General features: G+C 36.4%; 1 protein-coding gene, 2 long non-coding RNA genes and 2 other non-coding genes across 5 annotated transcripts in view; 3 read left to right on the top strand and 2 right to left on the bottom strand.

Annotated features, from left to right (window-relative positions):
• Positions 1 to 1,034: 1,034 nt before the first annotated feature.
• LOC145564941 (small nucleolar RNA R71) lies at positions 1,035 to 1,141 on the bottom strand. The gene has a single exon (XR_014094934.1). It is a non-coding gene; the product is annotated as a small nucleolar RNA R71 (small nucleolar RNA).
• A 34,973-nt stretch (positions 1,142 to 36,114) lies between these two features.
• Positions 36,115 to 39,231, top strand: LOC145603145 (uncharacterized). The gene is made up of 2 exons (XR_014104722.1): positions 36,115 to 36,247; positions 38,617 to 39,231. It is a non-coding gene; the product is annotated as an uncharacterized LOC145603145 (long non-coding RNA).
• A 26,253-nt stretch (positions 39,232 to 65,484) lies between these two features.
• On the top strand, positions 65,485 to 65,591 carry LOC145564796 (small nucleolar RNA R71). The gene has a single exon (XR_014094906.1). It is a non-coding gene; the product is annotated as a small nucleolar RNA R71 (small nucleolar RNA).
• Positions 65,592 to 76,139: 10,548 nt separating this feature from the next.
• Positions 76,140 to 103,010, top strand: LOC145557898 (mediator of RNA polymerase II transcription subunit 23-like). Its single transcript, XM_081619077.1, has 21 exons — positions 76,140 to 76,319; positions 76,416 to 76,450; positions 77,690 to 77,789; positions 77,905 to 78,879; positions 80,856 to 81,090; positions 85,735 to 85,952; positions 86,238 to 86,445; positions 88,258 to 88,535; positions 89,398 to 89,481; positions 89,709 to 89,803; positions 91,505 to 91,667; positions 91,760 to 92,005; positions 92,510 to 92,680; positions 92,867 to 92,980; positions 93,097 to 93,222; positions 94,120 to 94,268; positions 96,415 to 96,655; positions 96,758 to 97,529; positions 101,004 to 101,185; positions 102,054 to 102,157; positions 102,439 to 103,010. Exons 1-21 carry the CDS (start codon positions 76,227 to 76,229, stop codon positions 102,641 to 102,643), a joined length of 4,794 nt encoding a protein of 1,597 aa, XP_081475203.1. The 5' UTR covers positions 76,140 to 76,226; the 3' UTR covers positions 102,644 to 103,010.
• Positions 103,011 to 143,422: 40,412 nt separating this feature from the next.
• LOC145603243 (uncharacterized) overlaps positions 143,423 to 144,179 on the bottom strand; it is a 1,068-nt gene continuing 311 nt past the window's right edge. Inside the window, exon 2 of the long non-coding RNA XR_014104813.1 lies at positions 143,423 to 143,585. This is a non-coding gene — a long non-coding RNA (uncharacterized LOC145603243). The remainder of the gene's footprint in view (positions 143,586 to 144,179) is intronic.

The following is a 144,179-nucleotide window of genomic DNA, read 5'->3' on the forward strand; positions in this document are numbered from 1 at the left end:
TAAGAACTTAGATCTAGTAAATTGCGAGAGCCTGTTAGATCTATGTTGATTAATAAATTGCGAGAGCCTGTTAATCATGTTATTTATGCAATGTCAATGATTGATTACTATGTTTTACCCTGGAGTATTATTTATTGGTGAACCTATGCCCTAGATCCTTTTATATATTGTTTTCTCCCTATTCCTATTCTTTGTAGTTTAGTTTCATACTCAAATATAAATATTGGTTACTTAGATAATTTAGATTATAGTAATTAATTAGGAGTAAAAAGACTTGTTTCCCTGTGGAGATCGACCCTACTTCCCTATCTACTTTAGTTAGAGGATTTAGGCATTTACTTTTGATTAGGGGATACGACTTTACCCTGTCAAAATTTGGCGCCGTTGCCGGGGAAACGGTTTTATTTTTATTTCCGATTGTTTTTGTAGTCTAGATTATTTTCCTTTTGTCTCAGAGAGCGTTAGTTCTCTCAGACAAATCTCACATTTGCTTCTAGTTTTTGTTTATGCCCAGGTGTTCCAGATCAGGTTACATCCCATTCGATCCTGAGATCGAACGTTCCTTCCATAGACAGAAAAATTTCTACAAGCAAATCCTGGCGGATTCTGGTGATAATAATAATAATCACCGAAATCCTCCAACTGATTCTAGCGATTATTCACAACCAAAGCTTAGTGATTATTCACAACCAAAGCTTACGGATTTTCCACATCTCACCCCTACTCCAACTCTTGATGGGGTTCAATTTGAAATTAAACCTCAATTTATAACGATGATAGAGAGGAAGCAATTCAGTGGAGCCAAGGGTGAAGACCCGAATCTTCACATTGCCGACTATTGTCAATATTGCAACACCATCAGGCAAGCCGGGGTCACTCAAGACCAAATCAGGGAGATTCTCTTTCCCTTCTCTTTAACTGGAAAAGCTAAATTGTGGTTTAATGGCTTAAATAGAACTACACTTGGTATAACTGACTGGGAAAATCTTGTTTTGAATTTCTATAACAAGTATTATCCTGCAGAGAGAACAGCAGTACTACGGAGTGCGATTCAGAACTTTGCCCAAGAAGTCGATGAATCTTTATATGAGGCTTGGGAGAGGTTCAAGGACTTACAAAGAGAATGCCCTCACCATAATTTAGCGCAATGGCAGTTAATCCAAGCCTTTTATAACGGCATTGGAAATTCCTCTAGAATAATTTTAGACTCTGCAGCTAGTGGGAGATTCATGAATCTTAATGTTGATGATGCAGGTCAGGTTATTGAAGATATGGCGATACACAATTCCCAATATGGGAATCCCAGAGGATTTGCTAACAAGGGGAAGCATAGTGTCGACTCTGTATCCTTTTTGCAAGCTCAACTAACCTCTATTTGCCAAAAATTAGATAACCTGAGCACTGCTAATGTAGCTAATGTTTTTGCGATTAATAATAATTCTAATGATGCTTTTTGTGAAAATTGTGGTATTGTAGGTCATTGGGAGCAGGATTGCAGGAGTTCCGTGGAGCAAGTTAATGCCTTCCAAGCTTATAGGCAGAATAACCCATACTCCAACACTTACAATCCTGGGTATCGGAATCATCCATACCTTTCCTACCGGAGCACTAATGTTAAAAATCCACCACCACAAGAACCACAGGCGCCACAGCAGCAGAAATATTATCATCCCAATGCTAGCCAGAAGAACCAACCACAACAAACCCCCTCATCTTCTGACCCTTCTCTGGTGGAAATTAGAGCAATGCTGGCTAATATGCAAAAGCACATGGAGAGCAGAGATGCGACAATTGATCAAATTATAGCGCATAATAAAATTATGGATAATCAAATTGCGCAACTCTCCGCTACTCTACAAACCCGCCAACAGGGAGCCTTGCCGGCACAGCCTACTAGGCCTACGGATCAAGCATTTGCAATTACTCTACGGAGTGGTTCAAACTATTAAGGGCCCTCTATGCCCAGAGTTGATGAACCTGTTTTATCAAACAATGCTAATCTTGATTCCATTAAACCAAACAATGTAGTTGATAGCCCTGCAGGGCTAAAGGGTAATACTAACATATCTAATTCTACATTGCAGGGTAAAACTCCAGAGAAGTTAGCTACTCCAGACAAGAATAATAATGCCCCAAAGCCAATTATCAAACTTCCTTTCCCCAATCGTCAATTGAAGACGAACTTGGATAAGCAGTTTGGTAAGTTCTTGAGGGTGGTTAAAGATTTGAAGCTAACAGTTCCCTTTACTGAATTGATCACACAAATCCCCTCATATGCAAAATTTATGAAAGAAATATTGACGAGAAAAAGGTCTATTAGTGAGGTAGAGACAGTAGCTTTCACTGCAGAGTGTAGTGCTGTACTTCAAAATAAGTCTCCACCTAAATTAAAAGATCCGGGTAGTTTTTCTATCCCTTGTCATATTGGCAATCTCTTGATTGATAATGCATTATGTGATTTGGGTGCTAGTGTTAGCGTCATGCCATTATCTGTGTGTTCTAAGTTGAATATGGGTAATTAAAAGCTACCAATATAACTCTACAAATGGCCGACCGTTCTTTCAAATACCCCTTAGGTGTTTTAGAGGATGTCCCCGTTAGAGTAGGTAAATTTTATATACCTGTAGATTTTGTTGTTCTTGATATGGCTGAGGATACGCAAACCCCAATTATTTTGGGTAGACCATTCCTTAACACTGCAGGAGCAGTCATAGATGTAAGAAGTGGTAAGTTAACACTATCAGTAGGGGATGATAAAGTTGTTTTTAACCTGAATGATGCCCCTAAAAGCTCCATGACTGAGGAGAAATGTTTCAGTGTTAATGTGGTTGTAAATTATTCTAATAAGCCCCAAGCTCTTAAAAAAGACCCCTTGGAGGCGGTATCTTGTGTTGCATCTTTTTCAGATGAGATAGACAAATGGCAGAAGGAAGTCGATGCAATAGAAAGAGCACTCTACAATATTGGTCTTGGTTTTGAGGATGAAAAGGTGGAACCGATCAAGCAAGTTGTGCAAATCGAGCCTACGGTAAGTGTTCTGCCAGATCGAGTTGCAAGTGTTGAACGCAATGACAATTTGAAGCAACACTCGATCGAAGAAGGATTTTTAGTGCGTAGCATTGAAGATCCCCCAGTCCGAGTCAAGGAGGATCCACCAGATAAGGTGATTTGGCGTCCCACAGGGTATGTCAGGAAGCCGCATCGCAGCTTAAACACCGCTAGACCGGGTGAGAAACCACCCGATCAAGCGTTAGGCCAAGGGTCCTAGAAATTGTACTTGGTAAGGAGGTCGTGCGGGACCTAGATAAATCAGCGCTTTGCGGGAGGCAACCCGTATTTTTAAGGCTTTTTAGACTAGTTTTTCTTTTCTTTTTCTTATGAGAGGAGAGATGAGGGAATTTAACGAGTTCTATGAGTGTTTGTACAGGTTTGAAGGAAAAAAGTTAGTCAAATTTTGGAGAAAAGACAAAAATTAATTTTTCGCCGATTTAGTCTCGGGCCCGACCGGGCGAAGCCCGCCCGATCGGGCGCGAGATAAAGGGTCTGAGGATAAGTAATTTCGCCCGACCGGGCGAGTGGTGACAGGGGAATAAACGCGTCGTCAATTGTCTATCCCTAGATCAAATACAATTTATACAACCTAAACAAACCTAATACGAGTATAAGGCAAGCATAGGGGTCGAACCACAGAGAACGGTAAACACCACCAAATGTTATCAACAATTAAGCTAGTCCGGAATAGGGGATAAATGAACTAAAGTCTAAAAATGCTAAAACAAGAAATAAAACATTAAGGGAAATGGTTTAGGTATAGCATTCACTTGAACATAAACAAAGGCATAGAAATTGAATTAATTATGAACTAAACATGCTCGAATATCGAAATTAAGAATCCAATCTAGCCGCCTTCCGGGGTCAATTGGCTTCTCCTAACATAGCCTTTATGCTTCCACATTAGAACCATATACTAGGAGGTACTATTAAATAACAATCAATAGTAATGAACCTTAACTAAGTCAACTTCCGTTTCTTGTTAGCAAAGATTCACCTTTAATCAACCAACAATGTGCACTTGCAAGAAGATTAAAGAGTATCAAGCATATAAAGACTTTAATCACAAATAAATCAATTCTAAGCCCTAGAACATGCTCAAGGTCCAACTACACCACAACCATCCCCTTAATGGGGAAATTACTCACTAATCATGATAATAACAAGATTAATCAACAAATAATCAAGAATCAACATGATCAACAAGCAATACCAACAACTAAAATAATAATCAAAATAAACAAATAAAAATAGAGGAGAGAGAGTAAGAAATTGCTCATTAATTGAAGATGAAGGTCTACAAAGGATTGAACAAGCTCCTTCTTCAAAATCCAAGTTCATTAATGAAGAAAACCTCACTTTCTCTCTCTACCAAAGAAGACTAATCCTAACCTAACCTAAAACTAATTAGAGAGAAGCTCTCCTAAAACTAATTAGAGAGTAGAATACATAGTTATTCCATCCCCCCCAAAACGTTCTAAAAAAAGGGACTTATATAGTCCGTATAGAGTCAGCTGAGAAAAGGAGAGGTCCGACCGAACAAATGGGAAGGTTCGGCCGGACTACAGGGTAGGTTCGGCCGAACCATGGGTAGGTTCGGCCGAACCATGGGTAGGTTCGGTCGAACCTCCCTGATCTAGGTTCGGTCGAACCTCCTTGATCCTGGTCTGGTCGAACTCCTGTGGTTCGGCCACTCCTGCAAAACTGCCAATTTTCATCTTGCCCCTGCCTCGAAGTTCGGCCGAACCACTGAGCAGGTTCGGCCACACCTTGGTTCGGCCACACCATCAGGAGGTTCGGCCGAACCTCTTCTGAATCATGCTTCCTCTAGCTTCCTTTGAGCTTAGCTTCCTCCTCTTGAAAATCTCGATGGTTCCTACAAAGCATAAGCATGAAAAGCACAATAAGAACAAAGCGGGAAGACTAAGAAAAGGGAGGATAAAGGAGAAAGAAAAGAGAAAGCAAAGCTAAGTAAAAATGCTTAGAAAGAGGGCCAAACAAGAGCAAACGAGGGGAGAATCCTTAGAGAAAAAGGATAAAAGAGTGGCATAAATGCCACTCATCAAAATAAAGAACGAAATATAACAAATCAAAAGCAAATAAAATACCAAAATAAACTAAAAACTACGAAAAGAATTAAAACACGACAAAATTACCAAAATAAACTAGAAACTTTATTAAAGAGAAAGAAAGGAAAATAAGATAAAATAAACACGAAAATGACTCTAAAACTACTCCCTAAGAGTGACATAAATGTCACTCATCAAGTGGCGCCAAACTAAACCTTTGCTCGTCCTCGAGCAAAGCTAAGGCAAAAGAGAACAAGATGGAATTATTAAAGGCAAAAGAAACAAAATAGAAACAAAGAGAAAGAATGTACACTAACTCACTGTCGTAGTAATCACGGATACATTTAGCGTATGCATCAAGCCCTTTAAACCCCTATGTCGCCAAAGAGGACGAGTAAGCTCTCGTGAGGGTTTCCTAAGAGCTTACCCCACAACTCTTGACAAAACATAACATTCAAGGCAAAGGTGAAATCAAGAAAACTCGAGTTTTGATATTTCAAACCAAACACAAACAATGGGCTAAATGCACAAGAATACAAACCTTTCTAGACATTAAAGGTAGCCAAGCAAAAGAATAGTTAAGGTTGATGCACACATAAAGCATGCAAAGGGTAGAGAACTTAGAGGGACTTACACTCCTCCTTATCTCCAACCAAACTCCCGCATCCTCACTAGTTTTGCATCCACTTTTAAGGTGATATCTCGAGATTCCTCGAAGGAATCGGAAGAAATAATCAATGAAAAACATTTAGGCTACCCGACATCTTGGCATTGATAGCTCGCTCAATAGGCTTGGCTTGATTACCCTCCATCGGTAGTAACTAAACCTCACTAAGGTCAAAAGGTCTTAAAAGGGTTGAAACGTTTAGGCTAGGGTAAAGGGTGTGGAAATAAATTTGGAAAATTGGTGGTAAACTTAGAAGTGAAGCAAGGTTGATCATTCCTCAATTCAAACTCAATAAACTACCAACTTTCAAATCAAAAATTCTAGCAACTCTTCCGCCAAGCTTATTCTTTTTCAACCAAACAACAAATATTTTTGTATTTTCTCAATATTTTCTTCTTTTTTTTTTCATTTCTTTTTATTCTTTGCTCTCGCCTCTTTTAACTTTGAGCGGCTTTTTCTTTCATTTCCTTTATTTTCTTCTCATTTACTCAACCCATTCAACATAACAAATATAATCTCAAGTACCAAAATTTGAGTTTTTCACTTCTTTTTCATTCTTTTTCTCACTTTCATTAACCAAAAATACAAATCAAGTCCCAAGAATGCTTCACAAAAACTAATAAAGGTGAAAATAAAGCAAAGGTCCATTGGTTTGTAATGTGGTTATGCCAAAGAAGGGAAAATGGCTCAAATTGGGTTACTAAATGAGCAAATGCAAAAGAAAAATAAAAGAAAAGAAAATAATAAAACAAAACAAAAATCCTAATTGCCTTCGTCTTCCTCTAGGTTGGTTCGGTCTCGATCTTGGGTAGGTTAAGCCAAGTTCTCGATATAAGCTAGCAATGCCAAGGATCCAAACGCCACACATGCAAGAAATGTAGAAGGCTAGAACAAAATAGACACATTCTCACAAAAATGACGGTAGTGGAGTAGCAAAAATCACCTTTAAAGCTTCAACTAGCTAGAGAGCGACAACCATCTTACCACAAACCAAGTGAGCTAAGGTCTCATAGCCCTTAAGTTCTACTACCTTGGCAATGTTATATGCGTGAACCAACCTCGACATTCTAGTGCACGAAAACCTCTAACAACTAGCAAAGAGGGTATTCTAGGTGCTAAAGCCCAATTATGTCCAAGTTTAAAACAAAACATTTTGAAACTTGCCTTGAGTGCCATGGAAAGACACTATACACACAAATATTCACAAAACCAACAATACTCAAGAATGCATATACAATAGTGCAATATGAAAGCATGATCAATCAAAACTACATATACCAAAAGTCAACTCAATAAGGCGCTCATGGCCATCCAAACATAGAAAACCAATCTCAATAATAGACTTTGGCAAGTATGAGAGAAATAAATCAAGCAATCATGAGACTATGGATTAAGAAACCACCAAGAGATATAGATAACCCCCCAAAGCTAGCGAATAGCTACTCCCCCAAGCTAGAATGGAGCATTGTCCTCAATGCTCAAAATAAAGGCACAAAGGGTGGGTGGGAGGGGAAGGAAGAAAACTCATTCACACAACAATTCATAATCATTCAATCCAAATGCAATTAAGAAAGCAAATCCGAGATGAGGGAAGAAGGAAAGAGTAAACCAAATGTGAGGTGGGTGTTGAAACCCGCAATTGAGCACATTGTCCACAATTTCATCTAATTCCTCGTCTTTGTTGCTTTTCCAAATGCAAGCAATCATTGGTGTGCTTCGTCTCAAGGAGCTCAATCCAAAATCTTTGCACATGAGTATATGCATCGAGTACCTATACACATAGACAAGAGAGTAAACAAAAATGAGAAACACAAAAGAAAGAAAAAGAAAGCAATAAAACACGGTTTACTTCCCGCAAAGGCTTGCTTAACGTCCAAGCATGACCAATCTAGTAAATAACCCGACAAAGAACGCAATAACTTGTCATATGCACCGGCAAACATATCAAGAAATAGAGCATACGCGATGCTCATATGACAAGCAAACATAAAGTACAAGGAGACTTTATGCTTGAGAGAAGGGAGAAAAGAAAAAGTAAAAGAATCAAAAGAAAAATCAAGAAAAAGTAGAAGAAGAAAAAGAAAAGTCCTCACAAAAATCTTTTTGGTTGGCATTATAACTCTTTTCCTCAACAACAATGAAAGGGTTAGGGGCTTTGGAAGCTTGAAAAGGAAGAGGATCCCTAAGAGGTTCTTTGAGAAAAGAAGGGAGGAACATAGGATAGTAGGAGATATGGTTAAACCTTTGGGAAAAAGGTGTATGAGAAAGGCAAAAAGGGGTAGCTAATCCCTCATCACAAGATCTCACATCACTAATGAGGGAATGAAAATCAATCATGGAATCCTCAAATGAAGAACCCTCATGTTCTACATCTCCCTCAAGCTCAAAAACTCCAAAGTAATCAACCTTATCCTCCTTTTCAACACAATAAACATCCTTTCCTTCTACTATCTCAAAATCAAGAGTGAATGGGGGCAAATTTCTCTCAAACTCATCTCTTTCTAATGAAGCCTTATCAATGAACTCGCTCATAAGGTTATGGGCTACCGTTTGAAACTCAAGAAATATTTGGGCCATAATCTCAAATGAGTCCAAATCATCATGGATAGACGAGTCAAAAGCTTGCTCATTGGAATCATCTAGGAGACTATGGGGCACACCTTTAGAATTCATGCAAAAATCGGATGCAAAATGAGAAAGAACATGCACTTCATCATCATTAGAATGTACCTCATTACATTGAGCTATAGAGGGAGGGGAGTTGAAATCATGCATTACATGGTCACTATGGGGAGCATCAAGCACATCATGGGAATTCATATTAGACAAATCATGACAATTAGCATCAACATTAAAAGCATGAGAATTCCGAACATAAGTCTCATGATTGGCCCTCTCCCAATCATAATTATCCCTAGCTAACCATGAATAGAAATCCCAAGCTTCATCCGAAGACATGTCTTGAAATTTACCATTTAACATATTATCAACTACTCCTCTAAAATTCTCATTTAATCCCAAATTGATGATTTCACAATAATCACCCTTGGTTAAACCTTTAACACCATCTAGGAAATCCTCAAGTCTATTGAAATACACCCAAAACGGTTCATTATCAAATTGAGGAATAGAAATATAAGCCATTTTTTTCTCAAACAAAACAAAGAGAACAAAAACAAATCAAAAGAAAATATAAACAATGGACTAGTCTCAATAAGATAACATGACGGTAATGGAAGCCGTTCCCCGGCAACGGCGCCAATTTGACAGGGGAATAAACGCGTCGTCAATTGTCTATCCCTAGATCAAATACAATTTATACAACCTAAACAAACCTAATACGAGTATAAGGCAAGCATAGGGGTCGAACCACATAGAACGGTAAACACCACCAAATGTTATCAACAATTAAGCTAGTCCGGAATAGGGGATAAATGAACTAAAGTCTAAAAATGCTAAAACAAGAAATAAAACATTAAGGGAAATGGTTTAGGTATAGCATTCACTTGAACATAAACAAAGGCATAGAAATTGAATTAATTATGAACTAAACATGCTCGAATATCGAAATTAAGAATCCAATCTAGCCGCCTTCCGGGGTCAATTGGCTTCTCCTAACATAGCCTCTATGCTTCCACATTAGAACCATATACTAGGAGGTACTATTAAATAACAATCAATAGTAATGAACCTTAACTAAGTCAACTTCCGTTTCTTGTTAGCAAAGATTCACCTTTAATCAACCAACAATGTGCACTTGCAAGAAGATTAAAGAGTATCAAGCATATAAAGACTTTAATCACAAATAAATCAATTCTAAGCCCTAGAACATGCTCAAGGTCCAACTACACCACAACCATCCCCTTAATGGGGAAATTACTCACTAATCATGATAATAACAAGATTAATCAACAAATAATCAAGAATCAACATGATCAACAAGCAATACCAACAACTAAAATAATAATCAAAATAAACAAATAAAAATAGAGGAGAGAGAGTAAGAAATTGCTCATTAATTGAAGATGAAGGTCTACAAAGGATTGAACAAGCTCCTTCTTCAAAATCCAAGTTCATTAATGAAGAAAACCTCACTTTCTCTCTCTACCAAAGAAGACTAATCCTAACCTAACCTAAAACTAATTAGAGAGAAGCTCTCCTAAAACTAATTAGAGAGTAGAATAGATAGTTATTCCATCCCCCCCAAAACGTTCTAAAAAAAGGGACTTATATAGTCCGTATAGAGTCAGCTGAGAAAAGGAGAGGTCCGACCGAACAAATGGGAAGGTTCGGCCGGACTACAGGGTAGGTTTCGGTCGAACCTCCCTGATCTAGGTTCGGTCGAACCTCCCTGATCCTGGTCTGGTCGAACTCCTGTGGTTCGGCCACTCCTGCAAAACTGCCAATTTTCATCTTGCCCCTGCCTCGAAGTTCGGCCGAACCACTAAGCAGGTTCGGCCACACCTTGGTTCGGCCACACCATCAGGAGGTTTGGCCAAACCTCTTCTGAATCATGCTTCCTCTAGCTTCCTTTGAGCTTAGCTTCCTCCTCTTGAAAATCTCGATGGTTCCTACAAAGCATAAGCATGAAAAGCACAATAAGAACAAAGCGGGAAGACTAAGAAAAGGGAGGATAAAGGAGAAAGAAAAGAGAAAGCAAAGCTAAGTAAAAATGCTTAGAAAGAGGGCCAAACAAGAGCAAACGAGGGGAGAATCCTTAGAGAAAAAGGATAAAAGAGTGGCATAAATGCCACTCATCAAAATAAAGAACGAAATATAACAAATCAAAAGCAAATAAAATACCAAAATAAACTAAAAACTACGAAAAGAATTAAAACACGACAAAATTACCAAAATAAACTAGAAACTTTATTAAAGAGAAAGAAAGGAAAATAAGATAAAATAAACACGAAAATGACTCTAAAACTACTCCCTAAGAGTGACATAAATGTCACTCATCAAGTGGCGCCCGATCGGGCGCGAAACTTGTCGTTTACGGACTTAATTGTCCGCCCGATCGGGCGCGAGAAGGGCGTAATTTTAATGTTACAAGATCGCCCGATCGGGCGAAGGGCGCCCGACCGGGCGCGAGAGTTGGAAGAAATCGAAACATTAGATCGCTCGACTGGGCGCGAAAGTATTCGAATTTTGGGTAAATTAGATCGCCCGACCGGGCGCGAGAATCATCATGCAAAATAATCCAGATCGCCCGACCGGGCGAGCCACCGCCCTACCGGGCGCGAGTGGCGTCCGCCCCCCTTCTTCTTCTTTCTTTCATTCTTTCTTCCTCCTTTTCTTCTTCCTCCATTACTTTCTCTCTCTAAAACTCAAATTCTCTCTACCTTCTCTCAAAGATTTCTCCTCCATTTCTTACCCGAATTCAAAAATCTTTACATATTTGTGATCCTCTCTTCATCCTCTTCACTTTCATTTAAAAATTTTTCAATTTTAATTCAATAATTTTCAAACCCATTTCTTGAACATGACATCAAAGAGGGCTAGGTCCATTTTTGGTAGGAGGTCCAGTTCGAGGGAGGAATACGACCCGGAATTGCAACTCCCGTACTGGCCGACAATCCGGATTGTGAGCCGGGAACAAAAGGAACGGCTAGAGCATTTGGTCGGTCGTGAGGTAATTCCTTCTCGGTGGTTACACCGCCTTACCCTAGAATCATTTGGTTTGTATGATTTTGTTAAACGATTTTTGAATGATATTGGCATGAGAAAATTTGTTGACATGCACTATCCTACATACTGAGAACTTACTTGTGAATTCCTGTCCACTTTTCATGTTGTTAGTAGTAGAAATGGGCCAAATTTATTTTTTAGGTTAAATAATAGAAATATTAGTTTAACTTTTGTAGAATTTTGTAAAATTTTTGAATTAAATTCTGAATTATCTCACCAGTGGCATGCGGATTATAAAATGGGTGACTTATATTATGCTTTGACTGGTTTACCTACCCCCGACCCCCAACATGCTAGTACCAAACCTATTCACCATCCTGTCCCTAAAATCTTGCAAAGATTTGCGGGTTTGAGTTTTTTAGGTAGGGCCGAGCCTCATAACGCTCAAACTAACGAACTAGCTGTCATAGGACATTATGTGTACGGTTACGGGAAATTGAACATAGGTAGGTTTATAGTTCACCATTTGAGTAGGCATGCCACAGCCAGCACCACTTCCAAGTCCCCTATCCGTTTAGGTGGCCTTATCACTCGAATAGCGGTGAAAAAGGTCGGTTTTGTAGTAGACGGACCCCACCAGCTGACCAACTGTGGACCAGATACCTACATGACTGCTAGGTATTTTGAGGATGTGGGGTGGGTTAGACCGAATAGCGAGCAGACACCATTTTGGTGTATTCGGACTGGGAGCGAGCAACCTTTACCTATTTTTCCCTTACCCAGTCCAGACTTGACCGCTTTTCCCCTAGGGCAACCTTCCTACACTTTTGATGTTTTAGTTGCCAACGCTAGGGGGCAGGCACCACCACCACCAGTTCCACCACCCCAGCCTCAGCCCGAGGTGGCTTTATCTCCACCTCGTATGTCCCATTCCGTCCCTCGTGTTGACTCTGACCCAGTTTCGGATCTTCAGAGTATAGGTCAGGCCCTAGGACGTATCGAGCATTCACATACTGACCTTAGGAGGATGGTAGGCTCCTTAGACCAGAGGTTAGGGTACCTAGAGAGGAACCAGGGTAGAGCTCTCTACCCTATGTACGATAATTATGCTCGTCGGGGCAACATTCCCGACGACGCTATTCACCCTGACTGGTTTCAGCCTCCACCCCAGGGATACGATAGGGATCCCACTGCCCGTGGTATTTACACTGACTATTCTTCTTTCTTCGGGTACGGGCAGGACATTCCTTTCGGGGGACCGGCGGGGGGGGGGGGGGGGGGAGTTTTCACGCTGATTATTTTGGTGGTAGCTCTTCTGGTGCAGGTGGTAGTGGAGGTGCGGGTTTCGGCTCGATGGATGATGATGATGAGGACTAGCTATGCTGGGCTAGTTTCCGAGCCAATGAGGACATTGTCTGATTCTGGTTTGGGGGAGATTTTGGTTTGGTATTTTTTCTTTTTCTCTTCTCTTTTATTTTTGGTGTGTTTTCTTAGGTTAGATTTCTCGCTTTCTAGGTTAGTTTTATTGCTTTCTCTATATATCAAAAATACAAAAAAAAATGAAAAATAAAAAAATCCAAAAATACGTTCCAATGAATTATAAATTATGCTTCCTTGTGCCCCTTACTTGAGAAAATTGTTTTGATTCTTGGTATTTGATGGTAGGCATTATGGATTAGTTGATCATGATTTGATGTTTGATTGCCCTGAAACTTTAACATGCGTCAATTTTGTCCAACTACTTGTGAATATAGTGCTTGACTAGTTGATTTGGTAAGGAATGTGTGATAGTTCCATAGTTCCTGGTATGTCAATGAATTTGAGTATTGGTTTGCAACTATAAGTAATGTTTATATGATTCATTATTATGCACATTGTGGAGGACGAAGGCATTTGTTTTTTTAGGTAGCCTCCAGATATTGTAGATACATTTGTTCCCTTCTTGCTACCCATGTTGTTGCCTTGACCTTTTGTTGTTTATTAGCCGCATTACAAGCCTATTTTGCCCCATTGCTTACTAGTCCCAAGCTTGGCTTGGGGGAGCTATTAATGAGTGAGGTGAGGGAGTTTGTAGTGTGCTTATTATTTGCACAATTTGGGTGGGTTTTGAGAAGTTATTTTGTTGTTGATCATGTTTATTTTTGATGAGTTTGAGAGTTATATTTTCTTGAAAAAAATAAAGCATGATATTATGATATAAAAAAAAAAAGAGAGAAGTTCAAGAAAAAATGTGAAAAAAATAAGTGAACTTCAAAAGAAAAAAAAATGTTCAAATGTTCTAGTTGGAGGGTGATCAAAAGAAAAATAATAGAGCTTCAATGAAAATATTCAAGTTTGGAAAATAAGTTTGTTTATTCACTCCACTTCTTCATTATTATATTTTATGAGTGAATTGTAAGAGTTGGGATTATTTATTATGATTGGAGTATATTTGGTTGATGTTAGAGTTGGTTATGTAGGAGATGTATGATCACTATTTATTTTGATCATGGGTTTTATTAGGATATGGCTCCTTTAAGCATAGTTTTTCTCTCACTTATTCCCAAATTTATCCTGCCCTTTACCCTAGCCTTACATTACAAGCTTTAAAGACCTTCTGGCCTTTGTGCATAGAATTGTATGAATGTGAAAGTGTTGTTTATCAATGCAAGTTATGATTTGGCATATTTCGAGTCGACTAGTAGGATTGAGCGTTCATTGTTTTATACACACGAGAGTGTGAGTTGGGAGGGCATTGTTCACATAAAAGGGGTTGGATGGAGAGCGATCGAATACATCTTTTACTCGCCACAAAAAATGAAAGTTGAGTGCGTGAGCACTAGTCTTGAATTCTATATGCTCTTGTGGTTTGCTCTATTTGATAATTGTTAGGGAAGAAAGGTAATTAGATGGATTTGATTGGTTGACTTTGAAGCATGTTTATTTGATTTACCCTAGATCGTTTGTACTTGATTTTTACTTTTTGGGGTGAAGCATATTTATTGATTCATTGATGAGATATTTGCTTAGGGACAAGCAAAGGTTTGGCTTGGGGGAGTTTGAAGTGTCTATTTTATATAGTATTTTACCCCCGTCCCTTGGTCATAATTAGTAGTGTTTTTGGCTCTTTAGAGCCACTTTTATTACTAATTGGTGTTTTCTAGTGCTTTCGTAGATTTGGTTGACTTTTGCAGAGATTTACACTTTTGGAGTATTTTCCCGAGATATTTTGGAGCAATCACGAGCATTGGAGAAGCACGACCAGAGTTTATAGCCCAGGGCCGGTTAGAGCCATCGAACCGGTGATTAAGGGCTTGGTATAGGTGATACCGGGGCATTTGGACCGAGTATTTAAGACCAAAAGAGGAAACCCAGATTGGCCCGAAGAATTGGAGCCCAATCGAAGTCCAAATAGTGGCCCAAATGAGCCGCCCGGCCAAAAAGGCTGGCGCCCGAAGGCGCGCCCGGCCGGGCGGGAGAAGCTTTGGCTGGCGCCCGGTGACGCGCCCGGCCGGGCGCGAGATTATTAATATGAGAAAAAAGGCGCGCCCGATCGGGCGGTGCCTCGCCCGATCGGGCGCGTGTATTTCTTAGGAGATGTTTAATTTGTTTTAATTTAGGATTTTGTACGGAGTATAAATACTCCTCCGTAATACGATTTTAGGATACCTCTTCTTCTCTTTTTTACTCTTTCTTTACTCTCTTAATTATTCTCTTAGAATCCTTTCTCTCAACTTTTGTTCTTAATTCTTCCATTAATTCCAGATTACTTTTTGGTAACAATTTCTTCCCCTTTAACTTCAGTTATTTTATTTGCTTCCTTGATTATGCTTTTATTTATTTATTTGATTAGTTTAGTCATGATGATTTGTGAGTAGTTTAATTTCTAGGGTTTATGGGGATCTAATAAATAATATGAAGGGGTAATTTATTGTTGTTAATTATCAATGCTAGATTAATTTCCTATTGATTGATTTAATGCTCTGTGACTAGATTAGGCCTATCTTTTGTGCATGAGTTTGACAATATTGATTCAAGATTCGAGAGATGAGAATTGATGTTTAGGTCTAATTTCAATAGGCAGGTTAATTTATAAATGGTTAAGTCGAGATTCGAGAGATGAGATTTAATACCGGTAAATTAATTGTGTGATTGTAATACGTAGCGAAAGCCCTTTACAATCTGGTTAATTGATGCATTGATGATTGACTATTATTGATTATTGGTATTGCATGATAATTTCTTATTGAATTGTTTTAACGTTTTACAATTGCGGCTTGTAAAAGTATAGCAATATTAAATTGATAAATTGAGCAGATGTTAATTTGATATTAAAGGCTATTTTCAATAAGAACTTAGATCTAGTAAATTGCGAGAGCCTGTTAGATCTATGTTGATTAATAAATTGCGAGAGCCTGTTAATCATGTTATTTATGCAATGTCAATGATTGATTACTATGTTTTACCCTGGAGTATTATTTATTGGTGAACCTATGCCCTAGATCCTTTTATATATTGTTTTCTCCCTATTCCTATTCTTTGTAGTTTAGTTTCATACTCAAATATAAATATTGGTTACTTAGATAATTTAGATTATAGTAATTAATTAGGAGTAAAAAGACTTGTTTCCCTGTGGAGATCGACCCTACTTCCCTATCTACTTTAGTTAGAGGATTTAGGTATTTACTTTTGATTAGGGGATACGACTTTACCCTGTCAGAAAGACATCTAAAAACTCATTCACAATGGGTAAATCCTCCATCTGCTTACTCTCATTCATACTCAAATCATGAACACAATAAAAGTACAACGGACACCCTTTATTCACTAGCTTCTTAACCTTTAAAGCAGATATAATCTCAAAACCCTTAGGCTTCCCTAAACGTCTATAGGAAACTGCCTTACCCAAAGGATTACTCAGTTGCACCCTCTGCATCTTACAGTCTATCTTGGCCTTGTATGAGCTCAGCCAATCCATCCCCAAAATTACATCTAAGTCCCGTAGATTAAACTCAATAAGATTCGATGGAAAGATAGCTCCTCCTATTTTCAAAGGCAAGCCTTTGAATATTTTATTACAATGAACAAGTTTGCCCGTAGGCAGACTGACTGACACATCAACATGACTTGATTCAGTTAAGTTTAATTTGCACACAACAGAAATATAAATGAAAGAGTAAGCTGCTCCAGAGTCAAACAGAGTGTTGACAGAGACAGAATGAAAATATTAAGTACCAGTAACTACATCCGAGGACCTCTCAGCTTCTCCCTTGCTCATCACAGACAAGCGCCCGGGAGTGTTGTTTCTTCCTTGGTAACCATTGTTGTTGTTGCCTGAGTTATTGTTGTCGTTGACAAACCTGTTATTGTTGTTACTACCATTCATTCCCAAACTTCCCATTGTGACCATTTACCTTATTCCCCTAGTTGTTAAAATTTTTAGGCCTCTGTTTGGTGTTCCCACCATTCCCACCATTTCCCTGTAGTTTCTGCTTGGTGTAACACTCATATTCCCTGTGCCCCTTTTTGTTGCAGAACCGACAAGTCACCAAATTCCCATCACAATCTCTCCCAAGATGGTTTCTCCTACACCTCTTACAGTGGTAGGTTCTCTCTCAATTGTAAGTATTAGAAGAACTGCTAACATTTTGGTTACCCCTATCAAACGAGTTCCCATTCCTAGGCCTCTTAAAGTTACTTTAGTTCTTAGATTTCCCAAAGTCGTTTATTTTCTCCCCAACCTTAGCACTCGCACCTGCACTTTTAGAATTCAGATGGTATAAGTGTGCAGCTCTCTCATATACCTTGTGTAGACATCTACTTTTGGCCTCCTGTCCCGACAGGAAGTGCAATGACGATAAATAAAACCATCTTCGTGTTAGATTAAAGTGGAGAATGCTTATGGATAACTGGTTAAGCCATAAAACACAAAAACTAGCCCAAACTAAACAAACAAAGCTAAAACGAGGTCCAATTAGCTAAATTCGATCAATATTAGGCTTAAGCCCATGCTTAAAACCCAATAATGACAGATTTAGGAGCGCCTAGGTTAAATTTTAATGCTGCCGCAGGAAAATCCGCACGCATCTCAATCAATCGCGCTGGGCAGGAGCGTGCAACTAATTTAGTTGCGCGCAACACTCAGCACAACCTCTAGAGATGCGCTCGCGGAAGATTCAGAATTTTATGAAAATATAGAATCGAATCTTACCATAATGCCGCGCGCAAGACACTCAGTTGCGCTGCCCAAAGCAGCGCAACCAAATCACTTGCGTTGGGATGCCGCGCACAACTAATCCTATTTCCCGCGACACCTGCTGCGGAAGAACGTTCAGAACCCTAAACCTACCCATTCCCTACAAATAGAGGCCTAATCCGAGGCTTAAACACATAGAAAATAACCTAAAACTCTGGCAGAATACTTGTGAACTTGTGCTACCTAAACACTCACCCCTTGATCTTTTGTTACTACGGTGAAGGTTCCCTAATAAGAAAGTGTCCATAAGTGTTCTAAACGGAGATTTAGAAAAGAGAAGTGGTAAAATCCCGTGCACTTAGATAAATCATATTTATTTTCTTGTTTAAAGGAACCTTAATTAATTAATTAATTAATTAGTGTTGTTTGATCATCTTAAAAGGACAAATTAATTAATTTCACATAGTATCTTGCGTTAAATAAAAATTAGAATTGGATAATTAATTGTTGGTTGATCACTTAAGCCAAGGCGAATATTGTTTATTTTCTTGTTCTTTTCACGAAGTTGATTAAATAAAGATTAACGACATTGCAATGTAATTCCTACGTGAATTAACGTGTTTAAATAAAATCAACTAACTTAGTTTTAGGTATCACGTTGCATATATTGTTTGGTAATGAAATTGCAAAAAAAAGGAAGAGCTAGTAGAGGCCGTACTAGGGCTAGAATAGCGATTCCTCTTTAAAAGGAACGTTATTTTAGTACCCTCGCTCTAGAACTCATTTCTGGTTTATGAAGACTAATTTGGGCATGGGTAAACTTACGATTCGTGCTAATTATTCCATGAACTCCACATGGAAGAAAGGCATGAACGAGGTTTATGAATTTTCTTAAAACTCATTGGCGACTCCTACTTGTTTCTTACAAAAAAGCGTGATGAGAGTATCATTTCTAATTCAAGGTCTTCCAAACAGTCAAGAATTCAAATCCTAATACACCCTAACAAGTGTAAAGTCCTAGGCTTTTAAGTGGCCATGGGCATCTAAGGAAGGACTCCCTACGATGGGATCACCCTCCTTACAGTGGCGACTCCACTGGGGACTTAGAGGTTACATGATTAGTTCTTAGTTATGGTCCAAGGTTTCCAATAGTAGGTTGCCTATGGGTTGTAACGAGAATTAACTTGGATAATCTCTAGTTAGAGAGCGAGACTCAAGCGCATAATATCTTCCTTTTGCGCAAAAGTAAAAAACCAAACAAGCAACATTGCATCATGCATAAGTATAGCACACTTTAACCATTGGGGATTGGCTCATTGATTAGGGGTCGCCAACACTAAGCTTCTATCCCGAAATCAATAACAATCATCCCACCCATATCACCAACGAAATGTTGGGAGGACGATGTCATGAGTCAACACGTTGAGTGATTGATTTGTGCGTCGTTTACTAAGGTATGGTACCTTTGGACACCCAAGCCTCTTTGACCTTAGAATGGAATTGCATGAATCTTGGCTTATGATATGCTTTATGTGCTTATGTTACTATGTGCAACGTGTTAGGATAGTCTTCTTCTTTTTCTTTTTTTTAGTTCGGTCTAGGTTCCCAATTACGAAGTAGTCTCTTCGTAATTTTGAGTCATATTCGAAGGGTAACACAAAAAAAAATCAAAAATAAAAAAACAATGAAAAAACAAAAAAAGAAGCGCTTGAATTTTTTTTTTAAAAAAAATTCTTAGAGCAGGTGGCGCGCGCAACTTAATAAGTTGCGCGACCCCAACCAGCGCAAAAGATTTGGTTGCGCGCGACATCCGAGCGCAACTCAACCTCTTGCGCGCGCCCACTGTTACGAGACAATTTGATTTCTCAAAAAACAAGTTGACTCGTTCAAACAATACCTTTATCGGAGAATTGTTTAAGGGTGATGTTATTCGTTCGAATATATTTTGCGTCATTTCTGTTTTTTTTCCTTTTAAACAAGTGTATCAATTTACTTATCCTCTCGCACTTCCTTTAGGGCCGATTCTCAAGCTTGGGAACGAAGACTCCCGGGCACTCGTATTCTATAGTCCAACAACAATGTCAACCATTGAACAACTCCAAGAAGAGATTGCTCGATTGATAGAAGAAAAGGCTCAAGAGGCCGAGGAAAGAAGAATTAAGAAACTTGAAAAAGCCGAAAAGAAAAATGCCGAGGCTCTAGCCTTGCAACAAAAGATGGAACAATTATCCGTCAAAGAAAAGTCGTTAGAGAAGCTTGTTATTCGGTCCACCATGGGGAACAAGTACTTCGACGCAGAAAAGTTTACTCCTCCCTTAGGACTTGCTTTGCCAGAAAAGTTCGTAGCTACGGACTTGCCAATATTTAAGGTGACCAATAATCCACAAAACCACTTAATGTGTTTTACTGGAACCATGGCATTAAAGGGAGTTGATCCTAAGCTTTATGCTTTGACTTTCCCTTTATCTTTAGACCCAACCGCGAGAGAATGGTACTATGGGTTGAATCCAAAATTTAAAACAACATGGGAAGATGTAGTTTCGGCTTTCATTACCCAATACGAGAGTAACGTAGAGTTCAAATCGACTCTACGTAAGCTTGAAATGCTTAAGCAAGGCGACGATGAAGGTTTCCTTGCTTTCTATGGTAGATGCCGAGAAACGGCGGCCCACCTTGCCCAAAGGCCACCTGAACTCGAGTTGGTACAAAAATTCATTGACAACTGTCATGAAAAGTACAACAAACATCCACGCTACCTTGGTCTAGACACTTTTCAAAAGGTCTATTCTGTGGCTACTAGGATTGAGGATGATCTTGCTAAAAAAAAAAAGCAAATAAACCCCATTATCATCATAAACCAAAGAATAACTACAAAAAGGGGAATGATAATACATCATCCTCTATTGATGTATTTGCGACCACCACGCAATACAATAATACAAATCAATACAATAATAATGATCCTAGAAGGAGGTGGACAAAAGAAAGAAAATTTACACCATTTCCTGTAAGCTATAAAGAGTTATTAGAAAAATTAAGCAAAAAAGACTTACTTGCGCCAAGGGCCAACACCACCCACTCCACCAGAAAGAAGGTTTCCTCAATGGGATGGTAATGCTTATTGTGCTTATCATAGAGGCATTGGGCACAATACTGAGCGTTGCTACGTCTTAAAGCACAAAATACAAGATTTAGTAGACGATGGGAGAATTCCCACGCCTAAACCTAACAATAATGCATCCCCATTGGGGTGTTTCATATTGATGAGGATCATATTGGAAGTGGTACATTCAATCCTTTGGACTATATCACACCTATAGCAAAACCTCTAGCCACAATACTCATAGGGACAACTAACAAATTATGTGGATTATGGGGCGACAACTTTCAAGACTTATATGTCTCTAAGTATGCCGGCGTCCCACCTCCATCTTGTTTACAAAATGAGGCAAATGGAGCGCTTGATTGGGATCATTTCTTGGGGAAGTCACAAGACCTATCAAATCTCTCCTTGGATGAACATTGGCATCAAGCACAACTCATGGAACATCTTGAAATAGAGGCACATCCAAAGCCTCTAGAAGAAAGTTGGTTTGTGAGTCCTACGACTAATCTAAATGAGGTAATCATCTAACTCATTCTGGGCAAGTTTATCAAGCACCACCACCACCAAATGGATCTTCGACCACACAAAATCAAACTCAAGGTCAAAAGCAAAACACAATACCACCTCCACTTGAGGTAGAAGATCCATTGGTTAAACAACTTCGCCAATCCAAGGCGAATGTTAGCATTTGGGAACTCTTAAGTACTTCTAAAAAACATAGGAATTATCTTGTGAATTCTCTAACGTCCTTGTCTCTAAGCACAGACACGACCCCTCAGGATCTCGTTAGCTTTCTTACTAGCGAAAAATCCGACAAATCAATCATTTCACTAATGATGATTTACCTTCGAAAGACACTACCCACAGCAATGCATTATACCTAACTGTGGGGTGCAAGGGATACAACATCCCTCTTACTTTGGTAGATAGTAGGTCAGCTGTAAACGTATGCCCATTGCGAACTGTAAAATACCTAGGCCTTAATCCAAAAAAAGACTTTCAATCGACAACACAAAGTATTAGGGCCTACGACAACTCGAGAAGATCGGTGTATGGAACTGTTAAGCTACCAATTACCACAGGCCCAATTCAAAAGATGGTTGAATTCCATGTTATGAACATTAAACCCACATTCAACCTTCTACTTGGACGTCCTTGGATAAATGAGCTTGGTGCAATACTGTAGGGAATATTTTCAAGCGTTAACCCCTACCTTGAACCCCACTGTGATCATACACTAAAGTACGGTGGCGTCCAAAAGGGAAGAAGATAGAGCAAAAGAGTCGCCAACAAGTTTTAGGAACTTGTAAACCGTTCACAGGGTGAAGGTTACACCCCTTAACGATCCATGAGATCGTCAACTCCATAAGGTCTAGAACCAAATAAGGGTTCGGGGATGAAGGTACAAATCCAACCTAAAAGAGATTGAACCGCCATAATAATAGGCCTCTACTTTATTCTGATCGTATTCATGTGCGCTTTCTAATTAACATACAATCAATAGGATTAACCCTAAACCTGTTTATCTATGTTGGTTGAATATTAATGCACAAATAAACTATTATTGGCGATCACTTGAAATTATAATCACATTAACCCTAACAAGATTATTAATTATCTTATTAAGCGTGATTACAAGTACCAATTCCCCTTAAACATGCAAAAAAGGCGTGATCAAGCAATAACAATAAATATCATCAAGCAACATAATAATAATCATGAACAATTATTATAACAAATTATAATAATCATCATCAAAATAATAATAATAATATTCATAATCATCATAAATTGTAACAATTAGAATCATAGTCATATTCATGTTAATATTAAAGCATAATAAAAATAGCAAGACCCTAGGCATGATACTAACAAGATTAATAACAAACCCTAGCATGTCACTAAGCAATAAAAATCAAATCTTTAACCCTAACATGATACTAACAATCACAAATATTAGGAAGAACATAGGAAGCATCGTAACAATCATATTTAATATTAAAATCACCCTAGACATAATACTAGGAATATCATAATAACAATTTAAACATGATTTCTACATCATAACATCAATAAATCAATTAAAGTACTTACTTTGACGCCTCGTACCTCTTTCTAATAACAAAATACACACGTTAGTAACTTCAAGGAAAATAATAAACAAAACAATTAAATTAAATAATTGAAAGAGAGATTTGGGACCAAACCCTCAGAAATTAAACCTTTCACGTCTAGGGCGAAGGCAACTTCGAATATGGCTAGGTGTTTCTAGATCTTGTGAATGCGGAATTTTGTATGTAAAAACAAGTTTAGAAAAGAGAGAAAGAGATGGTGAATGATTATAGAAGAGAATGAAAGAGAATTTAAAACTGATTGTAGGTGAATATTAATTAAAACTGATTGTTGATGAGAATTCGTAAATGAAAACGGAGTTTTTACGTCGTTATTTATTGAGAAAATCAGCCAAAAAGATAAATTAACCGAACAGAGTCTTGGCGCAACTTAAACAGAGCTGGCGCTAACACTAGCGCACTACGTGAAAAAATGAATTTGGCACCGGTTCAAACCCGGCCTAAGGCACCGGTTTGAACCGGTGCCAATGTGGGGGGTGCCAAAAAGGGGTTTAAAAAGGCACCAGTTCAAACCGGTGCCAAAACCAAAAATCGAAATTGGCACCGGTTAACCAGTGCCAAAAAGGCCCACTAAAAATTATTTCAAAGTTTTTGGCACCGGTTAACCGGTGCCAAAAAACCCCCAAAAATCATTTTTTTTTGTTTTTTGTTTTTTTTTCTTAAAAATTAAATAAACTAAATTAAATAAAAACACAAAATATAAATCAAACATCACAATCAATATAAACGATTCTGTTTAATATGTATATAATCAATAAAATTTTACAACATAGATCAATAAAAAAAATTACTTATAAATCAAAAAAAATTACAACATATAAATAAAAAAAAAAATATTACAACATCACAATCTAAAAATCCCCATATTCTTGATTCTTGATTCTTGATTCTTGATTCTTCGATTATGTATACATGCGCCAATTAAAACATCAAAAATAAATTGATTAAAATGAACAAGCTGCGAAAAAAATAAAAATAAAAAAACCCAGAAAATAAAAAATTAAAATCGAATTAAAATCGATTAAAATAAAAACAAAATAGAAAAAACCCAGAAATCAAAAAATCAAAACAAAATCGAAAAAATAAAAACATAAACCCAGAAAAAAATGTAAAAAACCCAAAAATCATAAAAATAAAAACAAAATCGAACAATTAAAAAAACCCAAAAATCAATTAAAATAAAAACAAAAACAAAAAAAATTGAAATCGAAAAAACCCAGCAAAAATCGAAAATTAAAATCGAAAAACAAAAATCAAAATCAAAATAAGACAACAAAAGTAAAAATCGAAACACAAAAATCAAAATCGAAAAAAAAAGAAAAACAAAATTCAAAATCGAAAAACAAAAAACAAAAATCAAAAATCAAAATCAGACAACAAAAGTAAAAATCGAAACACAAAAATCAAAATCGGTAAAAAAGAAAAACAAAATTCAAAATCGAAAAACAAAAATAAAAAATTGAAAAACCCAGAAATCGAAAAAATAAAAACAAAAAAGAATAAATAAAAAACCCAGAAATCAATTAAAATAAAACAAAAACGAAAAAAAATTGAAATCGAAAAAACCCAGAAAAAATCGAAAATCAAAATCGAAAAACAAAAATCAAAATCAGAAAACAAAAACCCAGAAATTGAGGGAGGAGGAGACGTGTTCGTGGTGGTCTCCGTGGTGGTGTTGCATGTGCTCGCGGTGGTCTCCGTGGTGGTGTTCGTGGTGGTCTCCGTGGTGGTCTTCGTGGTGAGCTTGAAGGAGAAGGAGAAGGAGAATGAAGAAAGGGAAGGAGGAGATGAGAAAGGGAAGGAGGTTAAGTGGAGCGAAAGAGGAGGAGAGGAGAAGAGGAGAGAGAAATAGTAGGAAAGAAGAGGAGAGGAGAAGCGGCGAGAATGAAGCTAAGAAATAGGGTTTGGGGGTATAAATATGGCCGAGTTTTTTTTAAATTAGTTTTTGGCACCGGTTTGGTCTGAACCGGTGCCTTTTATATTTGTGTAAAATGGCGCCCAAATTTGGGCCGGTTTAGGGCACCGGTTTGGCCTGAACCGGTGCCTTTATGGGGGTGCCTTATTGTATTTTTCTAGGCGCCAATGGCTGGCGCCAAGCGCCAATGCCTGGAGTCAAGCGCCAGGCCTGTTTTTGACGCGTTTTCGAAAATCAGATAAATTTTCCGTACTGGAGGATAAAATCGTATATTTTCCTCAAAAATGCTTTTTGATTTTAATTAAAACTCTGAAAAATCAACAAAGGTCAATTTATCAATGCTAATTGAATTAGGAATGAAAAGAACCTTCTAGAAGAATCTAGAAGACTAAAACCATTCCTAATTGCATTAGGAATGATAAATCATATTAAGCCCTCCCCTAGATCATTGGGCCGCATATAAAGCTCAAACCGGGCCCAGTTTAGTAAATTGGCCATAACTTCCTCAATATTCATCGGAATTGGGCTTATAATATATCGTTGGAAAGCTCTTGTCAAGCCCCATCCAACTATACTACTATTGGAAACATATCATGGACCAACCAAACTGGATTGGCTGTTTCCTTAAAATAAGTTTTCAAAAACAGAGAAAAGAGAAAAGAAAATTAAAACTATCCGCAACACTAGACATTCCACACTTTCGCTTCATTCGATTATGATTCGACGTGAAAGGTACTCATCACTGGGTTTGGTTTTGGGGAGACACAAATGGGTGTCTACAAATACCATCCTCACTTCATCAAATGATTAGGTTGAACTATCAAGGGCTTCAATTCCTATGACTATACATGCTTCTTCACTCAAAATAGCCATAAATGACCAATCACTTTTGGAAATAAACCATGATAATGATGAAGAGGACATGTGGGGATTTGCCGCAGAGCCAATCTACACAATTGAAATGGAAGAAAGCCTTGAAGAACCATTCAAGCTTGATCCATATTTTACCAAGATAGTAAACAACATCTTATTCAAGAGTAGTTACTTTCCTGGGATGCCTTTGGGAATGGGAATGAAGAAATCCCTCTTACTTCCTATCCCAAAGAAAAGCTTCTCCTTTGGATTGGGATATAAACCAACCAAAGAAGAACTAGAGTCTCACGATGCAAAAAAAAAAACGTAGAGACAACAATAAAAAAGGGATAGTCACTTTACACCCATCCTACCAACGAACTCTTAATGGACAATACATTAGGGAGGGGGAAGATTACCTATGTTACGACTTTCCAAAAACATTAGTTCTGGAAGGAATCAAGAAGCCTGGATTCAAAATATTCCATGATTGTTACTTCTTGAATGACGATCTTAAAATCGTTGAATCAAAACGCCCAACTCTAGGGTGCTATGATGGGCAAGCATTTAACTTGCTATTTGAACTAGAGCAAAATCATGTCGCTACAATGACCAATCAGACTGCCATTCAAGATGAAGCTTTTAACCCAACCTCGTTGATCACCCCTTCTAATGAAACCTTTGAGCATGGATGGAGGAAATCTTTCAAATGGATCAATCACAAAGGTAATAAATTGGAGATCATCACATACAAAGGGAAGATGTTTGAAGAATCAGACGATGAATCTATCATAGACTCTAGGGAACCTGAGAATTTAGGCCTTGTAGCCATTATTGAATCTTTATTTTCTAGTTCTAAGGATAAGGATCCCAAAAATGATTCTTCTCTTGATGTACTCTCTTTTGAATTTAATAATATGAGCTCTATTTCCGAATATATGCCTTCTCTTAAATCTTTCGAATGCTATAACAATCAATCTAATAAAGATGATAACATTAAGAAATTGGTTGAACTAATGAATGAACGAGAACAAAAGAACCCTATCATTGAAGAAGCTGAAATAGTCAATATGGGAACCAATGAAAACAAAAGAGAAGTCAAAATTGGCTTAACTTTAAATCCGGAAGAGCGATCGACCCTCATATCGACGCTCAAAGAATTAGAAGACGTGTTTGCTTGGTTATACAAGGACATGCCTGGAATAGATAGGGAAATCGCGGAACATACCATTCCCTTGAACCCTAACTCAAAACCAGTAAAACAAAAACTTCGACGAATGAAACTTGATGTCGCATTAAAAATAAATGAAGAAGTATAGAAACAATTGGACACAGGTTTAATTCGCGTATGTAATTACCTAGAATGGGTGGCGAACATCGTCCCAGTCCCCAAAAAGAATGGACGAGTTTGCATGTGTGTCGATTTTAGGGACCTTAATAAGGCTAGCCCTAAAGACGACTTTCCTCTACCACATATTGATATATTGGTAGATAACACGGCTGAACATGCGATGTTGTCCTTTATGGATGGATACGCATGTTACAAGCAAATTTTAATGGCAAAAGAAGACGAAGAAAAGACATGCTTTATTACCCCTTGGGTACATATTGCTACACGGTCATGCCATTTGGTTTAAAAAATGCAGGAGCTACGTACTAAAGAACGGCTACGACTCTCTTGCACAATATGATGCATAAAGAAATAGAAGTATATATGGAATATATGATGGTAAAGTCCAAAGATAGAATGGGACATATAAAAGCTTTACGCAAATTTTTCGCTCGCATAAAAGAATACAAAATGCGGTTGAATCTACAAAAATGCGCCTTTAGAGTAACTTCTGGCAAGTTACTCGGATACGTAGTAAGCACACGTGGTATTGAGATCGATCCCTCTAAAATAAAGGCAATTGTTGACATACCTTCCCCTTAAACAGAAAAATAAATTAGGGGATTCCTTGGCAAACTACAGTACATTAGTTGATTTATCAACAAATTGACTATGACTTGTGAGCCAATATTTAAAAAACTGAAAAAAGAGGAAAAACATGAATGGGACGATCAATGCTAAAAGGCCTATGAGAAAATCAAAGATTATCTCAAAAGTCCACCAATTTTAGCACCACCAGTACCCAAACTACCTCATAGGCTATACATCACAGTTACAGACACAGCCACAGGCGCCATGTTAGCACAAGAGGTAGAAAAATTTGAGCGTGCAATATATTACTGTAGACACCCATTTGTGTCTCCCCAAAACCAAAACCAGTGATGAGTACCTTTCACGTCGAATCATAATCGAATGAAGCGAAAGTGTGGAAAGTCTAGCGTTGCGGATAGTTTTTATTTCTTTTCTCTTCTCTCTATTTTTGAAAACTTATTTTAAGAAAACAGCCAATCCAGTTTGGTTGGTCCTTGATATGGGTCCAATAGTAGTGTAGTTGGATGGGGCTTGCAAATACCTTTCCAACGATATATTATAAGCCCAATTCCGATGAATATTGAGGAAGTTATGGCCAATTTACTAAACTGGGCCCGGTTTGAGCTTTATATACGGCCCAATGATCTAGGGGAGGGCCTAATATGATTTATCATTCCTAATGCAATTAGGAATGGTTTTAGTCTTCTAGATTCTTCTAGAAGGTTCTTTTCATTCCTAATTCAATTAGCATTGATAAATTGACTTTTGTTGACTTTTCAAAGTTTTAATCAAAATCAAATAGCATTTTCGAGGAAATTATATTTTATCCTCCAGTACGATAAACTTATCGGATTTTCAAAAACGCATTAAATTTAAGCTTGGCGTCTGACCCCAGGCCTTGGCGCCTGACGCTAGCCATTGGCGCCTGGCGCTAGTGCTGGTGCCTGGCGCCAGCTAGCCAGGGTTGGCGCCAGCTCTGTTTTCTAAGCGCCAGACTCTGTTTTGTTAATTTATCTTTTTTGGCTGATTTTCTCTATAAATATCGTATTAAAAACTCCGTTTTGATTCACCAATTCTCACCATTCGTCAACAATCAGTTTTCATTCACAAGTTTTTCTTTAGCATTCTCTAATTCATTCATCTCTTTCTTTCATTCTTTTTTACTTTGCTTTTAATACAAAATTCCGCATTCACAAGATCTAGAAACACCTAGCCATATTCGAAGTTGCCTTCGCCCTAGACGTGAAAGGTTTAATTTCTGAGGGTTTGGTCCCAAATCTCTCTTTCAATTATTTAATTTAATTGTTTGTTTATTATTTTCCTTGAAGTTACTAACGTGTGTATTTTGTTATTAGAAAGAGGTACGAGGCATCAAAGTAAGTACTTCATTGATTAATTGATATTATGATGTAGAGATCATGTTTACATTGTTATTATGATATTCCTAGTATCATGTCTAGGGTAATTTTAATATTAAATATGATTGCTATGATGCCTTTTATTCTCTTCCTAATATTTATGATTGTTAGTATCATGTTAGGGCTAAAGATTTGATTTTTATTGCTTAGTAACATGCTAGGGTTTGTTATTAATCTTGTTAGTATCATGCCTAGGATCTTGCTATTTTTATTATGCTTTAATATTAACATGTACATGATTATGGTTATAATTGTTATAATTTATGATGATTATGATTATTATTATTATTATTATTATTATGATTATTATAATAATTATTCATAATTATTTATTATGTTGCTTGATGATATTTATTGTTATTGCTTTATCACATCTTTTATGCATGTTTAAAGGGAATTTGTACTTGTAATCACGCTTAATACGATAATTAATAATCTTGTTAGGGTTAATGTGATTATAATTCAAGTGATCGCCAATAATAGTTTATTTGTGCATTAAATTCAACCAACATAGATTAAACAGGTTTAGGGTTAATCCTATTGATTGTATGTTAATTAGAAAGCGCACATGAATACGATCAGAATAAAGTAGAGGCCTATTATTAGGGCAGGTTCAATCTCTTTTAGGTTGGATTTGTACCTTCATCCCCGAACCCTTATTTGGTTCTAGACCTTATGGAGTTGACGATATCTTGGATCGTTAAGGGGTGTAACCTTCACCTCGTGAATGGTTTACAAGTTCCTAAAAAACTTGTTGGCGACTCTTTTGCTCTATCTTCTTCCCTTTTGGACGCCACCGTACTTTAGTGTATGATCACAGTGGGGTTCAAGCTAGTGGGATTAAAGCTTGAAATTATTCCCTACAGTTTTTTGGCGACTCCACTGGGGAGGATTTCTATTTTAATTCCTGAATTTGTTTCGGCAATGATTTAGAATGAGTGGATGAGACTCGAAAAGTTCTAAGTATTTCATGTGCGTAATTTTGATTAACATTATTGTCATATGCATAAAAAAGATCTCATTGGAAAGACCATCCGTAATGAGTTAAAAACATAGGATTTTACACGTAGGAAATTTGAGAAATATCTTTCACAACTAGGACTGAAATAACACCGCGCGAAACTGGAAAATTTTATCGAGCACAGAAAGCTACTGAGGCATGTGGGAAGTAGCGTCAGGGGCCAGAGCTTGGCGCCAGTATTTTCGTTGTAGCGCTAGACGCCAGTATTGGCGCCAGGCGCTACAGTTAAAAGCTGGTGCCAGTCTCTGATTGCTGGCGCCAATTTCCCCCAATACCGAGCCAGAAATATGCGTTCTAATTTTGACCGGTTTTTCGTATTGTCTGCTCGATCCTACTTCCTGATTAAATTTTTTCTCACTTTTCTGAAACCCATATGTGTTCTACATATGGACATAACCCTCTGGGAATTCATGCTCCATCTACCCGATTGAACGCTCCGTGCAACAAAGGGTACATCCGAGATTGTTGAATTCACCAAACCATGGAAGCGAGTTTTTTTCTAAAGCTCGCGGTGTCCCATCCACTCGCGCCAACCCTTCACGGTTAGGCTTCCGCGCGGTGCATCCGGACAATTAACCATGGACCCTCTTCGACTAAACCATATCCCGAACTTTAGAGAACTAGAGCCATGGTTAGGTTGCAAACGCATTGCATCATATTGTGCCTACTTGACTAATTGTGCATTATTTGTTGTGCATATATACTATGTTTCTCTTAACCGTTTGTAGACTTGTTCTTAAAACTAAATAAATAAATTAATGACTTAAAGAACTTTGCCCAATTAATTAATTAATTAATTTGAGTCAATAAAGTCTAATATTTAAATCGGAATTGACCTAGTACGACTTTAGGCATACCCCAGTTGATTAATAACACCGAAAACAGTCCCAGACCGAAGCTCCAATATTGGCGCCAAGGTCTGAGCTGTAGCGCCACACTATGGAATGTAGCGCCTGACGAAAGCTATGTTGTCTGGTGCCAAGCTCCACAGTGTGACGCCAGTCCTGTCGCTTGGCCGACAGTTCGGATTATTGGTCGAGTCATCACCTAGGGTCTAATTAACCAGTTTGCTAATTAATTCGGTTAATTTTCGCTGTCGATAACACCTTGTCGAGTCATTAATCGAGTCTTAGTCACATAGTCTAGCCACATGGTCGTGACACGAGTCTTAACGTACCGCCTACACTCACTAGTCTTAGCACACACTTCGTACATACTCTTTTCACACCATGACCATGTCTTAGGTTCATGCATGAGTCGGTCTTTTCCGTCATTTGAGTTGGGGGGTACATTCTATTCCTAATTCTTCATATCCCTCCATCTACATCATTTTCCTTCACATTCCATTCCAATCTTTCTTCACTTCCTCCATCCATTGCATGTTGAATAAAGTTTGAGTCAAATAATTAACAATAAGTATCCCCAAATTCCTTTTCCACAGTACTTGGTCAAGGAGAGAAGGGCGATTAATCAAGGACAACCTCTGTATTCAAATCTTGCTTTTTGATAAACCGATTCGTCAAAAGAGGAAGGCTAAGAAGATAATGGCAACACAAGAAGAAGTCAATGATCTTAAGAACCGACTGGCTACCGTGACTGAGACACTGAAGCTTCTCGCACTTAGGACCGATGATCCCGTGAAGCAACAACAGATGGACCTCATGCAAGAGAGTTTAAGCAAGTTGTCTAGCGACTACAAGTTTTAAGAGCTTACATCACAAGGGGTCTCGGTGGACAAAGATCTTCTTCCGCAGAAGTTCAACGCCAACGACATCCCAAAATTCAGAGCAACGGATAATCCTTACTTTCATCTAAGAGCTTTTGAAACCATAATGAGTATTAAGGGTATCGATAAGAAGGTTTTCCCTTCTCTGTTCTCACTAGCTCTTGAAACTGTTTGCCAACAATGGTACTTCTCCCTGGACAAGAAGAAAACCTCTACCTGGGAATCGATAGTAAACGCTTTCGCTGATAGATACAAGTGCAATATTCAAGTTGAAACCGATCATAGACAACTTGAGATGCTAAGACAAAACGAGAATGAAGGTTTTACTTCTTTCTTTAATAAGTGGAGGAAAACTTCCGCCAAGATGATTAAGGTCCCCACCGAAAAGGAGTCTGTGAGGATGTTTATCAAGAATCTCCAAGAAAAGTATTCAAAGCACTTAAAATATCAACACAACTTGAATACTTTCAAGGCCGTCTATGACATAGGTATTGAAATCGAAGATGACCTCGCGAAGCAAAAAGCTACTAACAATAGTAACCACAGTGGCTGGAAAGGAAAGAAGAGCGACAATTCTTCTTCTTCCGAAAACGCCCACTCTAGTAATACTGTTAGTACCTTTGACCATAATGATGTCTTAGCCGTGGACAATCAAGGATCTAAAAGGAAACCCAGGCGAGATTTTACACCCATTGGAATGACCTACGATGCTGCTTTCGATCGTCTCTATGATCGAGGATTAATCAAACCTATTGGCCGTACCAAGAATCCAACACCAGAAAATCGATCTTCGAGATGGAATCCAAGCTCCTATTGCGAGTACCATCGAGGAAACGGTCATACTACTGATGAATGCTACAGGTTTCAAAATCTCATTCAAGATCTCATAGAAGCAAACAAGATCCCATTGCCTCTAGCTAGCGAGAAGACTGGGTGATGATGAAGCGAACGACACAAGACAAGAGGCGAGCTTCAACGACAGTATTTCGTGACCTCTTTTTTCTATTTCTTTTTTATTTTACCCTCTCCCCAATAAGTCTAGCATAGGCACCTTTCTTTTCCTTTAGATTTATTTTGTAGGATCATTATTTATTTTTCTTTAATAAAATGAGCATTCATTTCCTTATATATGATCATCACATTGCATTGCATCAAAAAAAAAAAAAAAAAAAAAAAAAAAAAAAAAAAAAACCATGTCGGATTAAGAACAAGGTATACCAATGATTTGAGGCACCCCTTGTAGAGACATCATATCTCCTTTCACCTTTCAAATTTACAATCTTTTCTTCATAAACCACTTTGAGCTTCGTCTAATGATAGACCTTTATTTTTTCAACCTACATCTACCTAACCTTGGGATGGGATGGTGTGCAACTTATGCAATTCTAAAAAAAAAGCTTGAGTAATTCAAAAGATCAAAATAAAAATAAGCAAAAGCAAAAAAATAAATAAAAGTGTACAAAAGGGCAAGTGTTCCAATGTCTTTGATATGAAAATATCTTCGATAAGAACACGTCTCAGATTACGTCTCTTATCGAGTGCTCGGTACCGTGCCTGAGAAACATGAATGCCAAGTGAGTGATAGACCGCATGATCGGGATTGCCCACACTTATAAAAATAAAATAGATGCTAAAGCAAAGGATAAAAGAGAGCTAAAAAAAGAGTAGAAACTCAAGCATTCAAAAGCAAGGTTGCACACCTTGGGGGCTAATCTAGGGTCTTGAGCCTTTATCCCCTTCTTCTATAACCTTTAGCCTAACCACGTTACAACCCTTAAAAAGACCTTTTTGAGGTATACACACACTTGTGCGAGGTTTGGCTAGAGCTACGTTCGGCCTGATTCCTAACGGATACGTAGGCAACCTCACATCGAGGTGCGGCCGTAATAAACATGCATTCATATTCACATTCACATACTTACACCATGATCATATCAAGGGATCTCCAATGCTCATCCCTATTCATATAGAGCTAGACTTGGGGGCTTGATCCTTATATCATTAGCTTACCTAGCCTAAGAGTCACCATTGTTTGACTCTTCTGAAAATAATATTTTTCCACACACTTAGCCCTTACGGCCTAACTTTAGTGTCACTATCACACACATCACGGATACATGACCAAATATACTTTCCCTTAGGAACCCTTTGTCATGAAATCTTAACATAACGCTGAAGCATGCCTTGTCATGTCAAAATCGCTCATCAATCATCATTGCATAACGAAGTATGAAGTTCTTAGCCTCCGTGCCTAAGTTACCTAAATATTTTCATCAAAGATAGCCTAAGATGAATTAATACTTGCACAACATTTGATTTAAGCTCATTCAACATGCACCATCTTCAAAAAACTTCACTTCGATTCTTTTTCGTGTCTTTCTTTTTCGGAAGAAAGTCAGTACCCTCCACAAAAATGACGGAAAACTTTTGCCTTTTTGCATTTTTCGAGTCGCACGATCACATTACAATGCACACACGAGTCATGTACACATTGAGTCATGTCGTGTTATACATTGAGTCAACACTAAGTCTTAGGTCAACCCTAAAGAAAGAAAGGCAAAGTCCTATAGTCAAAAATATAAATGCAGGTGCATCCCAGCAAGCGAGGACATTCCCGGATTTTTTTCGGAAAAAACTGCGAATATGACACAGGAGATTCCTCTAAGATAAGAGGAGTTACATATATCAGTATATTAGAGATGAAGAGCTTTAATTTACAAAAGATTTGAGCGGATTTGGTTGAAAGGAAACGACCAATCTCAAAGATCGGAGCAAAACCAAGCAACAGCGGCAGCAAGAGCAGAATAGGGAAGACCCGACTCCAGCGCCAGACGACAAGGTTGTCGCCTGGCGATAAATTTCAGCGCCTGGCGCTAGATCCCAGCGTCTGGCGACAGAGCCAATTCTTGGCGCCAGCGATATTTCAACAGCGACAGAGCTCGAAGCCTCTCAGAATGGTTATTTCGACCTCGTACAACAAGTTTGGGTTCCTTTGTACGCTAGTTAGCCCCTATAAGCAAATTGGCATGGTTAGTAGTCGACTCGATTACAATCGTAGTAAGTGATTGACCTGACAAAAAAGTGTCTCACTTAGCTTAAGCGCCTAAGCATTGGCTCATTACAAACACCAAGGCATCGGTTCAAAATCAAGCACATTACTTATACGACAATTTTTCCAAGATTGGATTGTCATCTCCAACCGACAATATTTCCAAAATATGGATTGTCGCGCATCTTCTTCAAATGACAATTTTTCCAAGATTGGATTGTCATCCCTGGCAAAGTTTCCAAGCATGGATTGTCGTGCTCCTTCTTTGTTTGGCAAGTTTTCCGAGATCGGATTGTCATACACCCAGTTCCCTATGGCAAAATTTCCCAAAGGATTGTCGTAGGTCTCTACTCATCATAAATTTCGGCAAAAGTTCCTCAACGTGGATTGTCATTCATTTCAGCAAATGGCCAATTTTCCCGAAGTGGTTGTCGATCAACTCTTTTTTGGCAAATGTTCCAAGACACGGATTATCAATTGTGGCAATATTTTCCTAAAAGGATTGTCGCATAGCATTGACAAATTTCCAAGGTGGATTGCTTTCAAGATTTATATTCCAAGATGTGGATTGTCGATTGTAGCAAAATTCTTATGACAGATTGTTACGAAGCATTGGCAACTTTTCCCAAAATTGGATTTTGGCAAATTTTCCGAGATACGGATTGTCGCTTCATCGTAGCAACATTTCCAAGGATGGATTGTTACGTGGAATTGACAACTTTCCCTAAATCGGATTGTCATACATCATACAAGAATTGTGTTGGCAACTATTCCCAAAGAAAAGAGGATTGTCATCACCCAAAGCATCAACAGCAAAATTCAAGCAGCATTAAGGATCAACAAGCAGTGGTCTTTTCGAAGACTATCACGGCGGAATTGGAGGCAGTTACAGGCATAGCAGTCTTCAGGCGGTATTCTCTAGCTTGTAGAAGATCGTAAAAACAAACAATAGGATGGCGTTCCCTAGCTTGCGGAAGGTTATCACAACAACATAAATGCAACAACAACAAATCGGTTACGCCAGAGACGAGTGCTCGATGGTGCAAGATACGCGTTTCTTAACTCTCTTATCTGTTTAACTAATGCTAGTTTTTCAGGTATCGACATTACAAGAGTGATTTAGGATCGCATAATGTTCTAAATCATTCTCCGTCCCTATCGATACTTTGAATTTTGTTTTCGAAACTTGCGTTTCTCCAAACTTAGTCAAAGTGGGGGCTTCTGTAGACACCCATTTGTGTCTCCCCAAAACCAAACCCAGGGATGAATACCTTTCATGTCATTTGATTATCGAACAAAGCGAAAGTGTGAAAAGTCTAGTGATGAGGATGTTTTTATTAAAATATCCCTTCTTTCAATTTTTGAAAATATTTCTTTTCTGTGCTCTAACCCAAAGACGTATGCAACACTCTGTGGTCCTAGTTGAAGAGATAGCGATGATTGCCACCTCCAAAGACAGCGATTGGCCCCACCTGGCTTCCATTTTCGGTGGCTTCCACCTTAAAGTTTGGGTCAGGGTTAGTTTCATTCCCCCTCCCTTCCATTATCAATAGGAATTTAAGTTAGTTAAAGTTAGGGTTTCAAATCTCTCTCTCTCTAATCTTGTTGATGATTTCTTAATTTGATGTTGAATTTGCCTATTAACATGTTTAATTTCACTATTTTCATACTGAAATTTTCATAAATCTTAATTGCTCGAAGTATTTTGATGAATTTGGGATTTTTCTTTTTTCTTTTTTTGTAATTATTGCTGATTTGATTTACCTTGTAATTTGATCTTTGTTGACTAATCTAACCAATTTAAATTTAAATTTTTCTTTTCTGAATTTAATCCTCATAAGCCAGTTATAATCAGAGGAATGGTATTTGATATTCAAGCTACTGCATGTCGCTATTCTTGCTACTGGCAAAACCACCACTCCTAGGATTGCTAGTTTTTTTTTTTTTTTAATATTAAGCATAACCATGGAATCGGGTTAATTATATTTGTCTGAGTTAATTCACATTCTAGCTTCAATTTTGTAAGGCTTTGATGATGTTAGTTGAATTAAGTGATGGCTGAATATCCACATTGATTTATTGAATTTTTATTCTAGAAAATTGAGAAGAATTTCTGATATAATTTCATAAATTATGGACTTATGACTTTTTTGTTATCATTGAAAGATGTCAATTCTCTATCTGATATAAATGGAGTAATGAGATTTTTGCAAACAAGGTTTTTCCGTTAATCTTGGTGATTATATAGTGGATTATTTGTTGATTGGTATAGGACATTGATGAATGAAACTTAATGCAAGCAAATCCATATTAGTTAGTTACAAGAGTGGAGTAGGCAAGACAGAGGCTGCAAATATGATTATGCAATAGCTTATCTATTTGGTTGGTTCATCGTGCCCATACTTACAGTGGATTGTTGAGAAACAAGTTTTGGAGGTAAGAGTTCAAATGTAGATAATTGTTCTATCTTCATGCCATTAATGTGTAATCACCTCTCACAGTTGAATTCGTAAAAAAAACTTTTATGATCGAGGAAAGTAGAAAATAGCATTTAGTTTAACTAATTCAAACAAAGATGACTCCATACTTAAATTACCCCACTTCCCCTCCCTATGAATATAGAGAGAATCACTTGTTTGTTGTATATATGTTTATGACAGGTAAGTACTTCTAGAAATTGTGAATTTTATAGTCTAATTATAGTTCCATGCTTGTCCAGTTGTCTTGGTGTGAGGGATCTTTTACCTTATAACTCCAAATTCATTGTATAGTGGCTGCATACATACCCTGAATTATACTTATTCTTTATATAGCTCGTTTTCTTTCAAACCTAAAATGTCTTATATTTTGAGCTTTATGAATCATGCATTTCATTCTAGACTTTCCCATTGTCTGCTTTTTTCTTTTGGTCAAGGGTTTTGATGGACTATGGGCTAGTGAGAATGTTTGATACGGTGAGTAAAAGAAATTGATTATATTTTCCAAGCTTTAATTTTGTGAGTCTTAAGATGATTCTTTGGCTATTTTTTTGCAATTCACTCTTTTTTTTTTCTTCTAGATTTTGCTTGATTTTATATTTGGATTTAAAGTGTTAGATAAGTTTAGCTTCTACTTCAGTTAGAAAACTCAGTTTTAATACTCTGTTTATCTCTTTCTCCTAGCTACATTATCAATTACTTCTAGTCGAGCTCTCAGTTGTACAAGGACTAGCAAATTAGCACGATAGTCTAATTTACTGTAAAGTGGTACTTATAAGAGTTATGCAATGACTAAAGTTTGAATGAGTATTTAAGATATGCATTAATTTAGTGCTAGCAATGCATGTGATTTATCTTAATCTCACTATATTAGTGTGTCTTTCCTGTTCATCTTAGTCATAAGAGCCGCATTTTAGTTTTGTCCATATAATCATCATGTGTAGTAGTACTCTAGATAGTAGCTAAATCATATAGGATCACTGTGATGTTGCTAATTGTTAGAGTTATTGTGGACCCATGAGTCAATAGGTGTCACTATGTCAGTGATGCGTTAGACATTTATCTTGAACTCGTAGCCATCTATAATAAGTATGCCACTAATCATTAAAATCTTATCATGTTAAACACATAGACACTTTTATGACATGGTATAAAACAAAAGAGTGCATCTAAGCTAAAACCACGTAGACTGCAAAATATTTCAGCTCTTTTGTATAATGTTCACCTGAGCTGAGAGCCTGAGGGTATGCGAGCATGTGAAAAGAAATGAGCATCTCAATAATGTCGACTGAGCTAAGAGCCTGAGGGTCGATCCTGCTCAAAAGTACATTTCATTTACTACTAGACTATCAGTTTATACTTTTTAAAATTCTCATTATATTTACTGATTCTCATCCATGTATGAGCAGGGGAGTGAGATACCATGAGTTAGAGCATTGGAAGTTCAAAAACGATGGAAATAAATACTTTCGTTATGCTATAGGGCCCAAAAAAACATGCTTGCATGTATGTAGATGCCAATGTTACTGTTATTGCTGCTACTGGTACTGACGTCTAATGCTGTTATTGATGCTTGCTGCTACTGATGTTTGTTGCTACTACTACCTATTGGCCTCATACTGCTGACTAATGTTACTATAAGTTGCTGCTAGTTGTTGTTACTTCTAGCCTAGTACTACTCACTGCAATTACTACAAGTTGCTACTACTTCTAGCCTAGTACTACTCAGTGCAATTACTGCAAGTTATTGATGTTGCTGCTAGTATAGCCTGGTACTGTTGAATGCAGTTACTATTAGCTGTTGTTATCGGTTGCTACTCCTAGCTGCTACTACTGTTGTCCATTTGCTACCGCGCGACTTTTTTTAAATTATTTTGCTTAACATGTTTGTGAATTTGGTGGTCAAGCTAGAGACCAAGGTTCACTTTCTTTTTGTTTTGTTTATTAAATTGTTTAGGCAAACAACAAATTGGTGTTTATGGATTCTTTTTAAATAAGTTATGAAATTTTATCAATTCAAATTATTGTCTGCTGTATGTGTTAATTTCACATTCATATTTGTTGTACATGTTAATATTATTTTTATATTTAAGAAAAAGAAAAAATTTGCATATTAATAATAAATGTTACCTATTAATTAATAAGGTGTAACATTATTTTGTAAAAAGTGATACATAATATCAAATAAAGTGCCACAATATATAAAAAAAAAGAGTGAAAAATGTTACCTAATAATCAATAAGCTGTTACATTTGTTCGAAAAATGATACATAATGTCATATAAAGTGTTACTATATGATTGAAAAATGTTACCAAAGGCAAGTAAGTGTTACCTAAGAAATAAAAATTAACACTTTAAAAATGATTCTAATAATATAAAAAGTGTTACATAAGAGGGTTTATAGTATCACTTTTGAAAGTGTTACCATGCAACACCTAAAGTATTACATAAGACCTGAGGTAACATGGGCGGAAGTATCACCCAAAAAAGTGTTTCCTATTGTCTATAATAGCACTTTTTCTACTTTATGTAACACATTTTGGGTGTTACTTAAGATTAGTTTTGTACTAGTGAATTTTGGGTTGTAAAAGATTTCCAAGTGAGTGACTTTATTTAGTCGTGGCGATTTTGAGATCATATTCAAGGTATGTTCGCGAACTTGGTAATTGTTTGAGTTTATAGAAACATGCTAGGCTTTGATTAATTAATTCCAAGGTAGTATCATGATAGGTATTGATTGGAATAATTGTTGATTGGATTGATGTTGGTGATTGAATTGTGAAGTATGGATTATTTGAGGTGAATTGGTGATTGGAATTAATTATATTTGCATGTTTAATATGAACCACACTTTTATTATTGACATGATTAAGAGCATGTTTAATTAAAATAAATGTTTAATTTGGTTTGGAATATTGAAAGGGAATTTTATTATGATTCATATAATTTTTATTGATGCTTTAAGCATGGGAATTGAGCTATCAAGTGTCTTAGTACACAGGAATATATTATATTGCGGTACCTATGTGCACTTAAGGTATTTCTAACACCGAGGGATAGGATTTGCGGCGCATTATGTGTTTAAGGTGTCTTTGACACTGAGGTAGATTAAAAAGGATTCAACATTTAAAAATTTCGTGGTCATTAATTATTCAAGAATTAAATTGGTATGTTTGATTGCTTGAATGATTATAATTATTGATTGTGATATGGTTTGAGAGTCATCACCAAGTCTAATAATATGTAAAAAACGTAAAGTGAAAGAGATTACGCACCAAAACTCTTGGAACGTATATACCTTGATTGTGAACATATGGGGCGAGTTATGGGGTTTTATATTTAATAACCATAACTTCTACTGGGTGTACAGGACGTTGTGTTTTCCTTTTATTATTATTATTCGCAGGACGTCTGTCACTTCATGTGACATTTGCCTACCCGGTTAGCTCCCGGTGTAGTATACCTCAATTTATTTGGGGCAGGAATTTGGTTGGAAATCCGTTTGATGTGTAATCAAATTAAATGAGCATTTATGTTGGTCTAGCTATTGTTGATTGTGTTGTATGCTTGTATACAGGTGCAACAAGTCAAGTTCTATGTTGATATGAATAAAGTATGTTAGTGTGTTTTGTTTACGCTTATGTACTCAGCATTGCTGATTGTGTGTTTGTATGTTTGTTTGGCCTTGTCTTTATCTTGGCCCTACGACGACCCATTTCTAATGGCGATTAGTGGGGACAAGTAAAAGAGAAGCTTTTTAGGTGATGAAGCATATTCATGATGGGCATGAGTGAAGATCGAATCATGCTTAGTTTCCATAGTTTTATGATGTGGTTTATTGCTTTTATTATTACTCTATATTATGCTTGTGAGACTAACGCAAAGGTTTTGAGTTTTATTTTGGTTTTAATAAGGGCCTACAATGGTTCGAAGTTGTAGGTTGACTTCATTTGACTTTACTTTCTTTTGGTTGTGACTTTTAAGTTGACTTGTTTTGAATGGTTTCAAAGATAGTCTTCCGCTGTGTATCTTTGATAATATCCTTAGCCGTTCACGATGGCGGTAATGTCTTAGATTTTCCTATTTTGTATTATAGTAAGGTCAAAACAGGTATTTTTAAGAAAAGGAATTTCTAGGGTGTTACATAAACCACATCACATTCTTATGGAAACTAAACATGATTCGCTCTTCACTCATGCCCATTGTTTAGAGGTATTTTTACTCCCTTTTTATAGAAAAATGAGTGGCCGACAAGTGGCCCAATTATAAGCCGACACGTGGCATCATGCTCAGCTAAAAAGGTTAATATGAGCATGACATGTGGCCTAAGAGAGATATTAGAAAATGAAGGGCTCAATGCCCATTAAAGGAAACATGCCTAGCACGAAGCAAACCCTAATACATGTGTCAACCACGTATAGGGCAGCCGATCTTCCTATGTTATGAAACCCTAGGAGCATGATCTCCCAGTGCCCTATAAAAACCCCATAATTCCATGATGGGAAAAACACTACACAATTCCAAAAGGCACTCTGCCCACAAATATGCTCTTAAAAATATGCTTCATCACCTGAAAAGCTTCTCTTTACTTTGTCCCCAATACTCGCCATTAGAAATGGGTCGTCGTAGGGCCAAGTTAAAGACAAGGCCAAACAAACATACAACACACAATCAACAATGTTGAGTATATAAGCATAAATAGTACACACTAACATGCTTTCATCTTATTATCACACAACTTACCTTGTTGCACTTGTTTACAAGCATACAACATACAACATAACTAAACAATAAACAAATGATTTGTATATTTAATTTGATTACGCATCGAACGGGTTTCCCCCCTAAACTGACCCAATATAGGGGTACTAACACGGGAGCTAACCGTGCTAGTATAAAAGAACCACTCGTAAGTGGCGGAATTCCGGCACATAATAAAAAGGAATATACAACGTCATGTACTCCCAGTAGAAGTTATGGTTAAATATAAAACCCCATAACTCCCCCATGTGTTCATAATCAAGGTATATACATTCCAAGAGTTTTGGTGCGTAATCTCTTTCACTTTACGTTATTTACATATTTTTAGACTTGGTGATGACTCTCAAACCATAACACAATCAATCACTATAAATCATTCAAGCAATCAAACATACCAATTTAATTCTTGAATAATTAATGACCATATAAATTTAGGGCATGTTCTTAATTACTAAGCTGAGCTGAACTGAACTGAACTAAACTAAACTGAACTGATTGGAGTTGAACTGAACTGAACTGAATTGAATAGAGCTGAAATTAATTGTTTATGAGAGATGGAAATTAAGAACTGAACTGAACTGAACTGATTAGAGCTGAACTGAACTGAAATTAAGCTGAAGAGAACAGGACCTTAATGTTGAATCTTTTATAAACTACCTTGGTGTTAAATAATACCTTAAACGCATAATGCGCCACAATCCTATCCCTCAATGTTTAAGACACCTTAAGTGCACTTAGGCACCAAAATGTAATTTAATCCTTATGTACATTATAGACACTTAAATAGCTCCTTTTCTATGCTTATAGCATCAATAAAAATTATATGAACCATAATAAAATTCCCTTTCAATATTCCAAACTCAATTAAACATTTAGTTTAATTAAACATGTTCTCAATCATGCTAATAATAAAAGTGTGGTTCATACACAACATGCCAATATAATTAATTCCAATCATTAATTCACCACAAATAATCCATACTTTGCAAATCAATCACCAACATCAATCCAATCAACAATTCCAATCAATACCTATCATGATACTACCTTGGAATTACTTAAACAAAGCCTAACATGCTTCTATGCACTTAGATATTTACCGAGTACGCTAACGTACCTCAAATATAATCTCAAAATCGCCACGACTAAATAAAGTCACTCACTTGGAAGTCTCCTACAACCCAAAATTACAAAGAGACATTATAACTTATTCAATATAAATTTCCAGGAATATATACACTCTTTAAATCAATTATAAACCCTCTAAAACAAGCTGAAAATTAATTTAAAACCCCTACTATTATTCCCAATTAATGGGTAATTAAAAAATCCTTTCAAGAAACATAATTCTACCCTTTATATAAAAATTCCAGCTTTATAAAAACATGTAAAATTGTTGTAAGGAAAAATTGTGAGGAACTACACGCTTAATAGGGGTATTTGGAAACAACTACCCACTAAAAAATTTTATCAAAAAAACTACACTCTAAATTTAAAAAGTTAGAGTAGCACTACCCATTTGCATTTTCCGGCAAAAAAGTCCGGCGTGTGGGGCCCACTTTTTCAATTTTTCTTCTGAAAATCCCTAATTGAAGAAGTCAAAACAAGTGGGGTATGTAATTCATAGGTAATTCTTCTCTTTTAATCCATTAATTATGAATTTTGATGTTAGGGTGTAATGATTAGAAAAATTGGGGTTCTTAGAAATTGGTGATAATTTGAAATTGGTTGAATTTGCTGCTTTTAATTGAAATTGGTTATCATAGGGTTACAAATTAAGGTCCAATTTGTCATTGCATCGTGTCTTTTCAGGGAAAATTTGAAAAAATCGGCCCACGCACGGACATTCTCGCCGGAAAATGCAAATGGGTAGTGCTACTCTAACTTTTTAAATTTAGGGGGTAGTTTTTTTGATAAAATTTTTTAGTGGGTAGTTGTTTCCAAATACCCCTATTAAGCGTGTCGTTCCTGACAAATTTTCCTTGTTGTAACTATGTTTTAAAACACCTATTTCGATAATATTAATCATCTACAATCAAATTCCATCAATAAACAATAATTTAGAAACCTAGGGTTTTCAATTTGGGGCTTTTTAATTCAAAAACTAAATCTGAAAATTATATATATAATAATCATATTCAAACATCATGAAAATTATCACACAACAAAAAAAAACATTAATTAAATCAAGGCTAGATTAATTTAAAACAAAGAAGAGAGTTTTTTTGTTGTTGTTGGGTTGCGCACAACACCATGGCAGGGATGATGTCGCGCGCGTCCGCTGATGCTGCTGCTGCCAGCATTCACTGGTGGCGGTGGGTGGCTGTGGTGTTGAACGGCCACGCGTGGTGGCGCATGTGGGGCGTGGCGTGAAGGTGAGAAAATAAAAGGGGAGGGGGAAAATTAAGGGAAAAGGAAAATAAGAAAGAGAGAGATAGAGAGATTTTACCTTTGGGTATTCTCCACCTTGGGCAAAGTTTAATTTTCTCATATGATGGGTATTTATACCCTCTCCCAAAATCCCTCTTAACTTAAATTCCTTTTCTACCCTTAATGATCCCTACTCCTATTCAAAGTAGTCATTGACTTTCTTTAAAACTTAATTAACTTTAAAACTTCCTTTTATAAAATAAAATGTCCCAAAGTTTCTACATAATAAAATTAAAGTATTTTCAAAACCATTAAATAAACAAAAATGGACTTTTAATTTAAAAAAACCTTTTTAAATTAATAAAATACCATAAATAATTCATTTCGAATTATTTAAATACTTTATGAAATACCGATTTAAATTGAAATACATATAAAAATATGGGGTATTACAGTGGTGGTTGGTGACATGGGGTTTTGGTTCGTTGGTGGTGGCTGGTGACGTAGGGTTTCGGTGGGTGGTGATGAGGTGGGGTTTTGATCTTAGGGATAGTGATCTGGGGTTTTAGATCATGGTGGTGATTACGGGGTTGGGTGTTACTGGTGGGAACTGGTGGTGTTTAGCTTACTAATCAAAGTTTTCTTTCATTTTATTGAACTTATTTTAATGAACTTATTTCAATCAATGTTTGTATATATTAATAATTAATAATAAATATTAATAACAGGTCCGACAACTTTTTGAAATTTTTAAATAAATTTTAACAAAAAAAAAGAGTCATGGTCCCTAAATAGCCTTAGTCCCTCAACTTTTGAGTGTAAAACACCAACCATGGTGGATAAGGAACTAAAACTGCACAAAAAAGTTAAGAGGGACTAGAAGTGCACAAATGAAAAAGTTGAGGGAATGTATTTTACCTTTACTCCATTTTAAGTATTAGAGATGAGGTACAGATTATCGAGAAAGGACTTTATGTGACTTTGTTGGTAGTCGAATGAGTTAAAACAATTCTGGAATTTTTTTCTTTGAGCTTTCAAACTTTAATGATGAAGTAAACCACTCAGATAATTTTATAAGGATGTGTAGACACCTACTTTTGGCATCTTGTCCCCGAAAGGAAGTGCGATGATGTTACCAAAATCCGTTCTTCATGTTAAATCAAAGTTGAATTTTTTATGGACTACGAAATGCATTATGAAGTAAGTTAAAACTCATATTTGAGACCAAGTAATCTTATAGCCTTGTCCGATTACTAATTAGGCCTAAAACGCGCTCATACATGTTTAAACTTGATTAATAACGGACCCAAATGCGGCAAATGCAATGAATCGATCCAATGGATATTACATTGTTGAAAACAGAGCCAAACAAATAAAACAACCATCATATATCCGTTCATGGCCTATGTAGATGGATAGCCCTTTCAATGATCTTTCCAACAGTATATTATAAGCCCAATTTCGAGTTAAAACGAAGAAGTTATGATCAAACCGGGCCCTAAAACCGACACCCTTGCACTCCAACAGCCATATCTTTTGATCCATAGCATATTTTAACCTAATTTTAACGGAATTGGAAATTAGAAATTCAGAGATTTCCAAATATATCTTACACGCCTAAATTCGACTTTGCAATCAAAAGTTATGGAAGTTTTAAAAACGCGTTTTCATATAAGGCAAACCACATCCCAGCGCAACTTAGTAAGTTGCCCGCGCACGACTCATTGAGATGCGTGCGGAACCCATTGGACTCAGAGAGTTGCGCGTGCCACCTTAAGGCGCGGCTCTAAAACCCTAAACCTAGATCCCTACGCCTATAAATAGGGGTCTTCGTTCAACATTACGAGGACCAAAAAATCAGAATTAGAACCCTAACATTCTCAAACCATAATCTATCAACTTCTATTACTAACATACTACTTTTTCTTCTCTCTTCCCAAATACTTTCCAACCCTAATTGAATCCATTTAAGTCCTTGGAGGTACGAAGAAGAAAGAAAGTCCATAAACGCATTAATCGGAGATTTAACATAAGAACGGTTAGTTTCTTGAGAACTTAGATAAATCACTTTTCTTTTATTGTTTAAATAAATTGGGAAATTCTCTTTGGTAACACTAAACTTTTAAGTTTTCTCAGTGGTGAATTGCAAAAAAACTTATTATCTTTGGTAAACTCGAATTTATGATTACCAAAGAGAATAGCTATTTTCATATAAATTCACTAACCATGGTTAATTTCTTTTATTTTTTAATAATTAAATTTATAAAAAAAATAAAAACCAAACCTTTCATCTCTCTCCTCTGACCGAACACCAAACCAAACCACCACCAACGCCTAAACAAACTAGATCACCAACAATGCCCACACCACCTAGACCACCACCAACCCAACGCCCACACCACCTAGACCACCACAAAACGCCCACACCACCCGACCACCCTTTCTTCTCTCTCCTCTAAACAAACAGTATCCTTCTCAACAATTCCCGTCGACGACTCCCATCTCTTGCCCTGACGCCACACCCAATACAACGCCTAGAAACCTAGCCCTTCCTCCTCAAATCCGCCGCCATAAGACTACTAAATTCCACGCAACGAATAGCAAATTTGTGTGTGGTACCAAAGAATGGCTGATGAAAGGAAATGAGAGAGAAAGAGATATCGAAGAAGAAGAGGGAGGTAAAGGGTGCGGTTGAGCTTTGTACGAGTGGCCACGATTCAATGATTGAATAAATCAACGGCTTATATTTCTTGAAATTGATTATGTTTGTCGTGATGTACAATGAGGATGAAGAATATGGGTTGCCGTTTTGAGTTGTGGGTAATTGTATGGTGTTGGTGTTGGAGCGCAAGGGTTTCAAAGGGGAGGAAGAGGCGGCAATCCGGCAAAGGCAAGGTGGTCGAGTTAGGGTAGGGGATATGGTGAGGGGGGTCGTTTCGTGTGTGGGGACTCCAGTGGCTGCCGAATTAGGGGAAAGCCAGGCTTCGTGGGTATTGTCGCCGACTGGTGGAGTGGCAGGCTGGTGGAGTGGCAGACTGGTGGAGGGAGAAGGTGGGTTTTTTTTTTTTATAAAATAAAATTATTATGTTGTTAAAAAAACATTTTAATTGGTTGAGGCTATTAAGTGAGGGCATTTTTGGAATTTCATATTGTTTTTATTTAAAAAAAAAAAGGTTAACCGTGGTTAAGAATTTATAAAAATTGTTTCACTAAGGTTACCATTGAAAATTATAACTAATTAGAGTTTACCAAAGATAATAAGAATTTTTACAATATAATTTACCACTGAGAAAATTGAGAAGTACTATAGTGTTACCAAAGAGAATTTCCCAAATAAATTTAATTGAATAAATAGTGTTGTTTGATCACTTTAAACAAACTTTTAATTAATTAATTCACATAGTATTCTTTTGTTAATCAAAACTAGAATTTGATAATTAATTGTTTTATCACTTAAGACAAGGCGAATATTGTTTAGTTTGTTCTTTTCACGAATATTGATTAAACAAAGAATAACGACTTTTGCTATGTAATTCCTACGTGATTAATGCTTGTAAATAAAATCAACTAACTTAGTCTTTAGGTATCACGTTGCTTATACTGTTTGGTAATGAAATTGTGAAAAGAATAGTGTTTCTCCTTTAAAGGGACCGTTATTTTAGTACCCTCGCTCCCGAACTCATTTCTGGTTTATATAGACCAATTTGGGCATGGGTAAACTTACAATTTGTGTTAATTATCCCATGAACTCCGCATGGGAGAAAGGCATGAACGAGGTTTATGATTTTTCCCAAAACTCATTGGCGAATCCTACTTGTTTCTTACAAAAAAAAAAGCGTGATGAGAGTATCATTTCTAATTCAAGGTCTCCCAAACAGTCAGGAATTCAAATTCTAATCCACCCTAACAAGTGTAAAGTCTTAGGCTTTTAAAGGGCCATGGGCATCTAAGGAAGGATCCCCTACAATGGGAGCACCCTCCTTACAGGATGTGGTGGAATCTAATTGAGGTCAAGTTTAAGAAAATTTATCGGTATGTTCTATTACTGCTATTAGGTGTCTTTCCAATATTTGTAATTCAAATTAAATTAGCTAGCATTTCTAACGTTATTTTTTTTTGTTAAGGTGATGTAGTGGATACATTGTTGTATCTATAGTTCAAGGAATATCCATGTGGAAACCTCTTTGATGCGAAATATAATGCAGTCTACATTACCAATGAAGGACTTGTTCGTTTGATTCCCTCCATGGATACAAATGTTATTTCTGCTCGTGATATACAAGATTGGGTAAAGTATATGGGACGGATGATCAATCTACCTTGTATTGGGCATAGGCTTGTTTTGAGTAATATTAATCATGATCTTTCTCATCTTTTCACATTCTTAGATAATAGAAAGTTGTATGTATTTTTTTTTTCTAAATTTATTTCAATTTTAACTTTTTGAAATTGTGTGTCCCTAATTGTTATGTTTTCGTCTTTATGTTAATAGAAAACACATACCTGATAAGTGATTGCTTGATCACTATATATTTTAGACACCGCAAGAACGTGTGAACTTTTTAAACAATTTGATATGTTTGTTAAAGATGAAGTGAATTCCTCAATTTTATCATGATTTGGGAAGTATGATGGCAAGAGATGACATTGGGTATTATAGGTCAGAACAAATTCCCCCCGTTATATTTAAAGAAATTTGGCAAAAAGATGACCCGTATCGTCCTGTTGTACCTGATACTGTGGGTGAAATAGATTTGAGAGATATGGGTTGATTTCAAGTGGCTACTTACGAGACGGATTGAGATATTTTAAGATATATGGTTGCAGTATATCATCATTATAATGACTAGCCCAATGACGAATTTAACATTTTTGTAAGTGATTTCAAATAACATAAATAAATTATATAGAAATTATTCATAAATTAACAAATTACGTACATACAACTATAAATATCATTAAGACATACTTCCTCTGTTCTTTTTTACTTGACCTGTTTCTTTTATCATGCTTGCCAATGCACAAGTTTAACCATCAATAATTTTAATACTCTATAAGTAAAAATTATAAAAGTTATATATTGTGATAGTACTTATTTAGACGATTCTAACAAGATCCTACATGAATATGTTTTTCTTTACTTATAATTCACAAAATACGGTCAAAGGTGGGTTGGTGAATAGTGTAAAAGTCAAAGCGGGTCAAGTAAAAAAGAAGGGAGGAAGTATATAAATAAGTGTATTCATAAATTAATAAATTACGTACATACAACTATAATCATTTTGAGAAAATATTCTTTTTCTTGGAGTTAAAAATGAATGGATTAATGTGTTTCATAAATATTTCAAATATGGCCCGTTGAATACTTTCTTATTTCTATGAATCCATATCGCATATATTGGCCAATTTATGTTTGTCACCACCTCTCTTGATAAATTTGATGGTATAGGATCATATATATTGGACTTTCATGAACGATTGATTTATATGCTTGGATATTGAGTTTTATGAAATTGATAGTTGAACTAAATGAATCCAATTACTATAACGTAGAATGTAGTTGTTTGACTTTCCATGTAAGTGTGTATTATATGTACAATGAGTAGCACGAACTTGATTTAAACTACTAAATTTGTAAAGTGAAACTTCATAATATCCACTATATTGTATAGGTGATCAATCATGGCAGACATTTACAAAGAAACTGATTATTTGTTTAATAAAGGCAAATTTAGTGAAGCTTTGAAAAAGCTTGAGGAATCTACTGCTTTACTTGCCGAGGCTATGGATTTGTGGACATTAAAAGCAAGGTGTTACGAAAAACTTGAAAGACACGAAGGTAATAAACTATTATATTGTATACTTATGCATTATTATGTTGTTAAGAAATGTAATTTACTTTTTTTTTTTATCTTTTCTCTTTAGATGCTTTTGAAGCAGCTCTTGAAGTATTCAAAGTCGACACCAAAAATATAGGAATTGTGAAAAATTTAGCGTAATTATTTCTAATCTTGATGTCCTTTGGCCACATTGTGTTTACTTATGTAAATTGTTTCAATGTTAAATTATTTAGTGCTTATGTATTGATCTAATGGTTAAAATAGTTTATATACGCTTAAAAATAAAGAGTCATATTTAAATTTAATTAGGGTTTAAACCTTTCCGAACTTAAAAATAAAAAATATGAGATTAGGAAAGTCATTTAATAAATAAAAATAAACTATTTTTATAATAAAAATATTATATAAATCATAAAATATTCGGGTATTACACCAGGGGCTGCTTTGGTGTAGACGTTGCAGAAGCATTGGCTCATATTTAAAGTTTTTATTATTGTTTTTTATCTTAGTTTCAGCTTTTGCTGTTTTAGATTTATTATTGGAGCATATTTAAAAGTTGATGGATTTGTGCATATCAAGCTATGCTTTTGCTATTTTAAAATTTCAAGCGATTACTATGCCTTTTTTATATCTATAAATGTTTTGCTACTTTCATGAATTTGGGAATCTTTGATGGCTAGGGTGATGGCACATAATATAAAAAGAGAAATCTGGCTTATTATGTTGATAATTTTTATATATGTGAAATCTTTTTTATTTTAAGTAATTATATTGTATAAAATTAGGGAATTATTTTTGTATAAGATTTATTTCTTTAATGTAATTTTATGTAGCAAAAAAAATAAATAAATTAAGGACACACCAGGAGATGACACGTGTCATTGCTGGTGTGTATTTTATTATATAGTTATTGATTCATTGTTGATGTTCACAAAAATAGTTTTTTTTTTTAAAAAAAAAAAATGTTGTATGCTAAGCATATAAAGAGAGAGGCTGGGAGTAAAAAAGCGAGAAAAATTAGGGAGAGGAGTCGAGAAAAAAAGAGAGAGGGATAAAGTGCAACCTATAATTTTCAAAGCATTTTAGAGGATGAAACAAGGACAAGAAGAATTGAGAATTTCAAAGCCTGTTATAATGTTCGAAGCCTTTTAGAAGATGGAACAACGACAAGCCATCTAATTAGTAGCACAATTAACATAAAAGTTCAACATTAAGGAAGAAATTAAAGGATTGGAAAAGAAAGAGAGTGAGAGAGGTCGAGAAAGAGAGAGTGCAGCCGAAAGACAGGGAGGGAAATTCAAAAGAGAGAGGGGGTAGGCAGGAGAAGATAGAGAGTCTGGGAGGAAAAGAGCGAGAAAATTGGGGGAGAGGAGTTGGAAGAAAAGAGAGAGAAGGTTAAAAGTGCAGCCTATAATATTCAAAGTCTTTTAGAGAATAAAACAAGGATAAGAATGATTGGGAATTTTCAAAGCTTTATATAATTTTCAAAGCTTTTAAGAAGATGGAGCAAGGGCAAATCATCTAATTAGTAGCACATTTAACATAAATTCAACACTATGGTAAAATCGTGTTAGATTCATGAATAAGTACTATTTTTATGTTGTACAACCATAAGGAAAGAAAGAAAGATATAAAGATAAAGGGGAAGAGAGAGAAGAAGAGAAAGGAGTCGGGAAATAGAAGGGTTGGAAGACAGAGAGAGAAAGAGGGAGAGCGGGAGGGGGGCGAGAGAGAGAAAGGAAAGCCGAAAGACCGAGAGGGAAATTCAAAAGATAGAGGGGGTAGGCCAGGAAAAAAGAGAGAGCCGAGAATATAAGAACGAGAAAAATTAGGGGGGAAGAGTTGGGAGAAAAGAGAGAGAGGGATAAAGCGCAACCTATAATTTTCAAAGCATTTTAGAGGATAGAACAAGGACAAGAATAATTTGGAATTTTCAAAGCGGCCTTTTATAATTATCAAAGCCTTTTAGAAGATAGAACAAGGATAAGTCATCTATTTAGTAACACAATTAACATAAAAGTTCAACATTATGGTAGAATCATGTTAGATTCATGAGTAAGTACTTTATTTATGTTTTTACAACCATAGGGAGAGAAAGAGAGATATAAAGATAAAGCGGGAGAGAGAGAAGGAGAGAAAGGAACCAGGACATAGAAGGGTTGGAAGAGAGAGAGAGAGAGAGAAAAGGGCAACCAAAAGATAGAGAGAGAAATTCAAAAGAGAGAGGGGGTAGGCCAGGAAAAGAGAAAGTGGCCAGGAGTAAAAGAGGGAGACAAATTAAGGGAGAGGAGTCAAGAGGAAAGAGAGAGAGGGATAAAGTGCAACCTATAATTTTCAATGCCTTTAAGAGGATGGAACAAGGACGAGAAGGATTGGGAATTTCCCAAACTTTTTATAATTTTAAAGCCTTTTAGAAGATGGAACAAGGACAATGTAGACACCTAAAAATGTCTCCCTAAAACCAAACCTGATGATGAACAACCTTTCATCGCCATTATTGGTCGGGTTGAATATTTAATTTTTGGAGTGCTTAAATTCATATTCAATCCCAATACATTTCATAAACCAACCAAATTCCTAGCCCATTTCCCCAAACCATAACTTATTTTCCTCTTTTCGTGCCTTTAAACCCAAAATAATTCATTTCGTGTCCTTTACAATAATTCATTTAGTGTCCTTTTTATAAAAACGTTTAGTCCAGTTTATTTTGGTCCATAATCTGGGTCAAATGATTTAATAATTGGATGGTGCTTGAAAAGATCTTTCCAACGATATATTATAAGCCCAAATCCGAGTTATAACGAATAAGTTATGACCAAAATATTAAACTGAGCCCAAACCGAACCTAAGCCCACCTTACCTACGACCCAATGATCATGTGGAGGGTACAAAGGATTTAATCTCAAATTCCTAAACCAATTAGTATTAATTGGAAGCTTCTATAAGTTTCTAAAAGATCTTAATTATCCTTTTTGAAAAGATAAGATTAAAGAGTTTAAAATTGAATAAAACTCCTCTTTTTGAAAGTCCTAATTCTACCCGAATTGAAAGACGTTCAAGATAGACAGATATTATTTTCGTGCCTCATATTTCTTATCCAAATATTTGATGGTTGGATAGCCCTTGAAATTATATTTCCAATGGTATATTATAATATCAATTCTGAGCTATAACGGAAAAGATATGAATGAAATATCAAACTCTATCCAAAACTGACACCGTCTCACTATTTCGGCCATATCTTTTATTCTACAAAATATTTTAATCTGATTCCAATTGGGTTAGAAAGTAGATTCCAACAGATTTCCAAAGACATATTATTTATCTTATTCCAATTTTTGGATCAAAGATATGATAAAAACAAAAACCGCAAAAACTGCTGTCTATCGCAAGAGTATTATTCCAATTCGAATTCTTATCTTTTCTTACTTCTTCGACCCTCTTTTTTCCTTATAAATAAAGGTCATATATCCCCTTTTTGAATCATCAAGAAGCTTGATCATCAAATAATTCTCTTCTCCCTCTTTAGCCTAAACACTAGCCTCCCTATTCTTTCACTATTCCTTCCTTTAAGCACTCCAAGGAGTTCATACGATACCCAAAGTTCTATACTTTAACCAAGGCATGATAGGTATAATTAAATGAGGGTTTGGACCAAATAAACTATACTTTTAATTTAATTGTTTCAATTTGATTTATGTTTTTATTTAAGTTATTAACAGTTTATTCATGATGTAGCAATTCAAGGAAACGCAAAAAGTGAGTAATTAATCACTTAATTACTCTTATTTTTATTTTTATTGCTAGCATCATGATAGGATTATTATATTTGATTTGACTAACAATTTATTTTTGAATTGCTTCCAATATTAATGTTTATTCTATTATTATTTATTGATCACCATATTGCATGTTAAAGGGAATATGTAATTGAAAAACACGCCTAATAAGATAATTTGGACAACCGGTTTAGGTTCCTTTTTAATCTTGTTATTAATTCAAGTGATCACAATATTTTAGAATTATATGTTGCATTAATATTCAACCAATTTAGCTTAATAATAGTTTGGAGCGAATCGAATATTTTGTTTGTATGCCTTTGAGATCGCAGGAATACTTTTCACTATAAGAATCAAGTATAGGCCAATACGGGCGAATGTGACTCCATGACTCACTTCGTACCATCATCCCCGATCCTCCTTTTGTGGTTCCGAACCATATGGAGTTAGTAATCTCATGGATTATGAATGGGGTGTAACATTCACGGGTCAATCGTTGTTGCCTATCGTTGTCCCTTAATTCGTGGTTGCCTTTTGTGATCCGTGAACGGTTTACAAGTTCCTTAAAAACTTGTTGGCGGTTCCCTACTTTCCTTGCCCCTAATCATGTCCCTAATCGTATGTCAATTCTCACTTCCTATGAGTGCCAAGCATATTCACAACATGCTTTAACGTAGGCGCACTTCGAGCGACGCCTACAATTTGGCGACTCCACTAGGGAGGATTCTTGGTTATTTATCGATTTGAGTGATCGGTATTTAATTGAGATGAGTGGATGAGACTTGAAAGATTCTTGAACTGTATTCCTGCGATTTAATTGGCATTGTCACATATGCATATGCATTTTAGCTTACCTATTTTTCCACAATAGTACGTGTTCTACGTAGGTGGCTAGCCCGGGGGATTTATGCTCTATCAACCCGAAAACGCTCATGGCAATAAGGGTTCATCCGAGTTTTTAAATCCACCCAAACCATGGAGTCGAGTTCAATTTCATCACGAACTCGCGGAGCCACCCGTTGACATACACCCTCAAGGGAGGTTGCCTTGATAACGCGTCCAAACTCTTAACCATGGTACCCTTTGACACCCAAAAGCTTGACCATAGTGGAACATAGATCTTGACTTTAGGTTCCGAAATTCTTTGCATCATGCTTGACGATGTGATTATATGTGCATTTTTTTATTGAATTTTCTTTTTAATTATTTTTTTCTCTTATTAAACCCTTTTTATTTTTTTTAGAGTCGAGTCATAGTTTTTTTTAAAATTTGAGTCAACCCGGATTTTTATTCTCGTATACTGCACAAGAGTCAACTTGTTTTGGTAAAAGCTGGAGTTCTAGAAAGAGTTGCGTGTCGTGCCACCTATGGATCTGTAGCCCCGAGTTTTATCTTTCTTTGGAATTAGTTTCTTCCTTAAAAAGAGTCACAGATAAAAAGTTATAACCGATATACTACAGCCTGTCCAGTTTAGGCGTCTTTTTAGCGTCAACTTTCTTTTTTATCTTTTTGTTCCAAGCTATTCTTATCCAAGTCCTTTCATCCGTGTCAAATCGTATAACATAGGATTGTAGATTTTTTTTTTTTTTTTTTTTTTTATATCCACGAGTCCTAACTCTTCTAGAATTCTAGTCCTCTTCCTAGTTTCTTGTGATTTTTTGTGCTAACCTTAACATGTGTTCTTTGTCTTTGATTGTGGGTGATCTTATTTATGACTAATGATTGCCAATGGACCGTTTTCACCTAGTAAATAGCATAAACGGACATTAAAATTGGACAAAATTAATCAAGTTAGTTTGTCTTTTAGTCTTCCGTGCTATTTGGTCATTGGGTCCTTTATTTTTCACAACGTCCTCATGTCTAGCCATGCGATCATACCACGAGTCTTAATAAACTCACCTAATCACACATGTTGAGTCATTGCACACACTTTGTCTTCAACTAATGCACTATATTGTTTATGATCGTATACTAGGACCATGCATGCGTCATTTTCCGTCGTTATAGGAATGAGTGGAGTATTTCCCATCGGTTTACAAAATTCTTTCATACACTCTTCCTTTCCAATCTGAGTATTGAGTCAATGCATTAAGTGAGCTCATTTTGTTCCATATTACTCAAGTTCAAGAATCACTAGAGTTGGAAGAATAAGGGGAACGTCATTCCTTCCTTCTTTTCTTCCAATCAAAGCATCAGCAATAACAAACTTCTTGTCCCTCTTGGCGGTAACAAGTAATTCATAAGCAACCATGAAGACAAAGCACAAGACAAGTTTCCATACAAGATTTCATGTTTTCTTTTTTTTTTTCGTTTCAAACCCTTTCCCTTAAAAAGTCTAGCTTAGGTTCTCCTTATCCATGTGTCTATATGTCACATTTCTTACTTTCTTCATAAATGAGCATCTCTTTCTTACATTCGATCACGTAATTCGAAAAAAAAAAAAAAAAAAAAAAAACCGAACTAGACACAAGGTACACCAATGACTTGAGGCACCTTTGCAACCCTGTCATTCCCTATTAACTATTCAATCACATATCCATTTCTTCATCAACCACTTTGAGCATTGTCTAACAATTGACCTTATTTATTCAACCCACATTCACTTAACCCTGGGATGGGAAGGTGTGCAATTTGTGTAACATTCAGAAAGCAAGTTAAAAAAAAAATGTCTAAAGGCAAGTGTTCCAATGTCTTCGATATGAACACGTCTCAAATTGCGTCTCTCATCGAGTGCTTGGCACTGTGCCTGAGAAACATGAATGCTAAGTGAGTGATGGACCGCATGATCCGAGATTGTCTACATTGATTTAAAAGAATGAAAAAAAAAGAAAAGAAATTCAAATAAAAAATTTATGAAAAATAAAACTTGCAAAGTCCAATTCACAATTATACATCTTGGGAATTCTCTAGGGTCTTGAGCCTTATACCCTTTTCTTCTTTAAACCATCAACTTAACCATATTACAACCCTTGAAATACCTCTTTGAGGTGTACATACACTTGTGCAAAGTTCGGCTAGGGCTACGTTCGGTCTGATTCTTAACAGATACGTATGCAACCTCACATTGGGGTGCGGCCACATTCATATTCATATCCATGCATGATCGAGTCAAGAATATCCAATGCTTACCCCTACCCATTTAGATCTAGACTTGGGGGGCTTGAACCCACATCATTTAGCCTACCCATCCTAAAGAGTCACTATTTTGACTATTCTCACATAAATTTCCATCACCATAACCTTTGCAGCTAACCTTAGTATCACATCCACACACTTCACTCACACATCCATATCCATATCCATATGATCTTTCCCTTTAAGAACCCTTTTTCATGAAATCTTGTTTCAACACTGTGCATGTTTCATCATCTTTCAGGACAACATTCATTAGAAGAAACATTGTATACTTGCTTAGCTTCCTGACCTGAGCAATGTTCATTGTTTCACGCATCGCATAATGTGCTGAGCAACATTTATATATCAATGATTTTTAATCATTCAAAGCATATCGTGCTTAGATCATTGACCTAAGCAACATTCATTATGCAATACTCAATAATCACTTCATCTATATACGTGCTTAGCTTCCAGACCCAAGTGACGTTCAAGATCATTTCTTTACACCATATATGATGCTTAGCTCCATCACCTAAGTTCATTCATCTATCGTTTCACATAATGTAATTGTCCTTAGCCTCCTGGCCTAAGAACATGCATCATGCATACATTATCTTTAAGAAAAGCAATTCAATCCATGCGATTCATTTTGTCTTGCTCAACGAGGAAATTCAAAACTTCTTCCCTTTTTCATGTCTTTTCTTTTGAGGAAGTTCAAAAACTTTTTCAATATTTTCTCATCGAGGGAAGTTCGAAAATAAAAGTTCAGTTTTCACGTTTTTCTTTTTCGGGAGAAAGTCGGTACCCTCCACTCGTCTCATGACAAAAATGACGGAAAATTTTTGCATTTTTGGTTACTCGTGTCTGCACACACACTAACAAAAGTCGTATCCCCTAATCAAAAGTAATACCTAAATCCTCTAACTAAAGTAGATAGGGAAGTAGGGTCGAACTCCACAGGGAAACAAGTCTTTTTACTCATAATTATTTATTATAATCTACATTATGAAGTAACCAATATTTATATTTGAATAATAAACTAAACTACGAAGATTGAGAATAGGGAGAAAACAATATATAAAAGGATCTAGGGCACAGGTTCACCAATAAATAATATTCCAGGGTAAAATATAATAATCATTCATCAATGTATATATTAATCAGATTATAAAGGGTTTTCGCTACGTATTATAATCACACAATTAATTTACCGGTATTAAATCTCATCTTTCGAATCTCGACCTAACCATTTATAAATTAACCTGCCTATTGACACTAGACCTAAACATCAATTCTCATCTGTCGAATCTCGAATCAATATTGTTAAACTCATGCATAAAATATCTGCGCAAATCTAGTTACAGAGCATTAAACCAATCAATAGGAAATTAATCTAGCATTGATAATTAACAACAATAAATTACCCCTTCATATTATTTATGGATCCCTATAAACACTAGAAAGAAAACTACTCACACATAATAGAAACTAAATTAATCAAAGCAATAAAGTAAGACATGATTAAAGGAATAAAATAAACAACTAGATTAAGAGAAGAGAAATCGTTACCAAACTAAATCTGGAATTAAGAATGGATTAAGAACAAAGGATTTAGAGAAAGAAAATCTAAGAGAACAATTAAGAGAGTAAAGAAAGAGTAAAAGGAAAAAAAGGGAGAGAGGAAAGGAGAGCGTTCCTAAAATCGTATTACGGGGGAGTATTTATACTCCGTACAAATCCTAAATTAAAACAAACTAAAATGACGCTAATCGTCTCCTAATAAATACACGCGCTCGATCGGGCGAGGCACCGCCCGATCGGGCGCGCCTTTTTGCTCGATGTACTAATCTCGCGCCCGGCCGGGCGCGTCACCGGGCGCCAACCTTAGCTTCTCCCGCCCGGCCGGGCGCGCCTCCGGGCGCCAGCCTCTTTGGCCGGGCGGCTCACTTGGGCCACTATTTAGACTACGATTGGGCTCCAATTCTTCGGGCCAATCTGGGTTTCCTCTTCCAGTCTTGAGTACTCGGTCCAAATGCCCCGGCATCACCTATACCGAGCCCTTAATCACCGGTTCGATGGCTCTAACCGGCCCTAGGCTATAAAATCTAGTCGTGCTTCTCCAATGTTCGTGATTGCTCCAAAATATCTCGGGAAAATACTCCAAAAGTGTAATTCCCTGCAAAAGTCAACCAAATCTACGAAAATACTAGAAAGCACCAATTAGTAATAAAAGTGGCTTTAAAAAGCCAAAAACACTACCAATTATGACCAAGGGACGGGGTAAAATACTATATAAAATAGACACATCAAACTCCCTCAAGCCAAACCTTTGCTTGTCCCTAAGCAAAGATCTCATCAATGAATCAATAAATATGCTTCACCCCAATAGTAAAAATCAAGCACAAACGATCCAGGGTAAATAAAATAGACATGCTTCAAAATCAACCAATCAAATCCTTCTAATTACCAGTCTTCCCTAACAATTGTCAAACAGAGCAAACCACAAGAGCATATAGAATTCAAGACTAGTGCTCATGCACTCAACTCTCATTTTTGTGGCGAGTAAAAGATGTACTCGATCGCTCTCCATCCAACCCCTTTATGTGAACAATGCCCTCCCAACTCACACTCTCGTGTGTATAAAACAATGAACGCTCAACCTACTAGTCGACTCGAAATATGTCAAATCATAACTTGCATTAATAAACAATACTTTCACATTCATACAATTCTATGCACAAAGGTCGGAAGGTCGTTAAAGTTTGTAATGTAAGGCTAGGGTAAAGGGTAGGAATCATTTGGGAATATGTGAGAGAAAAGCTATGCTTAAGGGAGAAAATCTTAGTAAATAAAACCAAGGTCAAAAATAAATAATGACCAAACATCTCCAACATACTCAACTCCACCAAAAATTCACCAAATACAACTCCAATCATAACAAACAATCCCAACACTTACAATTTCACTCATAAAAATATGATCATGGGAAATAGAGTGAATTAAAACAAACTTTGTACTACTTTTTTTTTTTCTTTTCTTTGTTTTTTTTCAAACTTGAACCTTTTTTTTCTTTTGAAATTTTTTTTTTCTTGAGCAACCTTCAAATAGAACATTTAAACATATGAAACAACTTTTTTTCTTTGTTTTTCTTTTTTTCTTTTTTACCTCATATTGGAAATTTTCAACTTTGTAACACAAAACATCAATATTTTCCAATCATAATATCAAAGAACAATCACTCTTCTTTTATTCCCACATTGTGCAAATGATATGCACACCACAACTCCCTCACCTCACCAACTAATAGCTCCCCCAAGCCAAGCTTGGGACTAGAAACCAATGGGGCTCATATAGGCTTGTAATGTGGCTAAATAAACAATAAAAGGGCACAAGCAACAACATGGGTAACAAGAAGGGAACAAATGTATCTAATATCGTCTGAAGGCTACCTAAGAGAACAAATGCCTTCATCCTCCTCAATGTGCATATTATTGAGCCATATAAACATTACTAATAGTTGCAAACCAATACTCAAATTCCTTGACATACCAGGAACTATCACACATTCCTAACCAAATCAACTAGTTAAGCACTATATCCACAAGTAGTTGGACAAAATTGACGCATGTTAAGATTTCAAGGCAATCAAACATCAAATCATGATTAACTAATCCACAATGCTTATCATCAAATACCAGGAATCAAAACAATTTTTCTCAAGTAAGGGGCACATGGAAGCAAAATTTACAATTCATTGGAACGTATTTTTGGATTTTTTTATTTTTCAATTTTTTATTTTTTCATATATAAGAAAGCAATAAAACTAACCTAAGAAAACACACCAAAAATAAAAGAAAAGAGGAAAAGAAATCCACCAAACCAAAATCTCCCCCAAGCCAGATTCAGACAATGTCCTCATTGGCTCGGGAACTAGCCCAGCATAGCTAGTCCTGATCATCCTCATCCATCGAGCCGAAGCCCGCACCTCCACTGCCACCTGCACCACCTGCACCAGAAGAACTACCACCAAAATAATTAGCATAAAAACTCCCCCCCGCCAGTCCCCCGAAAGGAATGTCCTGGCCGTACCCATGGAAGGAGGAATAGTCAGTATAAATACCATGGGAAGTGGGATCCCTATCGTATCCCTAGGGTGGAGGCTGAAACCAGTCAGGGTGAATAGCGTCGTCGGGAATGATGCCCCGACGAGCATAATCATCGTACATAGGGTAGAGAGCTCTACCCTGGTTCCTCTCTAGGTACCCTAACCTCTAGTCTATGGAGCCTACCATCCTCCTAAGGTCAGTATGGGAATGATCTATACGTCCTAAGGCCTGACCTATACTCTGAAGGTCCCAAACTGGGTCAGAGTCAACATGAGGGGTGGAGTGAGACATGCGAGGTGGAGAGAATGCCACCTCGGCTGAGGCTGAGGTGGTGGAACTGGTGGTGGTGGTGCTTCCCCCCTAGCGTTGCAACTAAAGTATCATAAGTGTAAGATGGTTGCCTTGGGGGAAAGGCGGTCAAATCAGGACTGGGTAGGGGAAAGATGGGCAAAGGGTGCTCGCTCCCAGTCCTAATACACCAAAAAGGTGTCTTCTCGCTATCCGGTCGTACCCACCCCAACTCCTCAAAATACCTAGCAGTCATATAGGTATCTAGTCCACATTTGGTCAGTTGGTGGGGTCCATCCACTATAAAACCGGCCTTTTTCACTACTATTCTAGTGATAAGGCCTCCTAAACGGATGGGGGGTTTTGATGTTGTGCTGGCCGTGGCATGCCTACTCAAATGGTGAACAATAAACCTACCTATGTTCAATTTCCCGAACCCATACACATAATGTCCTATGACAACTAGTTCGTTAGATTGGGCATTATGGGGCTCGTTCCTACCTAAAAAACACAAACCCGCAAATCTTTGCCAGATTTTTGGGACAGGGTGGTGAATAGGTTTGGTACCAGCATGTTGGGGGTCGGGAGTAGGCAAACCAGTCAAAGCATGATATATGTCACCCATTTTATAGTCCGCATGCCATTGGTGAGGTAGTTCAGAATTTAATTCAAATAATTTACAAAATTCTATAAAAGTTCAACTAATATTTCTATTGTTTAACCTAAACGTTAAATTTGGCCCATTTCTACTACTAACAACATGTAAAGAAGATAAGAATTCACAAGTAAGTTCTCAGAATGTAGGATAGTGCATATCAACAAATGTTCTCATGCCAATGTCATTTAAAAATCGTTTTACAAAATCATACAAACCAAATGATTCCAAAGTAGGGCGGTGTAACCACCGAGAAGGAATTACCTCACGCCCGATTAAGTGTTCCAGCCGTTCCTTTTGCTCTCGGCTAGCAATACGGATTGTCGGCCAGTACGGATGTTGCAAATCCGGGTCGTATTCCTCCCTCGAACTGGAGCTCCTACCGAAAATGGACCTAGTCCTCTTTGAAGCCATGGTAGAAAATGGGTTTGAAAATTTATTTGAATAAAATCTGAAAAATTTTATATGAAAATGTAAAGGATGAAGAGAGGATTACAAAAATGTAAAAAGTTTTAAATTTGGTTAAGGGATGAAGGAGAAATCTTAGAGAGAAGGTAGAGAGAATTTGAGGTTTAGAGAGAGAAAGTAATGGAGGAAAGAAGAAATGAAGGAAGAAAGAAGAAAAGAAAGAAGAAGAAGACGCGGACGCCACTCGCGCCCGGTCGGGCGGTGGGTCGCCCGATCGGGCGATCTGGAATTTATATTTTCGGAGGTTCTCGCGCCCGACTGCCCGGTCGGGCGCCTTTCGCCCGATCGGGCGATCTGATGCTCGTATTGCCTTCAACTCTCGCGCCCGGTTGGGCACCCTTCGCCCGGTCGGGCGATCTAACGTCTAATTTTTCACCCCTTCTCGCGCCCGATCGGGCGAGGCTTGCTCGATCGGGCGGACAATTATGTCCGTATACGACACTTCTCGCGCCCGGTCGGGCAAAAATGCTCAACTTTGAAGACTAACTCTCGCGCCCGGTCGGGCGGACTTCGCCCGGTCGGGCCCGAGACTAATTGTCAGGTTTCGTATTTGCTTATTTTCTTCAAAATTTGGCTAACTCTTTTCCTTCAAACCTGAATAAAACTCATAAAACTCATTAAATTCCCTCATCTCTCCTCTCGTAAGAAAAAGAAAAGAAAAACTAGCCTAAAAAGCATTAAAAATACGGGTTGCCTCCCACAAAGCGCTGGTTTATCTAGGTCCCGCACGACCTTCTTACCAAGTGCAACAACTAGGACCCTTGGCCTAACGCTTGATCGGGTGGTTTCTCACTCAGTCTAGCGGTGTTTAGGCTACGACGCGGCTTCCTGACATACCCTGTGGGACGCCAATTCACCTTATCGGGTGGATCATCCTTGACTTGGGTAAGGGGTTCTTCGATGCTACGCACCAAAGATCCTTCTTTGATCGAGGATTGCCTCAAATTGTCATTGCATTCAACACTTGCAACTCGATCTGGCGGAACACTTACCGTAGGCTCAAATCGCACAACTTGCTTGATCGGTTCCACCTTTTCATCCTCGAAACCAAGACCAACAGTGTAAAGTTCTCTTTCTATTGCATCGACTTCCTTCTGCCATTTATCTATCTCATCTGAAAGGGATGCAACACAAGATACCGCCTCCAAGGGATCTTTTTCAAGAGCTTGGGGCTTGTTAGAATAATTCTCAACCACATTAACACTTAAACATTTCTCCTTAGTCATGGAGCTTTTAGGGGCATTATTCAGATTAAAAACAACTTTATCATCCCCTACTGATAGTGTTAACTTGCCACTTCTCACATCTATGATTGCTCCTGCAGTGTTAAGGAATGGTCTACCCAAAATAATTGGGGTTTGCATATCCTCAGCTATATCAAGAACAACAAAATTGACAGGTATATAAAATTTACCTACTCTAATGGGTACATCCTCTAAAACACCTAAGGGGTATTTGAAATAACGGTCGACCATTTGTAGAGTTATATTGGTAGCTTTTAATTTACCCATATTTAATTTGGAACACACAGATAATGGCATAACACTAACGCTAGCACCCAAATCACACAATGCATTATCAATCAAGAGATTGCCTATATGACAAGGGATAGAAAAACTACCCGGATCTTTTAATTTAGGTGGAGACTTATTTTGAAGTACGGCACTACACTCTGCAGTGAAAGCTACTGTCTCTACCTCACTAATAGACCTTTTTCTTGTCAATATTTCTTTCATAAATTTTGCATACGAAGGAATTTGTGTGATTAATTCAGTGAAGGGAACTGTTACCTTCAAATCTTTTACCATCTCCAGGAACTTACCAAACTGCTTATCCAAGTTTGTCTTTAATTGACGATTGGGGAATGGAAGTTTGATAATTGGCTTTGGAGAATTATTGCTCTTATCTGGAGTAGCCACCTTCTCTAGAGTCGTGCCCTGCAATGTAGAATTAGATATGTTAGTATTATCCTTTAGCCCTTCAGGGCTATTAACTACATTGTTTGGTTTAACGGAATCAAGATTAGCATTATTTAATAAAACAGGTTCATCAACTCTGGGCATAGGGGGCCCTTCATAGTTTAAACCACTCCTTAGAGTAATTGCAAATGCTTGATCCGTAGGCCTGGTCGGCTGTGCCGGCAGAGCTCCCTGTTGGCGGGCTTGTAGAGTAGCGGAGAGTTGCGCAATTTGATTATCTACAATTTTATTATGTGCTAGAATTTGATCAATTGTCGCATCTCTACTCTCCATGTGCTTTTGCATGTTAACCAACATTGCTCTAATTTCCACCAGAGAAGGGTCAGAAGATGAGGAGGGTTGTTGTGGTTGGTTCTTCTGGCTAGCATTAGGATGATAATATTTCTGCTGCTGTTGTTGTTGTTGTGGCGCCTGTGGTTCTTGTGGTGGTGGATTTTGAACATTAGTACTCCGGTAGGAAAGGTACGGATGATTCCGATACCCAGGATTGTAGGTTTTGGAGTATGGGTTATTCTGCCTATAAGCTTGAAAGGCATTAACTTGCTCCACGGAACTCCTGCAATCTTGCTCCCAATGACCTATAATACCACAATTTTCACAGAAAGCCTCATTAGAATTATTATTAATCGCAGAAACATTAGCTACATTAGCAGTGCTCAGATTATCTAATTTTTGGCATATAGAGGTTAGTTGAGCTTGCAAAAAGGATACAGAGTCAACACTATGTTTCCCTTTGTTAGAAAATCCTCTAGGATTCCCATATTGGGAATTGTGTATCGCCATATCTTCAATAACCTGACCTGCGTCATCAACATTAAGATTCATAAATCTCCCACTAGCTGCAGAATCTAAAATTATTCTAGAGGAATTTCCAATGCCGTTATAAAAGGCTTGGATTAACTGCCATTGTGCTAAATTATGGTGAGGGCATTCTCTTTGTAAGTCCTTGAACCTCTCCCAAGCCTCATATAAAGATTCATCGGCTTCTTGGGCAAAGTTCTGAATCGCACTCCGTAGTACAGTTGTTCTCTCTGCAGGATAATACTTATTATAAAAGTTCAAAACAAGAGTTTCCCAGTCAGTTATACCAAGTGCAGTTCTATTTAAGCCATTAAACCACAATTCAGCTTTTCCAGTTAAAGAGAAGGGAAAGAGAATCTCCCTGATTTGGTCTTGAGTGACCCCGGCTTGCCTGATGGTGTTGCAATATTGACAATAGTCGGCAATGTGAAGATTCGGGTCTTCACCCTTGGCTCCACTGAATTGCTTCCTCTCTATCATCATTATAAATTGAGGCTTAATTTCAAATTGAACCCCATCAAGAGCCGGAGTGGGGGTGAGATGTGGAAAATCTGTAAGCTTAGTTTGTGAGTAATCACTAAGCTTCTTTGGAGCCGTCATCTCTGATTCTGGATCTGATGATACCTCTGAATCGCTAGAACCAGTTGGAGGATCGCGGTGATTATTATTATCACCAGAATCCGCCAGGATTTGCTTGTATAGATTTTTCTGTCTATGGAAGGAACGTTCGATCTCAGGATCGAATGGGATTGACAGGGTAAAGTCGTATCCCCTAATCAAAAATAATTACCTAAATCTCTAACTAAAGTAGATAGGGAAGTAGGGTCGAACTCCACAGGGAAACAAGTCTTTTTAATTCTAATTAATTATTATAATCTAAATTATTTAAGTAACCAATATTTATAATTAAGTAAGAAACTAAACTACTAAGGTTGAGAATAGGAAGAAAACAATATATGAAAGGATCTAGGGCATAGGTTCACCAATAAATAATACTCCAGGGTAAAACATAGTAACCAATCATTGACATTGCATAAATAACATGATTAACAGGCTCTCGCAATTTATTAATCAACATAGATCTAACAGGCTCTCGCAATTACTAGATCTAAGTTCTTATTGAAATTAGCCTTTAATATCAAATTAACATCTGCTCGATTCATCAATTTAATATTGCTATACTTTTACAAGCCGTAATTGTAAAACATTAAAACAATTCAATAAGAAATTATCATGCAATACCAATGATCAATAATAGTTAATCATCAATGCATCAATTAACCAGATTGTAAAGGGCTTTCGCTACGTATTACAATCACAGAATTAATCTACCGGTATTAAATCTCATCTCTCGAATCTCGACTTAACCATTTATAAATTAACCTGCCTATTGAAACTAAACCTAAACATCAATTCTCATCTCTCGAATCTTGAATCAATATTGTCAAACTCATGCATAAAAGATAGGCCTAATCTAGTCACAGAGCATTAAATCAATCAATAGGAAATTAATCTAGCATTGATAATCAACAACAATAATTTACCCCTTCATATTATTTATTAGATCCCCATAAACCCTAGAAATTAAACTACTCACAAATCATCATGACCAAACTAATAAAATAAATAAATAAAAGCATAATCAAGGGAATAAATAAAATAACTGAAATTAAAGGGGAAGAAATTGTTACCAAAAAGTAATATGGAATTAATGGAAGAATTAAGGACAAAAGTTTAGAGAAAGAATTCTAAGAGAATAATTAAGAGAGTAAAGAAAGAGTAAAAAGTAGAAGAAGATATCCTAAAAACGTATTACGGAGGAGTATTTATACTCCGTACAAAAATCCTAAACTAAAACAAATTAAAACTACGTTAATCGTCTACTAATAAAACACGCGCCCGATCGGGCGAGGCACCGCCCGATCGGGCGCGCCTTTTCTTATCTCTAATACTAATCTCGCGCCCGGCCGGGCGCGTCACCGGGCGCCAGACAAAGCTTCTCCCGCCCGGCCGGGCGCGCCTCCGGGCGCCAGCCTCTTTGACCGGGCGGCTCATTTGGGCCAATTTTTGGACTTCGATTGGGCTCCAATTCTTCGGGCCAATCTGGGTTTCCTCTTTGGGTCTTGAATACTCGGTCCAAATGCCCCGGTATCACCTATATCGAGCTCTTAATCACCGGTTCGATGGCTCTAACCGGCCCTGGGCTATAAACTCTGGTCGTGCTTCTCCAATGTTCGTGATTGCTCCAAAATGTCTCGGGAAAATACTCCAAAAGCATAAATCCCTGCAAAAGTCAACCAAATCTACAAAAACACTAGAAAACACCAATTAGTAATAAAAGTGGCTCTAAAGAGCCAAAAACACTACTAATTACGACCAAGGGACGGGGGTAAAATACAATATAAAATAGACACATCAGGGATGTAACCTGATCTGGAACACCTTGGCATAAACAAAAACTAGAAGCAAATATGAGATTTGCCTCAGAGAACTAATGTTCTCTGAGACAAGAAGAAAATAACCTAGACTACAAAAATAATCAGAAATGAAAATAAAACCGTTTCCCCGGCAACGGCGCCAAATTTTGACAGGGTAAAGTCGTATCCCCTAATCAAAAGTAATACCTAAATCCTCTAACTAAAGTAGATAGGGAAGTAGGGTCGAACTCCACAGGGAAACAAGTCTTTTTACTCCTAATTATTTATTATAATCTAGATTATGAAGTAACCAATATTTATATTTGAATAATAAACTAAACTACGAAGATTGAGAATAGGGAGAAAACAGTATATAAAAGGATCTAGGGCACAGGTTCACTAATAAATAATATTCCAGAATAAAATATAATAATCATTCATCAATGCATATATTAATCAAATTATAAAGGGCTTTCGCTACGTATTATAATCACATAATTAATTTACCGGTATTAAATCTCATCTTTCGAATCTCGACCTTACCATTTATAAATTAACCTGCCTATTGACACTAGACCTAAACATCAATTCTCATCTGTCGAATCTCGAATCAATATTGTTAAACTCATGCATAAAAGATCTGCGCAAATCTAGTCACAGAGCATTAAACCAATCAATAGGAAATTAATCTAGCATTGATAATTAACAACAATAAATTACCCCTTCATATTATATATGGATCCCTATAAACACTAGAAAGAAAACTACTCACACATAATAGAAACTAAATTAATCAAAGCAATAAAGTAAGACATGATTAAAGGAATAAAATAAACAACTAGATTAAGAGAAGAGAAATCGTTACCAAACTAAATCTGGAATTAAGAATGGATTAAGAACAAAGGATTTAGAGATAGAAAATCTAAGAGAACAATTAAGAAAGTAAAGAAAGAGTAAAAGGAAAAAAAGAGAGAGAGGAAAGGAGAGCGTTCCTAAAATCGTATTACGGGGGAGTATTTATACTCCGTACAAATCCTAAATTAAAACAAACTAAAACGACGCTAATCGTCTCCTAATAAATACACGCGCTCGATCGGGCGAGGCACCGCCCGATCGGGCGCGCCTTTTTGCTCGATGTACTAATCTCGCGCCCGGCCGGGCGCGTCACCGGGCGCCAACCTTAGCTTCTCCCGCCTAGCCGGGCGCGCCTCCGGGCGCCAGCCTCTTTGGTCGGGCGGTTCACTTGGGCCACTATTTAGACTACGATTGGGCTCCGATTCTTCGGGCCAATCTGGGTTTCCTCTTCCGGTCTTGAATACTCGGTCCAAATGCCCCGGTATCACCTATACCGAGCCCTTAATCACCGGTTCGATGGCTCTAACCAGCCCTGGGCTATAAAATCTGGTCGTGCTTCTCCAATGTTCGTGATTGCTCCAAAATATCTCGGGAAAATACTCCAAAAGTGTAATTCCCTGCAAAAGTCAACCAAATCTACGAAGACACTAGAAAGCACCAATTAGTAATAAAAGTGGCTCTAAAAAGCCAAAAACACTACTAATTATGACCAAGGGACGGGGGTAAAATACTATATAAAATAGACACATCACACACACACACACACACACACACCATAAGTTATACACATGTTATGTCGTGACTAGTCAAACTTGGTCAAGTCAGTTGGTCAAGTCTATCACAGTCTATATGAGTCTCTTGGCAAATTTTATTTTGCATGTCTCAATTACAGCCCACGTCCGGGGACAAGCGGACCATCGACAACCCACGTTTGGGGACAAACGAACCATTTACAGCCCACGTCCGGGGACAAGCGGATCATCTACAACCCACGTCCGGGGACAAGCGGACCATCTATAGCCCATGATCGGGGATAAGCGAACCATTTACAGCCCACATTTGGAGATAAGCAAACCATTTATAGCCCACGTTTGGGGACAAGCAAACCATCTACAACCCACATCCGGGGACAAGCGGACCATCTACGGCCCACGTTCGGGGATAATCGAACCACCGTCATTTCATGGCGCAAGGTTCTTGATGCACAGAGACTTGCAATCTTATTAGACAAGTTTTTCCTCAAGCATGGAAAATTGTCGGTTGTTGTCATCTCTCAAAGCGAAGAAGTCAGCGATTACATCATATGTCGACTTTCCTCAAGCATGGAAAGTATCTCAACCGGTGGGTTTCTTCAAGCATAGAAAACTACCAAAATCATCTGTCGACTTTCCTCAAGCATGGAAAATATTATGGGTGGGTTTCTTCAAGCATAGAAAACCATCAATTCATATGTCGACTTTCCTCAAGCATGGAAAGTATCATCCGGTAGATTTCTTCAAGCATAGAAAGCTACCAAACTCATCAGTCGACTTTCCTCAGGCATGGAAAGTATCTCAACAAAACGTCATCCGGTATAATTAAATGATGGTTTGGACCAAATCAACTATACTTTTAATTTAATTGTTTCAATTTGATTTATGTTTTTATTTAAGTTATTAACAGTTTATTCATGATGTAGCAATTCAAGGAAACGCGAAAAGTGAGTAATCAATCACTTAATTACTCTTATTTTTATTTTTATTGCTAGCATCATGATAGGATTATTATATTTGATTTGACTAACAATTTATTGTTGAATTGCTTTCAATATTAATGTTTATTCTATTATTATTTATTGATCACCACATTGCATGTTAAAGGGAATATGTAATTGAAAATCACGCCTAATAAGATAATTTGGACAACCGGTTTAGGTTCCTTTTTAATCTTGTTATTAATTCAAGTGATCACAATATTTTAGACTTATATGTTGCATTAATATTCAACCAATTTAGCTTAATAATAGTTTGGAGCGAATTGAATATTTTGTTTGTATGCCTTTGAGATCGCAGAAATACTTTTCACTATAATAATCAAGTAGAGGCCAATACAAGCGAATGTGACTCCATGACCCACTTCATTCGTACCATCATCCCCAATCCTCCTTTCATGGTTCCGAACCATATGGAGTTAGTAATCTCATGGATTATGAATGGGGTATAACCTTCACGGGTCAATCGTTGTTGCCTATCGTTGTCCCTTAATTCGTGGTTGCCTTTTATGATCCGTGAACGGTTTACAAGTTCCTGAAAAACTTGTTGGCGGCTCCCTACTTTCCTTGTCCCTAATCGTATGTCAATTCCCACTTCCTATGAGTGCCAAGCATATTCACATCATGCTTTAACGTAGGCGCACTTCGAACGACGCCTACAGACAAGTAATCTAATTAGTAGCACATTTAACATAAAAGTTCAACATTTATGGTAGAATCGTGTTAGATTCATTAGTAAGTATTTTTTTTTTTGAATGTTTGTACAACCATAAGGAGAGATATAAAGATAAAGTGGGAGAGGGAGAAGTGGAGAAAGGAAACGGAAAAGATAAGGGTTGGAAGAGAAAGATATAGGGGCCGAGAAAGAGATAGAGCAGTCAAAAGACAAAGAGGTCAATTCAAAAGAGAGGGAGAGTAAGCCAGGAGAAGAAAGAGAGGCCGGGATGAAAAGAGAGAAAAATTGTGGGAGAGGAGTAGGGAGAAAAGAGAGAGATAGAAAGAGGGGTTAGGAATTAAGGAGGATGAGATAGACATAGGAAGAAAGAGAAATAGGACTAGGAGAAATATAGGGGTTTGGAAAAGAAATAAATGGGCGAAAATTAATATTCGATTTAACGCTACAAAATTCACATTTAATTTCCATTTTTTTAAAAAAAAGAACTACAAGTACGCTCAATAATATCCACACCCGGTATTTTACATATTGGACTATAATGATCAGATTCAAGTATGTTTTAGCTGTTGTTGGTTTTTATTATTTTCCAATGAAATGTCCTTCTTACCAATTAATTTTGTATAATATAAACTAATTATAATAAAACAATTTAACACATAAAAAAAACATGTACCAATACCAAATTCTTCAACTCAAGCAATCGATTCTTTCAAAAAAAAAACAAAAATCAAGCAATCGATAACCTTATTTTATAGTATACATATTATTCCTATAAAAAAATTTCACTATAACAAAGTAATTCATTCCAAAAAAAATTTTAAGAAAATTTCTAAAATCCTTTTTTTTCCAAAAATACAATACCGAATTAACGCTAAAACCAACAAGTACAATCAACAATATCGACACCCCGTATTTTCCATATTATTAGACTATCGCGCGCAAGGACGACTAGTCTTTAATTAAATATGATAAGTAATTCAAACCATTTAAAACATGCATGATTTTAAAATCAATCCTTCAAAAAATACATCTATTAAAACAAATATTAAAATCAATACATCCAAATATACTTTATTTCATAAATCATAATTCAAATAAATTTAATTGAGTCACTAATAAAATCATATAAAACATGTTATTCAAACCAATCACTTTCAAAGGTATCTAACCAATCAAACGTACCTATCACAAAACTTTTTTAAAAGCTAGCCACACTACACTTGAGGTTATTTCTTATTTGTATAGTTTTTCTTTGGAAAATTTGACAATTACCACCTTCTATTATTTCCATTTTAGCAATTACCACCTTGTTTTATTTTTTTAAAAAATTACGATATTCTCTTTTCTAAAACATCAAAAGTTACCACCTTCTTACCTCCCAACTGTCATATGACGTCATGTGGGGCCCACTTTTACCTTCCCTCTTCTTTTTCCCTCCCATTTCCTCTATGCTCACTCGATTTCAACTCCCGTGTCTCTCTTCTCTCTCCTTCGCCATTAATATCAATTAATCCAACCTCACCTACCTCATTTGTTTAGAAAATTTACTCCCTTGCGTCACATCATCTTTCTCTGGCATAATTCATGGTAAAAAAAAGTTGCAGCATTGTCCCAAATTTGTACCTTATTCCAGGCGTAGCGCTGAAGGGGGGACCAAGCTAGGAGGAATTTGGTTGTTAGAATCAGCAAAAGAGAGTAAAAAAAGCAAGGTAATTTGACTATAAACAATGAATTTGTCAAACCCTAGAAATCGTTACACTTTAATTGCATACAAATTTGTGTAATGTGGTATTATATTCATGAATTAGTTGTAAAGTAGGGTTTTTTATTGTTTAATTAGTGGATCCCTACCTTATAAAAAGTAGAAGATAACTCTTAGGAATAGTGTGCTACCAAATATACCCTAAAAAATATGTACAAAAATGTATATTTACTTTTTACCCTCATTAATATGTTTGCTCTCATTAATATTTTTTTTTATCATTAAACATATCATCAATTAATTCAATTTTTTTTTAAAACAAAAAACTTGTAATTCCTTTTTTTTTTTAATATAAAAATTATACTTCATATGTTATTATTATTATTTTAAAAAATAAAATTATATTTACAAAGAGACTGTTTATTACCAAGAGGTTGTTTGTTTTTTACTCCTTCGTGGTTGCTCTTCTTATTTACAATCTTGTCATCCTTTAATTGCAATACTATTGTTAAGGTTTATTAGCTTTTGAATTGTACGTTGTTTGATGGCACATAAATAACGTTATGGAATTTGAATGGGATTCATATTAAATAGTGATATTTAAGCATATGTTATCAAGAGGTGTAAAGAACTTAAAAATTCTAAAGTCAAGGGAAAAAAAAACGGGTATGGAGTATTAATATTGGAGAGAATTTACGAGGAAAAATATAACTAAATAGTTATTGATTTAATATTAGATATAGATATAGATATATTAGATGCTCGTAGAACAATATAGAACTTAGATTATTAAGTTTTTAGCTAAAACGAACATTTCACCTATTATTACTCCGTATGACCAGAGCTCAAAAAAAATTCATTTGAAGAAAAACACACTAGATATATTAATCATGCGAATCAATTAAGAATTCTAAACTAACAATAGTTTGAGATATGAAGGGATATAAATCAATTAAATATTATTTAATAATAATTTTAAAATAACAGTGTCAAACTTTTGAGGTTTCGAACAATAATTGTCATAAAAGATTTTTATGGTTTTTTTTTATACTTTTACAAAGTCACTACATATGCACATAAACCAAATAACACGTATTAAAACTAGCCGGTCTACCACCCAAACCAAAGGTGTAAATACACACCAATACAATTTCTCTACAAGAGCTAACTTCTTCGTGCGCGTTGCATGCGTGGCCACCTTAGTATAATTAAAAATTCAAAGCTGCATGTTGTTAGTTAGTTCACCAATTGAATACACTGGCCCCTAATTTGAATTGCAAAACCCTAATTTCAACTACACTGACTTAATCCCCAAATTGAAAATAAAAAAACCTAAAATCAATTGAAACCCCCTAAATTAAGATGAACAACATACCTTTCTTCGTGGAATCGTTGTCATGTTGCAGCAACACCAAATATTGTTCGTGAATTTTGGTTTGGTGGAGTGAATTGAAGTGTTTCTGAGTTTTTTGAGGGAAAAAAAGTGAAAGGGGAGATGAAAATCGAGTTATGAATGAGAAATGGGAGGGAAATGGGAGGCAAGAAAGTGGTAACTTTTGATGTTTTAGAAAAGAGAAGGTGGTAATTTTCAAAAAAAATAATACAAGGTGGTAATTGCTAAAATGGACATAATAGAAAGTAGGGCTGAGCAAAACTACCCGAAAAACCGAAAACTAGAAAACCCGTTTCGTTACCGTTCCGAAAATTAGGGTACCCGATCCGATAACCATAATAGTTCGGGTACCCGTTCCGATAATTTGTTATCGGGTATGGTTATTGGGTATCATTTTAAAATTAACGGTTACCCGTTCCGAATCGATAAATAATTTTTTGTTTTTTTTATCCTACTTAAATCTATTTTTTCCAAAATCTAAACTCTTATTTTACTTCATTATCACTATATAATATCAATGATTAGTAATATAATTAATAATTTGGTCAAGATCATGTGGTATTGTTGTTAATTAGTGTTAAAATATATCATAATAACTAATACATTAAGTTTAATGATCACTATTGGATAGTTTATTGGGTACCCGATAACCGTTCTGAAAATCCGGGTATCCGAACTTATCGGTTCGGTTTATGGATATCACTTTTAGTGATATTGGTTATCGGGTACCCGAACCATTAGTACTAATGGTACGGGTACCCGTCCCATGCTCACCCCTAGAAAGTGGTAATTGTTAAAATTTCCTTTTTCTTTTTAGAAATACTCTTGCTGGTTTGTAGAGTAAAGGTAAAATACAGTCCCTAATCTTTTGTATTTGTGCACTTTTAGTCCCTCTGAACTATTTTGTGCACTTTTAGTCCCTCTGCCACCAAGGTTGGTGTTTTCTAATTAAAAGTTGAGGGATTTAGCCTAGTCAGCATTAGTTTAGGGACCATGACTCATTTTTATTTTTTTTATTTTTTTTGTCAAAATTTATTAAAAAACTTTTTATTAGTTTATGGACCAAGCTACTCCAACATCTTTCTCTCTCCTCAGTATTCGGATCTGGTTTTTTCCCTCTTCCCTCTTTGCTTTCCCTCTTTAAACCTTAATTTCTACTCCTTTTCATTTCAAATCTTTAGCCAAAATTAATTTTTTTACCAACAAAAAATCAAATTAAATATCAAGAAACATTGATTAATTAAAGCCCTAAAAAATTCACTTAATCTGAAAATTTGTTGCACTACAATAGCAACACCAAAGACGATTTTTTTTTGAAAGCAGCCAACGTTGAATTTTTGGGAGCGATGTAGTCGGATTTCAGGGGATGAAAATGTTGGGGAAATTGGTCGATTTTTTTTGGACAAATTAATTTGAATTTTGGAGAAGTAGTCTAAATTTATAAAATTTGGGGAAAACAGTCAATTTTGGGGAAATTTATCGGAAACTGTGTAAAAATTGTACTCCTTCTACTCGTATTAGTGTGGAGAAGGCTGATCTTTACTTTTTTTTTAACAAAAAAATTGATTATTTGTTGAAGAAATTGAAGATAGAGAATGAGGTTTTTCTTTGGAAAACAAGAGAAAGAAAGAGCTGAGCAAACGGATGACAGAGAATGTTTAGCAAAAAAAAAAAAAGGGAAAATAATAAAGGGGGACATGAATTATTTGGCAACATATGAGGGTAAAATAGGAAATTAGGATGACTTAAGTGTAAAATGTGAGGGTGTTTTGGGAATTTTAAATAAAATTCTGACAAAAAAAAAAAAGAAAACAAAAAAATAATGAGTCATAGTCCCTCAACTTTTGTTGACTAGGCTTAGTCCCTCAACTTTTGGATGTAAAACACCAAGTGTGGTGGGTAAGGGACTAAAAGTGCAAAAAAAGTTGACAGGGACTAAAAGTGCACAAATACGAAAGTTTAAGGACTGTATACTGTTGCTGTTCGTTCTCTCTCCCCCTTCACCTTCATGTTACTTCCCAATTGAAGCTGCTTCAAGAACTGAAGAACAATCAAATTGAAATGGAGCAAAATCAAAGACCATCTTCTTCAAGATCTTATCAATTACACCCAGCTAAATCAGTTATCACTGATCTCTTCAACCTTTATTTAGGGGTATTTCACCAATTCCTGCAATTTTTGTAGTTTTCTCTAATCTGGTTTTTTTATACTTCAGTTTCCAATTTAGCTTGTTTCTTTTCATCATTGCAGAGAATTTCGCGCCAAAAATCTGATGAACAAACACCGTAAGTTTCGTTCTCAGTTGTTCAGTTCTCGCCCAATTTAATTTATGCCCATTGATTTATTTTTATTTTTTTTACTTATTTTGGAATGAATTTATTTGTTTATAATTGTGTTGTATGTTATGGAATTTGTTTAATCATTGTTTAGTATTCGTAAATATTCTGCTGTGTTTGTTGGTTGATTTGGTATATTATGGAGAACTTAAAAATGGCTACAGTTTGTTTCTTTTAAGTTATTCAATCTGTATTTTTTAAGTGTATTGGAATATCTTTTTGAAACGACTAAATTGACGACCGTCATTGTCGATAAAGTGGAAAAAAGTACGAACACTTTGAAAGCTCATGTTGGTATCTATTGAATAACAATATACCGCTTTTGGTGATTGATGGTGAAAGTGGTCAGTGAAATGGTGAATTGAACAATCCTATGATTAGGTCACAACGTAGATGATTGATTCCTAGCTGGAAGCTCATTGTTTCAAATTTTTTAATTCTTAATCTTTAAGATCACAAAAGCTAACGATTCAATTGTTCGGAGATAGTATGGATATGGTAATGAGTTTGAACAAGGCTAAAAATGTACAAATTCAGGTTGCTGTCTTTAATAAACTATCTAGCTATTGGCAAATATGGTGATTGACGGGGGAATTGGTGTCGTGGGCTTAAACAACCTTTATTTAGAAGCATAGATGATTAAACCCTAGCTGATTTCCATTTGGAGGGGGGGGGGGGGGGGGGGTGGCGGCTCAGAGGGCAATGTTATTGGGTTTGTGTGGTATTGCTATGGTTGTTGATTTCGGACGTCTCATAATTTATAAAGTTATAAACAAACTCATTGTTGTTATCCACTTACACATATTAGTAGTAACACTCTTGGGTCATTAACGATCAACACCCATGTTCCTTGGTGAATAACTTATTAACTCATCAGTTAAAAGTTTGAAAAATCAGTTACTGCATTATATAAATCTTGTATCCCCATCACTTGTGGTGATTTATCTAAATCTTCGATCAATTTTCTTGCTATGCTCTATTTCCTTTACGAACAGTTCCTTATGACGATTCTTGTTAGCGGACCCCTAATCATTTTGGGACTAAGGCTTTGTTGTTGTCGTTATTGTTGAATGACTGAAAAGAAGAGGAAAGGTATACTAAAATGTATCTGATTCGAAATAAATTGAATGTCATATATGTATACTGTGGTATTATAAATTGATAAGATAATTGGTTTATTGTCTCTAGGAATAAAGCACAAAAGCGTGTAACAGCGCTAAACAGAGATCTTCCTCCTCCAAATGAGCAATTTGTTTCTGACTTTGAACAAGCTCTGAGGCAATTTCCTGTGAGTTTCAGCTTTGGATGTGTGATCTAAGATATGTTCACATTTGATATGTTTTATTCATTTTTTATTTCTTACTTTCAACTTTGACCTTATGTATCTGTGACAATTGTTTCAGGATCAAGAGCAACTGCGTTTGGTAACAGAAGCTGTTCTGATTTCTCTAGTTCTTCAGTGTTGTAGCCATTCTCCACGGGCAGAATTTCTTCTGTTTGCTTTGAGAAGCTTGTGCAGTATTGAGCATATAAAATGGGATACTTTTTTACCATCACTTCTCAGTGCAGTGTCCTCTGCGGAGATGTCATTTGGTCAAGGTAGTCAAGCTACACCTGCAGCCACCTCAACAGTATCTCAAACTGGGATGTTGCCAACCACAAACACCATATCAGTATCCTCTACTTTTCAGTCAAACCCTGCATCACCATTAATCTCTGCTCAAAATATAGGATCCCCTGCTCAATCTGTTAATGAACCATCATCTGCTGTAACGTCATCTCCAGTAAAGCTGAATGAGATATCTAGCAACCACCAACAGTCATCCCTGATGGTCAATTCAGCAATAAGGGATAGTGCCATAAGTAGTCTGCGTCAGCTCTGCTGTAAAATTATTCTATTAAGCCTAGAGTCTACTTTGAAACCTGCCACACATGCTGAGATACTATCTCATATGCAAACTTGGCTCGTCAATTGGGATCAAAGACATCAATTCAATGATGAATCTGATGCAAAATCCTGGAGACTTGACAAGGCTCTCATTGACTGGCTTCACAGTTGTCTGGATGTTATTTGGCTGTTAGTCAAGGAGGACAAATGTCGTGTACCATTTTATGAGTTACTACGCAGTGGATTACAATTTATTGAAAACATACCAGATGATGAATCCTTGTTTACACTTATAATGGAGATTCACCGACGACGGGACATGATGGCTATGCATATGCAAATGTTAGACCAACACTTACACTGTCCAACTTTTGGTACCCAACGATTTTTACCTCTAGCCACTCCTCATTTTGGAGGTGAAGCAATAACAAATTTGCGGTATTCACCTATCACATATCCAAGTGTTTTGGGGGAACCATTGCATGGAGAGGTGATAATGTCAACGCTATTATAAGTTTAATTTCTCTTACAACACATTTTTATGCTTAATTATGAAAGTTTGGCTTAAAATCATGTTTCAACTTACAGCGGCTATTAATTAGTTTATGTCATCAAGAAAAATTATGTGGTTTAGGATTATATAGTGAGAAAAATTATAGATTTGTCTGTGGTAAATCAATCTGCCTGAAGGATAGTTCTTGACATGTTTCAGCTGCATTGTCTTTATTTTATTTACTTCTGAGATTCCTGTGAGGTGTGACCTTATTGTCAGTTGAATTTATAGTTCCTGCATGTGTACTGGAATCAAGACTGCTTGTCTTAATATCTAACTTACCTAAGCTGTTCACTTATGTACGTTGCATGTTTTTGGCTTTAGCAATACCTGCATTCATTTTTCATTGTGTGTTGCTATCCTTGCTGCTGTTTTCGCTGGATTTCCTTTCACACTCTAGGTATTCTTCATTTTTAAAATGTCATGAATTAGATTTCAATTCCTTTAGGATTGCCAACTCTTCTTAATGTTGCTATGAATTTCAATTATATTTGACTGCCAACCCAATCCATCCCATATTATTTTTTAAGGCTTTTTGCACTCTTAGTCACTTTTACAAGAAACATTCCTCTACATTTATTCACACCTTTTCTTTGACCCTTTCTCTTACTTTTTCTTTTTTCCAACCCTACACTTCATTTTGGTTTCTTTTCAAATTCTAGCTTGAAAAAAAAAAGAGAGAATACTATCTCTTGTTTACATTTTCCTTACTAAAATATGGGAAATGGAAAATAAATTAAAATAAATAAAACTCTCGAGGATAAGATAGTCTAAATTCAACAAAAAAGGAAAAAACTAGGACTGAGTATAAACATAGATAACCGTAGATACCTATTAGCTGCTTATGTTTACTGTGAGTGTCTTCTAGGGTTGATATAGGATACAAAAATCCTACCTAAGCCAGCTTAGCTGTGTTGGTTGTTTAGAACTCACTCTTCAACATTTAGTACACTAAGGCTATGTTCTCTTCACCTGATATTTGTTTTGGGTTGAAATTTTTAGTCTGATATTTTTTTGTCTGAAATTTCTGGCATGGTTGGGTCAGATCTTATCTCCAAGAGGGGTCTTGTTAGATTTTTCTTAATGTATTTTCCAAATGTCTATTTTCATAATCTTAATAAATACAAAATTCCAGATATTTACGATTAGAAAATGCAAATAGTAAGGTCTTGTCATTTGACTCCAGATATACAATTGCCTCAAAGAACAGAACCGAACCTGTACTCTTCATGCGATCTAACTCTACCCTTGAAATTGTTGTTTTGCTACTTATTCAAGCCTAATAGGAAGTGCTAAAGAGAAAAAAAAAACCAACGAAAGGAGGCCAGAAGATGCTTAACAAGTTTTTTTTTTTTTCTTCTATGATGCTCAAAACAATTTGGGTTTTGTGTTGCTTTACTCATCATTTCATTGGCTGTCCTTTTCATCAAACATTTTGCAACCTCCTAAAATACTCCAAAGTCTGCACAGATCAACAAAACTTCAAATTTTCTTCATCTTCTTTCTGAATTTTCCTGTAAACAATCTGTTTCTGGGTCTTGAGGTTGACACACCATGCATTAATGATGAGAAGATAATTGTGAGGTTGATTAAGGGTGCTGAAATCATGTATATAAAGTGGCTGGTGAATCGAAGGCTTTTTAAATTCTTGAGATGGAGTGGTTTGAAAGATATGAAGGAGAATAGGGAATTCCAGCAAGTTTACTCATTTGCCTTTTGCTTCATAATTCCTTACAATGGACTTTAGATAATCAGATTCTGTTGTTTATATGAATAAAGTAGTTTCTATTGAACACATGTACATGTAATTTTCTGTTAATAGATGCTTCTTGTTTGTCTTTGATACATTCACAAGTCTCTGTGATGTCTATTCTTGAGTTAATATTTGTGGATTCTCTTATACTTTGTTGCAGGATTTGGCAGTTTGTATCCAGAAGGGTACTTTGGACTGGGATAGAGCTTTGCGGTGTATTAGACATGCTCTGCGTACAACTCCCTCTCCAGATTGGTGGAAACGTGTGTTGCTTGTTGCCCCCTGTTACCGGCCACAACCTAATGTATCCTCTCCTGGAGCTGTTTTCACATGGGACATGATTTGTGAGGCAACTGTTGACAGAATTGTTGAACTATTGAAGCTGACAAATTCAGGCAAGAAGCTTCTAGCCATTTCTCATTTTTTATCTAGTCAATCATCTATACATGGGAACATATGGCAATAAAGTTTAGGGTGAATAATAAGATGAGCTATTCTGGGTTATTTGGTAAACTTAAAAGCTTTGAATTTGGCTTAGAAATTAGTTCACATTGCTGTCTCCTTTTTCATTTGAAGCAACATCAATTCAATAAGTGCACTTTCCCTGAAACTTTTTCTTTAATTTTCCTTCCTTTAACCCCCCCCCCCAAAAAAAAAAAAAAAATAGAATAAAAAATATTTCACCACCACCTCTTAGCATAGGTGCTTGGATTTCTATTATGAAATATCTATAACCTATATAAAACAAAAAAGCTGCCAACTTTTTACCCCTAACTGAAAATTCTACATTTCTACAGCAGCTATGTATCTGCTGTAAATGCTGTGAGCTGCAGTCATCAGCCAGGGTCAGTTGAATACTTCTGGTGTTGATGCAAGGGATTTTTTTTTTTTTTTTTTTTTGACATGCAACTTAATTACTTATGATGAAATGACAAGTTATTCTTTGCTTAATAGCCTTGAATAATAAAATCACTCTTTAAAATTGCGTTAACTCTACAATCACTCCCTAAACTTAGACTAAAGTTGCAATTTACTCACTCAACTTATAAAAGTTGCAATTCACTCACTCAAATCAAATATGACCTACAATAGCAGGTTAATTCTATGAAGTCCCTAAGCTTTATGACATAAAAGTTGGGGTTAATAATAGTTTGGGTTTTTTTTTAATGATCAAACTATTTTGGAAATTTTTTTATAAAACAACCAACACCCTCACCACCCACCCAGCCAAGCTCCAGCCCCCTACACCTGACGACGGCCAGCTCCCCCATCATCGGTGCGATGCCCATCCCTCCTCCCTTTCCCCTGAAACAATCTCCTTCTTGAAACAAACACCCTCCACGCAAATTACCCCCAAACCCTTAACAAGTTTTGATTATAACATCTAAATAAAAATCTTTTATTATAACACTACAAAAAAACTCACAAATTTGATTTCACCACCACTTAACGGTTTTTTGGATAAATTCTGTTAATGGGGCCCATAATTCGACACATGTCAATAGCCTATAGGTTTAAAAAATTGAATTAATAAAAAGAAAAATAAATTAAAAAAAATTCCTTAACCCAGCCACGCCGCCGAATTTTGCTTTCCCCCTCCTTGAAAACCACCCACGCCGCCAAACTCCTACCACCAAACCCGAAAACCACCCTACGTTGCCGAATTCCTACTAGCAACATCATGCCACCACCACCTACCTCAGCTACATCAACACCATCGTCGTCGAAATCCTCTCCCCTACCCACACCAACCCAAAAATCGCCTTCACCCAAACCCTAACCCGTTTCTAGAAACCGAATTGAATCGGGGCTGAGGCTGAGTTGGTACGACGTTTTAGGGTTAGGGTGGTGTGTCTTCCAGTGTGGTTGGCTGGAAACTAGCAGCGGCGGTGGGGGCGGGGGGAACCGGCGGCGGTGGTGAGTGCGGTGGTTGGTCAGGATTTTAGGGTTTTTCCTTTTTTTCTTTTTTTTTTTTCCAATATATAATTGACACGTATACTATGTAGGGCCCACTAACGGTTGTTTGGATGGCGTTAGTTTGTGGTGGTGAAATCTAATTTTTTGGTTTTTTTGTGGTGTTATAATCAGGGTATAAAAATGCGGCCGCATTGTAACGTATCGGCCGAGATGATGCGGTTTTGAATTTTACCGAACCGAGATTATCTGATGTGTAGCGCCTTGTTAAAATACAGCGCATTTATGAGCGATTCGGCCAGTACGTTCCTGATGCGGCCGAGTTTTAGCGTTTTTCCCTTTATTTTTCTTTTTTGCGGTGGATGGTATCTTCATATGTGAGGTGCGAAGTAGAAGATGAGTGTTTCAAATTTCAAAGTTTCTCTCTCCTCTAGCTGACAGCAACTACTTTTCTTTTCCTTTTTATTTTTATATCTCCTCACAGTCACATGCACTTGACTACCTTGAAATTGTTGACAGCTGGTTACAATTGTTGACCAGTTAAATTTAAATTCTCTAGACACGTAGCAACTAGAGCAACTTTTTACTTTATCATAGATTTATTTTTTTGGTTTTAGAAATCAGTAAGCTGTTTGGAGATTTGGTCTATTTAACAATAACAATAACAATAACAATATCAATAATAATAATTCAAAATTTATGAGTAAGATTGTGAAAAAAAATATCAAAACTACAAAATTAAATTTGGTCATAACATCCGCAACCCATTCCGCGACAACCGCATCATTTCTGTTACCGCGACATGCGATCGTTACCGATATCGCGACCGAAACCGCATTTTCGAACCATGGTTATAATAAAAATTTTAAATTTGTAGTGTTATAATCAAATAATCAAATTTTGGGCTTTTTTTGGTGTTATTTTCTATAAAATCCTTGAATTTTTTTAAAAATAAAAATTTAACCATGGTTAAAGATTTTTTTGTTAAAATAGTTAGGAAGTTTAGGGAGTTGCAAACTTTTATGTCATAAAGTTTAGAGAGTTTATAGAATTAACCTGTTATTGTAGGTCATAACTGATTTGAGTGAATAAATTGCAACTTTTATAAGTTTAGTGAGTAGTTTGCAACTTTAGTCTAAGTTGAGAGAGTGGTTTTGTACTTAACTCCTATAAAATTCCATTTTCGGAGCTAGAAGTAATCATGATGATAATATGACGGAGAGACGAAATTATGTTGCTGGTCTCTAGGGGTTGGGGTTACTGGTTCTGTTTCAGGCATTTGGCAATGGTGTAATTTCTCCCAGCTTGACATTTTGGCAGAAATTATCTATAGAGATCACATCTATTTTGGCCCAAAACTTTGAAGTTCCAATGGCTTTAAATTGGTCTTCTTATTCTATAAGAAAACCCTCCTTTCTATCCTTGTGATCAAATTCATGTATCTGTTGGACTTAATTAAAAGAATTCATTCTCAACAAAGAACCACGCTGGTATCTAAGAATCAACCACTCAGCCATCTCTCAATCAATTTTTATATCTGGGGTAAGCTATAAAGTGTACCATTTTTCTGTAGATGGTGATATATCAGGGCTGTTTTTATTTTTTTTTAATTTATTTTATTTATTTATATTATTCTGGCTCAATCAGAATGTTATTCTACAATTTGAATATTCTGTTATACAAATACTACCTCCGCTTGAAATTACTCACAACAAAAGGGGTGCGCTCGGACTCTTAGGCAAAAGATTGAAATCATCATTATTGAAAAATAAGGGTACATGCTTAACTATTGATCCAACCCAAAAAAAGGAAAAACAAATCCAACCTTAATTAAATTAAATAACCCACCACCACCGACACCACGAAGCATCATCGAAACCAACCACCATCACCACCACCACCACTACCCAGCATCATCGAAACCACCCACCACCATCACCCAGCACCACCACCCCACGAACCCAACACCACTGACGCACCCAGCACCACCCACGAACCCAGCAAAACAAAGCAGCAACAACCCACTGTACCACCCTGCACAATGAACCCCAATCAAACCCACAATCAAAACCAAAACCAAACCCACAATCAAAACCAAAACCGAACGCTCAATCAAACCCAAACCCATGATGCCACTGCACCAACGAACCTAGCAGCCACGAACAAACCAACCACAAACCCTTCTCTATCATCAATTAAAGCTTTAATTGGTCAAATTTAACCATCAAAACTGTAGAGATCTAGAGTTTTGATGGTTAAATTTGACTATAAAACCTTCGAATTTGGGTTTCATCGGCAATGAGGAAACAAAAAGCAAAGGAAGAGAGAGAAAACAGAGGCGGCGATGTAGGTAGTGGTTGCCATTGAAGATGGTGGCGGTGGTGATCGGTGGTAATGGTGGTGGTGATGGTCGTGGTTGTCATTGAAGGTGGTGGTTGTAATAGAAGGTGGTGGATTATGAAGGAAGAGAGAGAAAACTTATGAAGGAAGATGTTGAATGTAGATGGAGGAGGGGAATGAATTTGGTGGTAAAAAGAAATTAATTAACATTAGGGATTAATGTAATAAGAACAGATTTATTTTTTAATTAGGATGTTTAAAAAAAAAAGTAAGGGTAAAATTGTCATTTCATAGCCAAAAACTTACTAAATAAGGAAAGAAAAATATTTGTTGCGAGTAATGTGAAGCGGCCATTTTTGGCAAATGTTGCGAGTAATATGAAGCGGAGGTAGTATTTTTTGTATAACTACTGTTTCAAGTCTTCCACGACGTATAGAGTTCCTGATCAATAGTTAAAATGTATCGTTCACAACTCTTGCATCGTTATATTCCCAAACTTCTTAAGTATCCTGATGTATGTTTTTGGTAGGCATAAGATCGTTCCAATTTTATTTCATCCTATATTTAAAATTTTATTTTATTTATTTATTTATTTTTAATTTTTAATATTTCGCTTAACTCTTGATATGGCTATCAGTGTACCAGATATTGATCCTATGTTTATGTTAATCAATTTTTTTTTATCCCAAATATTGTGATCTGTGATTATGCTTTACTGCATTGTATTTGTGTCTGCAGAAGTTACCATTATAGTGAGCTAATTGGTGTTTCTAATGTATGTTCAGAGTCAAATTGTTGGCAGGAGTGGCTTATTTTTTCAGATATATTCTTCTTTCTGATGAAGAGTGGCTGCATTGACTTTGTCGATTTTGTGGACAAGCTTGTTTTGCGGCTGATTGAAGATGACCGCCATATTCTTCGGACAAATCATGTTACATGGTTGCTTGCACAGATTATTCGTGTTGAGCTTGTTATGAACGCTCTAAATAATGATTCCAGAAAGGTATTCCAGCAGATTATGGCTAAAAGTTTCGTTATCTTTAATTTTGTCCCCTCTTATCTCCTCTCTCAAATGTAGTAAAGCAAGTTGGAAAAATAGTTTATAGGGGCTTACAAGTAGTTAGTCAGTTTGACTAGTGCATTTTTTTGTGTGATAATGATTGTCATGTAAAATAATTTTTTTAACATGTACATGAATAATTTCTTTTTTTTCCTCTCGATACTTTTTCATTGCTTTGATCTCATAATTTGACTGTATAAAGTGCGAGTTTCCCTTTTATGCATACAGGTTGAGACAACAAAAAAGATCTTGTCATTTCATAGAGAGGATAAGAGCTATGATCCCAATAGCCCTCAAAGTATACTGCTTGACTTTATAAGCAGCTGCCAGAACTTGAGAATATGGTCGTTGAACACACTACATAGAGATCACTTGAATAATGAGCAGCTTCAGAAAGGAAAGCAAATAGATGAGTGGTGGAGGCAAGTGAGCAAAGGTATCCATCAATTATATTATAATGATACCTGTTACTTTATCAGGAGTAAATAAATGATGCTTGACTAATCAACTTCACCCAAAATATGAAGCTTATATGATGCATACAATGAAGTACATGTTCATTTCTGTAACTATTATAAAACCTTTCTTTTTATTTGCACAAGCACAACCATGTTCATCCTTTTGTTCTTGATCCTTAAAGTTTTGTATAGTTTGAAAAAGGTGAGTGGGTGTAAGAGAGAGAGAGAGAGAGAGAGAGAGAGAGAGAGAGAGAGAGAAGAAAGGTGTAGGTACAATAGTTTTACTATTAAGTGACGACACAACACTGTATTAATGTTCCAAGTTAACAAAATCACTATAGACCTTGTACTTGAAAAGAAACCAAGTGAGTTGAAAAGTTTGGTTAACTAATCAATTCTCTAATGACAACTACTAGTCATGGCAGCCATTTTATTCCTACTTATACTTAACAATATTAATTGGTCACTAAGATCAATTAATCATACAAAAAAAGTACAGGCATTGTTGTACAGAGGGAAAAGTCATTATAACTTCTCAAAATATGCCTCTGCACAGCAAAAGTTATGAATACGATAAAGAATATAACATTCAAGGATGAACGGGGGGATAGGAGCAGAGGTGGTGATTGGTGTAGCGGTGCTCCTGCAAAAGAGGTTTGATATGATGTGATGATTTTTTTTTCATTTTTTTCAAAATAAAATTGGTTAGGATTTTAAGAACAGGGTAGATCAAGAGAGACAGTTGAGCAGTTCTAGGTGCAAGGTTGGAGCATAATATAGTTGATATCCGAAAGAAGAGATTTTAGGTAGATTGATGTTTCACTTATCTATTGACCACAAATCTTGTGGTCAAGAACAGGGTAGATCAAGAGAGACAGTTGAGCAGTTCTAGGTGCAAGGTTAGAGCATAATATAGTTGATTTCATTCATCCAAAAGAAGAAATTTTAGACAGATTGATGTTTCACTCATCTATTGACCACAAATCTTGTGGTTGGGGAAAATATGAAGGGATGGCTGGTGGAAGTAGGGTGAAATACAGAGAAAATTTAAGCGTTGGTTGCCTCCTTAATCTCATGTCAAAGCTTATATAAACAAGGTTTAGGATAATTTTGGGGGTTTAAGATAAGTATGATCTTGTAATTAGATAATAAAATCAAATTTCAAGTTTGAGATGATTAACTTTTTGTGACATAAAATCATTTTTTTTGTATGATATTTATATTTAAAGTACACCCGAAAATTTGGGGCAATATGCACACACTGTCTCTCCCACACATGCACACATTTGGTTTTGCATGCACAACTTCTAGATAAGCTTGTTTAGATACCAATAGTTCATTTAAATTTAAAACTTTGAATGAGACATGTTAAGCACAACAGTAACTAATGTATTTTTAATGTAATATACGATAAAAGAAACGTTGTCTGTTAGCTTCTTTCTTTTTTAACTGTCTTTTTAGGTCATCTTCTTCTATAAAGAGCCTCTACTTCCTAAAAGAATGATAGTGATAATTTATTTTATTCCCCCTACCCTAGTAAAAAGCTGTTATGGAAATAGGATGAAAAATCTTGAAGAAATAAGTAACTACTGATTTAGCGCTAAGGATTAAGAATTCCAATATATATTATTTTTTTATTTTAAGTTTCATTTGTATCATTATGTATGCATGTGTTTAGTGCTGGTGCAAAGAGGAGAGTTTCCCTTATGAATGTTGAGAATAGGAAGACCTACTAATGTAGTAATGTTGATTGTGTATCAGAGTCAAAAGTTTATGCTTTCCTGATACAGGTGAACGGATGCTGGATTACATGAATATGGATGACAGATCAATTGGAATGTTTTGGGTTGTATCTTACACGATGGCACAGCCTGCTTGTGAGATGGTGATGAATTGGCTTAATGCTGCTGGTACAGAACTATTACCAGTCTCTGGTATGCAGTCAAATGAGAGACTTGTAATGATGCGGGAAACAAGTCCTCTACCAATATCACTAATATCTGGATTCTCAATCAACTTGTGCATGAAACTTGCTTATCAAATGGAGGATTCTTTATTCTCTGGACAGGTATACTGTTATTATGTCATTAGTGTTTTGCTTTTATGAAATCTTAGCAACCAAACTTGTTAATAGCAGACTTGTAGTACTACAAAGGAATCAAAAAACTATTTCTAGGGGTAAATTTGAGAAGCTCCCTTTGGCATTCGTTCCATGAATATTGACTACTGATTAGCTCATATGCTACGTTCTCTGTCTTTTCATATCCTATAGTTGCTCGTGATTACACTTACTGGGATTTTTTCTACAATTTTGTGTATTAATGCTTCATTGACTTAGATCAAGTATTGTTTTGTAAGGCGTCCTTAAGACCTTTTGCCTTACAATTCGGCTCATTCATGCCTGTTTTATGGCTACCTGTTGTAAGGTTTCCCATCTATACTCTAAGGCTCTAAGCCTTTAATTATCTATTTGCAGTCTTTTGTCAACTTTCTTTCTCTTCTCCCAGACTCCCATCTATACTTATTCCTAGAAAAAGCTGGGCCAAAATTTTTAAATTTTTTAATATACAATCTAAAATTTACAAATATTGCCATTACTTTGACCGGGGTTTGATGTGGAGCATTGGATCTTAATTGATCCTATGATTGTAAGCTATTTACAGCATACCATTTACAGCATTTATAGCATACCATCAACCAAAGAGTGTGCCAATTTACCTACCCCTACAAAAACTCAAAAATAAGCTACACACAAGATATGTATTTTTATTCAATCCATGAGCATTGTATTGCTTCCCTGCTAACAATGACATTTGAACTATGTAAGAATATTGATCTAAAATTACGACAGTAGTTTCGGTGCATTGTAAAAATTTGAGACCTGAGGTAGTAGTTCTCTGTGGCTCTAACAAGTTGTTCTCACTGTGTAGGTTATTCCTAGCATTGCAATGGTTGAAACCTATACAAGGTTGCTTCTCATCGCACCATATTCATTGTTTCGCTCACACTTCAGTGTAAACTTCTTTACTCTATTGGCTGATTTTTAATCTGGTTTATTTTATGTTTTTATCTATAATAATTAGAGGTAAAAGACTAATAGGTTGCTATGGAGAACTATTATAAGGGCTTTGAGATGCAGATGATTTGTTTAAACTTCTGAATGTATCAACAAGATTACAACTTGAATTATTGTGTATTGTGAGCTTGTCATGTGTAAATGTCTATCGCTTCATTGTTGCAGCATTTGACTCAAAGGAACCCAAGCACACTAAGCAAGCCACTAGCAACACTTCTGGTTCTAGAGATTCTGAATTATCGGTTGCTTCCACTCTATCGGTGAGTATGACTTGTTTGTGTGTGTGTCTTTATATGTGTACTCATATAGAGTGAGGAATCCATTAAAAGAATAAGAACCCTACTTTCTATGAAAAATAATCTAGATCACTCTCTTCAAAATTATTATTTGTAAGGATTCAACAAAACACAATTTGTCGATTTTGAACATCAATTGGTCAAACCTCACCAGCTATTGCCATGCTGTACCCTGTGATGATTTTTTACTCAAAGGCTACTATTTGGCTTCATGTGTGTTGTTCACTTCACCTCCAACTACTTTTTTCTCTAATTGGAGTTGAGTTGAAGGAAAATTTACTATTAATCTACCATAACCCTGGATGTTGTCATTTATGGCAATGAAGCACAACAAAAATGGTGATGATTCCCAGAATCTTAACAGTTTCAGCTAAATATTGAGCAATTATAAATTTATAATACACTTAAAGTCTTAAACTCATTATTATTGCCTATCAACTAGAATTGACAAATAGATACATCATTGGAATCTGGAATATTTCCTAGCTTTCTTCCCAAAATTTATGATGTGAAGGAAATTATAAGGAATGGATAGCTACAGAAAAAATACCAAGTATTATGTATCTCTAGAAAAAGAAGCGAAATATTGTTGTTGAAGTTTTAAAGAAAAGAGAATAAAAAAAGAAAAGTAGTGGGAATGTATGTGAGAGAGAGAAAGAAAAAGAGTATGTATTTGTCATTTGGTGTGTGTGTGTGTGTGACTAGAGAGAAAATGGTTGGAAAAGGAAAGGAAGGGTGAAACCACTAGAATTTACCAAAAAGGGATTAAGGAACCACAAGAAAGTTTTTTCTTAGAAGTACAAAAGATTCTAAAAGGCACTTTCCGAGGTGCAAAAATACGATTGCATCATTTTGATTAATTCGTATTGAGGATATTCATTTGACCTGAAGTATGAGTTGTTTCAAAAGCCTGGGATCTTGACATTGTTTGAATCAAATGTTATAACCCCTAATAGACCCGCATTGAAGGTTTAACCAAGTATTTCACTCAAAGTTGCTTTTCATAGATAAAGTGAAAGATTCCCCATGTCTCGTCAATAATGACTTTAAGCCTCTAATAGTCTACTCTATGACAGTGCACAACTATTTAAATCCCTAAAAGACTTTCAAATGAATAGTAGCGCAACTGTCTGAGATCAAAGCATCGTTTATGTTTGTGCGACACCGTACCATTCCCGCAATGGTGACCAAAACCGTATATTTGAACAATGGCCCTCATGAAATTTGTGTTTTAAAAGGTGTGATCTAAAAAAAAAATCCTTATGATTACAAGATTTACAACAGTGATGGGGCTTATCCCTTCAATTCATAAATTTGTTTCTTGGTACAAGTACGGTCTTTATGTGCTGTTGTATATGGTGACTTGGTGAGGGGTTGTGTAATCTATTGGAGAATTACTCCTTAAATCAAATATTTCTTTGAGAGTGATGAAGTGACCCTATGTGACATTGGGCTTTTAGTTGCTCTATTATCCTTTTTTTTTGTTTGCTTAGTTTCCCTAGCTGTTTTATTAGGAAATTATTACTTATTATAATACTGTGTCATAGTTTGAACTTGTTTACTCTCTATCAACGAGTAGCAGGTCTCACGTGGTTCTTGCCCCTCATTTATGTATTTATTTTCTATTTCAGAATGAAGGAAATTGATGCATAACTTGAATTGTAGGTATGAAGGAAAGAACAAGAGCTTAATGTATGATGTCACGAAAATTGTTGCTGCATTGAAAGGGAAACGCGGTGATCATCGTTTATTTAGACTGGCTGAAAATCTATGCATGAACTTGATCTTGTCCCTGAGAGATTTCTTTTCAGTGAAGAAGGAAGGAAAGGTGTTAAGGTCTCCATAAAGCCTACTTGTATCCATTCAGTTTTATTTTACTCTGGGTATAATTCTTTTATTTTATCATTTTTTAAATTGCAGGGTCCTACTGAATTCACTGAAACTTTGAATCGAATTGCTGTCATTTCTCTTGCTATTATTATTAAGACGCGTGGAATAGCTGAGTCTGAGCATTTACTTTATCTTCCTGCGATGTTGGAGCAAATATTGTCGAGTAGTCAACATACTTGGTCTGACAAAACTCTACGTTATTTTCCTCCTGTTCTACGTGAAACTTTAGCTGGCCGTTCAGATAAAAGGGGACTGGCTGTTCAAGCATGGCAGCAGGTTTTGTAACTTTTTCCTTTTTTTTTTGTTTACTATTTTCTTGCAGTGCATCACACCTGCAAGTTTGAATTACAGATTTTTAAGGCTGCTTACACCTTTTCTAGTAATCACTCTGTTGTGCCATTTCAGTGATTTCACAATCTAATATGTCTGTGACTTTGTGTTCTGTGATATTTTTTAATGATATTCTTAAGTAAGGGACTTTAAAATTAGTACCTATTATTTATTTATATATTTATTTATTTTGCTGAAGAATTTACTAATTACACTATAAGCAATATGGACAAACCAGTACCTAAAGTAGTTGTATAATTGGGGAAAGCCCAATTGTATTCTGGGTACTTGATTGCTTTAAATTGCTGTATATAGGGTCCTCATGAGCTGATGCCATGTTGGGGAATCAAACTTGTATGTTGAGCTTATGTGACATTTGGGGATACCAATGCCTAAAATAGTTGTATAATTGCTTTGATATCTAATCCTATATGTTGTTTTTTGTGACAGGCAGAGACTACGGTTATCAATCAATGCACCCAACTTCTGTCCCCATCAGCTGATCCTTCTTATGTATCGACTTACCTAGGTCATAGCTTTCCTCAACACCGGCAATATCTTTGTGCTGGTGCTTGGATACTTATGCATGGACATCCTGAAAGTATAAATAGCGCAAATTTGGTACCTACCCTTTTCTGCTCGTATTTATTTTTTTCTTCTTATTGTTAAAGTATTTTTTTTTCCTTAAAAAAAAAAAGCAATTTATAAATAATTACATGAGTATGGATGGAATGATTTTTGTGTATGTAAACTATGCAATCTTATTTGATATATTCTAATTTGAGGCTTCTATCCAATCAAGCACAGGCACGTGTGTTGAGAGATTTTTCCCCTGAAGAAGTGACTGCTAATATTTACACCATGGTTGATGTTCTGCTTCATCACATTCATGTAGAACTTCAGCGAGGACATCCTTTGCAGGTGATATTGCTGGCTGTTACCAGCATATAAATATCTTAAAACTTTTCACTGACTCACAATTGGAAAATTCAATTCATTTTTTTTTTTTTTTCTTTCATCTTGGTTTTTCGTTGCAGGATCTTCTTATGAAAGCATCTACAAATTTGGCATTCTTTATTTGGACTCATGAGTTGCTTCCTTTGGATATTTTAGTCCTTGCATTGATTGATCGTGATGATGATACACATGCGTTACATATTGCAGTGAGTTTTTTTTTATTTTTTTATTTATAATTATTATTATCATTATTTTTTATTACAAGTTTCTTTCCCTGACATCTGTTTTCAAATTCAAGTGGGTTTCTGTTGTGGTCTCTTCTAGACTGTATTACAAGGAAGCTTGTAATTACAGATTTAAGAATAGTTACTTCATTATGACTATAAGAGCATGGAATTGAATGTAGGATTTTATGACTATTCCTTATGACTTTGAAGATTTAGCGCTTTAACAAGTGGTGTTCTTGAGTTCAATAAGCTCATATTGTTTCCTAGTGATAGTGTCAATAATTCCTTGCACAATGCCCAAGGTTAATGACCAATAATCTCTTAAGATCAAATGGATGTCATTCATTTCAAACAGCACATATATTACAGGAAAAGACACAGTTATGTCGAGTACTAAAACTTCTTTGCATTAATATAGGTTACAAGGTATAAATGAAAATCTAGCTTGCTTGAAAGGGGTAAGTCTATTGCTGATGTAAGAGTAATTATTTGATGTGATAATGGACTGAAATATAAAACTACTATGGCTCCAGGAGCTGTCAATTTTACAATATTTACAATTCCTCAATGCAGTTAGTCTCTTACATGGAGCCTAACTGCCTAACTCATATCCTAATATCCCATTAGCCTTTAAACAAAACAACCATTGGGATGGTGACAGGACTGATAGGCTTTCTTCCCCTAGTTCTTACTAGAGAAAAACCTTTCTATCTTTCTATTCTTACTTCCGTAGCATATACCATACGTTGCTCTTCACACGTTCTTTTCTTTAACTGTTATAGTTATTCCTAAGGGCAGTCCTAGAATCCTAGTTATAATTTTTTTTTTTTAATTGTTATCTGATGATTGAGTTGTCTTGCAAAAATGGTTTTGCAGATCAGTCTACTTGACAGGCAAGAGCTTCAGCAAAGATTGAAATTATTCTATTTGACCCGTGGACCTCCTGAGCATTGGCTATATTCTGGAATATTCAAACGTGTGGATCTGCAGAAGGCATTAGGAAATCATCTCTCTTGGAAAGAAAGGTAATTTTTTTTTTTCTACATTATGCTTTATTGGTGTGGACTTGTGGTAGATCTCTTTTGGATAAATGTATAAGATATGGACTTGGAAGACAGTTGCCATTATTTATTATATTCAGATGCATTAATTTATGGCAGCCATCTTAGAAGGGCAGCCTATTGAGGATAAAAAATGCCCTGTAAATTGGTTGCTTCTACTTGATGTGGCAAAGTATTTCTGTGTTTTCTACATTAACACTTCAAAACATAATGTATACATGATATTCCTAAATGGTTGTCTAGCCTGGATTAATCACCATGATATGAAATGAAGTTAAGGATTTTAAGATCAAGGGTTTGACTGGAAAATCCATTCACCCATCAATATTATAATTGATATGTTGATGCTTTCTTTCATATGACTATGGGCATGTGGCAAATCTAGTGGGTTTTTGTTGTAGAGACTAGAGTGGAAGAAGCTTCATTGGCTGTCATCTTCAGTGGCAGCCAGAACCAGGGGCAGAGCTACAAGGGGGGCTGGTAGCCTAGCCCTGCAACTCATGATTTTTAACTTGGCCCCTGTAGATTTATTGTATATGTTTTATTAAGTGAAGACCAGTATCACGTAAATGATCTTGCTTTAGTGGTGAAAAGGTACTACATGATACCGCACATGGTCAGAAATGGTCACTTGTTCAATTCTCCTAGATCTCCCACTTTATTTCTTTTTCTTTTTCTTTTATATCCCCACTTCTTTATTTTATTATTTTTTTTTTCTCTTTTATTTTTTCTTGTATAATTAAGGTGTTTTTATTATCTTGTACAATCTCACTTATTTATTCCCCCCCCCCCCCCCTTTTATTTCCTTTTATAATTTGGCTGTTTTTCTTTTATAATCCCACTTTTTTTTTTTTTTTTTTTTTTTTTTTCTCTTTATTTTTTCTTTTACGATGAAGATTCAATGCTTCAAATTCAGTAATACTTTGTCTAAATTTTATTAATTGATGATCATCATGATTTATCTTCTGTATGATGCTGTGACATACATTCAAAAAACATGTATTTTCTAAGATCTAAATATTCAATATTGCTATTTTATGTTTCTACTTGTTTTTGTCAATTGTTAATAAATTAGAGTCGAGTTTGCTTTTGTATGATGTTGTGACATACATTCAAAAAACACGTAACTTTCTAAAATTTAAATGTTATATATTGCTAGTTTATGTTTCTCCTTACTTTTATTAATTGTTATTGATTTAGAGTATTTTTTAACTTTTAATGCAAAGTACTTTGTATTAGTCTCGTGATTTGTTTTAATGTTAAGGTAAAATGATTTAACTTTGAATTTTGTATAGTAAAATTATATTGTCAATGCTAACACGGAAGATATTTTAGCCATAAAAAATAATAGCCTTGGCCCCGTTAGCTTTACTTTCTGGCTACGCCTCTGGTTAGAACCTTCGATATCCAGCGGGTTATATCAAGGAATATTCTACGTTGTCCTTGTTCCATTGTGCTTTTCAGGGCCCTTGCATTGTAGCCTTAGGTCTTATTTGATATCTAGAGTGGCCCTGTATAAAAATGGATATCTTCAGTATTTGTGCAATAAAGTTAAAAGAGTAATTATTGAATAATTTTTTAAGGGGACGATGGGGGGGGGGGGGGGGGAGGTGCGGCCGTGCGGGGAAGATGGAGACAAATTATAGGGTGCAGCACCTGAGGCTGGTTGTTCGATCAATGAGAGCAGATATGTGGGTGGTCAGGGGGGCTATGTTACTTAGACTAGCGAGCACGTATGGGGCTGACTCGACTGTTTAATGAAAATTTTCTATGTTTGGTTTAAAATGATGTTGAAATGGCCTACCTATGCTGAAGTGTTGGACTGTCCAAGGTCTGACACGGGTACTTTAGGTAAAAATAAATTTTTATTTATTTATTTGTTTAACAATGCTTTTATCCTTTTTTAGCGAGTTAATAATTCTTGAAGCTTGAACAGCTTTTGCCTCTGAAGTTTGAAGTTATTGGAAACCTTTTGAATTATAGTATAGGGTTACTCATATTCCATTTTACTTCGAACACTTGACTGACATTGGATGTAATGTAATTGACTTATGTTAACTATGTGATAATGTATTGACTGAAGCATATCACTCTTTCACTTATCTTGTAGGTTTCCTGTGATTTTTGATGATATTGCTGCTCGTTTGCTTCCTGTTATTCCTTTGGTTGTTTACCGACTCATTGAAAATGATGCTATGGATCATGCTGAGAGAGTTCTGGCTATGTATAAACAATTGCTAGCCTACCATCCTTTAAGGTTTACTTTTGTCCGTGACATATTAGCATATTTTTATGGTCATCTTCCAGGAAAGCTAATTGTCCGCATATTGAATTTGCTTGATATACCCAAGGTAATAAAAGGCTTTGTTTTCATAATTTCATGATCTGTAATTTCATTGTGATTCTTGTCATCTTGGTGGCTGATATCTTTTGTGATGCAATTCTTGGTTTAGATTCCATTTTCAGAGTCGTTTCCACAATACATTGCCCTATCAAATTCTTCATGCCCTCCTCCGGATTACTTTGCTTCCCTGCTGTTGGGTCTAGTGAATAACGTCATTCCTCCCCTTAGTAGCAGCTCAAAATCAGGATCGATATTAGATGCTTCATACCTTTCAGCGCGCTGTCCACCGAATAAAAATCCTGTTGCAAATCAATCTGGGCAAACAAATGTTTCTGAGGTTCAGAAGGCTTTCTATCAGATCCAAGATCCTGGGACACACACACAGCTGGTGCTTGAAACAGCTGTAATGGAATTGCTTTCTCTTCCAGTTTCTGCTTCCCAAATTGTGGCATCACTTGTTCAAATCGTTGTCCATATCCAATCTACACTTATTCAGTCCAGCCATGGGTTGCATGGAACTTCAAATAGTTCGGGGCAAACCTCTGTGTTACCAACATCACCTTCTGGTGGAAGCACAGATTCTATGAATGCAAGTAGATCTGCCGCACCAGTTTCTGGACTGAATACGTCCAATTTTGTTTCTCGTAGTGGCTATACGTGTCAACAGCTATCGTGTTTGTTGATTCAAGCTTGTGGTCTTTTACTGGCTCAGCTTCCACAAGATTTTCATGTACAACTCTATCTTGAGGTATCACGTCTTGTTAAAGAGACCTGGTGGCTCAATGATGGGAAGAGGTCCCCTAGTGAGCTGGATTCAGCTGTTAATTATGCTTTACTTGATCCGACATGGGCTGCTCAAGACAATACCTCCACAGCCATAGGTATTATTTATTATTGTTTTTTTCCTGCTTATTCAGTTAAAAAAATTACGAACATTTTTCAAAAAGGTGCTTTTAAGTGGTCGACTTTGTGAAAAAGGTTCTTATATAAAAATAGGTGGCAAAAAAGGTCCTTATATAATTATATTCCATTTAGATTGTAAGGAGAGACCTTTGACTGGATTTTGGCGATTGACTTTATTTCCCGGCCATTGACCATCACGTGACTGTAAAAACTCTCCCACCTTTTTTTTTTTCTTTTTCTCCCTTTTCCCTCTAATTCCAACTGGCCCTAATTCTTATCCCCTTGTTTCTCCTTCCTCTATGTAATTTGTGAACCCTAATTTTCACAAAACAGCTTGTTCACAATAACAAAGTTCAAAATTCAAATCTAGTCCTTCCCATTCAAATTGAAGGGAAGTTGAATTAAGTGAGGTTAAAACCCCTTTGTTAATTATACTAATGTATTTGTTAATGTCGATTAATGGTTTTTTCAATTTCTAATTTTCCAATTACAAATATAAAATGTTGTTTTTAAATTATAGTATTTCATCCCCACACAAACTGTTGAAGAGGTGTAATTGTGGGCTTCCAATTGCCCAGTTGAGTTATTGCACCGCCATTAATGGAATGTTGCAAGTTACATCAGATAAGAGAAGAGAGGAAGGAGAAATAGGGGGGGGGGGGGAGATTTAGGGTCAGTTGGAATTGGAGGGGAAAGGGAAAAAGACAAAAAAAGGGGAAAATAAGTCATGTGCTGGACACGTGATGGTCAATGGCTGGAAAGTAAAATCAATTGCCGGAATTTGGTCAAACAATCCCTCACAACCTAAATGGGATATAAGGACCTTTTTTGCCACCTTTTTGACAAAGTCGACCACTTAAAAAGACCTTTCAGACAAATTTTCCATTATTATATTAGTTTGCATTGTGAATACCTTTCAGACAAGTTTTCCATTATTATATTTAGCTTGCATTTGTGGATTCTTTTGGGATTTTACTACCATATCATTACTTTTTGTTGTTTGCAAATATATTGGGTTAGTATCATAGTTTAACATGTCAAAATTCTAAGCTTGAATAATTCAGTCTTAAATTAGTTGATATGGTCAGGTTTTATACACAGCCAAATTATATCAGCTCTGTAATTAGGTCCCAGCACGTCATTCTCTTTCCTTGTGACATTCTTTTCCTTACTCTGAAGTGGCAAGTAAATCTAGAAAAGACTGATAAGATGATGTTATTGGGTGGTGCAACTGTAGAATACTTAAATTCTGTTCTTAAACCTCATTTTTTTGGGCTTCTCTTATATACTTCCTCCAATTCAAAAAACGTGCATCCAAAGCTCCTTGGCTCACGTATTACAAAAGAATATAAAGATTATGAAGGACAATATCGTCAATGTATCAAATTAACTTCAATATTGTTGAGATGGTGGGTTGGGTTATTACAAAGCTTATAAGTTATTTTAGTTAGTTTGTTTGTCCATCTGCCTTCTTTATCCTCATCTTAAGTTGTATATCTAGGAGGTTGGTTGCAATCTAAAAGAAAAATAGGAATTTGAAGGGATGAAAAGATCTTAACTAAGGGGTTTTTTTTTTTTTTTTTTTTTTTTTTTTTTTTTTTTTTTTTTTTTTTTTTTTCTTCTTTTCCTTTTTTTTCTTCCCTAATGCACCTCATTAGTGTTTACAATCCATAACACTCTGGTCCATTTTGATGATCTAATGGCAATATCTAGAGGTTATGTGACTACCATTTCTTGATAAAGTAATGTGAAAATCACTCAAAAACATCTTAGGGCCTGTTTGATTTGGTGGTTTCGATAGAGGAACTAGAAATTATTCCCTTAATATTCCATTGTATTTATTTGGTGCATTTAATTTAAAATTCCCTAATAACCAGCGCTACTGTCAACATCAACAAACTATAATTCGAAGTGTAGATATATATAGACACACACACACTTTGAAGTGTAGATATATAGACAATTTGGCAAATGGATGTACAGTAAACATTCAAAATTAATGATGTCTTGTAAATGAGTAGTGAAGGTATTTTTGATTTATGGACATATAGCATTTTAGCGGTTTACTTGTTAAGCTTAGGCAGCAACAAGAGTGGTTTACATTATCATGGAATCAAAGAAAAAAAGCAATATTGTACAATCAAAGATAGATATTTTTCTGTGAATTAAAAAAATAGATTGTCCAAAATAATTATAAAAAAAAGGAAATTTTGTCAAAAACCTCCTTTTTAAAGCATTTTTTTGTCAAAAACCTCCTTATAAATTTTTTTTTGTGAAATCATATCTTAATCAATTTATTTTTTTACAAAATCATACCTTATGACAGAAAATGGGGTTTGAGCGTTAGACCACCAACGTGTTTAACAGAAAACCACCACCAAAATTATCCCACCACCAAAGACCAGCCACCACCACCACCAAAGACCAGCCACCACCAAAATTATCCCACCACCAAAATTTTCCCAAAATTAACCCACCACCAAAGACCAGCCACCACGCCCACCCCCACAACACCCACGCAAACACCAACAACCCCACCATTCGACACCAACAACAGCTGCAGAACTGAATACCGCACGCACCACCTCCAATCACCACCAATTCGAGCCAACCAGACCCTCGCAACTCACCTACCCCCACCTACCTGCCCAACCACTCCCTTCGTGGCGACAATACCCTAGGCGGTGGAGATGGAGGCTGCTGGGGATTTTGGGGCTTAATTGGTGCGAATTGGGGTTGCAATTGGTGCGGTGTTGCAGCGGTGGAGATGGAGGCTGCTGGGGATTGATGTTGTGCTTGCGCGAAGATAGGTGGTGCGGTGGAGCAGGTGGCGGTGATGTGGTTGCGCGGAGATAGCCACCGTGTTAGGAGGGTTCTGGTTGCGGTGGGAAGAGGAAGGAGAGAGAGGGTCGTCGACGGGGTTTGGGGTTCTGGGTGACGGTGGGGTTGGGGCTGGGGTAGCGTCGCCGGCGGGGGGGGGGGGGGTGGGGGACAAGGAACCCTAGACGCTGGCAGGAGGTGGGTTGAATCCGTTGAACACGTGGGTGGTCAACGCCTGAAAATGGGGTCAAACCCCGTTTTCCGTCTAAAGGTATGATTTTGTAAAAAAAAAATTTGATTAAGGTATGATTTCACAAAAAAAAATTTATAAGGAGGTTTTTGACAAAAACATGCTTTTAAAAGGAGGTTTTTGACAAAATTTCCTAAAAAAAAGATTAAATTGTACTAAACTTGAGATTTTTTGGTGGTTGCATCATGTTTCTAAGTCAAAGCGCAATGTACTATGCAAAGTAATTGAAATTTAGTTAACATGAGTTACATGACACAATGTAGAGGCTGCTGAAATTATAGTTTACCCACCCTCAAAATTTTGCAGTTTTATGCTGTATTTCATAAAATATAATACGTAGCCAATGTAGGATTCTTATATTGTTTGATTTTGAATATTCCAGGCAATGTTGTTGGTTTGCTCCACTCATTCTTTAGCAACCTTCCACAAGAATGGCTTGAAGGAGCCCATGTAATCATAAAGCAACTCAGGCCAATAACTTCGGTGGCTATGCTTAGGATAGTTTTCCGTATAATGGGTCCATTGCTCCCAAGACTTGCAAATGCTCATACACTCTTTAACAAGGTACGGACTTTATGCACTATTGTATATCCTATTTTGTGTCATCACCTTTTCCTTTCCATAAAATGATATATCTTGCGTAGCAGGTGCTCCTTATGACCTTAAATATAGTTTTCTTTGATATTTATTTATTTTTGTTTATTTTGAGCGTGATATTTATATATTATGCTTAATTGCTTTACACTTGTAGAGTTGTAGGAAAAATTGTCAAAAATCCAAGCATGTCTCATTGCTCGTTTATTCCCAGTTAATTACTAATAAATCCCAAGTTCAACAAAAAATCATTCTCGTTTTCCTCCCCTTCACCACCACAAACCCCTATTTTCTCTTTTCCTCTTGCCACCATAATCACCAGGATACCCCCCCCCCCCCCCCCCCCCCCTTCTCTATTAGTCCCTGGCCAAATAGGGCCCAACAACACACATTCATTCCTGCTCCCTATCTACATCTGAATATCACTCATTTTTGCTGAAGAGAGGGTAATAGTTATGGAATGGTATTGGAAATATGCTACATGTGCTTTTCTCTTTTTTTTTTTGCTCCAAATTTTGAAGAATACCATAAAGAATGAATGACAAGTTCTTTTAATCTTTTTGCTTATCATTATTAATGATGAGACGATGATGTAGCAGTCATCCTTGATCTACAGCAAAGGATATACTCTTTATCCAATATGGCATCCCAAGCTCGGTGATATGTTTTTTAGTGCAAATTTTTTTAGGTAGGAAAAAAAAAATTAAAAAATTAAAAAATTAAAAAATAAAAAAGAAAGAAAGAAAGAAAAATATTCGTATAGATTTCTGTGACCTGTTTTCTTAATTATCCTTCTAAGTTCTGACTTTTGGACATATATGTCAATCTAATCTTGCAGACTCTCTCTCTTCTACTTGGTGCAATGGTGGATGTCTTTGGAAAGACTGCACAACCATCCGTGCTTGCTCAGGCTTCAGAGATAATTGATCTGATTGACTTCCTGTAAGAATAGGGTTTCATTATTTTCACAGAATACGGCTAATCAGAATTTATAGCAAATTTTTTGAAATGGTCAAAACTTATTTGTGAATTGAACTTATATGAATTTATTGAATTTTATTACAACCTTTCTAGTTTTTGGAACTTATTGGATGGAATATGGAACTTATCATAATTTATATTTCCTGCAATTCTTTTTATTAAGATGAAATGAACAATCTGATGTAATGGTTGCTAACCTTACATTTGTCTTCCTAACCAGTTACTGCTCTTTTTGGTTTCAGGCACCATGTTGTGCATTACGAAGGGCAGGGTGGGCCAGTACAATCTGCAAGTAAACCTAGAGCAGAGGTTTTGGTACTTTTTGGTAGAGCATTGGAAAGTTTGCGACCGGATGTACAACACCTTCTATCACACCTAACAACAGATGTAAATACTTCCATCTATGCCTCTACTCATCCAAAGCTTGTCCAGAATCCTATGTCATGAGCTCTCTCTTACATTTCATGATTAGCCTCGTGCGAATTGTGACATTTTATCACCTATAACCATTTTCTGATACCTGCATGAGATACCTGATGCCAGCCCTCAAAACTTGTCCCATTCAAACCTGAAAATGATACTGCCCTCATTCTTTGGCTGAGCTATTCTGTTATCTAATCTTATAGCGGTAATCCTTAAATGAGGTTGTGGATGGAATAAGGGAACCACCGCCTTTCTCAAATGAACTGTGTACATATGATAATGTACTTTAATGGTTCTTTTAATTTTATTTAATTTTATTTTCTTTTCTTTAGGAATATTAATCAATGTATATACATCTTTTATTCTATTAATAGCTAATTGCTTTTGGTAATATTCTTGCTTTATCTTTCCTCATAACATGATTTTTAGTTATAACTGGTTTCTTACTATATATGTATGTCACTCTAATGTGTAATAATTTTTAAAGAATGGAGGAAGTAGAATTAATTTGGATATGTAGATTTTATTATTGTTTATTATTCTCTCCGTCACTTAATATAAAAGTCTTATTTCCTTTTTGGGTAAACTAAAATACAATGCCTCTTTAAATTTCAATTTTTTTGACATTATTACCCTTTTTTTATGAGTTGTCATCTTTTTTGCTTTACTTTTTTGTACTTATCAATTTCCAACTCTTTCTCTCTCTATCTCTTTAATTATTTCCAACTACTTTTTCTTTCTTTCTATCTCTCTCTAACCCCACATGCCCATATGTACTTTTAATCATTAGTTTCACAAAATTTACAACTAATTCCCGTGCTAAAACCAAAAGAGGCTTTGTATTAAGAGGAGGGAGTATTACTACATGTTCAGAATACCAATAAGCTAAATTGTAATATGTAGTTGTAACTTATAGGACTCTAGACCTGGCAAATGGGTCATTCGGGTCGGGTATGGGTCGGGTCAAGTTCGGGTCATAAGGTTATTGGGTCAAGTTCGGGTCGGGTCGGGTCATTTTGGGTCTCGGGTTGATTTTGGGTCGACTGATAATCGGGTCGGGTATCGGGTCAACACTTCGAGTCGAGTTCGGGTCGGGTCAAGTTTGGGTCGGGTCAGTTCGAGTTGGGTCAATTTTCGGGTCAAATTCGGGTGATGCATTGGGTTACACATTACAGATTAATAAAAAAAAAAATTAAGTCAATTTGATTACGGTTTTTTTCTATTTCGGTTTGCTCAGGTCAAGTCTAGTCTTTAGCTTAAATGAATTATGGTCATTTCGGGTATAAGATAATTTTGATTCGGGTCACTTGGGTTTCGAGGCTATTTGGGTCAATATATTCAATTTAAAGGTCGAGTCAACTTCAAGTCTCGGGTCAACTTCGGGTCGGGTCATTTCGGGTCTCGGGTCAACTTCGGGTCGGGTCGTTTCGGGTTTCGGGTCAAGGTCGGGTCAGTTCCACTTCGGGTCGGGTATGGGTTGGGTCGGGTTTTGGGTCAATTTCGGGTCACTGGTTTCGGGTCAATTTCGGGTCATGGGTCGGGTTATTCGGGTCGGGTCATCGGGCCTGGGTCAGGATTGCCAGGTCTATAGGACTCTACTCTCCTAGTCTCCTCAATCTATTTTCAAATAATCAACATTAGTTTATAGATAACATAAGTGTAATGTGTAGCGTATAACTAGTTAGACTCTGCATCATATTATTTACATTGAACTTATTTAAAATTATTACTAGCAGAATAGTAAATCTAATTAGACGATTGAATCCTTTTGAAACTGTATGGACTTTATTAGACTAGGGCCTGTTCTCATTGACTGAACTGAGTTAAACTGAACTGAACTTATTAGAGTTGAACTGAACTTATTAGAGTTGAACTGAACTGAACTAACTTATTAGAGGTGAAATGAAATGAATATTTTATAAGAGAAGGAAATTAAGAGCTGAACTAAACTGAACTGAACTTATTAGAGCTGAACTGAATAGAAATGAACTGAAAATAATCGTATAAGAACAGGCCCTAAAATGGATTCTATTTGAAGGTTTAATGAGCTTTTTAGGCATTAGAATTTTATAATCTTATAAAGAACAATGGTGTAAATTAACAATTATATATTGAGTTAGTAGCAATATACTTGTTACTCCTTTTGTTTCTATTTGTTCTTAGAGCACTCACGACAATGATAAAAAAAAAAATGTTCATAGAGTACTCATGACAATGATCAAATAAAAGTTTCCCATTTTGGGTAAATGTCGTCTGCTAAGTAATAACCCAACTTGTATTAATGGTCGTTCACAGAAAAATTAATTGGAGGTGCCCCATGGAGAACATCATCAAATACCAGAGAACGGTAGAGGACATTAAGATCATTACAAGATCCAGGGATTATTCCAAAAAATGCATGCCAAATCCATAAATCTTGATTTGCTACGGCTTCCAGAATGAGGGTTGCATTTTTATTTCGGCCTGCGTATTGCGCTTTCAAAGCCATAGGACAATTCTTCCACTCCCAATGCATGCACTTAATGCTACCTATCATACCGGGAAAACCTCACATTTCATTTTGATGCAAGATTCTCCTTAAATCTTCGTCTGTGGAACTTCTGAGGTATTCAGCTTCAAAATGTGTAATAACCCCTTGACAAAAATGTTGTAATGCCTTTCGAGAGGTTGTTTCGCCAATGCGTAAATATTCATCCGCGGCATTCGGAGAGGTACCGTACACCAACATTCTAATCGCAGTGGTGTATTTCTGCAACGGTGATAACCCAAGCCTTCCAGCTACATTCCTACGCTGCTGGAAGAATTGATCCCCCTCGACCACCTTGTTCATAATCCTACAAAAGAAAAAAAGGTTGTTGCATTCGAAATCTACGCCGAAATTGCTTGTTGCTATAAACTGAATTACTCGCAAAGTAATCATTAAACAACTATACATGCCCCTTTTCCTTATCTCTTCTATCTATATTCCTTCTAGGCTCCAAAACATAATCAACTTCAGATTCGTGTTGGGCTTGTGTTTGGTTAGACAACAAAGTTGGTAGATGGGTTGTAACGAATTCGTCAACTAATTGATAAAATTCTGCATATTGATCAGTATTATATGAGCTGGAGATTGAGTTAATGGAAAACATTGTGTTTGTTTGATAATTATGATATTTTTGATAATTTGAGCAGTTAGATTATATTGGTTTGGTTGTGTATAGATGGTCTCAGTAGTATTTATAAGCATGAACTCTCAATGGGAGGTCAAAAATATGAATGACAATTCGATAAGTGATTAAATAACTTTTTGACAAAGATGAAAAATGACTATTCAAAATACAATAAGACAATTGACATGAATGCCACATGACTACTCAAAAACAGTAAGACAAGTAACATAATTGAGACATGACCACTATTGTCAAGATGTGACATGACCACTTTTGGCAAGTATGACAGAAATGAGACATGACCACTTTTGTCAAGTTTCACAGAAATGGGACATGACTATTTAGTGCATGTCAATACAAACCAGTGATTATGACTAGTCCTTGCTTACAACAATTCAAATTGATTACATAAATCAGAAAACTCTAACCTCACAATACAACAAATTAAAAATAAACTTCACGCACCACTAAAATACTACTTGAACTTTAGTTAATACTTAAATTTAGAACTATATCACAATACTTAAAAACATACAATCATCTTGTAACATAGACTAGTTGAAGTAATTCTTCCTTATGGGCCTCTTCAGTAGGAGTGAGTGGTGTTGTACTGTCCTTCCTTAAAGAGATTGCAGCATATCAAAATTTATCTTTTTCTCTACTATTTCAACTTGTTTTTGCTTCCTTTTTTCCTTTTTCCTATCAAGTTTCAACCGTTGTTGTCGTAAATTTACCTCCCTTTCTCTAACCTCAGTACACACCTTTATCTGTTCACCGATGCTCAAAACTACACTATCGGAAGCAACTGTGTTGCCCTTACGCTAAGCCTTCGTTTTTTTAACATCATCAAGTCGTCGTAGACCTCGGACGTAAATCCACCAGTTTGGATGTCATTCTCACCCTTCGCCCTAGACATCTTCCCACTTTCACTACTACTATCTTCCTCGTCATCAGCACCATAACCCTTTCTTTCCTCCTTCGACAGACCCCATCTTATCTTTGTCCTCCACTTCGTGTCTTCCTTAACCATTTTCGCTTCATGATAAAATACAAAATTATGTTGTGGATTAGAGGAGATATAAAACCACTTGGATGTATTTTTAATTCGATCATCTTCCACTTTCTTGAAGTTTGTCCGCCTCCTCATAGCAACTAGTGTAATACCCTGTATTTTTTATAAGTATTTTAGTTCAAACAAGTATTTCTAAAAGTATTTAAATCAGTGAAATTAATTATATATGAGGTTTTATTATTTAAAGAGTTTATTAAAGGTCCAATTTATTTATTTAATGATTTTGAAATACTTATTTTATAATTTAAATATATTGAGGCATATGATTTTATAAAAGGTAATTTGTAAAGTCAATGGTATTTATAGAAAACTCAAAATAGTAGTTGGAATAGGTAAGAGATCATTAAGGGTAAGGAAAGAATTTTAAGTAGGAGGGTTGTTGAGAGAGGGTATAAATACCCATCATATGTGCAAAATTAAACTTTGCCCAAGGTGGAAAATACCCAAAGGTAATTCTCTCTTTCTCATATTTTCTCGTTCTCTCTCTTATTTTTCCCCTTCCCCTTTTCTTTCTTTTTTTTTTTTTTTATTTATTTATTGAGAGAGGGTATAAATACCCATCATATGTGCAAAATTAAACTTTGCCCAAGGTGGAAAATACCCAAAGGTAATTCTCTCTTTCTCATATTTTCTCGTTCTCTCTCTTATTTTTTCCCTTCCCCTTTTCTTTTATTTATTCACCATCGCCGGCCACCACCACACCGCCAGACGACCGCCGCACCACCAGCAAACGCGGGTGGCAGCGACGGCACTACTAGTGGTGCAGCAGCAGCCTGCTGTGGTGTCGGGGCTGTTGTCGGTCCTCAAGGAAAAAAAATTAAATTTTAATTCCTTTTGTTTTAATCCTAAGTTAGCCTTTAATTAATTGATGTTTTTGGGTTTTGTGATGATTTTTACGATGTTTGATTTCAAGTATGATGCACATAAATGACGAGGGGTGAACTAGGTCGTTGGACTAATCCTCCCTAAGCCAAACAAAATTTATAAAAACTTAACTAACCTAAATACAAGTATAGAGGTAAGTCAAGGGACGAACCCAAAGGAACGGTAATGTCTAAGTGCTTTCAATTATGTGCCAAAGCTAGGTCGAAGTCTAAGGATAAAAGGTGACACTAACAACTACTTAAACGAAGAAACCAAACAAATAAAGTGCTAGGGATTAGGATTCACATATAATAGCAATGAACATAGCAAGTTGGGATAGGAAGTTGACTAAGTCGAGTGATGCGAGGGAAAACCAATCATGCAACCAAAAGAGCATATCAAGCTCTTTTCCTAGAGGTCTAACTAGCGTCAACTACGATAAACTCTAGCTAGGAACGTCACAAGACACCTCAATTGTTAAATGCAAGCCACAAATCAATGGTCCGTATCAATGTGAACCTACAATGCAATCTAGTGTGAATAACTAGGGTGATCAAGCCTAAATCAAACACACACATGCACATAATCAATCAACCAATTTAATCACATCATCAACTCCATCAATTATCCCCAATTTACATCAATCCATCACATCATATAAGCTTCACCATCACCCTAGCAAGTAAACTACTCTAACAACATCATCAAATCAACAAACAACTATAGAAAACAAGAATCAACACTCAAAGAAGAACAATTACTCTAATCAAAGATCAAAATCCAATCAAAACAAATCAAACAAACATGAATATTAAACAAAACAATAAATGAGATAGAGTTTAGAAATGCTAATTGATAATAGATTAATAGAGAAGATCTCCAATACAATTGTCACCATTGAATCTTCAATCTCTCAATCACCATTGAAATTCCTCACTTTCTCTCTCTAAAATCTACTCCAAAAACTAACCCAAAAACTAGAGAGAGAATCTCTCAACTTAGCTAAGAATATGATCAAAATGTTATATGAAACTTATTCTAAACTTGCCCTAAAAATCGGGTTACAAAGATATTTATAGAGGCGCGAAAACACCAAAAATCGAGCAAAAAATACCCAGGGAGGCGCGCCCGCACAACAGGGGAGGTGCGCCCGCGCCAAGGGGTGGTGCGCCCGCACCCGAGCTTTGCGCGCCCGCGCTTCACTAGGTATCTTCGAAATTCTCGCGGCTTCGTGCGTTCGCTAAGGTCGCGCGACTATGATGATGATGAACACTAGGAGTGGCAGTAGCTAAAGCTCAAGATTAGTGGGTGCACCACTTCTTAATGGTAGCACGACATGAGAGCGCAAGAGCCAAGACTTGGAATTTTCACTTCCTTGCATCTTGAGTTTTCTAAATGCCGTGAGCTTGCTCCAAAGGCTTTCTCCACCTTAGTAGATCACCAATATCAAGACCCGAACCTCGTACAATACCTACAACCACAGAAATAGAGCAAATAAAGGAGAAAAGGCTAGAAAACCAACGAAATGCACAAAAGCTACAAAATAAGAGTGGAAAGGTAAAACTAAGCAACAAAGCATAAAAATAAGCATTCATTGAGCAAGAAAGCTATGAAAAGAGGGTGAAAACAACCGAAATACTCATCAAATGGGTGCCATTTATGACACCCATCAAATGCCCCCAAGCTTATCTTTTTCTCGTCCTCGAGCAAAACAAAACCAAGGGAGTGAAAATGACGAGCTTATTCAAACAAACTAAAGAAGATAAGAGACAAGAATATACACTAACTCACTTTCGTAGGAATCACGGTCAATTTTAGCAACTAAAGACAAGTCATTTAAACCCCTAGATCGCCCTAGAGGACGAGTGATGCTCTCGTAAGAGTTTCCTAAGAGTTTAACCCATAACTCTCATAATAATACAAACAAGGCAAAGCATGAAAAACAAGTCAAAAGGAAAGCTAAACAAACAAATGTTCATGAATGGACTTTTCCAAATGTACAAGCACAAATGAATGCAAATCTTTCTAAACAAGTAAGGGAGTGCACGTTCCAAGAGACCCAAGGTTGATTGAAACATAAATATGCTAAGCATAGGAACTAGCTTTCACAATCCACTTTCATCCCAAACGATCTAACCACGTTCTTCCCACTAGTCTCATATCAACCTCTAGTGAGCATCCCAATGATTCCTTGAAGGAACCGGAAAAAGAGAATTTTTAGGCTACTAGACATCTTGACTATGCATCCCTTCTCCTTAGGCTAAAACTCACATTTCTCTCCCTCGATGAATGACTCAACCACTTAGGTCAAAAGGTCTTTCCCCAAGGTTGTAACGTTAAGGCAAAAGGGTGAGGGTAGGCTAAAATTTAAAATTTGGTGGTTAACCTAAATTGTGAAGCAAATATTGCGCATTTCTTTACACCATAACCAAGTAATCACCAAACAAAAACAACAACACCCCCAAGATTATTCAAAGCTATAAATCACAAACATATACCCAAAAAGAGTGAGAACGCTACCCCCCAAGCTTAAATGGAGCATTGTCCTCAATGCTAAAAAAGGAAGAATACTCACATCAAAATATTTTTGCATTTTTTCATTTTTCACCTTTTTCTCTCTTTTTTTTCTTTAATAGTGCTTTGTCCTCGCCTCTTTTAACTTTGGACGGCTTTTTCAACTTTGCACTTGTTATGTCCTTGCCTTTTTAACTATGGACGGCTTTTTCATTTATTCACTTGCCATTATTCACAAAATATTCACAACACAAGCTTGCTTACAAATATGAACCAATATCCAAACTTATATACCACAATCTCCAATATATGACCATTTGCTTCACAAAAACCAAAAATGGAACAAAAAGAAACAAAAGGCTCAAAATTCTAAAGATGTGGCTTGAAAAGAAGGGAAAAGGCTCAAATGGTTAGCAAGTAGGCAAATGTAAACCCAAAGAGGACAAAATTAAAGAAAACTATCCTAGAAAAAGAAAAATTACCACCCCGAAAAGATGCCTTTGTCCTCCCTAAATAGTTTGGTCTCGGTCTTAAGAAATATGAGTCAAGATTCTAGATTAGGTCTGCAATAGTCAAGGATCCATGCCACTCATGCAAATATATGTTGAAGGCTAAAAAAACAATGAACCTCACACGGATGTAGCAAAAACTCTTTATTGGTGTCAAATCGACTATAGGAAGCAGCTACCAAACATGCCACAAACAAATAGAATCCGGCTTCATGGTCCCACTAGTTCTAACCAACTACCTTAGCATGCTTTATCCTAGAATCAACCAAGCATACTCTCAAATCGTGCACACCGTTACCATTTAAGAAGAATAACATTCAATTATACAAGTCCAAATGTTATTATGTCCAAAGCAAGAACAAAACAAAACACATTGCAAATTTGCCTTGATAGAAACAAAAATCTTTTTGGAGTTTTTCAAAATATAAGAAACATGGAAAAGCATATACAAGGGTGCATAGCATATATGAATCAACATCCCACCAAACATGATAGAATACCCTCCCCAAATCTTGAATGAGACAATACACTCATATCATAAATCAAATAATCCATGGGAGGGGAAAACAAGGAGATCAATCCAACAAACCAACATATGTCCAACAAGTTATCACCCACTAGAGAAAGAGCAAGGAAGGATATTACCGGATATTAGGTGGGTGTAAATACCCGCAAATGACCCAATTAAACCTTTCAAAGCTAATTTCTCAAGAATTGAACCTTATTTCCATGTGCTAGCAAAAATAGGAGTCAACCTTCCTTGATTCTTGATCCAAATCGAAGCACCAAAGTATATCAACTCATGTACCTAGCAAAAGGCACACAAACATTTCCATGAGAGAAAATCTATTCTAAAAAGAATAAGAAAATCTAATCTAAAACACGGGTTACTTCCCGAGAAAGGCTTGCTTAAGGTCCAAGCTTGACCGCTCTAATAAAATAATATTGCAACGATTGCAAGAGCTTGTCAAATGCACTACTACACATTTCATAGGAAAGTAAGTGTGCACATGACAAAAATAAGGCATGCAACAAGCATAGTGCACACCTATGAGGAGAGAGATGCCAAGAGAAGGAAGAAGAATCAAAAGAAAACTCAACAAAATAAGAAGAAAAAGAAAAAGAAGAAGAAGAAGAAGAAAAAGAAGGCAAACTCTCCTCAAAATATTTTTAGGTGGCAACATCACCCTTTTCCTCAATTGGAGACAAATGAGTCACATGCAAATCCTCATAGACAAAAGGGTCCCCAATAGGCTTACCAACAAAGGAAGGGAGAAAAATAGGGCAATAGGGGATGTGGTCAAACTTTTGAGAGAAAGGGGTATGAGAAATAGGCAAAGGGGTAGCTACTCCCTCAACATAAGGTCCCATATCGCTAATGAAGGCATGAAAATCAATCATAGAGTCCTCAAAAGAGGAACACTCATGATCACCATCTCCTTCAAACATCCAACTCCCAAGAGGAACCACATAATCTCCTCCACTACCTTCATGAACAACAACTCCCTCAACTTCCTTAAAGCCTAGAGTCTCAAAACCATGCATGAATGGATGCAAATATAACTCAAAATCATCTCTCTCCTATGAAGCATCCTCAATGAACTTGCTTAAAAATCTATGGTTATTCCTTATACACTCAATAAACACTCAATAAACACATTTGACATAACCTCAAACGAGTCCAAATACTCATGGATAGAAGAGTCACATTCATACACTTGAGACTCATCACAATCAACAAAGGAAGAGATGTCTAGACTTAAAATATCATCAAAATCATCATCACTCTCGACTCTCTTTCCTTCACTCCTATGCTCAACAATAGGATCCTCACACACTCTTGGTTGCTCGAAATTATCATCATCACCCTCAACACACACATTGGATTTGAAATTTTCCCACACAAGCATCAAAGATGACAATTGGCTTTCTAGCTCTTCATTTCTCTTTCTTCCCTCCTCAAGACGCTCCTCACTCTTTTTCATCACCTCCAATTGACTTTTCATAGAATTAAGAATCGACTCCTTTTTAGGCCCAAGATCGTCACTAAGCTCAACATGCCTAATTTGAGTTTCCAAAGTAGCAATAAGAGATTCAAAAGGTGTAGAGGATTGAGGCTCAACAAGAGAAGAAGAAGAACAACCAAGATTGGAAGAATTGACATTGAAATCATGAGCATATACATCACATTGGGGAGTGGGGGCACAATAAAACATATGAGATTTGTTAACATGAGCATGCACTTCGTTATCATGAACAAAAGAGGAAATAGAATTGGAAGCATTTGTTCTAGGTTCAACTATGGGATCATGTGACAAATCATGGGAAATTATGCTAGCATTGGAAGAATTAACACATTGCACATAAAAAATGTAACACCCCAATAATTCTCTCTTTAAACCTGTGAGTACCCTGAACAAATTTCAAGAGAATTACTGGCGTGCTACCGCCACGTGTTCAAACGTTAAGGCTATATCAGAAATTAGCAGCGGAAAAACTAAATCAGTTATATAAATAAGTTTCAAAACCAATAACCAAAACCAAATTAAATGCTACAAGTTGGAACCATTAAGGCCCTTATTCAAAATCCCACAAAAGTAGTAAATAAATAAAACCAGAGTTTAAATAAATTCAAACTTATGAAAAGAAATAAACTGCGAACAATAACCAACTCTCCACTCCAAATCCCACAAACTTGATATGAATGTTGCATGTGTAAGAACCTGTGTTTAATCTGCTCCCCAATATTACAAGTGTAAAAATTGGATCGTCACAGGGTCATTGAAAGGCGAAGACCATGACCAAAGAAAGACACACACGATAGCACGCAATCAGCAAAGCTGAGTATAGTACATACAAGTTGCGAAACCAATAAGTAATCCATAACATGCTACTAATAATCAATCATCATGCATCATTAAATTATAGACTCAACACACGACTCAACTATCAATTTTATTAAGTCTTCACTAGTTAATAGTAGCTAACTTATTTATTTATTTCATTGGATTACGCAATAGACAAGGTTGTCCAACCCATGCTCCATTTGGAACATCAATAAAAGAAAAATCCCATGCCTCCTTTCGGAAACATCAATAAACATCCAACGACCATGGGTGCGACTCCGTGACCGTAGTTAGTATGAGATCTCACCTAACTCCTAGTTTAAAAAAAATATTTAAACTAGGAGACTCGTAGATCAGACGACCTCGATAAAAGTACACGGCTAATACCCCGTGTACCCCAACCCCTGATTGTTATTACTCCAGAAGTGCACCAATCCAGAGTTTTATTGCTCATCCATCTTGCACTTTACGTGATTTACAGGTTCTGACTTGGTGATGACTCATATGCAAACAATACAATCAATCCAATACCAAATCAATCAAGTAAAACAACTTTCCAATTTCAATTCTTGATTTATTAGTGACAAGCAACATTTATTGTTTATTCCTTTAACTACCTCGGTGTATAAACACCTTGAGTGCATAAGGCACCCCAAAACCTTAACTTCGTCTTATAAGACTTGAATTCTTCCTTTACTCATCCTATTTCAATAATCATGAATGAGTAATAATTAAATCATTCCACATATTCACATACCTTTGCCTCTAAGCGCATCTTGCAAAGTTAATGCATAAATAATATTTACAAAGTAGAATAGTGCACATCATACGGAAATCACAATGTATAACCAAACAATCATTCCCAGTCTTCTCTATACATGATACTAAGTTCTCGATCCGTCCTTAAACATGCACCTAAAAGCAAGGTTTCGTAACTTGTATGTACCTTGAATAAACGAATTGGTATGCCACTTTACTATCTAGAAATCACCTTCAATAAACTCCTCTCCTAAACCAAACAATAACATCTCAATCAATAATCAAATTTACAGCAATACCAACTTACTTTAAAGCCTTCAAAATCCAAATCAAACAACACTTTAAAACCTTCTCTTTAGTTAAAATTAAAGGCTTATATATAGTTCTTTAAATTTTCTTCATAAAAACCTTAAAATACACTCTTATACATGAAATTACAGCAAGTTTAAAGTTTAATAAAAATCTTAAAATTATTTTAAAACCCCTAATAATCTCCCTTTTTAATGGGTGATTAAACCCTCTTTATAAAACATCAAAAGTAGTACTTAGAAACTATTTCCAGCACTTAAAACTTCAATAAAAACATATATTTAAGCTTAATTAACTTTAAACATAATTAATTTTATTAATCAAACTCAAGGATAATATTTTAAGTATAAAAAAAACTTCGTTAAAATAAAAAACTGCCCGAAAATCATATTTAGAGGCTGAATTTGGCCACGAGAGGGTGGTGCACCCTACCAAAGGTAATGAGTCTTTCTTAAAACGTTGTTTCCACATGGAAAACACTACTTTTTTTTTTATTTTTATCAAAATCGGATGAGTTCAGAACCTGATCGGGATTAAAACAGGATTAACATTAACGAACGGAAATCTAAAAATTAAAACACGAATTTACGTGTTCAAAATAATCTGAAATCAAGTTAAAATAATCAGTAGTTATAATCACCAAAATTTCAAAACATCATTACTATAAAAGCCCTAAATCAATTGTTCATAAAAACCCTAAAATCATGACTTTCAATAATTAAAAACCCTAGGTTATAAAATTTACAAAATCTGAAAATTATGACATTTATAAAATCTGAAATTATAAAGTTTAATCATCAAAATACAATTTGATACTAATTAAATTAATTTCAAACAATAAAATCAAAATTCTTAAATCAATCATTATAATTACACAAATTAATAAAACAAAGGAGAAAGAAAATAAGACTAACCTTTTTGTGTGGGAAATTTTTGGGGATTAATCGGGTATTTATAGGAGAGAATTGTAGGGTAAATAGGAAGATTGAGCCTCATAAAAATAATGGGTCAATTAAGTAAACAAATGGGTTAGGCTTGTGTGATTGGACATAAATTGTAGAATAAAGGTGCATAAAATAATTTGTTCAAATAATTTCAACCTAGATTAATAATTTGAAACTTTTGACATTAAATTCTGGAAAATAACAAATAAATATTATAAATAAAATAAAATTTCATTTATAAAATATTTAAAAAATACGGGGGATTACAAAAAATAGAAACATGATTACTCTTATTATAGACTTCCCAAGCAAACCAAACATAAAATTCCCAAGCATCTTCAATAGAAAATGCTCTAAATCTACCATTATGCATTCCTTCAAATATATCCCTAGTTTGCTCATTCAAACCAAAATAACAAATCTCACAAGCCTCCCAAAGACTACAACGATTATAGTCAAGAAATCCCTTAAGTCTATTGAAATATTCACAAAAAGGCTCATCATCATATTGAGAAAAATATAGACATGCCATTTTTACAAAGCAAACAAAAATCAAATAAAAAAAAAGTATATACAAAGACCTAGACTCAAGCAATAAAAAACACTCAAACATAGACACCGCTCCCCGGCAATGGCGCCATTTTGACGAGGGGTGAACTAGGTCGTTGGACTAATCCTCCCTAAGCCACAAAAAATTTATAAACACTTAGCTAACCTAAATACAAGTATAGAGGTAAGTCAAGGGTCGAACCCAAAGGAACGGTAATGTCTAAGTGCTTTCAATTATGTGCCAAAGCTAGGTCGAAGTCTAAGGATAAAAGGTGACACTAACAACTACTTAAACGAAGAAACCAAACAAATTAAATAAAGTGCTAGGGATTAGGATTCACATATAATAGCAATGAACATAGCAAATTGGGATAGGAAGTTGACTAAGTCGAGTGATGCGAGGGAAAACCAATCATGCAACCAAAAAAGCATATCAAGCTATTTTCCTAGAGGTCTAACTAGCGTCAACTATGATAAACTCTAGCTAGGAACGTCACAAGACACCTCAATTGTTAAATGCAAGCCACAAATCAATGGTCCGTATCAATGTGAACCTACAATGCAATCTAGTGTGAATAACTAGGGCAATCAAGCCTAAATCAAACACACACATGCACATAATCAATCAACCAATTTAATCACATCATCAACTCCATCAATTATCCCCAATTTACACCAATCCATCACATCATATAAGCTTCACCATCACTGTAGCAAGCAAACTACTCTAACAACATCATCAAATCAATAAACAACTATAGAAAACAAGAATCAACCAAAGAAGAACAATTACTCTAATCAAAGATCAAAATCCAATCAAAACAAATCAAACAAACATGAATATTAAACAAAACAATAAATGAGATAGAGTTTAGAAATTCTCATTGATAATAGAGAAGATCTCCAATACAATTGTCACCATTGAATCTTCAATCTCTCAATCACCATTGAAATTCCTCACTTTCTCTCTCTAAAATCTACTCCAAAAACTAACCCAAAAACTAGAGAGAGAAGCTCTCAACTAAGCTAAGAATATGATCAAAATGTTATATGAAACTTATTCTAAACTTTCCCCAAAAATCGGGTTACAAAGATATTTATAGAGGCGCGAAAACACCAAAAATCGAGCAAAAAATACCCAGGGAGGCGCGCCCGCGCAACAGGGGAGGCGCGCCCACGCCAAGGGGTGGTGCGCCCGCACCCGAGCTTTGCGCGCCCGCGCTTCACTAGGTATCTTCGAAATTCTCGCGGCTTCGTGTGTTCGCTAAGGTCGCGCGACTATGATGATGATGAACACTAGGAGTGGCAGTAGCTAAAGCTCAAGATTAGTGGGTGCACCACTTCTTAATGGTAGCACGACATGAGAGCGCAAGAGCCAAGACTTGGAATTTCCACTTCCTTGCATCTTGAGTTTTCTAAATGCCGTGAGCTTGCTCCAAAGGCTTTCTCCACCTTAGTAGATCACCAATATCAAGATCCGAACCTCGTACAATACCTACAACCACAGAAATAGAGCAAATAAAGGAGAAAAGGCTAGAAAACCAACGAAATGCACAAAAGCTACAAAATAAGAGTGGAAAGGTAAAACTAAGCAACAAAGCATAAAAATAAGCATTCATTGAGCAAGAAAGCTATGAAAAGAGGGTGAAAACAACCGAAATACTCATCAAATGGGTGCCATTTATGACACCCATCAAATGCCCCCAAGCTTATCTTTTTCTCGTCCTCGAGCAAAACAAAACCAAGGGAGTGAAAATGACGAGCTTATTCAAACAAACTAAAGAAGAGAAGAGACAAGAATATACACTAACTCACTTTCGTAGGAATCACGATCAATTTTAGCAACTAAAGACAAGCCATGTATTCTTTCCTTTGGCTGTGCGTGAAACAAACCAAACCAAGATTTGTTTTTTTTTTCTTTTTGTTCTCATCATCATATCTAATGTTTAATATGATGATGATAATAATTTATATCATTATGGTGAGATCAATAGAAAAGCTACACAAATTGCAACGTTACTTGATATAATTTGCCTTGAATATTGTCATTCTGTTGTACTTTGTCGAAGGTAATCACACAAACTTCATGTTTAATTATTATTTATTATATGTAATCACACGTATCTATTTTAGAGTTGTTTATATTATTATTGAATGATTAATTGTTCATATGCTTTAATTTATATGTATGATTAATGTATACAATTTCATGATTTGATCAGATTTAATGTCTAGCTTGTTATTATTGTTGTACGTATATGATGAATCGTATAAATATGTTAGGGTTTTTAATGTTGTTTCTATAGGGAGTATTGTTTTATCGAGGTTTTAGGGTTGTTGATGCAGAGTATTATTTTCGGGTTGAGAATTAATTAATTTTGGGTACTAGTATTAGCCCTATAAGAGTGGAGATATTTATGAATCGAATTGTTATATTATTTGGGAACAAGTGCCATTGTTGAGATATTGTCTATTAGTTTGTGAATGATTATTTGATCGATGTATGAGATCAAAAGGTTGAGAATTATATTTTGTTCTTGGGTTGAGGCTCGGAGTTATATACCTTAGTCCTTGGCATGTTGGTAAGAGGATGATAATCATGAGTTAAGAATGAGGTACAATCTTTATTATTTATTTTTCTATGGTCCCCTACAGTGGGAATTGGCCCGTATGTGGTCTGGTTCAAGGTGTTTTTCTGGTTATTGAGAGTATTCAAGTTTTTATACTTGTTGGTTTGTTATTCGAATTACTCATGTCCAAGGCTAGGTATAGAACAACGAGCATGGCACACTTATTGGGTATGATCAGTTAATTGAGTAAAAGGTTCGTATTATTATTCGAGGTTGAGTCGATAAAGGTTATTTTTCAGAGTACAATGTGTAATGTAGTTTTAAACTACATTATTTAATTGAGCTAGTGTTGTCAAATCATTCTATTATACTATATATTCTGATATGTGATGATTACTCAGCTTTTTGCTGACGTGTGTGTTGTTTTGTTATCCTATTTGTGTTTGCGGCCATGTCTTTTTCTTATGGTGGCCTTGCGACGATCTATTTTGGAATTTGTCCTTAATGGTGAGCAGTCAAGATTGTTTAAGCAGGTTGATCAAGTGATCGTAGCTAAAGGAGCTCAAGTGTTTTGATTAGTGTTTTTTTTTATATCGAGTTTGTAAAGTTGTATAAATAGCTCACCTAGATTTGTTGGGTTGTAATTATTGGGATTTTGTAAGCCTTAACACTTGACAGGTTGTCGAGTGTGGCGGTAATACCTCCGATTTAAGTGTATGCTTCCGCAGTTTTATTCAAAGGTTATTTATTTTCCTTTAATTTATTGTTTATTATTAGCTAGTAAATTGGGGGTGTTACAGCGCGACTATGATGAGGATGAACACTAGGAGTGGCAGTAGCTAAAGCTCTAGATTAGTGGGTACACCACTTCTTAATGGTAGCACGGCATGAGAGCGCAAGAGCCAAGACTTGGAATTTCCACTTCCTTGCATCTTGAGCTTTCCAAATGCCGTGAGCTTGCTCCAAAGGCTTTCTCCACCTTAGTAGATCACCAATATCAAGACCCGAACCTCGTACAATACCTACAACCACGGAAATAGAGCAAATAAAGGAGAAAAGGCTAGAAAACCAACGAAATGCACAAAATCTACAAAATAAGAGTGGAAAGGTAAAACTAAGAAACAAAGCATAAAACTAAGCATTTATTGAGTAAGAAAGCTATGAAAAGAGGATGAAAACAACCTAAATACTCATCAAATGGGTGCCATTTATGACACCCATCAATAAATTTTCGGATTTGGTTTTGAATTAAAAAGCCCCAAATTACAAACCCTAAATCTCTAAGTTTTTGAATATTGATGGAAATTGATTATGGGTGATTTAAACTATTGAAATAGGTGTTTTAAAACATAATTACAACAATTTTAGATGATTTAATAAAGCTGGAATTTTTGTTTATAAGTCATAATCAAGTTTCTTAGAATGATTTTTGACTACCTATTAATTGGGAATAAAAGGGAGGGTTTTAAATTAAATTTCAGCTTATTTTAAAGGATTTATGAGGGATTTAAGAAGTGTATATATTGCTGGAAATTTGTGTGTAATAGATATTAATGTCTCTTTGTAATTTTGGATTGTAGGAGATTTTCAAGTGAGTTATTTTGTGTAGTCGTGGCGATTTTGAGATTGTATTCAAGGAACGTTCACGTACTTGGTATTTATTTGATGTTGTAGGAACATGATAGGCTTTGGTTGATTAATTCGAAGTAGTATCATGGTAGGTATTGATTGAAATTTATTGTATAGTTGATGTTGGTGATTGAATTATGAATCATGGATTATTTGTGATGGATTGAAAATTGAAAATAATTATATTGGCATGTTGAGTATGAACCACACTTTTATTATTGGCATGATTGAGAGCATGTTTAATTAAACTAAGTGTTTAATTTGGTTTGGAATATTGAAAGAGAATTTTATTATGGTTTATATAATTTTTATTGATGCTATGAGCATGAAGAAAGAGCTATTTAAGTGTCTAAGGACACGAGGAGTAATTTACATTTTGGTGCCTAAGTGTACTTAAGGTGTTTCTAACACTGAAGGATAGGATTTGTGGCGCATTATGCGTTTAAGGTGTCTTTGACACCGAGGTAAATTAAAAAGGGTTCAACATTAAAGATTATGTGGTCACTTATCATTTAATAATTAAATTGGTATACTTGGTTGCTTGAATGGTATTGATTATCGTTATTGTTATGGTTTGTGAGTCATCACCAAGTTAAATAATATGTAAATAATGTAAAGTGAAAGAGATTACGCATCAAAACTCTTGGAACGTATATACCTTTAAGTATGAACATATGAGGGGAGTTATGCGACTTTACATTTGATCATCACTTCTACTGGGAGTACAGGATGCTGTATATTCCTTTTTATTAATGCGCAGGAATTTCGCCACTTACGAGTGGTTCTTTTATACTGGCACGGTTAGCTCCCGTGTTAGTATCCCTTTATTGGGCAGGTTAAGGGGAAACCCGTTCGATGAGTAATCAATCTAAATAAATAAGTTAGTTATTTATTGAATGTTCATGTTGTATGTTGTATGCTTGTAAACAGGTACAACAAGGTAAGTTGTGTGATTGATAGGATGAAATCATGTTAGTGTGTTTCATTACGCTTATGTACTTAGCTTTGCTGATTGTGCGTTTGTATGTTTGTTTGGCCTTGTCTTTACCTTGGCCTTACGACGACCCATTTCTAATGGCGAGTAGCGGGGATAAGTAGAGAAAATTTTTTTGAGGTAATGAAGCATATTCATGATGGGCATGAGTGAAGAACGAATCATGCTTAGTTCTCATAAGAATATGATGTGTTTTTATTACATTATTATTATTTTTTTATCGTGCTTGCAGACTAATGCAGAGGTTTTGGTATTTCTCGGGTTTAACAAGGGCCGACAATGGTTCTAAGTTGCAGGTTGACTTTCTTTGACTTTGTTTGACTTAGGTTTTACTTTACTTTCGTTGGGTTTTGACTTTAAAGTTGACTTGTTTTGAAATGTTTTAAAAATAGTCTTTCGATGTATGTCTTTGATAATTTCCTAGCCGTTTTCACGGTGGCGGTAATAGTTTAGATTTTTTCTATTTCGTATTTTTAAAAGGGCAAATTTGATATTTTAAAGGAAAGAAATTTCTAGGGTGTTACAACTAGCCCACTGTAGCAAATCAGCTGCCATTCTTTTCCAATGTGTCTTTAAACTGTTCATATGTCTTGGCGGGAGTATATGCGGCTTCTCTGCTTGAGCTTTACCAGTAAGCTGCATATACTTTTCGCCAAAGGTAGGATGCTTTTTGGTTGTACCAACAAGTGCATCATCACTTATTTTTAGGTATAACCCAATTAGAGGTTTATCATCGACAACCGGTCAAATGCGACTGGCTTTAGCGAGTGGTTGGTTGATCGAAATCCTTGGAGGTGGTGGAGGGTATTGTGGTGTCTCCGAAACAACTCCTTCTTGGCTCACGTCACACTTAGAGTTGTTCCCTACAGTAACGGGAGGAGTTTGTTGTTCATTATAAGTGTTTTCATTAGGAATCTGTGGAGGTGTTTGTTGATGATCAGAATTTTACGAAGACGGGTTTCCTAACCTTTTTAGGAATAGTTGAAAAATGGGACTAGTGATGAAATCATCACCTAAATTAGAAAATTGTTGAGAAAGTTGATAGTAATTAGGGTTGTTGGGATCCATTATATTGTATAATAAAAATAACAACAATAATAATTACTTAAAAAAATGCACTGATATTATAATTAAAATATCATTAAAAACGTTTTAAAAAATATAAGAGTACTAAAAAAATTTATTTTCTAAACACACAAAATAACCATTTAGAACTTTATATTAGAAAATATAATTTAAATCTTACTAGAATTGGGGGAAAAATAAATATAGAGAATTTTTGTGATTTTTGAAAGTATACCACAATATATACGTCAAAATGAATCTCTATTTGTAGAGAAAAAAATTATAACCGTTAATGAATTTTTTCAATTAAGTTGTAATTTGTTACCATTTTAAAATGGTAACAATATTTTGATTGGTTGTTGGGCTGACAAGGACGGGTGTCAGCGCCCCACTTGTTGTCTGACGCGCGTGTATCAGTTGGGTGCATTTAATTTTTTTTTTTTTGGTTTTCGCCCATCAAAACAACGCGTTTTGATGGAGGGATGTTGACTCCTCTTCCCAAAACGCGTTGTTTAGGGGTGTGGAGAACAAAAAAAGCGCGTCAGTAGACTTGGTGAATGGGGCCTACGCACACACTGTTCATTGTAAAATTTGTACATCCTATGAGCATTTTCTAAGCTGATCATGAACATTTTCTTAGTTGCTCATTGACGTAGGACTTTTTTACCAATTTTCGCTCATCAATTTTGCCCATGAGCAAAAATATGCTCACCGATGTGAATGCTCTTGGAGCATAATCATCTATTGCCCTCTTGAATGGTCATTATCAAATTTTGTACCAATCTTTCTCTCTTCCACCTCACCCTTAATGGCATAACCAAACCTCACGCCACTAATAATCTTGTAGGCAGTCCACAATTTTTATGGGCATGAGAATGGGGGATAGCTTGTGGTTAGAGCTTCCCTCCCAGTTTCAGTAGATTATGGAATCGATTTTTATCCCCGCCCTACACACACACACACACACACTCACTCACAAAAAAAAAAAAAAACAAAAAAAAAAAATGGGCATAGATTTTCTCTTTTCTATTTTACTCTACTATACCCATTTCAATTATCAAGTAAATGATAACAAGTAATTATAATCATTGTATTTGATAATGGTTAATTAGACATAATAATTATTTATTAATGTAAAGTGCTTCCTAATTAAACGTTAATTAAGAAAAATTGAACAATGCTATAATAACATACAAAATAATACTACAATAAAAAAAATTACAATATTCAATTACATTATGACCCCCAAATTTGAGCAACAGATGTTCTACTAAATCCAACTTAATGTCTCTACGCATCTTTTCATAATGAACACGAGCCCTATTACACAAGTAATTGTCTAATATTGCTATTCTTTTTCACTATTTTGAAATTAAAAGGTTTTTTTTTTAATTATTTTTGCTTCTTGAGAATGGTGGTTGTAGACACCTAAAAATGTCTCCCCAAAACCAAACCCGAAGATGAACAACCTTTCACCACCATTATTGGCCGGGTTGAGTATTTAATCTTTGGAGTGCTTAAATCCATATTCAATACCAATACATTTCATAATCCAAATCCTAGCTCATTTCCCCAAACCATAACTTATTTTCCTCTTTTCGTGCCTTTAAACCCAAAATCATTCATTTCGTGTCCTTTAAAATCATTCATTTCGTGTCTTTTTTTATTAAAAATGTATAGACCAGTTTAATTTGGTCCATAATATGGGTCCAATGATTGAATAGTTTGATATGGCTTGAAAATAGCATTCCAACGATATATTATAAGCCCAAATCCGAGTTATAACTAATAAGTTGTGGCCAAAATACTAAACTGAGCTCAAACCGAACCTAAGCCCACCTTATCTACGACCCAATGATCATGTGGAGGGTCCAAAGGATTTAATCTCATTCCTAAACCAATTAGGATTAATTAGAAATTTCTATAAGTTTCTAAAAGACTTTAATTATCCTTGATTAAAAGATAAGATTAAAGAGTTTGAAATTGAATGAAACTCCTCTTTTTGAAAGTCCTAATTCTATTCGAATTGAAAGACGTTCAAAGAGAGTCAGATATGATTTTCGTGTCTCATAGTGTTTATCCAAATCTTAGATGGTTGGATAGATCTTGAAATTATGTTTTCAATGATATATTATAATATTAATTTCGAGATATAACGAAAAAGATATAAAAGAAATACTTCCCCTATTCTTCATATTCTTCCATAATACTTCCCCTAAGAACTCCAAGGAGTCCATACAATACCCGAAATTCTATACTTAAAACAAGGCGTGAAAGGTATAATTAACTGAGGGTTTGGACCAAATCAACTCTACTTTTTATTTAACTAGTTAGTTCCCGTGCCATGCACAGTAATATCAATAACTATTATTAAGGCCCTGTTTTCTTCACCTTAAAAAAATAATATTAAGTAAAAATAATTTCAGTTTAATAAAAATAAGTTCATTTTAGTAAAATTAATTTCAGTTTAGTAAAAATAATTTCAGTTCAGTAAAAATAAGTTCAGTTTAGTAAAATTCAGTTTTCTTAAATAAAAATTATAATAGAAAATCAGTAAAAATAATTTAAGTTCAGTATAATTAATTTAAATTCAGTTAAAATAATTGAAGTTCAGCAAAAATAATTTCAGTTCAGTAAAAATAATTTCAGTTCAACAAAAATAATTCCAGTTCAGTAAAATTAATTTAAGTTCAGTTAAATAATTTAAGTTCAACAAATATAATTTCAATTCAGTAAAAATAATTTAAGTTTAGTAAAATTAAGGTGGAGAGAACGGAGCCTAAATTACCATTATAATTGATTTTTTATATAAACATTCCAAAAATATAGGTGGCAAATTTTAATTTAATAAAGGATTACGAAAGATATGTTAGATATAAAATGATGTAAAAAATGAACAAAATTATGTTTAGAAATTTTTTTATAGTTATAAAAATATTTGTGTTACAGATATGCCAAATCTTTTTTATTTTAAGTAATTATATTGTATAAGGTTAGGGAAATAATTTTGTATAAGATTTGTTTTTTAAAAAAATTAAGAAAAAAAAAACTAAACTAAAAACACACCAAACGATGACACATGTCATTACTGACATGTCTTTTAGTATATTGTTATTGATTTAATTGTTTCAATTTGATTTATACATTTATTGAAGTTACTAACAGTTTATTCATGATGTAGAAATTCAAGGAAACACGGAAAGTGAGTAACTAATCACTTAATTACTCTTATTTTTATTCTTGTTGCCAGTATCATGATTAGGATAATTATGTTTTTTTTAGGGAAAGGTTTATTACGATTTAATTTGACTAACATTATTATTGTTAAATTGCTTCCAATATTAATGTTAATTTTATTATATTTTTTATGATCAATATATTGCATGTTTCAAGGGAATATGTAATCGAAAATCACGCCTAATAAGATAATTTGGACGGCTGGTTTAGGTTCCTTTTTAATCTTGTTGTTTAATCAAGTGATCATGACATTTTAGAATTATGTGTTGCAATAATATATTAATATTCAACCAATTTAGCCTAATAATAGTTTGGAGCAAATTGAATCTTTGTTTGCATGCCTTTGAGATAACAGGAATCACTTTTCATAATAAGAATCGAGTAGAGGCCAATACGGGCGAATGTGACTCTATGACTCACTTCATACCATCATTCTTGATCCTCCTTTTGTGGTTCCGAACCATATGGAGTTAATAATCTCATTGATTATGAATGAGGTGTAACCTTCACGGGTCAATCGTTGATGCCTATCGTTGTTCTTTTATTTGTGGTTGCCTATTATGATCCGTGAACGATTTCCTTAATAACTTGTTGGCGGCTCCCTACTTTATTTGACCCTAATCGTATACGTCAATTCCCACTTCCTATGAGTGCCAAGCATATTCACAACATGCTTACGTAGGCGTGCTTCGAACGACGCCTACAATTTGGCAACTCTACTAGGGAGGATTCTTGATTATTTATCGATTTGAGTGATCGGTATTTAATTGAGTTGAGTGCATGAGACTTGAAAGCTTCTTGAATTGTATTCCTGTGATTTAATTTGCATTGTCAGATATGCATATGCATTGTAGTTTTCCTATTTTGCCACAATAGTATGTGTTCTACGTATGTGGCTAGCCCGGAGGATTTCAGCTCTATCAACCCGAAAACACTCATGGCAATAAGGGTTCATCTGAGTTTTTAAATCCACCCACCATGGAGTCGAGTTTGGTTTCATCAAGAACTCGTGGAGCCGCCCGTTGGCATACACCCTCAAGGGAGGCTGCCTTGCTAACACGTCCAAACTCTTAACCATGGTACCCTTTGACAGCCAAAAGCTTGACAAAGTGGAACATAGAACTTGACTTTAGGTTACTGTAGGGAATAATTTCAAGCCTTTAATCCCACTAGCTTGAACCCCACTGTGATCATACACTAAAGTACGGTGGCGTCCAAAAGGGAATAAGATAGAGCAAAAGAGTCGCCAACAAGTTTTTAAGGAACTTGTAAACCGTTCACGAGGTGAAGGTTACACCCCTTAACGATCCAAGAGATCGTCAACTCCATAAGGTCTTAAACCAAATAAGGGTTCGGGGATGAAGGTACAAATCCAACCTAAAAGAGATTGAACCTGCCCTAATAATAGGCCTCTACTTTATTCTGCTCGTATTCATGTGCGCTTTCTGATTAACATGCAATCAATAGGATTAACCCTAAACCTGTTTATCTATGTTGGTTGAATATTAATGCACAAATAAATCTATTATTGGCGATCACTTGAATTATAATCACATTAACCCTAAACAAGATTATTAATTATCTTATATAAGCGTGATGACAAGTACCAATTCCCTTTAAACATGCATAAAGGTGTGATCAAGCAATAAAAATAAATATCAAGCAACATAATAATAATCAATCATGAATAATAATTATAATAATCATAAAATTATAATCATAATAATGATAATATCATCATAAATAAAATAATCATCATCAAAATAACAATAATAATAATATTCATAATCATCATAAATTATAACAATTATAATAAATATTATAATCATAAAATAATAATCATAGCAATCATAATTAATAATAATTATAATAATCATAACAATAAATATAATAATATTCATGTTAAAGCATAATAAAAATAGCAATATCCTAGACATGATACTAACAAGATTAATAACAAATCCTAGCATGTCACTAAGCAAATCAAATCTTTAGCCCTAACATGATACTAACAATCATAAACATTAGGAAGAACATAGGAAGCATCGCAGGAATCATAATAAGCATATTTGATATTAAAAATACCCTAGACATGATACTAGGAATATCATAATAACAATTAAAACATGATGTCTACATCATAATATCAATTAATCAATTAAAGTACTTACTTCGATGCCTCGTACCTCTTTCTAATAACAAAATACACACGTTAGTAACTTCAAGGAAAATAATAAAACAAACAATTAAATTAAATAATTGAAAGAGAGATTTGGGACCAAACCCTCAGAAATTAAAACCTTTCACGTCTAGGGCGAAGGCAACTTCGAATATGGCTAGGTGTTTCTAAGTCTTGTGAATGCGGAATTTTGTATGAGAAAATCAAGTTTAGGAAAGATGAATGAGGGAGATGAATGAAAACTGATTGAAGGTGAATAACTTGCGAATGAGGAGAATTGGTGATGAATGGTAGATGTAGATGATGAATGAAAACGGAATTTTTAATACGATATTTATAGAGAAAATCAGCCAAAAAAGATAAATTAACAAAACAGAGTCTGACACTCCAGAAACAGAGCTGGCGCCAACCCTGGCTAGCTGGCGCCAGGCACCAGCCTTAGCGCCAGGCGCCAATGGCTAGCGCCAGGCGCCAAGGCCTGGGGTTGGACGCCAAGCTCGATTTTAACGTGTTTTCGAAAATCCGATAAGTTTACCGTACTGGAAGATAAAATAATATAATTTCTTCGAAAATGCTATTTGATTTTGATTAAAACTCTGAAAAGTCAACAAAGTCAACTTATCAATGCTAATTGAATTAGGAATGAAAAGAACCTTCTAGAAGATTCTAGAAGACTAAAACCATTCCTAATTGCATTAGGAATGATAAATCATATTAGGCCCTCCCCTAGATCATTGGGCCGTACATAAAGCTCAAACCGGGCCCAGTTTAGTAAATTGGCCATAATTTCCTCAATATTCATCGGAATTGGGCTTATAATATATCGTTGGAAAGGTCTTTGAAAGCCCCATCCAACTACACCACTATTGGACCTATATCATGGACCAACCAAACTGGATTGGCTGTTTTTCTTAAAATAAAGTTTTCAAAAACAGAGAGAAGAGAAAAGAAATAAAAACTTTTCGCAACACTAGACCTTTCCACACTTTCGTTTCATTCGATTATGATTCGACGCGAAAGGTACTCATCACTGGGTTTGGTTTTGGGGAGACACAAATGGGTGTCTACAGAAGCCCGCACTTTGACTGAGTTTGGAGAAACGCAAGTTTTGAAAACAAAAGTCAAAGTATCGATAGGGACGGAGAATGATTCAGAACGTTATGCAATCCTAAATCAATCTTGCAACGCCGATACCTGCAAAACTAGCATTAGTTAAACAGATAAAAGAGTTAAGAAGCGCGTATCTTGCACCGTCGAGCACACGTCTCTGAAAGTAACCTATTGTTTTGATGACCTCCTACAAGCTAGAGAATGCCATCCCGCTTGAAAACCGCTATGCCTGTAACTGCCTCCAAATTAGAAGATTGCTTCGCCTGAAACTATCCTCTCCGCAATGATAATATTCCACATCCTAGGGAATACTATCGAAGATTATTTCTCTTGAAACAATCCTCATCCGCATTGACAATATTCCACATCCTAGGGAATATCATCGAAGATTATTTCGCTTGAAATAATCCTCAGTTGCTCGTGACAACTCTCTGCAAGCTAGGGAACGTTGTCGAAGATATCTTCTCTTGAAGTCATCCTCATTTGATGCGATAATTTTCCAAAGGAAACTGCCGAAGATCCACACCTGTTGATCTTTAAAAGTTCGCCTGAACTTTGCTTCCGCTATGCCTGTACGTCGGCGCTCTTGTTGCTTTGAACCTGTACGTCGGTGTTCTTTGCTCTTGAACCTATATGTCGGTGCCTTTTGCTAATGAGCCAATGCTTAGGCACTTTAAGCTAAGTGAGACGATATCTTATCAGGTCGATCACTTTAGGTAATCAAGCCGATTACTAAATCATGTCAAATTGCTTTGAGGGGCTAAATGGCGTACCAAGGAACCCAAAATATGTTGCAGAAGGCTAGCACAACCTCATCAGGTGGCTGGATGCTTTGGCGTCGCTGAAAACTCATCAGCGCCAGCTATTAGGCGTTAGCGCCAGGCGCTGATGTTGGTGCCAGGAGCCAAGCCCATCTTGTGACGCCAATGCATAGGGACTGGCGCCAGCACGGGAATCTCTTTAAATTCCCATTTTCTCTTCATTTCGCTGCTCTGTTCGTCGCGAAACTGCTCGAGGAAACCCGAAAGCTTCAATTGCTCATTGCTTGCTTGTTTCTCAACCAAATTCGCTCAAATTTGTTGCAAATCAAAGCTCTTCTCATCTATTTTCCCGATCTATGTAAGTTTTCCTCAAACTCACATCAGTTTTTTATGAATTCTTGGCATGAATATTCACGAATTTCATGAAAATTCGAATTTTATGATGCTCAATTTGCTTTGTTTGTCAAGTTTTATGCTATGAAATTGCTTGATTATGTTTGTATATTGCCTTGGGAGTAATTTGAGAATTGTTTGACTCAATTTGGTGAAGAAATAAGCAATTTGCCATTGTTGGACCTCTTAAGGTCGTGAAGAACAATGTGACTCGTTCTTGATGTTTTTGCTAGCAATTCTTGTCCAATTTGTCACAATAATCACTATAGTGTTACAAGAATTTGTTTGATTGCTTGAAAAATGCTGTCATGCTCAATTTGAATTTGTGCTCTGCTTTAGTACTACGTACTCTGTTTTTGCGAACATAGTATCATGCGGCTAGGCGAACCTTAGATACCATAGAACCTTAATTTATTATGATTCTGCACAATGTAGCATGGCTAGACAACGAGGCTCGGGTTTACGGTCCCGAAACACTAGACGGGAGCATGAGCCCGTAGAGGACGACACCACGCCGTCCACTTCGCTTGGTCGGCTTCCGGAGTGGGATGAGAGGACTCTGTTCTTCGCCCCTGTCCACCACATTTCCGAGAGGGTGAGACAGGGTACCGAGCCCGGGAGGACACGGAATCACGGCTCTGGCTGTGACGGTTTAGGCGATTTGTACAGGATGCACATCGCCAGGGATCTTGAGACGAGGCTCCTATGAGAGTCTTGCGGGCTAGCTACTCTGTTTGAGACCTCCGAGGCTATGGTCGCCTCCAGCGGGGGTCATCACGTAGTGCGCGCTTTGGTGGAGTTCTTCTGGGACACCACCAACACCTTTCATTTTCCTTGGGGCGAGATGATGGTCACCCCTACGGACTTCAGTCTCATCACAGGACTGGAGTTCACTTCTGTGCCACTGCCGTTTGACGGTGGGATCGACGTCTTTTCTTCAGAGGTTGAGGAACTGTTGGGGCCGATCGCTATTCGGGCCTGAGCTGAGGTCGAAACGACTCAGTTCACTACTAGAGGGATTCGCCGCTCGACGCTGGCAGCGGCTCTTGATGACGATGCGACCACCCGAGAGCAGCGGGTGCGCATCTTTGTGCTGATGTTGTTGTCAGGGACATTCTCTCCTGACAAGGGTAGTAGGGCATTGCTTTACTACCTTCCTGCTGTGCGTGATCTCCAGCGGATCGGGACTTATGACTGGGCCGTCTTGGCCTATGCTGACTTCGTTCGTGCGCTGAGGGACTCGTGTCGTCACCGGTCCTTTCGGACGAACGTCGCTTTGTCTGCTTTCTGGAAGGTCGTAGAGGTAAACATTATTCCCTATAAAGTTTAGCCCTACATATTAGTTAGCATTTATTCACACTTTCAACTCTTTGTAGAGCTGGTTCTACGAGTACTTTCCTTCCGTTGCGCCGGCGAGACCATCGCCGAGGGGATTTCCAGTGAGCGCCTCTTGGGGAGGCCACCACGTGGACATGTCTACTGCACGTGTCCGGAGCTGGATTATCTCGGTACGAATTTTATCATTTATCTTGCTTTTCCGCGGTGCTTTAGATATATTCTTGCCTGATTGATGCTTTTTATAGGGATCTGAGGTGGTATACTGACCGTGGGGCGGTTGGACAGTCCCTGGATTAGCCGCACAGTACTCTGCTGAGCGTCGCTATTTTCTGGGGACCTATGGAGCGGTCGCGTACTTAGGAGAGAGGGTCGCTAGACAGCACTCTTCTGATGTCTTCGTCGTTCCTGCAGCTCCACCACGTCATATGTTCGACGAGGCGCGGTTGTCGAGCATGTCTGAGGGAGCTGGTACCCCTTGGCAGTCCCATGCGATCCTCGGGCGGTGTTATGCTGAGGAGCTACTACCTTTGTTAGCTCCAGCCCCTGTACCGGCTAAGGATGTGAGGGTAAGATTCTTAGCTTTTTATTTTTTGCTAAGTAGCCCCTAAGTAATACTTTACTGATTTTTTCCGTTTTATCAGGACGGTGCTGCTGAGTTCGTGCCACCCCGTATGTCCATCCACTACCAGGGGATGTACGGACCGATCGAGGAGATGATTTCTCCGGCTCCCGAGGGCGAGCGCTTCGTAGAGTGGTCGATTCCTCGCCACCAGACTAGAGTAAGCCTAGTTTTAATTCAGAATTTTGTGTTCATTTATCATGCATTTTCACTGACTTTTTTTTCTGACAGTTTTCACGCGAGGTGTTTTCGGCTCTGGCACGATGCATAGATGCCTTCCAGAGCCAGCTCGTCCGGATGAGGAATGCGGCCACCTGTCATCGGGATGACGTTGTCCGAGAGGTAGCCTTTCTTTACCCATTATTTTTGCATTACTGCTTCAATTTCACTTTGTTTCTGATTTAATTCTTTTTGCAGGGCCAGCCTATCGCTTCTCACACCCGCACGAGACCTGAGGGGCGGAGAGATCCGGCGAGGTCTAGCTCGAGACGTCGTCGCACTTAGTCAGGGGGTAGAGGCGGTCGCTTTGAGGCTGCTTGGGCCGACGTTGCTGAGGGCTCGGGATCTTCTTCTGAGGGTGCTCCTGCTGCACCGGTAGGAGAGGCTACCTCGGCTTTCAGAGGTGGTGGGATGTACGAGGTTGGCTCGTCATCGCAGCAGCCTCCGCGGCCTAAGCCTCAGGTTGATCCTGGCTGGAGTGGTCCTATCTTGAGTCTTCCTCCTCCCACGGAGACTGGAGCTGGTGCTGAAGCTGGAGCTGGTGGAGAGGTGACTCCTCGTACGGCATAGTTTTATACCATGATGGGCCTACGTCCTCCGGCGCCGTAGTTCGTTCCTGTGTATATTTTATTTTGACTTTTTTATAGAACTTTGCCTTTGACTCATCATTTAGAGACACATTTTGTATTTTTATGTTTATTATGGATTTATTTGATTGTTTATTATTATGTGTATGTTAGTGTGTGCAAAAGAAGTGTGACAACAATTTTTGCGCAAAAATTCCGTCATTTTTAATTATTGATGGAGGATATTATCCGACTCTCTCCCCCAAAAAGAAAAAAAAAATGTCGGGTTTTGGAATTTAAAATAAAGCCAAAAAAAAAGAATGATAAAAATTAAAAAAAATAATAGCTATATTTAATTAATTAAGAAAAAAGATAGAAAAGATGTTTAGGAATATTAAACGGAGCCATAAAGTCATTAACCGAGTCGAGTTTAATATTAAAAACGCAAACTGAGCACGCGCGACTGTCTTGGTAACTTGGCGCCAGCTGGCGCCACACTATGGCGCGTAGCGCCAGGCGCTACACTTAGCGTGTGGCGCCAAGCTCTGGCGGTTGGCGCCAATCTCGGGGGTTTGACGCCAATTGACGCTGACTCCGTGTTTCATTCTGATTAAAACTCTTCGCAATTTGTGCATAAATAGCCCCCTGCCCAGCCGATTCTTCTCATAATTCTAGCGAATAAAATTATTCTCTTCTTTAGAAAAAAAATACTAATTATGTCTTTAGCCACTAAAACCTTCACCCAATACACTCATGAATGGTGTCGATCTCTTAATGCTAGAGACAGAAAAGAATTAGACTTATTTCACTTGGGGGGAATCTATGGCATCAAAGGGGTAGATCTAGACCTAGACTTCATACATACCGCTTTAGAATTTTGGAATGTTGATACGCATTGTTTCAGAATAGGGTATGATGAGATTAGCCCTTTGCTAGAGGAATTTGATGTTATCTTAGGCTTCCCTGCAATAGACCTCGTAGTAATCCCTAGAATAGATGCATACTACTATAAGGATTTTGAGCGCTTCTTTAATTTGAAGGAAAGGGATTTATCAAAAATAGTGGATGGCAACATAGTTAATTTGAAAGAATTCGCACGCCATTATTTTGATAAACCTCTTTCTGAATCTTTTCATATATATAGAAGAAGGGCGTTTTTATTTTGCATGCTCAATAAATTTTTTCTTAGTAGTGGTAAAAATAATGAGGGTCAATCAATTATCACCACTGTTTTAGAATAAATTGAATCAGGGAGAAATCCAATGCCATTAATAGTTGGAGAGACTATGATTAGTCTAGATGAATTGAAAAGGGACCCAAAAGCACCTCTTTGCGGTTCTCCAATTTTATTACAGGTAGAAAAATAATATTTTTAATTACAGAAATCAAAAAATATATTTTTGTATTGTAATAATAATTTATTTGCATTGCATTTTTTTTTTTTTTTTTTAACAGATGTGGCTAATGGAGAGGCTAGGATTAATTAGCCCTCCGGATGACATTGAAAAATATACTCCCAATTGCTTCGTCAGAAGGAAGAAGCGCATCCTTAAAATTGGGCGTCATGGGTGGAGAAAGGTATTTGAATCACGTGATTTTGCTATCAAGTGGGTCATCCCATGGTGGAAAATAGAAAGGATGGTTGGTGTTAACAAGCAACCTTTCTGCCGTCTTCCACGCTTGTCTCGTGTAACTTATTATTATCCCTGCAGGGTAAAAAGACAATACGGCTTGCTTCAAAATATTCCTTCCGGGGATCTTCGTCCTCCCTTTGAGTACCCTATATCTCAGGAAGTAGATAGATTCGATGCTTACTGGAGCGCTAGACCTTTATGGGAAGTGATTATCCAAAAGGTTCCTCCTTCTTTGCCTAATGATGTAAAGAAGTGGTTGCTGAAGAAATCTTCGATTGATCAGGGTAGAAGCGATGTGAAGAATCGTCTAGGTGACAGGGTGACTCCTGCCAAAGAACGTTTAGGTGCAAGAATTGAATTCAAAACACCTACAATGCCTAGGAAGAAAAATACTACAAAAGACAAAGGAAAAAGGAAAGCTAACACCACAGACAAAAAAGCTTGGGTGGAGAAGAAGCATGGAGTGCTAGCTGAGGGGGAGACAATCTACTCCAAAATTGAATGTAGGTCCTCTAAAGGATGCCTACTAGCTAAAGTAATGGATGAAGAGGAGGAAGCAGAAAAGAATTGGAAAAGAGCTAGAAAGGAAAAGAAAGATTAAAAGCATTGCTTAGCTTTAGATTTATTAGACTTAGATTGTTATTTTTATTTAAAGTTAATTTATTTCAGCCTTATTTAAATTCCATCAGTAATGTAATTTTATTTTATTAATGAAATTTCAGCTTTCAATTAAATTGTTTACTTGAAATTTATTTTATTAAAGCAATGAAAATCGAAAAAATTAATTCTCTAGAAATTCTTCGAGTACGGAAGTCGAAAATTTTCCGAAAACACCAAAATTTGGCCCAGATTTTATTCCCAAATTGACGCCAGTTATTGGCATTTGGCGCCAGCTATTGAAGTCTGGCGCCAGGCGCCAATATATGCCATCGGCTGGCGCTGATGACTTCTGGCTGGCGCCAGGCTATGTTCTGCGACGCCAATAATTTGCCGATCTTCTGTTGACTTTTTAATTGATTCTAGAACACGAAGATGTCGAAAAATAAAGTGGCCGCACCCGTAAAGGGTTGCCTACGTATCCTTTCTTAAGGAATCAGGCCGAACGTAGCTCTCTTGAGTATCCTACTCAAGTAATTATGGGTAGTATTTCTTAAGTTGGTCAAGATTGGTCATGTTTGAGAATTCATTGCTGTCCATATCAGTTAGTTTTGCTGCACCTCCTGACAGGATTGTTTTGACAATGTAGGGGCCAGACCAGTTAGGTCTACATTTTCCCCTTGGGTCTAAAACATTTTTCCTTAGTGCTTTTAATACCAAATCTCCTACTTTGATATTTCTTGTCTTGACCTTCTTATTAAAATGCCTAGCCATACGAGTTTGGTAACACTGAGTGTGATGTAGAGCTTCTAGTCGTTTTTCGTCGAGTAGAATTAATTCTTCATATCTCGCCCTAGTCCATTTAACTTCATCGAGTTTACTCTCTAGCGCAATGCGTAGAGATGGTATTTCTAGTTCGACAGGTTGTACGGTATCCATTCCATATACTAAGGAAAATGGCGTATTTCCTGTTGATGTACGGATTGACGTGCGATAACCCCACAATGCGAAGTGAAGCTTGTCAGGCCAATCCTTATAATTTTTTGTCATTTTCTCGATGATAGTCTTTAGATTTTTATTAGCTGCCTCGACTGCTCCGTTTGCTTGAGGTCTATAAGGGGACGAATGATGATGTTGGATGCCATATTTTTGTAGCAATTCTTCACATTCGACTTGAAAGTGAGTTCCATTGTCACTTATCATTTCATGTGGGACTCCATATCGACAAATAATATTTCTTTCGATAAAGAGTGCTACATGTTTTGCAGTGAGTTTAGCGTATGATTGCGCTTCGACCCACTTTGTAAAGTAGTCAATTGCTACCAGAATAAATTCGTGTCCTCCTGTTCCTGGGGGAGTGATTTTACCGATTATGTCAATTCCCCATGTAGAGAATGGCCATGGCGATGTGTAGGTGTAAAGCAAAGATGGAGGGACATGTTGTAAATTGGCATAAATTTGACACTTAGGTCATCTTTTTACATATTGATGGCAATTCCTATTCATTGTAGTCCAATAATATCCTTCTCGCATTATTTTCTGGACTAACATTTTGCCATTTACATGAGTGCCAGAGATTCCTTCGCGAACTATTCTCATTACTCTTTGTGCATCCACTTTTCCTACACATAGGAGGGCTCGACCTTTAGGTACCCTTTTATGTAGCTCGTTGTCTATGAGTACATATTGAGAAGCCAAAAGTCTTAATGCTCGCTTTGCTCTTTTGTCAGCATGAGGAGGGTATTCTCCATTGGTGACATAGTTGAGTATGTCTGTGTACCATGGTTCTTCTTCTTGTTCTTCTTCTTCGCCTTGGACTAAGTCGTCGTCTTCTATAGCCTGGATATATGCTGGTTTGTGCCTTTTTTCGATAGTTAGAGGCATTTGCTCGATTTCCGTGGGAATCCTAACCATTGAGGCTAATCTTGCCAAGGCATCAGCAAATTGGTTTTCTTCTCTAGGTAGATATGTGTATTCTGCCTTCAGTAAGAGTTTCCAGATAGGTTTTGTAAGGGGCTAGGCTTTCGCTCCTTACTTTCCACCTTTTAGATATCTGATTGATGATCAAAGAAGAGTCTTCGAATATCCTTAACTTCTTTACTCCCAATGCCAAGGCTGTTTCAAGGCCTACCACGCATGCTTCATATTCAGCAGCGTTGTTGGTAACGTCGAAATCAAGCTTTATTGAGATTGGAACATGCTCTTCTTTAGGTGATACTAGTAGCACTCCGACGCCACATCCCTTTTGGTTTGAGGTTCCGTCGAAATACAAGGTCCAAGTATCATCTTCAGTGACCATTAAGTCTTCATCTGGAAATTCATTGTCTTGTATTGGTGTCGAGTCCTCTATTGGAAAATATGCTAGAAAGTCTGACACCACGGATCCTTTAATAACTTTTTGTGGCATAAACCGTACATCAAACTGGGCTAGATTGACTATCCATATTAAAATACGTCCATTGAGTGTAGATTTCTCGAACAGATACTTGAGTGGATCTAATCGGGAGACTACGAAAACGGTATGCACCAACATGTAATGTCTTAATTTAGTTGTGGCCCACACCAAGGCGGGGCACAATTTCTCAAGCGGTGTATAGCGTGTTTCGTATTCGAGCATCTTTTTACTTAAGTAATAAATTGCGTTCTCTTTTCCTTCTACCTCTTGTGCTAGCATGGCTCCCATTGTCTCTTTGGTAACCGTCAAATATAACCTAAGAGGTATTCCGGGAAGTGCTGGCGCTAATACGGGAGGATTTGCGAGATAGGCTTTGATCTTTTCAAAGGCTTTTTGACACTCGTCATCCCATATTACTAGTACATTCTTCTTGAGCTTCTTGAAGATTGGTTCACATATCGTTGTCAGTTTTGATATGAACCTACTTATGTATTGCAACCGGCCAATAAATCCTCGAATTTGTTTCTCGGTCTTGGGCGATGGCATTGACATGATTGCTTTAATCTTGGTTGGATCTACTTCTATTCCTCTAGAGCTTATGACGTATCCTAAGAGCTTGCCTGAGGTGACTCCAAAAGCACATTTTGACGGATTCAACCTCATATTATATTTTCTTAGCCTTTCGAAAAAATTCCTCAAGGCTACTTGATGGCCTGGACGGTCTTTTGATTTTACAATCATGTCGTCGACATATACCTCGACTTCTTTGTGCATCATGTCATGGAGTAAGGCATTTGTTGCACGTTGGTAAGTAGCACCCGCGTTTTTCAACCCAAATGGCATTATCGTGTAGCACTAAGTGCCCCATGGTGTTATAAAGGTTGTTTTCTCCATGTCTTCTTCTGCTATGAGAATCTGATTGTACCCTGCGTATCCATCCATGAATGAGAGAAGCGCGTGATTTGCCGTGTTGTCTACCAGAATATCGATGTGTGGCAAAGGGAAGTCGTCCTTTGGACTTGCCTTATTTAGATCACAATAGTTGACACACATCCTTACCCTTCCGTCTTTCTTTGGAACTGGGACGACGTTGGCGACTCATTCGGGGTATTTGGATACCTTGATGAAACCTGCAGTTATTTGTTTTTGAACTTCTTCTTTTATTTTAAGTGCTACGTCGGGTTTCATTCGATGCAACTTTTGTTTTACAGGTTTCATTCCTGAAATTAGTGGTATAGTGTGTTGAGCTATTTTTCTATTAATGCCTGGAATATCTTCATATGACCAAGCAAATACATCGATAAATTCTTTAAGCAAATTAATTAAATCGGTTCTTTCTTGTCTATTCAATGTTAGTCCGATTTTAACTTCTCTTTTATGAGTTGAATCATTCGAGATGTCAACTGTTTCAGTTTCTTCAATTACCGGTGTTTTCTTTTCGAGTGTTTCCATTGCTTTAATAATTTCTTTGTCTTTTTCATCGTTAGCTAAGCAATGCTCGTCATCTTGGGTTAGGGAAGAACACAAGAAATAAGGAGAATGAGAAATATTATTATACTCTGAGATCATTACATCAAAGAGTGATATGTCCTCAGGGACTGGATCACTAACTATCCTAGGAGAAGAAATAGGAGGGGGAGGTGTTACTATTAAAGACTTAGAAGACTCTAAAGGGGAAGACTCAGACTCAGACGACTCTTCGAACATCGGTCCTTGCCCTATCGTGATTGATATCTTCCTTCCGCTTGGAGTAGTCACTTTGATAGTCTTGAGCCACCCTTGTAGTGATCCTTCGGCTGGAGTAAATAGCTTCGAGGGGTCGAAGCTTTCACTTTGTAGGACCGTTTGAATGAGCGAGGAGTTATCTTCTTCGTAAGTTAGCTCATTCTTTTCTCGTCCAAACAGTAATCCCATGACGTTAAATTCAAAGCATGGGGGTGCTTTCTCCTTGTGGACGGGAGTTGGGATTTCATCAGTGAAGTAGCAATCCAAGAAAATCTCGATTTCCGGTTGTCTTATGCCGTTTACAACAAATGGCTCGGGAAATTCATGGCATGGATAGTCCTCTCCTTCTTTTATGAACTGACCATTAAGCGTAAGAGGGTACTGATCCATTGGAATTGCTTTCTTTTGAATGCGAGCGTCCCTACGCGCCTTCAACTTTTCCTGGGCTCGCTTTAGATCTTTCCGAGTCGGTTCGAAACCAAGTCCGAAAGTATCTAAAGGTATGGAGGTTATTTTGATATTTAAGATGCTTGGAATATTTTTCTTGGAGATTTTTGATAAACTCTTTTTCGCTTGGTACCTCAATCATTTTAGCTTAGGTTTCTCTCCACTTGTTGAAGAAAGAGGTGAAGCCTTCATTCTCTTTCTGTTTGAGGATTTCAAGTTCTCTATGGTCAGTCTCGACTTGAATGTTGCACTTGTACCTATCGACGAAAGCGTTTGCTATAAACTCCCAGGTAGAGGTATTTTCTTTCTCGAGAGAAAAGAACCATTGTTGGCAAACGGTTTCGAGAGATAGTGAGAAAAGAGAAGGGAAGACCTTCTTATTAATACCCTTGATACTCATTATTGTTTCAAATGCTCTTAAATGGAAGTATGGATTGTCAATTGCTCTGAATTTTGGGATGTCGTTGGCGTTGAACTTCTGTGGAAGAAGATCTTTGTCCACCGAGACCCCTTGTGATGTAAACTCTTGAAACTTGTAGTCACTGGACAACTTGCTTAGGCTCTCTTGCATGAGGTCCATTTGTTGTTGCTTCACGGGATCGTCGATCCTAAGTGCGAGAAGCTTAAGTGTCTCAGTCACAGTAGCCAGATGGTTCTTAAGATCATTTACTTCTTCTTGAGTTGCCATTATGAACCTTGCTTTCCTCTTGCGAGCTATAGGTTTGTCGAAAAGTTGGACTTGTACGAAGAGGTTATCTTTGATTAATCGTCCTTCTTTTCTTGACCACGCGCTGTAAATTAAAGCATTTTGCGTTTTAATTACTTGACTCGAATCAACTTGACTTTATGGTTTATTTTAAGGGAAAAAGAGGAAAAAGAAAAATGGGTGCATATTTTTGGCAAAAATAACGTACATATTTTTAGGGAACTAAGTATTATTATTTTTATGTTGGAGGATTAATATCCGACTTACCCCCCTAAAAAAAATGACGAAAAAACGCGCACACAAGACTCTCTTAAACATGGTCAAAGTATGTGTATTGGTGTGTGCATTGAGTGTAAGTGACATGCTTGGACTCTTGTGTAAGACCATGGGACTTAGTGCCTAAACTCGATCATTGATTCAATTAAACATTATTGACAGCAAAATTAACCGAATTAAACAGAAAATTGATTAATTAGACCTTAGGTGATGACTCGACAAATAATCCGAACTGTCGGCCAAGCGACAGGACTGGCGTCACACTGTGGAGGTTGGCGCCAGACAACATAGCTGTCGTCAGGCGCTACACACCATAGTGTGGCACTACAGCTCAGACCTTGGCGCCAATAGTGGAGCTTCGGTATGGGACTGTTTTCGGTGTTATTAGTCAACTGGGGTATGCCTAAAGTCGTACTAGGTCAATTCCGATTAAAGAAAAATTAGACTTTATTGACTCAAATTAAATAATTAATTAATTAATTAATTAGGCAAAGTTATTTAAGTCATTAATTTATTTAATCTCAACACAAGTCAACAATCGGTTAAGAGAAACATAGAATATATATGCACAACAAATAATGCACAATTAGTCAAGTAGGCACAATATGATGCAATGCGTTTGCAACCTAACCATGGCTCTAGTTCTCTAAAGTTCGGGATATGGTTTAGTCAAAGAGGGTCCATGGTTAATTGTCCGGATGCACCGCGCGGAAGCCTAACCGTGAAGGGTTGGCGCGAGTGGATAGGACACCGCGAGTTTTAGAAAAAACTCGCTTCCATGGTTTGGTGAATTCAACATCTCGGATGTACCCTTTATTGCACGGAGCGTTCAATCGGGTAGATGGAGCATGAATTCCCAGAGGGTTATGTCCATATGTAGAACACATATGGGTTTCAGAAAAGTGAGAAAAAATTCAATCAGGAAGTAGGATCGAGCAAACAATACGAAAAACCGGTCGAAATTAGAACGCATATTTCTAGCTCGGTATTGGGGGAAATTGGCGCCAGCAATCAGAGACTGGCGCCAGCTTTTAACTGTAGCGCCTGGCGCCAATGCTGGCGTCTGGCGCTACAACTAAAATTCTGGCGCCAAGCTCTGGCCCCTGACGCTTCTTCCCACATGCCTCAGCAGCTTTCTATGCTCAATAAAATTTTCCAGTTTCGCGCGGTGTTATTTCAGTCCTAGATGTGAAAGATATTTCTCAAATTTCCTACGTGTAAAATCCTATGTTTTTAACTCATTACGGATGGTCTTTCCAATGAGATCTTTTTTATGCATATGACAATAATGTTAATCAAAATTACGCACATGAAATACTTAGAAATTTTCGAGTCTCATCCACTCATTCTAAATCATTGCCGAAACAAATTCAGGAATTAAAATAGAAATCCTCCCTAGTGGAGTCGCCAAAAACTGTAGGGAATAATTTCAAGCCTTTAATCCCACTAGCTTGAACCCCACTGTGATCACACACTAAAGTACGGTGGCGTCCAAAAGGGAAGAAGATAGAGCAAAAGAGTCGCCAACAAGTTTTTAAGGAACTTGTAAACCGTTCACGAGGTGAAGGTTACACCCCTTAACGATCCAAGAGATCGTCAACTCCATAAGGTCATGAACCAAATAAGGGTTCGGGGATGAAGGTACAAATCCAACCTAAAAGAGATTGAACCTGCCCTAATAATAGGCCTCTACTTTATTCTGCTCGTATTCATGTGCGCTTTCTGATTAACATGCAATCAATAGGATTAACCCTAAACCTGTTTATCTATGTTGGTTGAATATTAATTCACAAATAAATCTATTATTGGCGATCACTTGAATTATAATCACATTAACCCTAAACAAGATTATTAATTATCTTATATAAGCGTGATGACAAGTACCAATTCCCTTTAAACATGCATAAAGGTGTGATCAAGCAATAAAAATAAATATCAAGCAACATAATAATAATCAATCAGGAATAATAATTATAATAATCATAAAATTATAATCATAATAATGATAATATCATCATAAATAAAACAATCATCATCAAAATAACAATAATAATATTCATAATCATCATAAATTATAACAATTATAATAAATATTATAATCATAAAATCATAATCATAGCAATCATAATTAATAATAATTATAATAATCATAACAATAATTATAATAATATTCATGTAAAAACATAATAAAAATAGCAAGATCCTAGGCATGATACTAACAAGATTAATAACAAATCCTAGCATGTCACTAAGCAAATAAAATCTTTAGCCCTAACATGATACTAACAATCATAAACATTAGGAAGAACATAGGAAGCATCGCAGGAATCATAATAAGCATATTTGATATTAAAAATACCCTAGACATGATACTAGGAATATCATAATAACAATTAAAACATGATGTCTACATCATAATATCAATTAATCAATTAAAGTACTTACTTCCACTACGTGAAAAAACGTAATTGGCACCGGTTCAAAACCCCACAATACCACCGGTTTTTAACCGGTGCCAATGTGGGGGGTGCCAATTACGAGCATGAAAAGCCACTGGTTCAAACCGGTGGCAAAAATAGTTTTTGGCACCGGTTAACCGGTGCCAAAAATAGCCCAAATATTTTTTTCCATTGTTTTTGGCACCGGTTAACAATGGAAAAAAATATTTGGGCTATATATATAATTTTTTTTTTTTTTTTTTTTTTTTTTTTTTGTCATTTTTTACTTAACAATTAAATCAAAAAAAAAAATCCAATTAAATCTGACGAATTTCAATCAATATAATACAAATTTTACAATATATAATAAAAAAAAATTACAATCAATTACAACATATAAATAAATAAATAAAATTTACATTATAAATAAAAAAAATTACAATATACTCGTAAATAAAAAAAAATTAGAATATAAAAAAAAAAACCCCTACACATCTAAATCAATATTCTTGAATCTTGATCCTTCAATTTAAGATCTAAATTGATGTACCTGCACCAATTAAAACAAATAAAAATAATATAAATAAGCTTCGAAAAACAAAAAAAAAACAGAAATTCAATCCAAAAAATTCAAACCCAGAAAAAAAAAAAACAAACCAGAAATTCAAATGTATGACAATCGAATTGAAACCCAGAAAAAAATAATAAACCAGAAATCGGAAAAAAAAAAATCAAAATGAAATCCAGAAAAAAAATCAAAATGAAACCCAGAAAAAAAAAATCAACCCAGAAAAAAATTCAACCTCGAAATTGAAATTGAAAAAAAAACACATGCAATAAACCCAGAAAATCCAACCTCGAAATCGAAATTGAAAAAAAAAAAATTAACCCAGAAAAAATATAACCCCAGACATCGAAAAAAAAATAAACCCAGAAAAATTGAAAAATTAAAACGAATTAAGTTCCAAAATCAAACACATGCAAGAACCCATAAAATCGATTTAAATCCAGAAAATCGAAAACAAAAAACATGCAATAAACCCAGAAAATAGAAATCAGAAATCGAAATCCAGACATCGAAATCGAAAAAAAAACACATGCAATAAACCCAGAAAATCGAAATCCGAAAATCGATTCAAATCAA

This window comes from Chenopodium album, chromosome 1 (genome assembly GCF_948465745.1).
Source record: "Chenopodium album chromosome 1, dcCheAlbu1.1, whole genome shotgun sequence".
Classification (NCBI taxonomy): Eukaryota; Viridiplantae; Streptophyta; class Magnoliopsida; order Caryophyllales; family Amaranthaceae; genus Chenopodium; species Chenopodium album.

Coding starts and splice junctions, on each gene's coding strand:
- LOC145557898 (XM_081619077.1), top strand. CDS start 76,227: ATGGAGCAAAATCAAAGACCATCTTCTTCAAGATCTTATCAATTACAC. Junction 77,790..77,904: donor AAGCTCTGAGGCAATTTCCT/GTGAGTTTCAGC, acceptor CAATTGTTTCAG/GATCAAGAGCAACTGCGTTT. Junction 92,681..92,866: donor GTATAAATAGCGCAAATTTG/GTACCTACCCTT, acceptor AATCAAGCACAG/GCACGTGTGTTGAGAGATTT.